General features: G+C 42.3%; 6 protein-coding genes, 1 non-coding gene and 1 pseudogene across 9 annotated transcripts; 1 reads left to right on the top strand and 7 right to left on the bottom strand.

Annotated features, from left to right (window-relative positions):
• Positions 1-5,254: 5,254 nt before the first annotated feature.
• zn391 (Zinc finger protein 391) lies at positions 5,255-17,582 on the bottom strand. 2 transcript variants are annotated; one of them, XM_082958376.1, is made up of 2 exons: positions 17,148-17,566; positions 5,255-6,386 (listed from the first exon to the last, which is right to left on the bottom strand). In XM_082958376.1, the coding sequence occupies exons 1-2, from the start codon at positions 17,326-17,328 to the stop codon at positions 5,779-5,781; spliced, it is 789 nt and encodes a 262-aa protein (XP_082814502.1). In that variant the 5' UTR covers positions 17,329-17,566; the 3' UTR covers positions 5,255-5,778.
• Positions 17,583-30,643: 13,061 nt separating this feature from the next.
• On the bottom strand, positions 30,644-61,859 carry LOC123723708 (uncharacterized). 2 transcript variants are annotated; one of them, XM_014130611.2, is made up of 3 exons: positions 61,137-61,859; positions 48,215-48,337; positions 44,387-45,360 (listed from the first exon to the last, which is right to left on the bottom strand). In XM_014130611.2, the coding sequence occupies exons 1-3, from the start codon at positions 61,621-61,623 to the stop codon at positions 44,615-44,617; spliced, it is 1,356 nt and encodes a 451-aa protein (XP_013986086.2). In that variant the 5' UTR covers positions 61,624-61,859; the 3' UTR covers positions 44,387-44,614. The 2 variants fall into 2 exon arrangements, with proteins under 2 accessions (XP_082814626.1, XP_013986086.2); XM_082958500.1 differs by lacking the exons at positions 44,387-45,360; positions 48,215-48,337 and adding an exon at positions 30,644-30,972.
• A 901-nt stretch (positions 61,860-62,760) lies between these two features.
• Positions 62,761-64,334, bottom strand: LOC145859384 (histone H3-like; annotated as a pseudogene).
• A 2,990-nt stretch (positions 64,335-67,324) lies between these two features.
• Positions 67,325-76,363, bottom strand: LOC106564492 (uncharacterized). Its single transcript, XM_045690570.2, has 4 exons — positions 73,558-76,363; positions 72,425-72,522; positions 72,112-72,295; positions 67,325-70,026 (listed from the first exon to the last, which is right to left on the bottom strand). Exons 1-4 carry the CDS (start codon positions 73,931-73,933, stop codon positions 69,563-69,565), a joined length of 1,122 nt encoding a protein of 373 aa, XP_045546526.1. The 5' UTR covers positions 73,934-76,363; the 3' UTR covers positions 67,325-69,562.
• Positions 74,441-74,522, top strand: trnal-aag (transfer RNA leucine (anticodon AAG)). The gene has a single exon. It is a non-coding gene; the product is annotated as a tRNA-Leu (tRNA).
• Positions 76,364-82,885: 6,522 nt separating the features above from the next.
• On the bottom strand, positions 82,886-86,457 carry LOC145850172 (uncharacterized). The gene is made up of 2 exons (XM_014130613.3): positions 85,950-86,457; positions 82,886-83,799 (listed from the first exon to the last, which is right to left on the bottom strand). Exons 1-2 carry the CDS (start codon positions 86,263-86,265, stop codon positions 83,057-83,059), a joined length of 1,059 nt encoding a protein of 352 aa, XP_013986088.2. The 5' UTR covers positions 86,266-86,457; the 3' UTR covers positions 82,886-83,056.
• Positions 86,458-88,707: 2,250 nt separating this feature from the next.
• Positions 88,708-94,364, bottom strand: LOC106564507 (uncharacterized). The gene is made up of 2 exons (XM_014130630.3): positions 93,872-94,364; positions 88,708-91,238 (listed from the first exon to the last, which is right to left on the bottom strand). Exons 1-2 carry the CDS (start codon positions 94,155-94,157, stop codon positions 90,076-90,078), a joined length of 1,449 nt encoding a protein of 482 aa, XP_013986105.3. The 5' UTR covers positions 94,158-94,364; the 3' UTR covers positions 88,708-90,075.
• Positions 94,365-101,868: 7,504 nt separating this feature from the next.
• Positions 101,869-102,808, bottom strand: LOC145859383 (uncharacterized). Its single transcript, XM_082958501.1, has one exon. The coding sequence runs from the start codon at positions 102,673-102,675 to the stop codon at positions 102,052-102,054; it is 624 nt and encodes a 207-aa protein (XP_082814627.1). The 5' UTR covers positions 102,676-102,808; the 3' UTR covers positions 101,869-102,051.
• Between the last annotated feature and the right edge of the window lie 11,046 nt (positions 102,809-113,854).

Genomic DNA, 113,854 nt, shown 5'->3' on the forward strand with positions numbered 1-113,854 from the left:
TTACCAACAATGACGTGACATCTACAGCAGGGGTGGGAACCCCAGTCCTCAGGAGCCTGATTGATGTCACACTTTTTCTCCATCCCTAGCAAACACAGCTGATTAATCAAACTGCATTCTAAACTGAAGATCATGATTAGGTGATTATTGGAGTCAGGTGTGTTAGCTGGGGCTGGGGCAAAACTGTGACACCAATCAGGCGCCCGAGGACTGGAATTGCCCCCCACCCCCCAGGCCTACAGGGAGGAGGTGAGGGCCCTAGCGGATTGGTGCCAGGAAAATAATCTCTCCCTCAACTTAACCAAAACGAAAGAGCTGATCGAAAGAGCTGACCCCATCCACATCGACGGGACTGCAGTGAAGAAGGTGAAAAGCTTCAAGTTCCTTGGTGTACACATCACTGACAATCTGAAATGGTCCAGACAGTGTGGTGAAGAAGGCACAACCCTCCTGGTACTTTAGGTGTCCTGATGTCACAGGAAGGCCAAAAAGATCATCAAGGACATCAACCACCCGAGCCACTGCCTGTTCACCCCGCTATCATCCAGAAGGCGAGGTCAGTACAGGTGCATCAAAGCTGGGACAGAGAGACTGAAAAACAGCTTCTATCTCAAGGCTATCAGACTGTTAAATAGCCATCACTAGCTGACTACCACCCAGTTACTCAACCCTGCAGCTTAGAGGCTGCGGCTCTATGTACATAGACATGGAATCACCGGTCACTTAAAACAAATGGGAAACTAGTCACTTTAATAATGTTTACATATGTTGTACTCACTTATATGTATATACTGTATTCTACTATATTTTTGTCAATGCCACTCCGACATTTCTCGTCGTAATATTTATATATTTCTTAATTCCATTATTTTACTTTTAGATGTGTGTGTATTGTTGTAAATCGTTAGATACTACTGCGCTGTTGAAGCTAGGAACACAATCATATCGCTACACCCGCAATAACATCTGCTTATTATGTGTATGTGACCAATACAATTAGATTTGATTTTACAGCGCATCCGCATGAGCATTAAAGCCCTAGTTCATGCAGGGCTCTATCGCCACACCAAACAAAAAAATATGTCACTTTCTCTTAGGAAAGATTAACGATAGAGTGGCCTAACGTCTCAAACTGAATTATTCCACTGTTCTATCGTTCGCTACATACTTCAGTCTGAGACTGACGTCATTGAAGTCGATTGTGGTGACGTCAACATGAGGGGTGTTACACAAAACAAAGTAATCAGCGATTGGCTCATCTCCAACCAATCAGAGTAGCAACTCCAATGACGATGTTTCAAACCTCCGCTCTGACCCAACCCATCGGTTTCTGGGACCAATCAGAACAGTTAGTGTTTCTGTTCTAGAAGTCGTGGTGGAAGTAAATCAAATCAAATCAAATGTATTTATATAGCCCTTCGTACATCAGCTGATATCTCAAAGTGCTGTACAGAAACCCAGCCTAAAACCCCAAACAGCAAGCAATGCATGTGAAAGAAGCACGGTGGCTAGGAAAAACTCCCTAGGAAAAACTCCCTAGAAAGGCCAAAAACCTAGGAAGAAACCTAGAGAGGAACCAGGCTATGAGGGGTGGCCAGTCCTCTTCTGGCTGTGCAGGGTGGATATTATAACAGAACATGGTCAAGATGTTAAAATGTTCATAAATGACCAGCATGGTCAAATAATAATAATCATAGTACTCTGTACTCTGATCCAGACTCATTGCGGAGAACAAACTAATGTTTGTGGCGTAGCGTTTGGACGGAGCAAGGAGATTGGTTAGCCTTCTGAAACAATAGAGTGCGCATTGTTGTACTTTTTACGATTGTTCGGCAGCTCTTTCGGCGTGGTGCAGGTGTAGTACGACTGTTTCATGAAGCGTGCTTGAGCAGTTCTTCCATTGTCGGGGGAAATTATAATGCTTTATATGTTATTTGCATCCAAATAACAGTTGATTTTTCTACCACACCCACAACGGAAGCACAGGTGGAGGACTTCTGTGAGAGTTTGTTATTATACCTAATTTCGACCCTAGACCAACGAGGGAGTCTGCTGCAGTGTTGAGAGCGGTTGTATGAATCCAATCGTTACTTCAAGCAAAGCTCTTAACCCTGCCAAGCTGCTCTTAATTGTTCCCTTAGATGAATTGTGGACGTGACTGTGGAACGGTCTTATTCCGTTAGTACTTTTAGTATGTTGGTACCTTAGTCACATGCGATATCTCAGACAACACTGGCCTGATTTTGACGAAACTTGGGTGAATGATGCGTCTTGCCATAGAGATCTGGCATTTACAAAATGACACTGATTGGCCAGATGGTGGCGCTGATAATGTAAACTTTTGAAAGGTCACGCCCTTTCCACCCGTTTGACCTAAAGTCATCAGTACATAGGTCCCTTTCCTCACAAGGAACCAATTTGCCTCAGGGACCCATGGTCGTCACTAGTTACCACAGTCACAATGTCAGAAGGCCCGACTCCTCGACCAATCAGATGACCGGCTTCATAAGTGCCATTGGATCTTTAGTGACCACAGAGTTGGGACATCTGTTTTAAAGTCCCATCTTCTTCCATTTTGTTGAGGAACATTCCATTGTTAGTTAGTAATTCAACATGATTAAAATGAAATGAATGTTGTTAAAATGTATTTTATAAATTTCAATGACCAGTCTAAGCAATTACTGCCGCCTTGTAAATTCAGCCTCATATTCCCTTTGTTTGTCTTACCCCTCGGTGACATTCATATGTCTTTGTGCCAACAACTTGAAATGGAACCCCATTTAAATAGGAGCCTTTTCCTCTCCCAACTGTTGTTTTCCTGTTAAAGGCTGGACGTCTGGTGAAGGTCAACAACATATATATTACTATTAGAATGAAAGACTTGTATGGAAACTAACAACGTTTCTCTATCCAGTAGAATAACTCCTCTGTGCTTGGAATGGAATCCCTGATGCCAGCTAGCGAACTCATTTTAGATGAGGCTATTAACAGTTAGCTACTAGGCATCTGAAAGAAGAGCATACTACTTACCCTTTTGACCAAAATAATTGTCCTTTCTCAATGTTATGAATTTGAGTGACATTGCCAATTCTTGTTCCCGAATGTCATCAATCTACACACAATACCCCATAATGACAAAGCAAAAACTGGTTGTTTGAAATGTTAAAATTTCTAAAATAAAAATACATATGACATTTACATAAATATTCAGAAGCACCTTGGGCAGCAATTACAGCCTCGAGTCTTCTTGGGTATGACGCTACAAGCTTGGCACAACAGTATTTGTGAAGTTTCTCCCATTTTTCTCTGCAGATCCTCTCAAGCTCTGTCAGGTTGGATGGGGAGCATCGCTGCACAGCTATTTTCAGGTCTCCAGAGATGTTCGATCAAGTTCAAGTCCGGGCTCTGGTTGGGCCACTCAATGACATTCAGAGACTTGTCCCGAAGCCGCTACTGCGTTGTCTTGGCTGTGTGCTTAGGGTTGTTGACCTGTTGGAAGGTGAACCTTCGCCCTTAGTCTGAGGTCCTGAGTGCTCTGGAGCAGGTTTTCATCAAGAATCTCTGTACTTTTCTCCGTTCATCTTTCCCTCGATCCTGACAAGTCTCACAGTCCCTGCCACGGAAAAACTTCCCCACAGCATGATGCTGCCACCACCATGCTTCACTGTAGGGATGGTGCCAGGTTTCCTCCAGACGTGACACTTGGCATTCAGGCCAAAGAGTTAAATCTTGGTTTCATCAGACCAGAGAATCTTGTTTTTCATGGTCTGAGAGTCTATAGGTACCTTTTGGCAAACTCCAAGTGGGCTGTTATGTGCCTTTTTACGGAGTGGCTTCTGTCTGTTCACTCGATTATAAAAGCCGGATTGGTGGAATTCTGCAGAGATGGTTGTCCTTCTGGAAGGTTCTCCCATCTCCACAGAGGAAGTCTGGAGCTCTGCCAGGAGTTCTTGGTCCCTGACCAAGGTCCTTCTCCCCTGATTGCTCAGTTCGGCCAGGTCTAGGAAGAGTCTTGGTGGTTCCAAATTCCTTAAATTTAAGAATGACGGATGCAACTGTGTTCAATGCTGCAGACATTTTTTGGTACCATTCTCCAGATCTGTGCCTCAACACAATCCTGTCACGGAGTGCTACGGACAATTCCTCCGACCTCATTGCTTGGTTTTTACTCTGACACGCACTGTCAACTGTACGACCTTATATAGACAAGTGTGTGCCTTTCCAAATCATGTCCAATTAATTAAAACAGGATGCACCTGAGATCAATTTCGAATCTTACAGCAAAGGGTCTGAATACTTATGTAAATAAGGTATGTCTTTTTATTTTTAATACATTTGCAAACATTTCTAAAAACCCGTTTTCGCTTTGTCATTATGGGGTATTGTGATGTCATTATGGGGTATTGTGATGTCATTATGGGGTATTGTTTGTATATTGAGGATTTTATTTAATCAATTTTAGAATAAGGCTGTAACGTAACAAAATGTGGAAAAAGTCAAGGGGTCTGTATACTTTCGGAATGTCATTTAAACAAATGTTTTCCCGCAAATCTGAATACACTCCCTCATCTGATTGGTCAAGTATGCGGGCCTTCTGACTTTGTGGTAACTTTTGAATTTTGTGAAAAACACTTAAAACGCTACTCTTCTGGCACCGAATGATCGATCTGCACCAAACTTGATATGTGGCATCTATGGCCAAAGGTCTCTAAACACCCATGTGCACTGTCACATAAAGACATATAAATCAGTCAAGGATATTCGTATTGTAACAACATTTGCAGACACTGTCAAGACTCAATATATTAAATAACATTCATATCAACCACACGGTGGAGCTATAATGGGCACATGTTTATATCTCTTGATCTATTTGACTCAGAGTGCTGAAATTTGGCACACATGCTCAGGGATATGAGTCTAGCTAACCCCAAAAATAGCTGACACCACTGGCCTAACTTTGACGAAACTTGGGTGAATGATGAGTCTTTCCATTGATCCGGCATTTGCTAAATTACACTGATTGGCCAAAGAGGGCGCTGCATCACACGTGGGGGTCAAAATGTTTACTGTTATTTTTCTATTCAGTTCAAATCGCCATAAATTCAGCATCCGAACAGCACATAAGGCAATTTCATATTAATTCAAGTAGACTAACAGATAATATTAAAATGAACAGACTAGGTCTTTACTCCACCTGCATGGTGTAACAATACATATGTATATAATGAACATCCACTAGTGGCTAACACAGTTCAAAGATATTAATATTTTAATCCAGAAAAGTATGTTGCATTAATCAAATCCGTGTTTTCTCATGGTGGAATAATGGGACTTTTAAAACAACTGGGAAAGTCGTTGCTCTGTACACACATGTACACATGGATTGTGTTGTAGATATGTGGTAGTAGAGGCCTGAGGGCACACACTTAATATGTTGTGAAATCTGTTATGAATGTATTGTAATGTTATAAAAATGTAGAACTGCCTTAATTTTGCAGGACCCCAGGAAGAGTAGCAGGGATCCATAATCAAATACAAAGGCTTGTGAAAGGCTACTTATATAATTATGTACATTTTGCAATATGAAAAGCATATGATGAACAACAGAGGATTTATACTTGTATCAAATCAAACAAAGCTCATCATCAAAACCCAATAGACATCTGATATTAGACATGATCATGTCTCTAAATGAAAAAACAACAAAAGTAAACTTATTCTGGTTTCATATATACAATTTGATTTCATGAGGATTAAACAAAAACAAATGATCAGTCAAAAACACAAGTCAGAACACAACCTCTCTATTTTCTCATGTGATTTCAGGTCCTCTAACTGGGAAAATGTCTTTCCACAATGAGAGCAGTGGTATGTCTTCTCCTCCTGTGTATGTATTCTTTCATGCTTATTCAGGTGCCTTAACCAATTAAATCTCTTTCCACACTGGGAGCAGTGGTAGGTCTTATCCCCTCCTGTGTGTGTCCTGTCATGCATAATCAGGGCTTCTAACTGGGTAAACCGCTTTCCACACAAAGAACATTGGTAGAGCTTTTTTTGTGTGTGCATTCGCTCATGCGATTTCAGAGTCCCTAACCACCTAATACTTTTTCCACAATGGGAACAGGAGTACGGCTTCTCTCCAGAGTGTATTTGCTTATGACTTTTCAGGTAATCTAACCGAGTAAAACACTTTCCACACTGGGAACAGTGGTAAGGCTTTTCTCCTGTGTGTGTTCTCTTGTGTGATTTCAGTTGTTGTGATCGGATAAAACTTTTTCCACACTGGGAGCAGTGGTGTCGTCTCGCTGGTTTGGACGTCTCTGGGTCTGGTTCCCCTGAATGACATTTCCCGCTGTCAGAGTGAGAGTCTGGTCGCTCTCCTGCTAAAGACAAACAAATGATTTAGTTAAATACTAAACAGAGCCCTGAATGAAACCTCCATGTGATAAAACTATCTTCCTATGTGGTTTAATGGGCTGTGTCTGTCCGCCGGGTTCAGTTATTATTTTCTTTTGACCCGCCTAGATGCACTAAGAATATCCCAGGCAAATCATGATCTGTTGAATTGTTTATACTATGTCCCTATCAAACAGCGACTGGACAAACATTATTAGGTTTTACATGTATTTATTTGTATTTCACCATAATTGGTTTTGTTCGGTCCATTATTCTCCTTTTCTAGTCCAGTAGAATTTATTTGATATTTAGATTACGGGCCATTAGAACAGAGGGGGCCCTGTGGACGGGCCCCATTAGAACAGAGGGGGCCCTGTGGACGGGCCCATTAGAACAGAGGGGGCCCTGTGGACGGGCCCATTAGAACAGAGGGGGCCCTGTGGACGGGCCCATTAGAACAGAGGGGGCCCTGTGGACGGGCCCATTAGAACAGAGGGGGCCCTGTGGACGGGCCCCTTAGAATAGAAGGAGCCCTGTGGATGGGCCATTAGAATAGAAGGAGGAGGTTTATACCAGCTGCGACTTGGGGAGGGCCCTTGGGAAATGTAGTTTATTTAATTTTTACATATTCTATGCTGATATTGACTACATCTATTTACTTTAAAATGGGATTGTAATACCTACTATTACACGTGTGCTACACAGTAATACCTACTATTACACGTGTACTATATAGTAATACCTACTATTACGCGTGTGCAATATAGTAATGCCTACTATTACACGTGTGCTATATAGTAAAACATACTATTACGTGTACTGTATAGTAATGCCTACTATTACACATGTACAACCTACTATTACACATGCACTATATAGTAATACCTACTATTACACGTATGCTGATATTGACTATACAGTACTACTTACTATTACACGTGTGCTATATAATACCTACTATTACACGTGTACTATATAGTAATGCCTACTATTACATGTGTACTATATAGTAATACCTACTATTGCACGTGTACTATATAGTAATACCTACTATTACACGTGTATGCTGATATTGACTATATAGTACTACTTACTATGTGTACTATGTGTACTTATTCCCTCCTGATTCCGAGAATCTTCTGACCGGGTTTTCTGGAAAACCAGGGAATTTATGGAAAGTTACCAGATTTACGCAATCCTACTTCCTATGAGTTTTAAGCCAGACTAGATCCCTCCATAACCTGAGTTCAGAACATTTGTGGTCAGGTTTTCAGAATATTTCCAATACCGTAATTTCCGGACTATTGAGCGCACCTGAATATAAGCCGCACCCACTGAATTAAAAAAATATTATTTTGAACATAAATAAGCCGCACATGTCTATAAGCCGCAGGTGCCTACCGGTACATTGAAACAAATTAACTTTACACAGGCTTTAACGAAGCACGGCTTGTAACAAAAATAAATAGGCTTTAACGAAACACTGCTTGTAACAAAAAATAAAAAATTAGCAGTAAACAGTAGCCTACCAAGAAAGTCATTGGTCACTATCTTCCTCCTCCTGTGCACTGAAACCACTTAGGTCATCTCCTTCGGTGTCGGAGTTGAATAGCCTCAGAATTGCTTCATCCGATATTGGATCATTTTCATTGTCGCTCTCGTCACTGTTTGACCTTAACCAGATCGGCAATTTCATTGGTCTAATGAAAGCTTCATGCCGCCAAAAAACTGAGCACGTCACAGAATGTTTTTTTTTTTGAGAAAAAAAATTTGAAAGTGGTAAAAACCCATATTAGCCGCGTCATTGTTTAAGCCGCGAGGTTCAAAGCGTGGGGAAAAAAGTTGCGGCTTATAGTCCGGAATTTACGGTATTTAAAAAAACACTTGTGTTTATCATAATAAATATACACAATATATATACAGCAGTATGTGGACACCCATTCAAATGAGTGGATTCAGCTGTCAGCCACACCCGTTGCTGGCAGGTGTATAAAATTGAGCATACCGCCATGCAATCTCCATAGACAAACATTGGCAGTAGAATGGCCTTACTGAAGAGCTCAGTGACTTTCAACATGGAACCGTCATAGGATGCCAACTTTCCAACAAGTCAGTTCGTCAAATTTCTGCCCAGCTAGAGCTGCCCCAGTCAACTGTAAGTGCTGTTATTGTGAAGTGGAAACGTCTAGGAGCAACAACGGCTCAGCCGCAAAGTGGTAGGCCACACAAGCTCACAGAACGAGACCACCGAGTGCTGATGCACGTAGCGTGTAAAAATAGTCTGTCCTCGGCTACAACACTCACTACCGAGTTCCAAACTGCCTCTGAAAGCAACATCAGCACAAGAACTGTTAGTCGGAAGCTTCATGAAATGGGTTTCCATGGCCGAGCAGCCGCAGACAAGCCTAAAATCAACATGCGCAATGCCGTCGGCTGGAGTGGTGTAAAGCTCGCCACCATTGAACTCTGGAGCAGTGGAAATGCGTTCTCTGGAGGGATGAATCACGCTTCACCATCTGGCAGTCCAAGGGACAAATCTGGGTTTGGCAGATGCCAGGAGAACGCTACCTGCCCCAAAGCATAGGGCCAACTGTAAAGTTTGATGAAGAAGGCATAATGGTCTGTTTATCATGTTTCGGGCCCCTTGAAGGGAAATCGTATTTATCATTTTTTTTACCCCCTTTTTCTCCCATATTTAGTGATTTCCAATTGGTAGTTACAGTCTTGTCCCATCGCTGCAACTCCCGTACGGACTCAGGAGAGACGAAGGTCGAGAGTCATGCGTCCTCCGAAAACATGACCCTGCCAAGCCACACTGCTTCTTGACACACTGCTCGCTTAACCCGGAAGCCAGCCGCACCAATGTGTCAGAGGAAACACCGTACAACTGGTGACCGCATCAGCGTGAATGTGCCCTGCCCGCCACAAGGAGTCGCTAGAGCGCGATGGGACAAGAACATCCCGGCTGGCTAAACCCTCCCCTAACCCGGACGACGCTGGGCCAATTGTGCGCCGCCTCATGGGTAACCCTGTCGTGGCCGGCTGCGACACAGCCTGGGATCGAACCTGGGTCTGTAGTGACTGCGATGCAGTGCCTTAGACGCTACAGCATACAATAACATTCTTGACGATTCTGTGCTTCCAACTTCGTGGCAACAGTTTGATGAAGGCTCTTTCCTTGTTTCAGAATGACAAAGCCCCCCGTGAACAAAGCGAGGTCCAGGCTGACAGAGACAGCAGCATGGAAGTATTATACATATTATACATCCTCCCTTGTGGACATGTAACGATCAAAACACTTCAAGTTTTCAAGTTGATAGAGAGAAGTGGAGTTATTACAGTTTAATTGAAGACAATTATTTTTATTTTTAACAAAGATGGAATTTTATTTAATCTTTAGAGATATTGTTTATTTGTTTTATCTTTACTCAAACGTACGAGAGACGGACATGATTTGAGTACGTCAAACAGGGTGGCGGGCTGAACCTTCTACTTTGAATGCTTCTTACAGTGCCACCTATGGGCCAATCTGTGCCGTTTTTTTGGTGTGTGAGTTGTCGTGTTGACATACAGTACTTCAATATTGTTGAAGTATACTTTTTTCAAACAATCGGGCATTGAGATATTTGCAACAAGTGCGAAATAATAATAAAACATTGTTTTATTTCACCTTTATTTTAGTGGGGAGACCCATTGAGATACAGATCTATTACAAGGGAGCCCTGCTTCACTGCTACTTATCACCACTAACAGTAGAGCTTCAAATCTAATCTATTACAAGGGAGCCCTGCTTCACTGCTACATATCACCACTAACAGTAGAGCTTCAAATATAATCTATTACAAGGGAGCCCTGCTTCACTGCCACTTATCACCACTAACAGTAAAGCTTCAAATCTATTTTTGTTTCATGGAATTTCATGGTTAGAGGCTGAGCAGAGCTCTATAATAATAGATAATGTCATGTTTATAGGCTGAGCAGAGCTCTACAATAATAGATAATGTCATGTTTACAGGCTGAGCAGAGCTCTATAATAATAGATAATGTCATGTTTATTGCCTGAGCGGTTTCTATAATAATATACCTTACGAAAACATAAACAACATGTAAAGTGTTGGCCCCATCTTTCATGAGCTGAAATAAAAGATTGCAGAATTTTTCTATACTCACAAAAAGCTTATTTCTGCATCTTTCTCTGGAGCGCACGGGGCAAGAGGAGAGTGGCTCGCTCATTACAGCAGCAGGCCCCGGTGAAACAGGGGTAGGGCATACACACTTTCACTACAGGAATCACGAGGATAATGCACTTTACTGTTTGACCAAATAATTGTTTTAGCCAACCCAAAAACGTTTTGAGTGAGGTGACAATGTAGAAAGTGTTCTTTCCACGTTTAGTCACTCTTTCCATTTCATACGGTCCATGATCTTGGCTGTCTAACTGATGACAGAGTCCCCCTTTCCATTTCATACGGTCCATGATCTTGGCTGTCTGATCGCCCCCCCACCCAGACCGCCGTCACCCCCTTTCCATTTCATACGGTCCATGATCTTGCGCTCGCCCCCCCTCTCCAACCTGCACTGACAGAGTCAAACGCAGGTCTCTTTGCTGATGCTGCGGTTGACTTTGAATGTGAGTTTGTGTGAACTTAGCTCAGCCTATCAGAAAACCGAGCTGGCCCATCTTGGTAGGGGGACCTCAGCTCAGCCTATCAGAAAACCGAGCCGGCCCATCTAGGTAGGGGGGCTGGCCCATCTTGGTAAGTGGGCTGGCCCACTGATCAGCCAAAGGCTCATTATAGATTAGTTTAAGCTCTTGGGGCTATGTGGGACGCTAGCGTGCCACCCGTGGTGCACCCTATCAACAGCAGGTGCATTTCAAGAGCGGCAAATTTGAAACCAAATAAATGTCAAAATTCAAATTTTTCAAACATACAACTATCTTACACCCTTTGAAAGATAAACATCTCCTTAATCTAACCACGTTGTCCGATTTCAAAAAGGCTTTACGGCGAAAGCATAAAGTTAGATTGTTAGGAGAGTACATTGACAATAGCTGTGTGTAATGTTTTGTCAATTCAAAGACAGGCGTCACCAAAACCATAAAACCAGCTAAAATGATGCACTAACCTTTGACAATCTCCATCAGATGACACTCCTAGGACATTATGTTAGACAATACATGCATTTTTAGTTCTATCAAGTTCATATTTATATCCAAAAACAGCGTTTTACTATGGCGTTGATGTTCAGGAAATCGTTTCCCTCCAATAACCGGCAGTCAAGTCAGCACAACAAATTAAATAATTAATATTAGAAAACATTGGTAAAATATTATATTGTCATTTAAAGAATTATAGATTTACATCTCTTGAACGCAATCGACTTGCCAGATTTAAAAATAACCTTACTGGGAAATCACACTTTGCAATAATCTGAGCACTGCGCCCAGAAAAATACGCTTTGCGATACAGACGAACGGCCATGTTGGAGAGCTCTAAAATCGAAAATACTATGTAAATAATCCATTACCTTTGATTCTCTTCATCAGATGTCACTTCCAGGAATCCCAGGTCCATAACGAATGTAGTTTTGTTCAAAAAAGCTCATCATTTATGTCCAAAAAGCTCCGTGTTGTTAGCACATGATCTAAGCCCGCCGGACTTCACTTCATGAACGAGGGGAAAAAATATATTTACGTTCGTTCAAACATGTCAAACGTTGTATAGCATAAATCATTAGTGCCTTTTTTAACCAGAACATGAATAATATTCAAGGTGGACGAATGCATTCTCTTTTAAAACGTATTGGAACGAGGGTACCCAACATGACCTCGCGCGCCAGAGTCTAATCGGCCATCACCGTTCCAAGGCTCTTATTCGGTCAGATCTCACAGTAGAAGACTCAAAACACTTTGTAAAGGCTGGTGACATCTAGTGGAAGCAATAGGAAGTGCCAAAAGATTAATAAGCCCCTGTGTGTTTCAATGGCATAGGCTTAAAGGTAATTCAACACATCAGGTATCCACTTCCTGTCAGAATCTGTCTCAGGGTTTTGCCTGCCAAATGAGTTCTGTTATACCACAGACACCATTCAAACAGTTTTAGAAACTTTAGGGTGTTTTCTATCCATATATAATAAGTATATGCATATTCTAGTTACTGGGTAGGATTAGTAACCAGATTAAATCGGGTACGTTTTTTTATCCAGCCGTGAAAATACTGCCCCCTAGCCCCAACAGGATAACAGAGAAAATAGCTGTCACTTGACAAAAATATAAATATTTTCCACCATAATTGCTCTTGGATCACTAAGATTCAGATCTGTATTTATCTACTTCGTAATAATTATGTTATTTTTATGTACACATTTGGATAAAGAACAAAATGCACAATCAATCATATTAAGACAACATTACATAGTATCCGTTTTACTGAGACTAATATTTCCTAAATATTGGTGCATTACGGTACCATCTTGGTAGGGGGGCCGGCTGTTACCCACTGATCAGAGATTCAGTAACCCAATACATCGTCAAACTGTACTGATCTCTATCAGAGATTCAGTAACCCAATACATCGTCAAACTGTACTGATCTCTATCAGAGATTCAGTAACCCAATACATCATCAAACTGTACTGATCTCTATCAGAGATTCAGTAACCCAATACATCATCAAACTGTACTGATCTCTATCAGAGATTCAGTAACCCAATACATCATCAAACTGTACTGATCTCTATCAGAGATTCAGTAACCCAATACATCATCAGACTGTACTGATCTCTATCAGAGATTCAGTAACCCAATACATCATCAAACTGTACTGATCTCTATCAGAGATTCAGTAACCCAATACATCATCAAACTGTACTGATCTCTATCAGAGATTCAGTAACCCAATACATCATCAAACTGTACTGATCTCTATCAGACGTGGATAAGTGTGGTTCTCAGGTATTGTAGATGTATTTCTATGTTGAATAGGATTCTAAGGGAAAATGGCATAACATGATATGACTTTTAATTAAGTATCTAAATATGTGGGATATAGACCAACAACTGGGATATCTAACAACACTATAGGTAGGTGTTATAACAGGTGGGATATCTAACAACACTATAGGTAGGTGTTACAACAGGTGGGATATCTAACAACACTATAGGTAGGTGGGATATCTAACAACACTATAGGTAGGTGGGATATCTAACAACACTATAGGTAGGTGGGATATCTAACAACACTATAGGTAGGTGGGATATCTAACAACACTATAGGTGGGTGTTATAACAGGTGGGATATCTAACAACACTATAGGTAGGTGTTATAACAGGTGGGATATCTAACAACACTATAGGTGGGTGTTATAACAGGTGGGATATCTAACAACACTATAGGTAGGTGTTATAACAGGTAGGATATCTAACAACACTATAGGTAGGTGTTATAACAGGTGGGATATCTAACAACACTATAGGTAGGTGCTAAAACAGGTGCGCATGTCAAAATGGGGGGGGATATCCTTCTTTAAGTGGCAGTGTTGCTCTTTGCTGAAACACAAACTCCAGATTGTAGGGTGTAAAAACCCTACAGTGAGGGGAAAAAAGTATTTGATCCCCAGCTGATTTTGTACATTTGCCCACTGACAAAGAAATGATCAGTCTATAATTTTAATGGTAGGTTTATTTGAACAGTGAGAGACAGAATGACAACAAAAAAATCCAGAAAAACGCATGTCAAAAATGTTATAAATTGATTTGCATTTTAATGGGGGAAATAAGTATTTGACCCCCTCTCAATCAGAAAGATTTTTGGCTCCCAGGTGTCTTTTATACAGGTAACAAGCTGAGATTAGGAGCGCACTCTTAAAGGGAGTGCCCCTAACCGCAGCTTGTTACCTGTATAAAAGACACCTGTCCACAGAAGCAATCAGATTCCAAACTCTCCATCATGGCCAAGACCAAAGAGCTCTCCAAGGATGTCAGGGACAAGATTGTAGACCTACACAAGGCTGGAATGGGCTACAAGACCATCGCCAAGCAGCTTGGTGAGAAGGTGACAACAGTTGGTGCGATTATTCGCAACTGGAAGAAACACAAAAGAACTGTCAATCTCCCTCGGCCTGCGGCTCCATGCAGGATCTCACCTCGTGGAGTTGCAATGATCATGAGAACGGTGAGGAATCAGCCCAGAACTACACGGGAGGATCTTGTCAATGATCTCAAGGCAGCTGGGACCATAGTCACCAAGAAAACAATTGGTAACACACTACGCCGTGAAGGACTGAAATTCTGCAGCGCCTGCAAAGTCCCCCTGCTCAAGAAAGCACATATACATGCCCGTCTGAAGTTTGCCAATGAACATCTGAATGATTCAGAGGACAACTGGGTGAAAGTGTTGTGGTCAGATGAGACCAAAATGGAGCTCTTTGGCATCAACTCAACTCGCCGTGTTTGGAGGAGGAGGAATGCTGCCTATGACCCTAAGAACACCATCCCCACCGTCAAACATGGAGGTGGAAACATTATGCTTTGGGGGTGTTTTTCTGCTAAGGGGACAGGACAACTTCACCGCATCAAAGGGACGATGGATGGGGCCATGTACCATCAAATCTTGGGTGAGAACCTCCTTCCCTCAGCAAGGGCATTGAAAATGGGTTGTGGATGGGTATTCCAGCATAACAATGACCCAAAACACACGGCCAAGGCTACAAAGAAGTGGCTCAAGAAGAGCACATTAAGGTCCTGGAGTGGCCTAGCCAGTCTCCAGACCTTAATCCCATAGAAAATCTGTGGAGGGAGCTGAAGGTTCGAGTTGCCAAACGTCAGCCTCGAAACCTTAATGACTTGGAGAAGATCTGCAAAGAGGAGTGGGACAAAATCCCTCCTGAGATGTGTGCAAACCTGGTTTCAGACGTTTCTTGTAGTTGGCCCTCTGTGATTGCCAACAAGGGTTTTGCCACCAATTACTAAGTCATGTTTTGCAGAGGGGTCAAATACTTATTTCCCTCATTAAAATGCAAATCAATTTATAACATTTTTTAACATGTATTTTTCTGGATTTTTTTGTTGTTATTCTGTCTCTCACTGTTCAAATAAACCTACCATTAAAATTATAGACTGATCATTTCTTTGTCAGTGGGCAAATGTACAAAATCAGCTGGGGATAAAATACTTTTTTCCCTCACAGTAGGGTTTTTACACCCATATTTATTGACAAACCCTACTTAATCAGATAACTCTTGGTTTACAAAATAATCTATACAATAGGTGAAAGCAGTGGTCCTAGTAAATAATGAAAGTTACCAGCACAGCACACCCATTGACGATACATTAGAATTAGCTTATTATCATTACTGAAATGAAGGTTCTCATTACCGAAACGGGCCTAAAAATGATGCGGTAAAGAGAAATGTGTGTTTTAGTAATGAGAGGCCCTTAGCTTCATCTGGAAGTAATAGGAGACATATGAGTCAGCAAACTGTTTACCACATCACTAAAGCCCATTCATGTCTCCATGTTGGTAAGGTAATGGTCCTCTAAGTGTTGACCACATCACTAAAGCCCATTCATGTCTCCATGTTGGTAAGGTAATGGGTCTCTAAGTGTTTACCACATCACTCAAGCCCATTCATGTCTCCATGTTGGTAAGGTAATGGTTCTCTAAGTGTTTACCACATCACTCAAGCCCATTCATGTCTCCATGTTGGTAAGGTAATGGTTCTCTAAGTGTTGACCACATCACTAAAGCCCATTCATGTCTCCATGTTGGTAAGGTAATGGTTCTCTAAGTGTTGACCACATCACTAAAGCACATTCATGTCTCCATGTTGGTAAGGTAATGGTTCTCTAAGTGTTTACCACATCACTAAAGCACATTCATGTCTCCATGTTGGTAAGGTAATGGTTCTCTAAGTGTTTACCACATCACTAAAGCCCATTCATGTCTCCATGTTGGTAAGGTAATGGGTCTCTAAGTATTTACCACATCACTAAAGCCCATTCATGTCTCCATGTTGGTAAGGTAATGGGTCTCTAAATATTTACCACATCACTAAAGCACATTCATGTCTCCATGTTGGTAAGGTAATGGTTCTCTAAGTGTTTACCACATCACTAAAGCACATTCATGTCTCCATGTTGGTAAGGTAATGGGTCTCTAAGTTTTCTCAAATTTTTGCTTTTTTGTCATTTTGGTATTGACAAGGTTCAGTGTCATAAAGGGGGTGTTTGAGAAAAGACCCTCATTCTGAACGCATGTAAGTGAAATGTTAAATAACGTGTGCTCATCTAAGGACTACTCCACTAGATGATGCATCATGGGGGGAATAAAACTTTATACAAACAAATATTGGAGTTTTTACAGCAACTTGAACAAGTGTTACGTAATGAGAAATATGTCCACAGACACTTTTCATGAGAATCACCTCTTTCACCACATGATTTAGAAACCTCATTTCAACTGTCCAGTGTTGCACACTATTTTCATTTATATAATAAAATGTTTAACAAATAACTTAATTTCAATAGCTCATTCACAATGTGACCTAGAAACCTAAAACAATCAGGATCGTTCACATGGTAGGTTTTCCCATAGGATTGTTCACCCTATGGTTTTCCAATAAAGCACTTCCACGTTTATAAATAAATATTAGTAACTTTTACATTTCAATAGCTGGTTTTCAAACATGTGACCTAGCAATATTCAAGGACTGAAGAGTTTGTGCCCCAGTTTTTAAGACCATACTTACTGGTGTTACTCTGGTCTCCCATCTCCTCTTCCTCTCCTTCCTCTTCTTTCACTTCGAAAGCTTCGTTCACTGTAACTTCTTTCTCTTCTTCTTTCACTGTAAAAGCCTCATCCTCTACTTCTTGTTTAACTGTGACGGCCTCCTCTTCTTTAGCAGGAGTGGAGTAGTTTAGTGAACTCATGGTCGGGGATGTTAGCTAGCTAGCTACTTAGCATTAGCGATTAGCCTAGTGCAAAGCTAATTTGGCAAGCCAGCTACCTGATAAACAACGTAAATAATACATTAAATGGACCAGCAAGTAGACAAAACAGAAGTATGTTTAAAACACACTGACTAATGTACATCAAAACAGCCTAAAAACATTTAATGTTTTCGGCTACGAAGGTGGCCGACTAACTGTTGTTCCTGTTGAAGAAGTGTCCCGTCCGCTACATTAGACGTCACACTGGCAGCATCGCCTAAAATATGCACATCGCTATCTGCTGATTGGAGTGGGTAACGCAGGTGATAATAACAATTTTAAAAAATTTGGGGGGGGCAAACGTTTGTTTAATCGAAGTGTAATATTATATGTAAACGTACAAAGTGAACCGTGTGTTGATGGATTAGTGCAGATTTTTTTAATGAGAGAATTTAAATACTGTACTACACAACAGTAGTAGGCCTGATGGCCTGATTACCAACAATGACGAGACATCTACAGCAGGGGTGGGAACCCCAGTCCTCAGCGGCCTGATTGATGTCACACTTTTTCTCCATCCCTAGCAAACACAGCTGATTAATCAAACTGCATTCTAAACTGAAGATCATGATTAGGTGATTATTGGAGTCAGGTGTGTTAGCTGGGGATGGGGCAAAATTGTGACACCAATCAGGCGCCCGAGGACTGGAATTGCCCCCCACCCCCCAGGCCTACAGGGAGGAGGTGAGGGCCCTAGCGGATTGGTGCCAGGAAAATAATCTCTCCCTCAACTTAACCAAAATGAAAGAGCTGATCGAAAGAGCTGACCACATCGACGGGACTGCAGTGGAGAAGGTGAAAAGCTTCAAGTTCCTTGGCGTACACATCACTGACAATCTGAAATGGTCCAGACAGTGTGGTGAAGAAAGCGCAACCCTCCAGGACACCTAAAGTACCCGATGTCACAGGAAGGCCAAAAAGATCATCAAGGACATCAACAACCCGAGCCACTGCCTGTTCACCCCGCTAACATCCAGAAGGCGAGGTCAGTACAGGTGCATCAAAGCTCAATGTTATGAATTTTAGTGACATTGGTCCTTTCTCAATGTTATAAATGTTAGTGACATTGCCAATTCTTGCAAAAACTGGTTGTTTGAAATGTTATCAAATGTATAAAATAAAAATACATATGACATTTACATAAATATTCAGAAGCACCTTGGTCAGCAATTACAGCCTCAAGTCTTCTTGGGTATGACGCTACAAGCTTGGCATACCTGTATTTGTGAAGTTCCTCCCATTCTTCTCTGCAGATCCTCTCAAGCTCTGTCAGGTTGGATGGGGAGCATCGCTGCACCGCTGTCTTCAGGTCTCCAGAGATGTTCGATCGAGTTCAAGTCCGGGCTCTGGCTGGGCCACTCAATGACATTCAGAGACTTGTCCCGAAGCCACTCCTGCCTTGTCTTGGCTGTGTGCTTAGGGTCATTGTCCTGTTGGAAGGTGAACCTTCAACCCAGTCTAAGGTCCTGAGTGCTCTGGAGCAGGTTTTCATCAAGAATCTCTGTACTTTTCTCCGTTCATCTTTCACTCGATCTTGACAAGTCTCACAGTTCCTGCAGCGGAAAAACTTCCCCACAGCATGATGCTGCCACCACCATGCTTCACTGTAGGGATGGTGCCAGGTTTCCTCCAGACGTGAAACTTGGCGTTCAGGCCAAAGAGTTAAATCTTGGTTTCATCAGACCAGAGAATTTCGTTTTTCATGGTCTGAGAGTCTTTAGGTGCCTTTTGGCAAACTCCAAGTGGCTGTCATGTGCCTTTTACTAAGGAGTGGCTTCTGTCTGTACACTCTATTATAAAAGCCGGACTGGTGGAATGCTGCAGAGATGGTTGTCCTTCTGGAAGGTTCTCCCATCTCCACAGAGGAACTCTGGAGCTCTGCCAGGAGTTCTTGGTCACCTCTTGGTCACCTCCCTGACCAAGGTCCTTTTCCCTTGATTGCTCAGTTCGGTCGGGCGGCCAGGTCTAGGAAGAGTCTTGGTGGTTCCAAATTCCTTCAATTTAAGAATGATGGAAGCAACTGTGTTCAATGCTGCAGACATTTTTTTGGTACCCTTCTCCAGATCTGTGCCTCAACATGATCCTGTCTTGGAGCACTACAAACAATTCCTCCGACCTCATTGCTTGGTTTTTACTCTGACACACACTGTCAACTGTACGACCTTAGACAGGTTTGTGCCTTTCCAAATCATGTCCAATTAATTAAAACAGGATGCAGCTGAGATCAATTTTGAATCTTATAGTAAAGGGTCTGAATACTTATGTAAATAAGGTATGTCTTTTTATTTTTAATACATTTGCAAACATTTCTAAAAACCTGTTTTCGCTTTGACATTATGGGGTATTGTGATGTCATTATGTGGTATTGTTTGTATATTGATGATTTTATTTAATCCATTTTAGAATAAGGCTGTAAAGTAACAAAATGTGGAACAAGTCAAGGGGTCTGTATACTTTCCGAATGTCATTTAAACAAATGTTTTCCCGCAAATCTGAATACACTCCCTCATCTGATTGGTCAAGTATGCGGGCCTTCTGACTTTGACTGTGGTAACTTTTGAATTTTGTGAAAAACACTTAAAACGCTACTCTTCGGCACCGAATGATCGATCTGCACCAAACTTGATATGTGGCATCTATGGCCAAAGGTCTCTAAACACCCATGTGCACTGTCACATAAAGACATATAAATCAGTCAAGGATATTCGTATTGTAACAACATTTGCAGACACTGTCAAGACTCAATATATTAAATAACATTCATATCAACCACACGGTGGAGCTATAATGGGCACATGTTTATATCTCTTGATCTATTTGACTCAGAGTGCTGAAATTTGGCACACATGCTCAGGGATATGAGTCTAGCTAACCCCAAAAATATCTCAGACACCACTGGCCTAACTTTGACAAAACTTGGGGGAATGATGCGTCTTTCCATAGATCCTGATTGGCCAAAGGGGGCGCTGCATCACTCGTGGGGGTCAACATGTTTACTGTTGTTATTTTTCTATTCAGTTCAAATCGCCATAAATTCAGCGTCCGAACAGCGCGTAAGGCAATTTCATATTAATACAAGTAGACTAACTAGGACTAGGTCTTTACTCCACCTGCATGGTGTAACAATACATAGATGTATATAATGAACGTCCACTAGTGGCTAACACAGTTGAAAGATATGAATATTTTAATCCAAAAAAGTATGTTGCATTAATCAAATCCGTGTTTTCCCATGGTTGAATAATGTGACTTTTAAAACAACTGGGAAAATCGTTGCTCTGTACACACATGTACACATGGATTGTGTTGTAGATATGTGGTAGTAGAGGCCTGAGGGCACACACTTAATATGTTGTGAAATCTGTTATGAATGTATTGTAATGTTATAAAAATGTAGAACTGCCTTAATTTTGCTGGACCACAGGAAGAGTAGAGTGGATCCATAATAAATACAAAGGCTTATATAATTATGTACATTTTGCAATATGAAAAGCATATCATGAACAACAGAGGGTTTATACTTGTATCAAATCAATCAATCAAAGCTCATCATCAAAACCCAATAGACATCTGATATTAGACATGATCATGTCTCAAAATGAAAAAACAACAAAAGTAACCTTATCCTGGTTTCATATATACAATTTGATTTCATGAGGATGAAACAAAAACACAAATTGTCAGTCAAAAACACAAGTCAGAACACAGCCTCTCTATTCTCTCATGTGATTTCAGGTCCTCTGACTGGGAAAATGTCTTTCCACAATGAGAGCAGTATTCTTTCATGCTTATTCAGGTGCCTTAACCAATTAAATCTCTTGTGGTAAGGTTTATCCTCTCCTGTGTGTGTCCTGTCATGCATAATCAGGGCTTCTAACTGGGTAAACCGCTTTTGGTAGAGCTTTTCCTTTTTTTGTGTGTGTATTCGCTCATGCGTTTTCAGAGTCCCTAACCACCTAAAACTTTTTCCACAATGGGAACAGGGGTAAGACTTCTCTCGTGTGTGTGTGTTTTCTCATGCAGTTTCAGAAAGGCTAACACCCTAAAACTCTTTCCACAGTGGGAACAGAGGTAAGGCTTCTCACCTGTGTGTATTCTCTCATGCATTTTCAGGCTCACTAAATGACTACATTTATTTCCACAATGGGAACAATGGTAAGGCTTCTCTCCTGTGTGTGTCCTCTGGTGCGTTTTCATGTTCGCTAACCATGTAAAAGCCATTAGACATTTGGAGCCGTGGTAAGGCTTCTCTCCAGAGTGTATTTGCTTATGACTTTTCAGGTTCTCTAACCGAGTAAAACACGTTCCAGACTGGGAACAGTGGTAAGGCTTTTCTCCTGTGTGTGTTCTCTTGTGTGATTTCAGGTGTTGTGATCGGATAAAACTTCCACACAGTAGTTCCACATTGGTGTCGTCTCGCTGGTTTGGACGTCTCTGGGTCTGGTTCCCCTGAATGACTCTCCCCGCTGTCAGAGTGAGAGTCTGGTCGCTCTCCTGCTAAAGACAAACAAATGATTTAGTTAAATACTAAACAGAGCCCTGAATGAAACCTCCATGTGATAAAACTATCTTCCTATGTGGTTTAATGGGCTGTGTCTGTCCGCCGGGTTCAGTTATTATTTTCTTTTGACCCGCCTAGATGCACTAAGAATATCCCAGGCAAATCATGATCTGTTGAATTGTTTATACTATGTCCCTATCAAACAGCGACTGGACAAACATTATTAGGTTTTACATGTATTTGTTTTTGTATTTCACCAAAATTGGTTTTGTTCGGTCCATTATCCTCCTTTTCCAGTCCAGTAGAATTTATTTGATATTTAGATTATGGGCCATTAGAATACAGGGAGCCCTGTGGATGGGCCATTAGAATACAGGGAGCCCTGTGGATGGGCCATTAGAATACAGGGAGCCCTGTGGGCGGGCCATTAGAATACAGGGAGCCCTGTGGATGGGCCATTAGAATACAGGGAGCCCTGTGGGCGGGCCATTAGAATACAGGGAGCCCTGTGGACGGACCATTAAATACAGGGAGCCCTGTGGATGGGCCATTAGAATATAATATTTTTTTAACCTATTCTATGCTGATATTGACTACATCTATTTACTTTAAAATGTAATACCACGTGTGCTATAGCGTAATACCTACTATTACACATGTACTATATAGTAATACTTACTATTATGTGTACTATATACACTGCTCCAAAAAATAAAGGGAACACTTAAACAACACAATGTAACTCCAAGTCAATCACACTTCTGTGAAATCAAACTGTCCACTTAGGAAACAACACTGATTGACAATAAATTTCACATGCTGTTGTGCAAATGGAATAGACAACAGGTGGAAATTATAGGCAATTAGCAAGACACCCCCAATAAAGGAGTAGTTCTGCAGGTGGGGACCACAGACCACTTCTCAGTTTCTATGCTTCCTGGCTGATGTTTTGGTCACTTTTGAATGCTGGCGGTGCTTTCACTCTAGTGGTAGCATGAGACGGAGTCTACAACCCACACAAGTGGCTCAGGTAGTGCAGCTCATCCAGGATAGCACATCAATGCGAGCTGTGGCAAGAAGGTTTGCTGTGTCTGTCAGCGTAGTGTCCAGAGCATGGAGGCGCTACCAGGAGACAGGCCAGTACATCAGGAGATGTGGAGGAGGCCGTAGGAGGGCAACAACCCAGCAGCAGGACCGCTACCTCCGCCTTTGTGCAAGGAGGAGCAGGAGAAGCATTGCCAGAGCCCTGCAAAATGACCTCCAGCAGGCCACAAATGTGCATGTGTCTGCTCAAACGGTCAGAAACAGACTCCATGAGGGTGGTATGAGGGCCCGACGTCCACAGGTGGGGGTTGTGCTTACAGCTCAACACCGTGCAGGACGTTTGTCATTTTCCAGAGAACACCAAGATTGGCAAATTCGCCACTGGCGCCCTGTGCTCTTCACAGATGAAAGCAGGTTCACACTGAGCACGTGACTGTCTGGAGACGCCGTGGAGAACGTTCTGCTGCCTGCAACATCCTTCAGCATGACCGGTTTGGCGGTGGGTCAGTCATGGTGTGGGGTGGCATTTCTTTGGGGGGCCGCACAGCCCTCCCTGCGCTCGCCAGAGGTAGCCTGACTGCCATTAGGTACCGAGATGAGATCCGCAGACCCCTTGTGAGACCCTTGTGAGACCTTGTTGGCCCTGGGTTCCTCCTAATGCAAGACAATGCTAGACCTCATGTGGCTGGAGTGTGTCAGCAGTTCCTGCAAGAGGAAGGCATTGATGCTATGGACTGGCCCGCCCGTTCCCCAGACCTGAATCCAATTGAGCACATCTGGGACATCATGTCTCGCTCCATCCACCAACGCCACGTTGCACCACAGACTGTCCAGGAGTTGGCGGATGCTTTAGTCCAGGTCTGGGAGGAGATCCCTCAGGAGACCATCTGCCACCTCATCAGGAGCATGCCAAATCCCCGTGCTTTTGTTAAGGAACCAATGACGGGACAGGTCCCGTGCTTCGGGTTAATGCGTACTGTGGCGAGGCCAAGTATTTTCAGGCCAGTGTGCGCAGTGCCAGCGCCCCGCATTTGCCAGGGGGAAGTGGGCACGCAGCCAGTACGGTCGGTGCCAGTCCTGCGCTCGAGACCACCAGTGCGCCTCTATGGTCCAGTGTATCCTGCTCCTCGCACTAGCCCTGAGGTGCGTGTCTTCAGTCTGGCACATCCAGTACCAGCACCACGCACCAGGCTTCCAGTGTGTCAGCCCAGTCCAACTCGTCCTGTTCCTGCTCCTCGCACTAGCCCTGAGGTGCGTGTTTCCAGTCTGGTACCTCCACTACCAGCCCCACGCATCAGGCTTCCAGTGCATCAGCCCAGTCTCGAGCTTCCGGCGACAGTGCCTCGTCCAGAGCGTCCGGCGACAGTGCCTCGTCCAGAGCGTCCGGCGACAGTGCCTCGTCCAGAGCGTCCGGAACCAAGAGAGACGGCCCACTGTCCGGAGCTCCCAGAGTCGTCCTACAGTCCGGAGCTCCCAGAGTACAGTCCAGGGTCCTCAGTGACAGGCTTCAGGCAGAGGTATTCAGTGGGGGTGGACTGGTCAGGTAGGGGACTAAGGCCTGAGCCTAAGCCACCTCCACTGTAGGAGGTTTGGGGAGGGGGGGTGTAGCACGCGAGCCGTCGTTGACGGCAGCCACCCCCCTTTCCCTTCCTTTAGATTAGGGATTCCTTTTTTGGGTATTTTTGTTGTCAGGTGCATCCGGGGTCTGCACCTTTGGGGGGGTACTATCACGTCCTGATTAGTAAAGGGGTTATTTGTTATTTGAGTTTGGTCAGGACGTGGCAGGGGGTATTTGTTTTATATGGTTTGGGGTGGTTGTGTATGTAGAGGGGTGTTAGATTTATGTATTCCGGGGTTTTTGGTTATATTTCTATGTTCTGTCTAGTCGTTTATATTTCTATGTTTTGCTAATTGGTGTTGGGGCCTTCAGTTGGAGGCAGCTGTCTATCGTTACCTCTGATTGAAGGTCCTATAATTAGGAGTATGTTTGTTTTGGGGTTTGCGGGAGATTGTTTCTTGTATTGCTGTGTGTTGCCTACAAGACTGTTTTGTCGTCAGTTTATCGTTTTTTCGTGTTTGTTTTGGATAAATAAAAATGAGCATTCACGTACCCGCTGTGCCTTGGTCCATCTATTACGACGATCGTGACAAGTTCACTCTATCCTTAATAACTCGTCAACATCAAAACAGTTTCTCTGCCGAGAAGCAGAGAAACTGATCAATAATTAAATCTGAGTTAAATTCATTACTCAGACTGAGAGCAGAATTTCTAATTCATAGTGTTGGAATCGGCTAAACTTTGAACATTGAGATATTAAATGAATGATAGGAAATGAAAGAGACTGGGTTATGTTAGAAGTTAATGGTTCTCAGAAGAAAGAAGGCAGCTTTGGAATGTGTTTGATGGAGGAGAGGAGAGCGATGTGTTGATATAGGGAAAACAGATGGATATCTGTGGATTAGGTGAAGGAGGGGTTGAGGTCAGGTGAGGAGAGTGATGTGTTGATATAGGGAAGACAGATGGATATCTGTGGATTAGGTGAAGGAGGGGTTGAGGTCAGGAGGTGAGGAGAGTGATGTGTTGATATAGGGAAGACAGATGGATATCTGTGGATTAGGTGAAGGAGGGGTTGAGGTCAGGAGGTGAGGAGAGTGATATGTTGATATAGGGAAGACAGATGGATATCTGTGGATCAGGTGAAGGAGGGGTTGAGGTCAGGAGGTGAGGGGTGAGGTCAGTTCCCCTTAAGGGAGTAATCAGGGTTGGTATCTGGTTACCTTCTTTCCTGTGGAGCCATAAACTGTAAGGAGGAGGAGTGTATGAAGTAGGATTCATATAAACTGTGAGGAGGAGTGTATGAAGTAGGATTCATATAAACTGACGAGGAGTGTATGAAGTAGGATTCATATAAACTGTGAGGAGGAGGAGTGTATAAAGTAGGATTCATATAAACTGTGATGAGGAGTGTATGAAGTAGGATTCATATAAACTGTGATGAGGAGTGTATGAAGTAGGATTCATATAAACTGTGATGAGGAGTGTATGAAGTAGGATTCATATAAACTGTGAGGAGGAGAGTGTATGAAGTAGGATTCATATAAACTGTGAGGAGGAGTGTATGAAGTAGGATTCATATGAACTGTGATGAGGAGTGTATGAAGTAGGATTCATATAAACTGTGATGAGGAGTGTATGAAGTAGGATTCATATAAACTGTGAGGAGGAGAGTGTATGAAGTAGGATTCATATAAACTGAGGAGGAGTGTATGAAGTAGGATTCATATAAACTGTGAGGAGGAGTGTATGAAGTAGGATTCATATGAACTGTGATGAGGAGTGTATGAAGTAGGATGCATATAAACTGTGAGGAGGAGTGTATGAAGTAGGATTCATATAAACTAAGGAGGAGTGTATGAAGTAGGATTCATATAAACTGTGAGGAGTGTATGAAGTAGGATTCATATAAACTGTGAGGAGGAGTGCGTGAAGTAGGATTCATATGAACTGTGATGAGGAGTGTATGAAGTAGGATGCATATAAACTGAGGAGGAGTGTATGAAGTAGGATTCATATAAACTGTAAGGAGGAGTGTATGAAGTAGGATTCATATAAACTGTGAGGAGGAGGAGTGTATGAAGTAGGATGCATATAAACTGTGATGAGGAGGAGTGTATGAAGTAGGATTCATATAAACTGTGAGGTGGAGGAGTGTATGAAGTAGGATTCATATAAACTGTGATGTCTGAAATGTTTGGGGGTCTGATTTCAGCTGTACAGAACCTTTGGGAAGAATTAAACTTGGTTAAAGCTTCTCTAATGTCCGTGGATTATTTACTCTGGAAAATAAGAACCTAACACTAGAGTCAGACAGACGGATTATCTGGATGGTAATCAACCCAGCTTCCTGACGATCAGATCAGATCCAACCCAGAACCCTGAATTCTCGAGTCGGACCTGACCGGGTCTCGGGTATTCAGGTACAGATGGATCCGTGAAGAGCTTTAGTGTGTAAACCATAGAGGAAAAGGCCAAGCGAGGTTCCAAAATAAGGCCAATGTTTATTTTGGACCTAAACTTGTCACCTACCTTCCCGCCTTTGGGACAACAGAGACATATGCATCTCGTCATTATATACTAGTGTTGTCATGACACCAGAAGTTTGACTTAGATACCAGGTTTAGTATCACAATACTCAATACCAAAACAATTCCACAAAAAAGTCCCAGAATGGCACTTGATCCAGACAGATAATCTCAGGTACTGCTCTGTTACATCGTTTGGAATCTCTGATATCATGGGGCTACAGATGACAAACGATCCCTTACATTTAGGACTTATTTTACTGGAAACTTCTAAGAGAACAGCATCTCTTTCTGTCTTATGTTGTAAAAAAAAAAAAAATATTTTAATTTTTACATTGGATAAAAGTAGAGACTCAGAGCTACAAATGGGTATATCATACACTACTGTACAATAGAGGAACAATGGGAAAGTAATTCTGCTTTGAAAGTTGATAAACTTGTAACCCCACTTTTGAGAAAATGGCACTTGAATGTTTTGGTACTACTATTTGAGAGCTCTTCTTGGTCTGCACCCATTCAGCATCGTTCACACCCTTTTAAGCCTTAGCCCCACCCATCTCTTTAAGGATTCACATGTGAGGCCATGTGCTAAACAGAGTGAGTAAGATTGCGTAGTAAACAACCAAAGATTAAGACAAGTGGTAGACGTAGTAAACTACAATAAGGAAAACTCCAGGTAAAAATACACTTCATCTTGTCCTATATCCTAATCTGACTTTGGTGCAGGTCATGTTGTTCTTTACATTACTGTCTCTGGTAAACACACACTATATATCAAATAAAAATCAATGTTTGTCACATGCACAGGATACAGAAGGTGTACACGGTGCATTGAAATGGTTACTTGCATATTTGCATAGCAATATCAAAAACAGAAAGTGTCAAAAAAACAAAAACAGATATCAGTGATACTGGTGATACAGGAGGTAGTAGTTATAAGTATTCAATCAGGGGTAAAGTGGCTGAGCAGCAGGATAAAAAGAAAATTGTAGCAGTAACGTATGGCCTGTGTGGTAGGAGAGAGTTATGTGAATAGAGATACTGCAGATAGTCCGGATTACTGAGAACTCTTCCCCCAGTCCACACCACGCATGAACAAGGGAATCTACATTCGGATAGCTTGTTTCTGTCCTGCCCTTGACTTTGGTGCAGGGCATGTGATGTCCATGGCCTTTTCGTCGCAGAACTCCCTGATCTTCTCAAAAAGATACGTTTGTCTAGCTGTGTCCAGTCTAGGTGGTGCTTGTACAGGCAGACCATCTATGGGAGGAAGGATGTCAGTGTTGCGGAGCAGCTGAAACCTGGTCCCGACTGAGTCAGAATGCTCCTTGGCGACAACAACACCAGGCTCCAGAGCATCAAAGCTGTAAAACAGGAAATAACAACAACACCAGGCTCCAGAGCATCGAAGCTGTAAAACAGGAAATAACAACAACACCAGGCTCCAGAGCATCGAAGCTGTAAAACAGGAAATAACAACAACACCAGGCTCCAGAGCATCGAAGCTGTAAAACAGGGAATAACAACAACACCAGGCTCCAGAGCATCGAAGCTGTAAAACAGGGAATAACAACAACACCAGGCTCCAGAGCATCGAAGCTGTAAAACAGGAAATAACAACAACACCAGGCTCCAGAGCATCGAAGCTGTAAAACAGGGAATAACAACAACACCAGGCTCCAGAGCATCGAAGCTGTAAAACAGGAAATAACAACAACACCAGGCTCCAGAGCATCGAAGCTGTAAAACAGGAAATAACAACAACACCAGGCTCCAGAGCATCAAAGCTCTAAAACAGGGAATAACAACAACACCAGGCTCCAGAGCATCGAAGCTATAAAACAGGGAATAACAACAACACCAGGCTCCAGAGCATCGAAGCTGTAAAACAGGAAATAACAACAACACCAGGCTCCAGAGCATCGAAGCTGTAAAACAGGGAATAACAACAACACCAGGCTCCAGAGCATCGAAGCTGTAAAACAGGAAATAACAACAACACCAGGCTCCAGAGCATCAAAGCTGTAAAACAGGGAATAACAACAACACCAGGCTCCAGAGCATCGAAGCTGTAAAACAGGAAATAACAACAACACCAGGCTCCAGAGCATCGAAGCTGTAAAACAGGAAATAACAACAACACCAGGCTCCAGAGCATCGAAGCTGTAAAACAGGAAATAACAACAACACCAGGCTCCAGAGCATCAAAGCTGTAAAACAGGGAATAACAACAACACCAGGCTCCAGAGCATCGAAGCTGTAAAACAGGAAATAACAACAACACCAGGCTCCAGAGCATCGAAGCTGTAAAACAGGGAATAACAACAACACCAGGCTCCAGAGCATCGAAGCTGTAAAACAGGAAATAACAACAACACCAGGCTCCAGAGCATCGAAGCTGTAAAACAGGGAATAACAACAACACCAGGCTCCAGAGCATCGAAGCTGTAAAACAGGAAATAACAACAACACCAGGCTCCAGAGCATCGAAGCTGTAAAACAGGGAATAACAACAACACCAGGCTCCAGAGCATCAAAGCTGTAAAACAGGAAATAACAACAACACCAGGCTCCAGAGCATCAAAGCTGTAAAACAGGAAATAACAACAACACCAGGCTCCAGAGCATCAAAGCTGTAAAACAGGGAATAACAACAACACCAGGCTCCAGAGCATCGAAGCTGTAAAACAGGAAATAACAACAACACCAGGCTCCAGAGCATCGAAGCTGTAAAACAGGAAATAACAACAACACCAGGCTCCAGAGCATCGAAGCTGTAAAACAGGGAATAACAACAACACCAGGCTCCAGAGCATCAAAGCTGTAAAACAGGAAAGGCATTACAACCTTTCATAACATCAATTCACCTCCCAAGTTTAGATAATTACATTCATTTCATACAATGCCATGAAAATGATATTCATCTGAAGTGCTGGTACTGCTTGATCTGTGGCAGCGGCCTGAAGTACGGAGTCAGGTGTTGTTGCCAGCCATAGCTTTCCACCAGCACCGTACCGTCCTCCAGTCCAACCAGCTGTGGGATGTTGACTCCTGTCACAGTGCTGTCCTTCACAACACCAGCAATCTCAGACAAATTGTTCACTCTGGTCTTTCTGAAGCGCTGCTTGATGAGGCTGAAGAACCAGTCGGGGGCAAACTTGGTGTGGCCTGTGATCAGGAAGTGAAGGTCCAGACTGTGGTGGAGGTTGTGCATGGTACGCCAGGCACAATACCAGAGCACAAACTTGTTCTTGTTTTGGCCACTGCAGTTATCACAATTCAGGTCCACACGTGTTTCCCCAACTCCGTAGTTGGTGAAGAAATGGTGCATGTAGTTGATGACTGTGCTGCTGCCTTTGCTGGATGACATGCCTTCATCAATCAAGTAGTTGACTTGTTGTGGTATTCCTTCACATCAGACACCAAACAAGCCACCCTTGCGAGGAGTTAAAAAGTAGATAGGACCTGGCTGCATAGGGTCAGAAGGATAGTGCACCTGCAAATAACAAAAGCACATTAGACAAAAATAAATTGTTACATCCCTGTCACTCTATTTTTACACAGGTCAGTGAAAGATGCGTGTGCCTGCTTCTCATTTATAAAAAGGAGGAAATGTTGCTTACTTGTTGAGCAAAACCAAAGCTGTAATGCATCCTGATGTCTTTACTTGCTGGTTCAGTAGGGCCCCCCAGAGACAACTGCAGGTCTTGACAGGTGGTCTTGCAGTCAGCAACCATCTTCTGGTAGACAGACCGCTCACTCTGAACAAGCAGGAGATGCTGCTCTTGCTTCTTCAGCTTGGCTGACTTAACAGCTTCTGGCAGATCTGAAGACCTGATAGTTGTTGTTCCTTTGGCACTGCCAGCACAGGTCTGTCCTGGACTTAGTGCTGGAGATGTGGGGCAGCAATTTTCTCCATAGATTCCTGAAGGAAGACAGCCTGGCTGCATGTAGCTCTGGAAAATACACAAATAATGTGAGATCAATAAAAGTAGTGCCAATCATGTTGAAAGTAAATTAAATAATCTAAACGTGTTGTAGAGATGCCACACCGCTGCTTTTGTCACATGAGATGGCAGCAGCTTTCCACCAAAGTGTTTGTGTCCTGGGTGGTGTCCTGGTAATACTATTGCATTATTCTCTGCGTAGTTGTTGATGAAGTTCACAACTCGCTGCAAGTCCTCATGCTTCAGGTGTAACCTGTGCTTGCTTGGGCCAGCTCTCTTTTTGATGGGAGGCATTAGACCATTCTCCTTGTATGACTGGTGGAGGAGAGTCAGGCGTGTTCTACAGGTCTTTATGATGGGAGGTATTAGACCATTCTCCTTGTATGACTGGTGGAGGAGAGTCAGGCGTGTTCTACAGGTCTTTATGATGGGAGGTATTAGACCATTCTCCTTGTATGACTGGTGGAGGAGAGTCAGGTGTGTTCTACTGATGCTGAAAGACAAATTCCAGATACAAATATTTTAGCATTATAAGATGAGGCCTCCCAGACACACTTCTCTAAATCGATGGGTCAAAGAGAGGCTATAACATCTAGCTACGTGGATGGGTCACTAGTGTCTAGACATGTACACCACCGTTCAAAAGATTGGGGTCACTTAGAAATATCTTCTTTTTTTTTTTTTTTAAAGAAAAGCACTTTTGGTGTAAGGTTGTAAATGACTATTGTAGCTAGAAACGGCAGATTTTTTATGGAATATCTACATAGGCGTACAAAGGCCCATTATAGAAAGAGGAGTGGGAGGCCCCAGTGCATAACTGAACAAGAGGACAAGTACATTTGTGTCTAGTTTGAGAAACGGATGCCTCACAAGTCCTCAACTGGCAGCTACATTAAATAGTACCCGCAAAACACCAGTCTCAACATCAACAGTGGAGAGGCGACTCAGGGATGCTGGCCTTCTAGGCAGAGTTTCTCTGTCCAGTATCTGTGTTCTTTTGCCCAGCTTAATCTTTTCTTTTATTGGCCAGTTTGAGATATGGCTTTTTCTTTGCAAGAATAGACTGACGAGTTTCAGAAGAAAGTCTTTGTTTCTGCCCATTTTCAGCCTGTAATCAAACCCACAAATGCTGATGCTCCAGACACTCAACTAGTCTAAAGAAGGCCAGTTTTATTGCTTCTTTAATCAGACAAATAGTTTTCAGCTGTGTTAACATAATTGCAAAAGGGTTTTTCTAATGATCAATTAGCCTTTTTAAATGATAAACTTGGATTAGCTAACACAACGTGCCATTGGAACACAAGAGTGATGGTTGCTAGCTAACTAGCTATACAATGAATAATAACAAATCGAACAAACTAGGTTCAATGTTAGCTAGCTAGCTAAACAATGAACCATAATAAAGCTAACCAACTAGGTTTAATGTTAGCTAGCTAGCTAAACAATGAACCATAATAAAGCTAACCAACTAGGTTCAATGTTAGCTAGCTAACATTAGGCTATAACTAGCAATGCAAATGGAATTCTTACAAAGATCATACAAGTAACGTTAGCTAGCGAGCCAGTGAATCACTTTCAATGATTGTTTTTCTTTTATTTCAATAATAATATGTTATAACATTAAATGTTGTAGTCTGTAATCTTCCTGTATAGTATGGAGAATGTAGTCTTTATTTATTTTATTTAACCTTTATTTAACCAGGAAATAGTATGTAGCATGTAGTCTTTAGCATGTAGCCTGCAGTCTGTTGTTTCCTGTATCGTCTGTAGTCTGTAGCCTGCCAGTAAAGTATGTAGCCTGTAGTCTGCCAGAATAGTTTGTAGTCTTATAGTATAGTATGTAGTCTGCCAGCACAGTATGCAGTCTGCCAGTATAATATGTAGCTTGTAGTCTGCCAGTATAGTATGTAGTGTGTAGTCTGCCGGTATAGTATGTAAACTGTATTCTGCCAGTATAGTATGTAGTCTGCCGGTATAGTATATAGCCTGTAGTCTGTAGGTATAGTATGTAGCCTGTAGTCTGCCAGTATAGTATGTAGTCTGCCAATATAGTATCTCACCTGTAGTCTGCCAGTATAGTATGTAGCTTGTAGTCTGCCAGTATAGTACATAGTCTGCCAGTATATTATGTAGCTTGTAGTCTGCTAGTATAGTATGTAGTCTGCCGGTATAGTATATAGCCTGTAGTCTGTAGGTATAGTATGTAGCCTGTAGTCTGCCAGTATAGTATGTAGTCTGCCAGTATAGTCTGTAGTCTGCCAGTATAGTATGTAGCCTGTAGTCTGCCAGTATAGTATGTAGCCTGTAGTCTGCCAGTATATTATGTAGCCTGTAGTCTGCCAGTATAGTATGTCGTCTGTAGTCTGCCAGTATAGTATGTAGTCTGCCAGTATATTATGTAGCCTGTAGTCTGCCAGTATAGTATGTAGTCTGTAATCTGCCAGTATAGGATGTAGTCTGCCAGTATAGTATGTCGTCTGTAGTCTGCCAGTATAGTATGTCGTCTGTAGTCTGCCAGTATAGTATGTAGCCTGTAGTCTGCCAGTATAGTATGTAGCTTGTAGTCTGCCAGTATAGCATGTAGCCTGTAGTCTGCCAGTATATTATGTAGCCCGTAGTCTGCCAGTAAAGTATGTAGTCTGTAGTCTGCTAGTATAGTATGTAGCCTGTAGTCTGCCAATATAGTATGTAGTCTGCCAGTATAGTATGTCGTCTGTAGTCTGCCAGTATAGTATATAGCCTGTAGTCTGCCAGTATAGTATGTAGCCTGTAGTCTGCCAGTATATTATGTAGCCTGTAGTCTGCCAGTATAGTATGTCGTCTGTAGTCTGCCAGTATAGTATGTAGTCTGCCAGTATATTATGTAGCCTGTAGTCTGCCAGTATAGTATGTAGTCTGTAATCTGCCAGTATAGGATGTAGTCTGCCAGTATAGTATGTCGTCTGTAGTCTGCCAGTATAGTATGTCGTCTGTAGTCTGCCAGTATAGTATGTAGCCTGTAGTCTGCCAGTATAGTATGTAGCTTGTAGTCTGCCAGTATAGCATGTAGCCTGTAGTCTGCCAGTATATTATGTAGCCCGTAGTCTGCCAGTAAAGTATGTAGTCTGTAGTCTGCTAGTATAGTATGTAGCCTGTAGTCTGCCAATATAGTATGTAGTCTGCCAGTATAGTATGTCGTCTGTAGTCTGCCAGTATAGTATGTAGCCTGTAGTCTGCCAGTATAGTATGTCACCTGTATTCTGCCAGTATAGTATGTCACCTGTATTCTGCCAGTATAGCATGTAGCCTGTAGTCTGCCAGTATAGTATGTAGCCTGTAGTCTGCCAGTATAGTATGTCACCTGTACTCTGCCAGTATAGCATGTAGCCTGTAGTCTGCCAGTATAGTATGTCGCCTGTAGTCTGCCAGTATAGTATGTCACCTGTAGTCTGCCAGTATAGTATGTAGCTTATAGTCTGCCAGTATAGTATGTCGCCTGTAGTCTGCCAGTATAGTATGTAGCCTGTAGTCTGCCGGTATAGTATGTCGTCTGTAGTCTGCCGGTATATTATGTAGCCTGTAGTCTGCCAGTATAGTATGTAGTCTGCTGGTATAGTATATAGCCTGTAGTCTGTAGGTATAGTATGTAGCCTGTAGTCTGCCAGTATAGTATGTAGTCTGCCAATATAGTATCTCACCTGTAGTCTGCCAGTATAGTATGTAGCTTGTAGTCTGCCAGTATAGTATATAGTCTGCCAGTATATTATGTAGCTTGTAGTCTGCTAGTATAGTATGTAGCCTGTAGTCTGCCAGTATAGTATGTATCCTGTAGTCTGCCAGTATATTATGTAGCCTGTAGTCTGCCAGTATAGTATGTCGTCTGTAGTCTGCCAGTATAGTATGTAGCCTGTAGTCTGCCAGTATAGTATGTAGTCTGCCAGTATATTATGTAGCCTGTAGTCTGCCAGTATAGTATGTAGTCTGTAGTCTGCCAGTATAGTATGTAGTCTGACAGTATAGTATGTAGTCTGCCAGTATATTATGTAGCCTGTAGTCTGGCAGTATAGTATGTAGCTTGTAGTCTGCCAGTATAGCATGTAGCCTGTAGTCTGCCAGTATATTATGTAGCCTGTAGTCTGCCAGTATATTATGTAGTCTGCCAGTATAGCATGTCGTCTGTAGTCTGCCAGTATAGTATGTCGTCTGTAGTCTGCCAGTATAGTATGTTGTCTGTAGTCTGCCAGTATAGTATGTTGTCTGTAGTCTGCCAGTATAGCATGTTGCCTGTAGTCTGCCAGTATAGTATGTAGCCTGTAGTCTTCCTGTACAGTATGTAGCTTGTAGTCTGCCAGTATAGCATGTAGCCTGTAGTCTGCCAGTATATTATGTAGCCTGTAGTCTGCCAGTATATTATGTAGTCTGCCAGTATAGTATGTAGCCTGTAGTCTGCCAGTATAGTATGTCACCTGTATTCTGCCAGTATAGCATGTAGCCTGTAGTCTGCCAGTATAGTATGTCGCCTGTAGTCTGCCAGTATAGTATGTCACCTGTAGTCTGCCAGTATAGTATGTAGCTTATAGTCTGCCAGTATAGTATGTCGCCTGTAGTCTGCCAGTATAGTATGTAGCCTGTAGTCTGCCGGTATAGTATGTCGTCTGTAGTCTGCCGGTATATTATGTAGCCTGTAGTCTGCCAGTATAGTATGTAGTCTGCTGGTATAGTATATAGCCTGTAGTCTGTAGGTATAGTATGTAGCCTGTAGTCTGCCAGTATAGTATGTAGTCTGCCAATATAGTATCTCACCTGTAGTCTGCCAGTATAGTATGTAGCTTGTAGTCTGCCAGTATAGTATATAGTCTGCCAGTATATTATGTAGCTTGTAGTCTGCTAGTATAGTATGTAGCCTGTAGTCTGCCAGTATAGTATGTATCCTGTAGTCTGCCAGTATATTATGTAGCCTGTAGTCTGCCAGTATAGTATGTCGTCTGTAGTCTGCCAGTATAGTATGTAGCCTGTAGTCTGCCAGTATAGTATGTAGTCTGCCAGTATATTATGTAGCCTGTAGTCTGCCAGTATAGTATGTAGTCTGTAGTCTGCCAGTATAGTATGTAGTCTGACAGTATAGTATGTAGTCTGCCAGTATATTATGTAGCCTGTAGTCTGGCAGTATAGTATGTAGCTTGTAGTCTGCCAGTATAGCATGTAGCCTGTAGTCTGCCAGTATATTATGTAGCCTGTAGTCTGCCAGTATATTATGTAGTCTGCCAGTATAGCATGTCGTCTGTAGTCTGCCAGTATAGTATGTCGTCTGTAGTCTGCCAGTATAGTATGTTGTCTGTAGTCTGCCAGTATAGTATGTTGTCTGTAGTCTGCCAGTATAGCATGTTGCCTGTAGTCTGCCAGTATAGTATGTAGCCTGTAGTCTTCCTGTACAGTATGTAGCTTGTAGTCTGCCAGTATACCATGTAGCCTGTAGTCTGCCAGTATATTATGTAGCCTGTAGTCTGCCAGTATATTATGTAGTCTGCCAGTATAGCATGTCGTCTGTAGTCTGCCAGTATAGCATGTCGTCTGTAGTCTGCCAGTATAGTATGTTGTCTGTAGTCTGCCAGTATAGTATGTTGTCTGTAGTCTGCCAGTATAGCATGTTGCCTGTAGTCTGCCAGTATAGTATGTAGCCTGTAGTCTGCCAGTATAGTATGGAGCCTGTAGTCTGCCAGTATAGTATGGAGCTTGTAGTCTGCCAGTATAGTATGGAGCCTGTAGTCTGCCAGTATAGTATGTAGCCTGTAGTCTTCCTGTACAGTATGGAGCTTGTTGTCTGCCAGTATGTATGTAATCTTCCTGTATAGTATGGAGCTTGTAGTCTTCCTGTACAGTATGGAGCTTGTTGTCTGCCAGTATGTATGTAATCTTCCTGTATAGTATGGAGCTTGTTGTCTGCCAGTATGTAATCTTCCTGTATAGTATGGAGCTTGTAGTCCTCCTGTAAAGTATGGAGCTTGTTGTCTGCCAGTATGTATGTAGTCTTCCTGTATAGTATGGAGCTTGTTGTCTGCCAGTATGTATGTAATCTTCCTGTATAGTATGGAGCTTGTAGTCTTCCTGTAAAGTATGGAGCTTGTTGTCTGCCAGTATGTAATCTTCCTGTATAGTATGGAGCTTGTTGTCTGCCAGTATGTATGTAATCTTCCTGTATAGTATGGAGCTTGTTGTCTGCCAGTATGTATGTAATCTTCCTGTATAGTATGGAGCTTGTAGTCTTCCTGTAAAGTATGGAGCTTGTTGTCTGCCAGTATGTATGTAGTCTTCCTGTATAGCATGGAGCTTGTTGTCTGCCAGTATGTAATCTTCCTGTATAGTATGGAGCTTGTTGTCTGCCAGTATGTATGTAATCTTCCTGTATAGTATGGAGCTTGTTGTCTGCCATTATGTATGTAATCTTCTTGTATAGTATGGAGCTTGTTGTCTGCCAGTATGTATGTAGTCTGAAGTTTGAGAGTAGTGCTGGACAGTTCTGGGTGAGTAGTCTGAAGGTGGAAAACAATAGAGAAGTATTGGTACATTACCTTTTTAGAAGTCCCATTAGGGTATCTGTAAGCGCCAGGGTAACGCCATTGAGGCCTTCTCCATGTTGAAGTAGTCTGTGTTCTTCTTCTACTACTTCTATGAGTTGGTAAAACAAAATGAAAAGGTGCATACTGCCACCTAGAGGGGTGGTGTTGGAACATGTATTAAAGTAAAGGTTGGTGATTTTACTTTAACCTGCAGTTATGGAACGTTTGCTGGCAAGTATCATTTTAATTGGCTGATTCCTCCCAATGACCCGGATGGAATCATGTCATCCTCCCTCAACCCATAGGACAGGGATCATCAACTAGATTCAGCCGCATGCCGATTTATTTTTTTTATTGTGCGGAGTGTCGGAACAGAAATACAACTAATTTGTAGACTGCAAATTACCGCCTTGCTTACATTTTTATACAATCACGTGTCTCTCTATTATGCATGGGAATACTTGGGAACAGATTTCTTGAATTAAAATCACTTGGAGCTGGTGATTTTACAGTCTTTTATGTCCCCCCCCCCCCACCCCCCCCCCACACACAAAAAAAACTCTTCTGTTTTTGTTGCTCAGAAATCTTTGGGGGCCAAATAAAACCAGGCCAAATTCGGCCCGCAGGCTGCCAGTTGGGGAACACTGCCATAGGAAGTCCCACCCAGTTGATGACCTGGATGGAATCGTGTGATACTTCCTTAACCAATAGGAAAGTCCCACCCAGTTGACTGCTTTATAATGGTGGAAACCCTCAATGTCCATGACAAAATGTGTTTCATCCGTCTAGAGTCCTACATCTCACTGTGTTTCTCATCTCTCCTCCCCCATTTAGACCAAATAGTCCTCTGTGTTTAGTTCACATAATATCATTTAAAAGTATGCAGGAAGGTGTCTGTAATAGAATACAACAAATGTAGACATTAATAAATACATTTCTATAGCTTCCTAAATAGTTTTTAGAATGGTGGTGGAGTACCAAAATGGAGGCGCAGTGGCTTCAAAACAGCACTCCATTCCTCTCATCTAGTGTGTATATATAACTGACATTGAATGGTGATCTCTGATGTCTCTTCACTAGCAGCGGACAGTGGGAGCAAACTAACTGACATTGAATGGTGATCTCTGATGTCTCTTCACTAGCAGCAGACAGTAGGAGCAAACTAACTAACATTGAATGGTGATCTCTGATGTCTCTTCACTAGCAGCGGACAGTGGGAGCAAACTAACTGACATTGAATGGTGATCTCTGATGTCTCTTCACTAGCAGCGGACAGTGGGAGCAAACTAACTGACATTGAATGGTGATCTCTGTTGTCTCTTCACTAGCAGCAGAGAGTGGGAGCAAACTAACTAACATTGAATGGTGATCTCTGATGTCTCTTCACTAGCAGCAGACAGTAGGAGCAAACTAACTAACATTGAAAAACAACCTAGTGGGTAAACAAAACGATGAATGTCCCCCCCATTGTAAGATGTTATAAGTGTTTGTTTCTACATGGGCATCGTTGGTCTGAGGTTTTAGGCACTTTGTGACACCTGCTGATGTAAAAAAAAGGCTTCTTAAAATACATTTGATTGATGTCTTTAGAAAATGTTACTTAGTGTATTAAAGTAGTCAATACTTTGCTTGTGACTCTTTAAACTTGTTGCATGCACTTGCAGTTTGTTTTGGTTGTGTTTCGGTTTTACGTTTTTTGCTTATAGGGACTGAATGGTAAATAATGTTGTCATTTTGGAGTCACTTTTTTATTGGAAGTAAAAATTGAAGCAGCACTGAACAGAAATCTAATCACAACATGTAAAGTGTTGGTCCCATGTTTCATGAGCTATAATAAGATGCCGGGAAATGTTCCATACGCACAAAAATGTCCATCAGAGCTGTTACCAGAGAATGTAATGTTAATTTCTCTATAATAAGCCACCTTCAATGTTATTTTAGAGAATTTGGCCTCACAACCTCAAACCACATCTTTGGTGTCAGGTGGGCGAGTGGTTTGCTGATGTCAACGTTGTGAACAGAGTGCTCCATGGTGGCGGTGGGGTTATGGTATGGGCAGGCATAAGCTATGGACAACTGACACAATTGCATTTTATCGATGGCAATTTAAATGCACAAAAATACCGTAACCAGATCATTAGGCATTTTTTTAAAAAGGTATCTGTGACCAACAGATGCATATCTCTATTCCCGGTCATGTGAAATTCATAGATTAGGACCTAATTCATTTATTTCAATTGACTGAAACTGTTGCATTTTGCATTTATATTTTTGTTTAGTATAAATAACGTTCACTTCGAGCTAGCTACTAACTGTTACGTTCCCCAGCAAGAAAACCAAGTAATGCTGCTCAAACAGAAGGGGGAACGAACAAAGAGTCACAGACAACTACCAAAACGAAACAGGTGGGGTTTTAGGAGGGGTTCTGAAAGACACTCATGGGGGTGTCCACTGAAAGTTGCCTAGCAACAACAACTGGGACCTAAAAGACAACCAAAATTTGCCTAAGAAGAGGTAAACAAAATAAAACCCACACCAAACTTAGACAGGAAGCAAACCAAAATGGTGGAGCAAAACAAAAACAGGGAAGATCAGATGAAGGATGTTTTTTTTAAAAGAAATCAAATAGGTAGAGTCAACTAAAGGTGTTGACCCTTCACATCTCAAGACCACTAGAGCACTGGGCCAGCTACTATTTAATATCACCTGGACCAGCTACTATTAAATATCACCTGGGCTAGCACAGATGAAACACCTTCCCACTAAAGAGATGGACAAGCAAGCACAGGTGTATGTCATGACTGTCCTGTGAAGATCACAATGGGTCAGATCAGCTTGGCAATGGTTGACAATAACCAGACCTCCTCTCACCCGCAGAGGGTGAGAGGAGGATTTTGACACCTCCACACCCTGTCATAAATGAAGGTTGAAGATAAAGGGGAGAGAGTCTTCTTCTAATGCACATAGAAATGTGCCTTTGTTTCAAAGACCTTTCCCGCCAAAACTCTAACATGGTCAAACGTGAATAATGGAACAATAATTCAAACATAAGTGGGGAGCAGCAAGCTTCGCCATCTTGGATCATGATAAGTGGAGAGCAGCAAGCTACGCCATCTTGGATCATGATAAGTGGGGAGTAGCATGCTACGCCCTCTTGGATCATGATAAGTGGGGAGCAGCAAGCTACGCCATCTTGGATCATGATAAGTGGGAAGTAGCAAGCTATGCCATCTTGGATCATGATAAGTGGGGAGCTATGGAAAATGAATGTAATATTGCTTTTCATTTTGTGATGTCATTAAAAACTGTACGGACAAAATACTGTAACTTGGAAAGTATATCCCCTTTATCTGTTGTACATACAATATGACAAATGATGACAGTAGTTTTGTTAAGATAGGAATCTGATTTTAGGAGGTATTAGGAGGTATAAGATCATCTATCTCCTATAAACTGTGTATAAGTAAATAGCCACGCCCCAAATGAGGTTGGAGATCGTGTCAGACTAACGGAACAATCCCCTTTTGACGAGAGTGCATCAAAAGTATTGCCAACAAAATTAACATTAGACCAGGAAATGTGAGGCAGGAGCCACATGTTTGAAATGGTTTGGACTTTGAACCTCAACACGAGGTGAAGAAATAAACTCACCTTCCTTTAGACCAGAGAGACGGCGAGCTGCAGCTCTTGTCCATCGTGGTCTGAATCCTGAATAATCAACACGAGGTGTAGGCGAGAAGCTCACCTCCCAGACAATCTCTGAGACAGCTGATTAGCTGTCTTGAGTCAAATATCTAGAAAAGCTCCTCTAAGTGAGACTATCCTACTACGTCGACATGGCTGGCTAGCTATCTTCCAGAGTGAACAACAGTAGAAGACAGGAAAGGGGAGATCTCTTTCGGACAATCGGAGCCATAGAGCTTGCCACTGAAAGGCCAACAACCTTCCTAAGGAGGGCTGGTTCTGACCGAACATTATTATTTAGTTAGCTAGTAAATAAATAATTAAACCAATTTGTTTAGTACTGAATCATGAGTAAGGCTGGGGTTTTTGCTGATCCAAGAAGGTTACGACTGTTCAGAATGATGATAAGAGATAATGATTAATAAGATGACTGTTTATCGATGTAATAGATACATACCCTTTATAGAGTTTAACCTCTTGTTGTTCGCCTAGGATAGGAGGTGCTACAGCGATTTTTGAAAAAAATTCGTGCCCATTTTAAACGGCCTCCTACTCAAACTCAGAAGCTAGGATATGCATATAATTCATACTTGTGGATAGAAAACACCCTAAAGTTTCTAAAACTGTTTGAATGGTGTCTGTGAGTATAACAGAACTCATATGGCAGTCAAAACCCCGAGACCGATCGTAACAGGAAGTGGAATTCTGAATTGCGGACTCAACTTCATCAGTTTGCCTGTAAATCACACAGTGAGCAATGGTTCATTGAGCACTTCCTATTGCTTCCACTAGATGTCCCCAGTCTTTACAAAGTAATTTGAGCCTTCTACTGTGAAAACTGAATGAATGAGACGCAGTGGAACGTGGTCACACGGAGAGGGCCATCACCATTATGACGCCGGCGCCCCTGGCTACCCTCCCCTTTCGAAACGTTTTGAAACACAATGCAATCGTCCCCCTTGAATCTTATTGGAGCTCTGGTTGAAAAAGGCCCTAAAGATTTATGTTATACAACGTTTGACGTTTGAACGAACCTAAATAAAAAAAAAATGCATTTTTTCGAAAGTGGAGTCCCGCGCACGACGGAACTTTTGGTGCAGCCTTCAGAACGCGCTAACAAGAACAAGCTATTGGAACATAAAGGATTAACTTTTTCGAACGAAAATACATTTGTTGTATGGTATTCCTCCATCTTGGTATTCCTCCTCCATTGTAGAAAAGATTTACGAAGATATAGAAATGCATTTATTATGTCTACACCTCTACTGTGGGGCTCTGTTACTATATTTATTATGTCTACACCTCTACTGTGGGAATCTGTTACTACATTTATTATGTCTACACCTCTACTGTGGGAATCTGTTACTACATTTATTATGTCTACACCTCTACTGTGGGAATCTGTTACTACATTTATTATGTCTACACCTCTACTGTAGGACTCTGTTATTACTACATTTATTATGTCTACACCTCTACTGTGGGAATCTGTTATTACATTTATTATGTCTACACCTCTACTGTGGGACTCTGTTACTACATTTATTATGTCTACACCTCTACTGTGGGACTCTGTTATTACATTTATTATGTCTACACCTCTACTGTGGGACTCTGTTACTACATTTATTATGTCTACACCTCTACTGTGGGACTCTGTTATTACTACATTTATTATGTCTACACCTCTACTGTGGGACTCTGTTACTATATTTATTATGTCTACACCTCTACTGTGGGACTCTGTTATTACTACATTTATTATGTCTACACCTCTACTGTGGGAATCTGTTACTACATTTATTATGTCTACACCTCTACTGTGGGACTCTGTTACTATATTTATTATGTCTACACCTCTACTGTAGGACTCTGTTACTACATTTATTATGTCTACACCTCTACTGTGGGACTCTGTTATTACATTTATTATGTCTACACCTCTACTGTGGGACTCTGTTACTATATTTATTATGTCTACACCTCTACTGTGGGACTCTGTTACTACATTTATTATGTCTACACCTCTACTGTGGGACTCTGTTATTACATTTATTATGTCTACACCTCTACTGTGGGGTTCTGGTTCTACTAAAGGCAATGGTCACAAGTCAGTCATAATGTGGCTAATAGGCTTTGCGCTTGTGTCAAACACAAGGCCCGTGGGCCGAATAGGACACACAAGCGAGTATAAATGAGTCAACAGTTGATTAATCTACTTTATGAAATTACAGCCTGATGTGCTCGCATCTGTAAATTCAACGTCAATTGCGCTGCTTTTGTGTGTCCCGTTTTTACAGCGGTAAGCGGAGGGAAAGTGTCAGACATATGCTACAGTCCTGGGCTACTATAATGTTGCAGATAAGCTTGACAATGAATAGCCCAAAAAATATTAAAATTGCAACAAAACTCTATGCAAAGGAGAAATATGTAGGCCCTCTATTACAACACCATTAGAGCTAGAATTAGAATTATTATAGTCTAGAATCAACTACAAGACATTTAGAGTGGCACCATACTGCAATGCTGCATTCAACTGCACCGGTGAAACATGCAGTGAATCTTTTTTTTTTTTAAATAAAAATTGTTTTCAGTTACAACAACCCGTAGCTACATTTTTTTTGTTATTTGGAATTATTATTTTTATTAAATACTTTTTGATTAGTGTTGCGGGGCATATTATGCACATCTGCAAGCATTGCAGCAAAGGCTGGACAGATATTAGGATATTTATCTCTTTTGTTTTAATATGTTAAAATGCTATATACAGCATCCTATGTACATTCGTGGACATTACAAAGGGCCATATGTTTTCTAATAAATCAATGGCCAGTTTGGGCCAGTTATAGGCACGGTTTTCTGTTATAATAAACATCATGATTTGATTTGACTGGCAAATTAGCTGTTTTATCAATATGGCCCGTCTGCTGATTGAGTTTGACACCGTTGCCTTAAAGCCACACTCTGTAAGATGCAAATCTTCAGAGTGGGCCAACAATGCAAATGTAAACAATGGAGCAAATGCATCACATCCAAATATCACTTGATTATCTGTAGTGCTGGAGGAATGACACACCCAGATAAACACACACATAGAGTTTAAAAAAGGACAATTTAAACACATGGAATCTGATCTACTTTATATTCAATCTGACATACTCCATATTCAGTTCATGTTTTCTAATAAAAACATTCAAATACAGTTTGAGTATACTTTGTACCATTTAATTTAATATGGTATAAACAAGTAAACACATTCTCAGTCAACAATATGAGACAATGGGAGCACTGTGTATGTTCTCTGGTTCATTTTAAGTCAATGCGATGTGAAATATCAATTTACACAAGTAATTAAGTCAATATGATGTAAAAAATATCAATTTACCCACTAGGAGAAGAAATTAAGTCAATGTGATGTGAAATATATCAATTTACAAACTAGGGGAAGGCTTCTTCCCTCCTGCGTGGATTCTCACATGACTTTTAAGTGACCGTGATGAGGAATAGGTCTTCCCACAGTCTGAGCATTGGTAAGGCTTTTCTCCTGTGTGGATTCTCTCGTGCACTTTCAGGTGTGCTAACTGGGTAAAACTTTTTCCGCACTGGGAGCAGCGATGAAGCTTATCTCCTGTGTGTGTCCTCTCATGTCTTTTCAGGTTCCCTAACTCTGTAAAACCCTTTCCACACTGGGAGCAGTGGAAAGGCTTTTCTCCTGAGTGTATTCTTTTATGTTTTTTCAAGTTCCCTAACCGTGTAAAACTCCTTTCACACTGGGAACAGTGGAAAGTCTTATCACCTGTGTGTTTCCTCTCATGTCTTTTCAAGCTTGCTAACAAGGAAAAACAATTTTCACACTGGGAGCATTGGAAAAGCATATCTCTTGTGTGGATCCTCTCATGTCTTTTCAGGCTTGCTAACAAGGAAAAACTCTTTCCACATAGGGAGCATGTGTAAGGCTTCTCCCCTGTGTGCATTCTCTCATGTGCTTTCAGGTGCCCTAACTCGGTAAAACTCTTTCCACACTGGGAACATTGAAAAGGCTTCTCTCCTGTGTGCAATCTCCTATGCACTTTCAGGGGCCCTAACCGGGTAAAACTCTTTCCACAGTGGGAACAGTGGTGCCGTCTTGCTGATTTGTACGTCTCTGGCTCTGGTTCTTCTGAGTCTGGTCTTTCTCCTGCCAAAGACAGAGTATTTATTTAAGTAGAGAGACCTGAATGAAACCTCCACGTGACAAAACTGACTTCCTATGAAGTTTAATCCAAATCAGAGCCAGTGTTCAAACATTTAATAATTTAAACAATTATTTGTTTTTAAAAACAACTGTAGAGCTCCTTGTGGTTCAGTTGGTAGAACATGGTGCTTGCAATGCCACAGGTCCTGAGTTCGATTCCCATTGGAGCCACCCATATGTTATAATGTATGCGCGCATGACTAAGTTGCTTTAGATAAAAGTGTCATAGCAGATATAACACAGTATATTATCTCCAACTCTAATCTGGTGATCATGGAATGTCATGTTTTTAGGCTGAGCAGAGCTCTATAATAACAGATATTGAGGACTACTGTATTTAAATCAATGTCATAGGCTGCATTTGATCCATTGGTAATAATGTTTTGTTGGTGGCCCACTCTTTGATGGTAAACATCTTACACTGTGGCTTTAAAGGGATACTGCGAGATTCTGGTACCTCGTGTTAGCACATTGACTCACCTGTGTGGAAATCAGTTCAATGAAATTAATTCATTAGGCCCTAATCTATGGATTTCTTATGACTGGGCAGGGGCGCAGCCATGGGTGGGCCTGGGAGGGCATAGGCCCACCCACTCGGGAGCCAGGAAACATAGGAACCAAGCTGGAGTTATCAGTGTAGTCCTGTTATCGCCTGGGAAAAAACCCTCTAGGCTTCTGGCATAACTGTCAATTTACCAAGCTGCTTCCCAGTGATGCGAGCCTACCAGACGAGCTAAAGGCAAGCAACACTGAAGCATGCATGAGAGCACCAGCTGTTCCGGACGACAGTGTGATCACGCTCTCCGACGCCGATGTGAGCAAGACTTTTAAACAGGTCAACATCCACATGGCCGCGAGGCCAGACAGATTACCAGGACGTGTACTCAGCGCATGCGCGGACCACCTGGCAAGGGTTTTACTGAAATGTTCAACATCTCCCTGACTGAGTCTGTAATACCTACATGTTTCAAGCAGACCATCATAGTACCCCTAAATGACTACCGCTCCGTAGCACTCACGTCTGTAGCCATGCTGATCCTCAACACGGGGGCCCCTCTAAAACAGAAAATTAACTAAATTCAATTGATATCAATCAACAAAGAGATTCGAATATGTTGAAGGCTAGCTGTATTGGGTGCAAATGACTGAACGGCTCATTTTTGTGTCTGCATCTTCAGGTACACAGACGAGAAGGCATACAAATGTATGCCAATATGCAGATCACATTTACCATCCTCCTTCCTAACCTCTTCAATGAATATCCCATAGGCCTCTATATTATGGACAAGGTACAGTACAAGTCAAATGTTTGGACACACCTACTCATTCAAGAGTTTTAAATTATAACTATACTCTACATTGTAGAATAATAGTGAAGTCATCAAAACTACGAAATAACAAGTGTTAAACAAATAAAAATATATTTTAGATTCTTCAAAGTAGCCACCCTTTGCCTTGATGACAGCTTTGCACACTCTTGGCATTCTCTCAACCAGCTTCATGAGGTAGTCACCTGGAATGCATTTCAAATAACAGGTGTGCCTTGTTATGAGTTAATTTTGGAATTTCTTTCCTTCTTAATGCGTTTGAGCCAATCAGTTGTGTTGTGACAAGGTAGGGGTGGTATACAGAAGATGACCCTATTTGGTAAAAGACCAAGTCCATATTATGACAAGAACATCTCAAATAAACAAAGAGAAACGACAGTCCATCATTACTTTAAGACATGAAGGTCAGTGAATCCGGAACATTACAACAACTTAAAGGAAAAGAGAAAAATCAGAACAATTCTCAGTCAAAAACAACAGTGAGAACAAAGCCTCTGTATTCTCTCATGTGATTTCAGGTCCTCTAACACTACACAGCCCATTCAAATAAGAAAAGCTTGATGATGAGTTGGTTATTTGAATCAGCTGTGCATTGGGCACAAACCAAAATCCTGCACCCAGAAAACAAATCCACAAACACAATCCTTTATAAAACATGCAGGAGGGAAAACACTGGAAAGTCAAGAAACATTCAGAGTCTCTGGGGCCTACTGTCCCACCATGTATTGGACCTTCATCTGTCCTATGTCTCACTGTTCAGCAGCCTACATCCTTATCTCCTGTGTGTATTCTCTCATGTCTTCTCATGTGACATAACTGGCTAAAACTCTTTTCACATTGGGAGCAGTCGTAGGGCTTCTCTCCTGTGTGTATTCTCTCATGCTGTTTCAGTTTTCCTTTCTGATTAAAACTCTTTCCACACTGGGAGCAGTGATGAGGCTTCTCTCCTGTGTGCGTCCTCTCATGTCTTCTCAGGTCAGCTAACCAGGCAAAACTCTTTTCACATTGGGAGCAGTGGTAGGACTTCTCCCCTGTGTGTATTCTCGCATGCTTTTTCAGTTGTCCTTTCAGGTTAAAACTCTTTCCACACTGGGAGCATTGGAAAGGTTTATCTCGCTTCTCCCCTGTGTGTATTCTCTCATGTATTTTCAGGATCGCTAACAACGAAAAATTCTTCCCACACTGGGAGCATTGGAAAGGTTTATCTCGCTTGTCTCCTGTGTGTATTCTCTCATGCTCTTTCAGGTATTCTTTCCGGTTAAAACTCTTTCCACACTGGGAGCAGTGATGAGGCTTTTCCCCTGTGTGTGTCCTCTCATGTATTTTTAGGCTCCCTAACTGAGTAAATCTCTTTCCACACTGGGAGCAGTGATGAGGCTTCTCTCCTGTGTGTGTCCTCTCATGTCTTTTCAGGCACCCTGATGAGGAAACATTTTTTACACACTGGGAGCATTGGAAAGATTTATCACCTGTGTGTGTCCTCTCATGTCTTTTCAGGTCCCTTAACTGGTTAAAACCCTTTCCGCAGTGGGAGCAGTTGCGTCGTCTTGCTGGTTTGGACGTCTCTGGTTCCTCTGAGTCTGGTCTTTCTCCTGCCAAAGACAGTGTTTATTTAAAGAGAGAACTGAATGAAACCTCCACTACTCTCTTGCTAGGAGGTTAAATCTAAATCAGATCCCTCAACCTGAGGCCAGTTTAGAAACAAATTCTAATTTAAAAAGAATCTTGGTGTAATTTGAAAAACAAAAGATGTAGAGTTCCAACTAGAATCTTGCTCTCATGGAATGTCATGTTACAGGCTGAGCAGAGCTCTATAATAATAGATAATGTCATGTTACAGGCTGAGCAGAGCTCTATAATAATAGATAATGTCATGTTACAGGCTGAGCAGAGCTCTATAATAATAGATAATGTCATGTTTTTAGGCTGAACAGAGCTCTATAATAATAGATAATGTCATGTTTTTAGGCTGAGCAGAGCTCTATAATAATAGATCATGTCATGTTTTTAGGCTGAGCAGAGCTCTATAATAATAGATCATGTCATGTTTTTAGGCTGAGCAGAGCTCTATAATAATAGATCATGTCATGTTTTTAGGCTGAGCAGAGCTCTATAATAATAGATAATGTCATGTTTTTAGGCTGAACAGAGCTCTATAATAATAGATAATGTTATGTTTTAAGGCTGAACAGAGTTCTGTAGTAATAGATAATGTCATGTATTTAGGCTGAACAGAGCTCTATAATAATAGATAATGTCATGTTTTTAGGCTGAGCAGAGCTCTATAATAATAGATAATGTCATGTTTTTAGGCTGAACAGAGCTCTATAATAATAGATAATGTTATGTTTTAAGGCTGAACAGAGTTCTGTAGTAATAGATAATGTCATGTCTTTAGGCTGAACAGAGCTCTATAATAATAGATAATGTCATGTTTTTAGGCTGAGCAGAGCTCTATAATAATATATATTGAGGACTGCAGTATTTCAATCAATGTCATAGGCTGCATTTGATCCATTGGTAATAATGTTTTGTTGGTGGCCCACTCTTTGATGGTAAACATCTTACACTGTGGCTTTAAAGGGATACTGCGAGATTCTGGTACCTAGTGTTAGCACATTGACTCACCTGTGTGGAAGCACCTGCTTTCAATATATACTGAACAAAAATATAAACGCAACATGTAACAATTTCAAATATTTTACAGATTTACAGTTCATAGACTGAAATCAGTCAATTTAAATAAATTCATTAAACCATAATCTATGGATTTCACATGACTGGGCAGGGGCGCAGCCATGGGTGGGCCTGGGAGGGCATAGGCCCACCCACTGAGGAGCCAGGCCCTGCCAATCAGAATTAGTTTTTCCCCGGAGGATACTCTACAATCAGTCGAGCTACCAAAAACAGCCCATTCAGCAACCCGCTCAGGTCAGCGATGCCCATTTGTCCCTCCCAGATAAATACGACGGCATCCCATTTTAAATGCCGTGGCTTCCTATTTCAGTGCTCCCTCTACTTTACGCACCGGATGGGAGCTCCCACCACCGAGATGGCCATGGTTGCCACGGTTATTTCTCTGCCGACTGTGCGGGCATTTGGAATGTGCCACGGCAGTCTGGGAGAGAGGAGAGAAGGAGCTAGATTCATATGGAGGGGTTCATGGCTGTTTTAAATGTATCTTCGTCCTCCCCCGGAGGGCAGAGAGGGATTACATCCAACAAGGTTCCATCCGCACGTCCACTTCTCCTGCGTCGGCTGGTTTCTTCTTCATGGCCAAGAAGGATGGAGGGTTACGTCCATGCATTGATTACAGAGGACTCAATGAAATCACCACGAAGTATCGGTACCCTCTTCCGTTGGTGCTGGCAGCCATCGAACAGCTCCGCGGGGCCCGGTTCTTTACCAAACTGGACCTGCGGAGTTCTTACAATCTCATCCGCATCCGGGAGGGGGATGAGTGGAAGACTGCGTTTAGCACAATGTCTGGCCACTACGAGTACCTGGTGATGCCATTTGGCTTAGCCAATGCTCCGTCAGTGTTCCAGGCATTCGTTAACGAGGTGTTCAGGGACATGCTCGGACACCAGGTGGTCGTGTATATCGATGACATCCTGGTCTACTCGGCTACCCTGGAGGATCACATCACTCACGTTCGAGCAGTCCTGCAACGCCTCCTGGCTAACCACCTGTTCGCCAAGGCTGAGAAGTGCCAATTTCATCAGAGGGCTGTCTCCTTCTTAGGCTACCAAATAAGCCCGCAGGGAGTGAGGATGGACGACAAGAAGGTAGATGCGGTCAGGTCATGGCCAGTCCCAACCACCATAAAGGGGTTACAATGGTTTTTGGGGTTTGCCAACTTCTGCCACCGTTTCATTAGGAACTTCAGCTCCATCGCCGCTCCTCTCACCTCAAGGTTGGTTCCCGTAGGTTTGTGTGGAGCCCAGCAGCCAACGAGGCCTTCTGTCTACTCAGGGGACGTTTCATCTACACCCCATTGCTCAAACACCCAGATCCCACGATACCCTTTGTGGTGGTGGTGGACGTTTCAGAGGTGGGCGTGGGGGGGTAGTTCTGTCTCAACGACAGGGTAATCCACAGAAATGGTACCCGTGTGCATTTTACTCTAAGAAACTGTCCACTGCAGAGAGGAATTACGACGTCAGTGATTGTGAGCTCCTGGTGGTGAAGTTGGCATTAGAGGAGTGGAGACACTGGCTGGAGGGCGCCAAGGAAGCATTCGTCATCCTCACCGATTACCGACTTTTTTATTTCTATTGGAAGGATTTAATCATTTGCAATTATGTCTACTTATGATAAGGTAAAAGGTTTATGTTTCTGTCTCCATATGATAAATATATCCAATGCAAAAAACATTTACATTTAAATGGTATTAATATTAATTTCCAAATATTTCAATTACTTCCCATATATTCCCACGGAAAGTTTCCACCTCTGAATATTCCCCAAAATGTGCAACATAAGGTGGGATACATGGCCGATATCTAAGTCTATTGCGCTGTTGATGTATTTAATTTATATTGAGCTCATTGTACAAATTTCACATATAAATATTTACTCAAGGTGATTGATTTTTTGTAAGAATTTCTATTTACCAAATACAAGCCGGGCATCCTTTTCCCTAAATTATTCAGTTGTGCGGTTTTCATTTCTCCCTACTGCTCCAGTAGAGAAACTAACTGGTCCAATAGAGTTTAAGCTTCAGCATACAGTAGCCCATGGTGGTAAGCAATTGTTACATCAGCGTGTCACATCATCCCTCTAGCCAGAGCCCTTAGACGTTAGTGTCTGACTTCATCCCTCCAGCCAGCTAACACTACCCAGAGCCCCTAGACGGTACTACAATACTAAAATTCCCTGCATGGTCAATCCAACGGCTACATTGGCCGTGCAGAATTTACGCTACAGAAGTCAGAGCATTCATACTTCTTGCGCCAAGCAGCGCAGAGCTGTTGTGAAGGAAGTTGTCGAGGAAGTGAGTTTTTGTGTTAATACAGGACCTCCCGCCCTCACCTAGCGTCAACCAATCATGTCAATGCGGAGCTATATGGAGCCCTCCTCATTGGGTACGGAGCTTAGTTTGGCTTCTGGATGCCTCCGGAGTAAGGCTGTCCCCGACAAAAACAACTCTTGGTCGACCGAGAGTCACCTGCTCTTTTGACCAATCGGTTGATCAAAATGTTAAACGTGTATTTTTCCATATTTAGACACCCTATGTTTGAATAAAATTAACTCTATGTAGGCTATTGGGCTTGTCTGATGCTTTAAGCACTGCGCCAAAAAAAGTTATACACAAATGACTAAAGAGGGAGCCAGAGATCCAAATAGCCTAATCAGAATTTAAAAAACCTGTTCCCGACCCTCCTTCCGCTGCTACTGCTGGCCTTCACAGATTCTGACTTTACACTCCTGAAGTTGCCAGCAGTCGGCAACCTTTTTCCGTTTGGAGTACCAAGTTATCGTACCATTTCTACTGATCAGTTATGACCAGTTATGACCAGTTATGATTTTCATATGCACATTTTCATGGAACAGTTTCATTTTCTTTATTATAAAGTCTCCATATCTCAAAATCAATGGAATTTAGTTCATCAAAATCCTATCTAAATGATACAAACCTAAATCTATCTTCTATTAACAACTATGTAAAAATAGCCTACATAAAGACAACAAATAAAAACATTGCAGCCCACAGGTAGAAAATATCCTGATAAAAATAAATGATCCTGTAAATCACATTGGCTACACATGGCCTGTCTGCAAGGAACTGGAAACATTGTACCAACTATTAACTTGGTCAGAGCTCTCCCTAGCAAAGTTGCAACATTGTATAAAATATTCTGGGCTCTCAGAGTTTTACAGCATGACATTTTTCCCTTTCATGCTGAGTGGTTTTCCAAAGGGAGAGAGCTGAAAAGATTCCTTAAATAGGCTACGTTTGGGAACTGTTATCATTATCAATGGATGTTAAAAACAGACCTTGTTAACTTGCTGTTTGAGGCGAAGAAAAAAAAATACTTTGAGAGGCTCCGCAGTTATGGTGAGTTAAGACAATAAGAAATAGAATCCGACCCCGAAATGTGCACATTTATAGGCCTACATTTGAGGGCAGGCCAGGTAGCCGACAGGCCTACTTCTATCTGTAATCAGGCCAGGTAGCCTACAGGCCTACTTCTATGTGTAATCAGGCCAGGTAGCCTACAGGCCAACTTCTATCTGTAATCAGGCCAGGTAGCCTACAGGCCTACTTCGATGTGTAATCAGGCGAGTGTCCTTACTCAAGATTGACAGGAGCTCTCCAAATAAAACTCGTAAATGCAATGAAATAAACCCAAACTTTTTTTCTCACAAGTGTAGCCTAGATAGTGCTCTCTGCAAACAACGTGTCCATGACAATGGTAAGACTGTAATAGCATAGTGAATGCATTAACAGAAATTACCGTAACCAAACAAATATTGTATATTAGAAATGATGGTAATTAACGGTAAATGTACTACTGGTGACACTACTGTGACATCATTGTAATTCATTGTAATGAGAGGGATAATATTAATACTGTGCATGCAAGTATCTCTTGGCTAAGAGTTGAGAGACCGACTGCATCAGTTCTTCTTTTTTATTAGAAACATTGTGTTGAAAATCCCAAATTGTTTTCATAGTCGACTTACACACAGATCTGACACACACACTTTTCCCACCAGACATGCCACCGGGGGTCTTTTCACAGTCCCCAAATCCAGAACAAATTCAAGAAAACGTACAGTATTATATAGGGCCCTTATTGCATGGAACTTCCTTCCATCTCATATTGCTCAAATAAACAGCAAACCTGGTTTCAAAAAACAGATAAAGCAACACCTCACGGCACAACCCCTCTCCCCTATTTCACCTAGATAGTCTGTGTGTATGCATTGATATGGAGACTCCGTGTGCCTTTTAAAAAATGTATGTACAGTTGAAGTCGGAAGTTTATATACACTTATGTTGGAGTCATTAAAACTCGTTTTTTCAACCACTCCACACATTTCTTGTTAACAAACTATAGTTTTGACAAGTCAGTTAAGACATCTACTATGTGCATGACTGTAATGGCCGTTGTCGTAATGAAACCAAGGTGCAGCGGAGGATGTGTGTTCATCTTAGAAATTTTATAGAAAAGAGAACACTTTACAAAAATAAACCAAAGACAACAGCAAAACAGTCCTGTCAGGAAAAACTCTAAACAGAAAACAATCACCCACAAACCCCAAAGGAAAAACAGGCTGCCTATGTATGACTCCCAATCAGCAACAACGAACTATAGCTGTTCCTGATTGGGAGCCACACACGGCCAACCAAAGAAACAAACCAACATAGAAAAATAAACATAGAATGCCCATCCATGTAACACCCTGGCCTAACCAAAATAGAGAACAAAAACCCCTCTCTATGGCCAGGGCGTTACAATGACACAAGTAATTTTTCCAACAATTGTTTACAGACAGATTATTTCACTCATAATTCACTGTATCACTATTCCAGTGGGTCAGAAGTTTACATACACTAAGTTGACTGTGCCTTTAAACAGCTTGGAAAATTCCAGAAATTGATGTCATGGCTTTAGAAGCTTATGATAGGCTAATTGACATCATTTGAGTCAATTGGTGGTGTACCTGTGGATAGATTTCAAGGCCTACCTTCAAACACAGTGCTTCTTTTTTTGACATTATGGGAAAATCAAAACAAATCAGCCAAGACCTCAGAAAACAAATTGTAGACCTCCACAAGTCTGGTTCATCCTTGGGAGCAATTTCCAAACGCCTGAAGGTACCACGTTCATCTGTACAAACAATAGTATACAAGTATAAACACCATGGGACCACGCAGCCTTCATACCGCTCAGGAAGGAGACACGTTCTGTCTCCTAGAGATGAACGTACTTTGGTGCGAAAAGTGCAAATCAATCCCAGAACAACAGCAAAGGACATTGTGAAGATGCTGGAGGAAACAGGTACAAAAGTATCTATATTCACAGTAAAACGAGTCCTATATCGACATAACCTGAAAGGCCACTCAGCAAGGAAGAAGCCACTGCTCCAAATCCGCCATAAAAAAGCCAGACCACAGTTTGCAACTGCACATGGGGACAAAGATCATACTTTTTGGAGAAATGTCCTCTGGTCTGATGAAACAAAAATAGAACTGTTTGGCCATAATGACCATTCTTATGTTTGGAGGAAAAAGGGGGAGTCTCGCAAGCCGAAGAACACCATCCCAACCGTGAAGCACGGGTGTGGCAGCATCATGTTGTGAGGGTGCTTTGCTGCAGGAGGGACTGGTGCACTTCACAAAATAGATGGCAACATGAGGAAGGAAAATTATGTGTATATATTTAAGCAACATCTCAAGACATCAGTCAGGAAGTTAAAGCTTGATTGCAAATGGGTCTTCCAAATGGACCCCCAAGCATACTTCCAAAGTTGTGGCTAAATGGCTTAAGGACAACAAAGTCAAGGTATTGGAGTGGCCATCACAAAGCCCTGACCTCAAAACTATAAAAAATTTGTGGGCAGAACTGAAAAAGCGTGTGCGAGCAAGGAGGCCTACAAACCTGACTCAGTTACACCAGCTCTGTCAGGAGGAATGGGCCTAAATTCACCCAACTTATTGTGGGAAGCTTGTGGAAGGCTACCCGAAACATTTGACCCAAGTTAAACAATTTAAAGGCAATGCTACCAAATACTAATTGAGTGTATGTAAACTTCTGTCCCACTGGGAATGTGATGAAGGAAATAAAAGCTGAAATAAATAATTCTCTCTACTATTATTCTGACATTTCACATTCTTAAAATAAAGTGGTGATCCTAACTGACCTAAGACAGGACATTTTTACTAGGATTAAATGTCAGGAATTGTGAAAAACTGAGTTTAAATGTATTTGGCTAAGGTGTATGTAAACTTCCGACTTCAACTGTACATGACGTAATGAAGCCATGTAAAATTTGGCGCTACACATGCAACACAGCATTCCTAACCTAGCCCACAATGTCTGCTGTGTGGATCAGGCAGTCAACAAGTCGAGCAGTCATTTGACAGAGTAAGAACATTTCAGCGAGACAACTCTAAGGCGAAATCCATTAAAGCCAAGATAATGGAATTCATTGCCCTTGACAAGCAACTGTTCTCTGTCGTGGTTTATGTTGGCTTTCGCCGACTGGTCGAGCACCGGTACACACTACCAAGTGCGCTATTTTTCAGATGTTGCCCTACCGGAGTTACACAGCAATAGCGTCACTGCTATTAGCTTCACGACATACATACTACGGAACGCCGTTTGGGTCTTTGCGTGTCAAAAAAGATACAGTAGCACTGTCAAAGCTGTACAAAAAAGTCTGCAAAGAAGCAAACACCGGACACGAACAATGTGTTTACAATACCGCGTTGGTAATAAAGCATAATTTGTTCGATCGCAACTTCTGGGGTAGCTAGCTTTAGCTTGGTACCTTGCTAGCAACAATACAACCAGCCTGAAAACAATGACCAGTACTAAACTGCAGTCATTTTCATTATTCTTAGGAATCCTTGTGAGTAAGTATTAGCTAGGTTGCCACTTGTTGTTCGCCTATTGAAATTAAACTTTAATTCATGAAAATAAATAGCTAGCCAGCTACTTAACCCTGTTGCCCAAAGCTAATGTTATAAGCAGCCAGCTAACTTCATCTGGCTAGTGAGGTTCGACCGTACCGGATTATATGTTGTGAAGCTAGCCACAATAAGGATTAGGCACAATAGTGGACTTTCCGGATTGCCTCCAAAATAAAAGTATGTCATTGACAGTGATGCAAATGAATAAAAAAAGTAGAATTATGCCATACTTTAATTTTATATATATATATATTTACGCTCAGTGTGTCGTCGTGATCTTTGTTGGAAAGTTTCGTCCTCTCTCTCTCTCTCTCGGTTATAATGGATCTTTCAAAGTGACATTCCTTCATGTCGTTATAGAATGGATGTTTCGTCGGTCTTCGCATTCAATGATACCGAATTTCTAGCTGCAGACTAGTAATTAATATCAAAGACTTGTTATTATTCTGTTTCGATAGTTTAACCACGTGGTTTGGTTAAAGTTCAGTAGAGGAATGCATGGTCAAACCTTGGCCCTCTCTTCGAGGTAAGCTGGTCTAAAGAAAGAAATTCTGGGTGGGGGTTTATATACTGAACGTAGAAAAGTCTGTCACATGATGCCAGGTCCGTCTGTGTCCCTGGGGGCGTGCCGATGACTTAGTTAAGACTCCAAAGGGAATTGGAGTTTCCTTCATTAACTTCTCTAGGGCCAGTGGGACGATTTTGTCCCACCTACGTAACAGCCAGTGGAATCCCGTGGCACGTTATTCAAATACGTTAGAAATGCTATTACTTCAATTTCTCAAACATATGACTATTTTACACCATTTTAAAGACAAGACTCTCGTTAATCTAACCACACTGTCCGATTTCAAAAAGGCTTTACAACGAAAGCAAAACATTAGATTATGTCAGCAGAGTACCCAGCCAGAAATAATCAGACACCCATTTTTCAAGCTAGCATAGAATGTCACATAAACCCAAATCACAGCTAAATGCAGCACTAACCTTTGATGATCTTCATCAGATGACAATCTTAGGACATTATGTTATACAATACATGCATGTTTTGTTCAATCAAGTTCATATTTATATCAAAAACCAGCTTTTTACATTAGCATGTGACGTTCAGAACTAGCATACCCCCCGCAAACTTCCGGTGAATTTACTAAATTACTCACGATAAACGTTCACAAAAAACATAACAATTATTTAAAGAATTATAGATACAGAACTCCTCTATGCACTCGCTATGTCCGATTTTAAAATAGCTTTTCGGTGAAAGCACATTTTGCAATATTCTAAGTAGATAGCCCGGCATCACAGGGCTAGCTATTTAGACACCCAGCAAGTTTAGCCCTCACCAAAGTCAGATTTACTATAAGAAAAATGTTATTACCTTTGCTGTTCTTCGTCAGAATGCACTCCCAGGACTTCTACTTCAATAACAAATGTTGGTTTGGTTCAAAATAATCCATAGTTATATCCAAATAGCGGCGTTTTGTTCGTGCGTTCAAGACACTATCCGAAAGGGTAAAGAAGGGTGACGCGCCCGACGCGTTTCGTGACAAAAGAATTCTAAATATTCCATTACCGTACTTCGAAGCATGTCAACCGCTGTTTAAAATCAATTTTTATGCCATTTTTCTCGTAAAAAAGCGATAATATTCCGACCGGGAAATCGTGTTTTAGTACAAAGAGAGAGAAAATAAAAACATGGTGTCGCCCCGTGCACGCGCCTCAGTCTGATGGTCCTCTGATAGACCACTTACCAAAGGCGCTAATGTGTTTCAGCCAGGGGCTGGAATTACATCATTCAGCTTTTTCCCGGGTTCTGAGAGCCTATGGGAGCCGTAGGAAGTGTCACGTTACAGCAAAGATCCTAAGTTTTCAATAAACAGAGCCAAGAAGCCCAAGGAATGGTCAGAGAGGGCACTTCCTGTACAGAATCTTCTCATGTTTTTGCCTGCCATATGAGTTCTGTTATACTCACAGACACCATTCAAACAGTTTTAGAAACTTTAGGGTGTGTTCTACCCAAAGCCAATAATTATATGCATATTCTAGTTTCTGGGCAGTAGTAATAACCAGATTAAATCAGGTACGTTTTTTATCCGGCCCTGTAAATACTGCCCCCTAGCCCTAACAGGTTAGCAGTCCAAAATCACATTGCACAATATCACAAACAGTTCTATCCTTATTCAATAATTTTATACAACCATTTAGATGTAAGTCTCACCACTGAGGCTATTATATAAAAAGAGCCATGGTAATGTGGCTGTATTGTGTCTCATGAGTTTCATAAAATTGTACCAAACGGACCAGTTCGTAGCTGGATACTTCACCGATCTTTTATACCTTTTCCAGAACATAAATGTCGTTCGGTTCCCCCGTCCTGTGAGGTGAAAGAATTCCTTTGTCTCTCTATGAAACCACCTTGTCTCAAAACTGTGGCCTGTGAGGCAGGACATTCCCTTTGGAATTTACGACCGCCTTCTGACCACAGCAGCCTGGGTGTAGGAGACAGAGGGAGATGGTGCAGAGTAGGGAGATGGTAGAGGGGATCAACTGTGCTCGCTGTACTCAAAGAGGGCAACGTCATGACAGCAATGACCGCAATGACCGCCGCGAGCTGCCCAGTGACGTGAGCCTACCAGACGAGCTAAATTCCTTTTATGCTCGCTTTGATGCAAGCAACACTGAAGCATGCATGAGAGCACCAGCTGTTCTTGGATGACTGTGTGATCACGCTCTCCGTAGCCGATGTGAGCAAGACCTCTAAATAGGTCAACATTCACAAGGCTGCTGGGCCAGACGGATTACCACGAAGTGTACTCAGCGCATGCGCGGACAAACTGGCAAGTGTCTTCACCTCTCCCTGACAGAGTCTGTAATAGCTACATGTTTCAAGCAGACCACCATGGTCCCTGTGCCCAAGAAAGTGAAGGTAACCTGCCTAAATTTCAACCATTCCGTAGCACTCACGTCTGTAACCATGAAGTGCTTTGAAAGGCTGGTCATGACTCACATCAACCGCATCCTCCCGGATACCCTAGACCCACTCCAATTTGCATACCGGCCCAACAGATCCAGATTACGCAATCTCAATTGCCTTCCACACTGCCCTTTCCCTCAAAAGGAACACCTATGTGAGAATGCTGTTAATTGACTACAGCTCAGCGTTCAACACCATAATGCCCACAAAGCTCATCACTAAGCAAAGGACCATGGGACTAAACACCTCCCTCTGCAACTGGATCCTGGACTTCCTGATGGGCCGCCCCCACGTGGTGAGGGTAGGTAACAACACATCTGCCGCGCTGATCCTGAACAACACATCTGCCACGCTGATCCTCAACACGGGGGACTCTCAGGGATGTGTGCTCAGTCCCCTCCTGTACTCCCTGTTCACCCACGACTGCATGGCCAAGCACGACTCCAACACCATCATTAAGTTTGCTGACGACACAACAGTGGTAGGCCTGATCACCGACAACGATGAGACAGCCTATATGGAGGAGGTCAGAGTCCTGGCTGTGTGGTCCCAGGACAACAACCTCTCCCTCAATGTGAGCAAGACAAAGGAGCTGATCGTGGACTACAGGAAAAGGAGGCCAGAACAGGCCCCCATTAGGATTGACGGGGCTGTAGTGGAGCGGGTTGAGAGCTTCAAGTTCCTTGGTGTCCACATCACCAACAAACTAACATGGTCCAAACACACCAAGACAGTCGTGAAGAGGGCACGACAACACCTATTCCCCCTCAGGAGTCTGAAAAGATTTGGCATGGGTTCTCAGATTCTCAAAAGGTTCTACAGCTGCACCATCGAGAGCATCCTGACTGGTTGCATCACTGCCTTTTATGGCAACTGCTCGGTATCCGACCGTAAGGCGCTACAGAAGGTAGTGTGTAGGGCCCAGTACATCACTGGCACCAAGCTTCCTGCCATCCAGGACCTATATACTAGGCAGTGTCAGAGGAAGGCCCAAAACATTGTCAAAGACTCCAGTCACCCAAGTCATAGACTGTTCTCTCTGCTACTGCACGGCAAGCGGTACCGAAGCGCCAGGTCTACGTCCAAAGGGCTTCTTGGCAGCTTCTACCAAGGCCATAAGACTGCTGAACAATTAATCAAACGGAAACCCAGACTATTTACATTGACACCCCCCCTTTGTTTTTACACTGCTGGTGCTCACTGTTTGTCTATGCATGGTCACTTTACCCCTACCCACATGTACAAATTGCCTGGACTGACCTCTGCCCCCGCACATTGACTCGATGCCAGTGCCCCCTGTATATAGCCTTGTTATTGTTCTTTTTTACCCCGTTTTCTCCCCAATTTCCTGGTATCCAATTGGTAGTTACAGTGTTGTTTCATCGCTGCAACTCCCATACGGACTCGGGAGAAGCGAAGGTCGAGAGCCATGCGTCCTCCTTGTGTTACTTTTAATTTTATTTTTTACTTGACTTTATTTACTTCATTGTTTAAGGGCTTGTAAGTAAGCATTTCACGGTGACAAATAATATTTGATTTGATTCCGTCTGCGTTGTTCGCTGCTAAAGCATAGGGGGGGGGGGGGGGGGCGGGGCAAAGTTTGGTGTAAGTTTGTGGTAGGCTATATACAATTAATTTAAAAGTAAAAAATGCATGTCCCTTTAACAAGTCATGTGTATAACTTCAGTAGAATGCTCCTTTAAAACCACACACACACACACATTAGTTTAACAAGGGTAGTTTGTGCCCCTGTTTTTAAGCCAATACTCACTGGTGTTAATCAGATCTTCTGTCTCCTCCTCTCCTTCCTCCTTCTCTTTTATTGAGAGAGCCTCCTCCTCCTCTCTAAAAGGTTCTTCCTCTTCTTTTACTGTAACATCCTCCTCTTCTTTCAATGTGATATCTTCCTCTTCCTCCTTTTTGATTCTGAAATATTCTACCTCCACTTCTTCCACTGTGACAGCCTCTATCCCCTCTGCCTCTTTCCCTCCTAAAGTTTCTTTCTCTTCTTTAACTGTAACATCCTCCTCTTTCAATGTGAGCACCTCCTCTTCCTGTTTCACTGCAAAAGGTTCTTTCTCTTCTTTCAATATGATAGCCTCCTCTTCCTCCTGTTTAATTCTAAAAACGTCTTTATCTCCTTTCATTGTAATATACTCATGTTCTTCTTTCACGACAAAGTTCAGCCCCAGAGATTCTTTCTCTGTGCAACAGACCTCCTCTTCTTTAGCAGGGGTGGAGTATCTAAGTGTGCTCATGGTCCGGGGATGTTAGCTAGCGACTAGCCTAGTGCTAGGTTCAGAAATAACCTTAACACATTTGCAAATGTAACAAGTAAATTATGTTCATTTAACCAGTAGATACTTAACCAAATGTGTGTTTAAAACACTGAGATGAATATACACAAAAATAGCAAAAGATTCAATATTTCGGTTTTATGTTGACTAGCGAGATGGTTGAATCAGTAACCGTGTTGTTATCGAAGTGTCCTTTCCCGTCCACTAGATTAGACGTCACGCAAGAGGCCTCAACTGAAAGACTTAAGTCGCCATCTGCAGACTGGAGTGAGAAACGAAGATAAGACAAATATTCACTACATCTTTTATTCTGTCGTAGGTCATTGCAAAAAAACACATTTACCAAAAATGCATGTACCAATCACAGATTGCCCCTATAAATATTCCTACAGTACTGAACAACACATTAGTTCAACAAGTGCAGAATTTGTGCCCCTGTTTTTATGACGCAACTCACTGGTGTTAATCTTCCTCTCCTCCTCCTCTTTCACTCCAAAAGGTTCTTCCTCTTCTTTCACTATAACATCCTCCTCTTCTTCTTTCAATGTGATAGCCTCATCTTCCTCCTTTTTCATTCTGAAAGCTTCTATCTCCTCCTCTTCCACTGTAACACCCTCTATCTCCTCTTCCACTGTAACACCCTTTTTCATTCTGAAAGCGTCCTCTCCTTTCAATATTCGGTAGCACTTCATTTGAATGTCTGTTTTAGTACAGTGCAATTACACATGTAATTACACTGTACCAAATATTGTAATAAATTACAATAATTCCTAGTTACTCTGTAATAGTAGCATCTAACTGGTGGTAATTGCTGTCTGTAATTACAGGGGTGTAACAATGAATGCTTGTTACCATGCTTATTACAAATGTTAAAGTTTCCGCTAGCATCCCAACGCACCATCTTTTTGGCCAATGCACGTTGTAATTATCTGATCAATACATGGAGTTTTTGCCACCAAGGATTGTGACACGTCTTCAACGGCCACATGAGACAGGAATGATGGAATGGCGATTTTTACAAAGCAATTGACAGACTCCCAACGGGGCCTTCAAACAACACTTTATACAACAAGGAACATTTCTTCATTGTACTGTTTGGTGATTTTATTTGATGCTTTTTCTGATGTTACATTACAAGAGCAATTGGATTCTCAAAAAGCACAACGTGCACCACTTGGGGACCCGAGGACCGAGTTTGGGAAACGCTGGGCTGAAGATCATTACCGATAGGGAGCCACTATGACGTGCTCACACGTTGGCAGTACCCGCGTTTAACCACTAGATGGCCTCCGTGCTCCACGGTAAAGTTTTCCCCTCAGCATGAGTCTCTCAGCAGCACTGCAATATGGGACTTTCAAAGTCAGTTGGCATGCAATGTTTTTCTTCGCTACGTTGTGACAATTCTCCATGCCAACACTATTATTGGGACTCTTTGCCCTATATCATTACTATCACTCATTACTGCTAGTGTATTTTCCCCTCCTTTGTAAACATTTGACTGTTCTACTATAGGCATACTAATATACATCTAATCACATTCTCGTGGTCACATCCCTCTCTTTAGCAGATAATATTGAAGCTAGAAATCCGCCAAGTAAAACGTGCAATACGCAGCTTTTATTTCTATGTGACCTTTATTTAACTAGTCAAGTCAGTTAAGAACCAACTCTTATTTACAATCACGGCCGGTTGTGATACAGCCTGGAATCGAACCACGGTCTGTAGTGACTCGAGAGCAGGGAACACGACGTGTTCGTCAACAACATACATGGTGGGAAATGTAGAGGGACGTGTAGAAATGGAACAAGTGTGCCCTTTTGACGGAAATATGGGAGGTGGCTCTTAAGAGAGCCTTTGGGGGATTTTGGAGATCAGGTCATCGTTTAAGCGCGCTCTCCGCGAATACGGCGGGCCAGCTGGATGTCCTTGGGCATGATGGTCACCCTCTTGGCGTGGATGGCGCACAGGTTGGTGTCCTCGAACAGGCCGACCAGGTAGGCCTCGCTACTCCTGCAGGGCCATCACGGCAGAACTCTGGAAGCGCAGGTCGGTCTTGGAGTCCTGGGCAATTTCTCTCACCAGGCGCTGCAAGGGCAGTTTGCGGATCAGCAGCTCAGTGGACTTCTGGTAACGACGGATCTCTCTCAGAGCCACGGTGCCGGGCATGTAACGGTGAGGCTTCTTCACGCCGCCGGTGGCCGGGGCGCTCTTGCGCGCAGCCTTGGTGGCGAGCTGCTTCCTGGGTGCTTTGCCACCGGTGGATTTGCGAGCGGTTCACTTGGTTCTGGCCATGGCGCTTCCTTCTTCCACAGTCGAAGTATAGCCACCAAATGCCTATGTGAAGTTTACAAAGCCAGCAGCTGCGTCTGCGGATTGGACACCATCTCTGCACCACCCTGATTGTCCCGTTGCGGAGGCGCGGCCTCTCCGTGCCGCCCCAAAATGCAACCCCCAACTTTGCAATAAAGGGCTCTGAAGTCTGATGCCCAAATCCCAAAGGCAAAAAAAAACGGGTTCACAAAAGGTTAACATCATAAAATACTTTAAATTGTTAAATCATTTAACAGTGCGTTTGACAATGGGTCAATTACCTTAACCATCAAATAAATATTTTTAAACACATTAATGAAAAGTTATGTTTAAAATTGTGAGCTAGTCATTCTTGCTCGCCAAAATGTAAGTCTATGAAGCTTAGTTGAATAACGGAACAAGATGAAGTGTTACCTAATATTCGCCTGATATTAAAATGGGGTCGCTAGAGAATTTCCAAAATAAGGAGGAAAAAAAAAAATATATATATATATATATATATTATATATATATTTTTTAAATTTCTCAAAATCATTGTAATGTGGTTAACCTTAATCTAAATGAAATTGATTAAAATCTAAAAGATCCAACCAGAGGGCCCTTAGATCAAAGGAAAAAGGCCTGGCTGATGCACTTGAATCATTCCCACTGTGAATGACTAGGCCCACTACGCTATGAAACTACACACTATTGAATCATTCTCACTGTGAATGACTAGAAACTACACACTATTGAATCATTCTCACTGTGAATGACTAGGCCCACTACGCTATGAAACTACACACTATTGAATCATTCCCACTGTGAATGACTAGGCCCACTACGCTATGAAACTACACACTATTGAATCATTCCCACTGTGAATGACTAGAAACTACACACTATTGAATCATTCTCACTGTGAATGACTAGAAACTACACACTATTGAATCATTCTCACTGTGAATGACTAGACCCACTACGCTATGAAACTACACACTATTGAATCATTCCCACTGTGAATGACTAGGCCCACTACGCTATGAAACTACACACTATTGAATCATTCCCACTGTGAATGACTAGAAACTACACACTATTGAATCATTCTCACTGTGAATGACTAGAAACTACACACTATTGAATCATTCCCACTGTGAATGACTAGAAACTACACACTATTGAATCATTCCCACTGTGAATGACTAGGCCCACTACGCTATGAAACCACACACTATTGAATCATTCCCACTGTGAATGACTAGAAACTACACACTATTGTATCATTCTCACTGTGAATGACTAGGCCTGCTACGCTATGAAACCACACACTATTGAATCATTCTCACTGTGAATGACTAGGCCTGCTACGCTATGAAACCACACACTATTGAATCATTCCCACTGTGAATGACTAGGCCCACTACGCTATGAAACCACACACTATTGAATCATTCTCACTGAATGACTAGGCCCACTACGCTATAAAACCACACACTATTGAATCATTCTCACTGTGAATGACTAGGCCTGCTACGCTATGAAACCACACACTATTGAATCATTCTCACTGAATGACTAGGCCCACTACGCTATAAAACCACACACTATTGAATCATTCTCACTGTGAATGACTAGGCCCACTACGCTATGAAACCACACACTATTGAATCGTTCTCACTGTGAATGACTAGAAACTACACACTATTGAATCATTCTCACTGTGAATGACTAGAAACTACACACTATTGAATCATTCTCACTGTGAATGACTAGAAACTACACACTATTGAATCATTCTCACTGTGAATGACTAGAAACTACACACTATTGAATCATTCCCACTGTGAATGACTAGAAACTACACACTATTGAATCATTCCCACTGTGAATGACTAGGCCTGCTACGCTATGAAACTACACACTATTGAATCATTCTCACTGTGAATGACTAGGCCTGCTACGCTATGAAACCACACACTATTGAATCATTCTCACTGTGAATGACTAGGCCCACTACGCTATGAAACCACACACTATTGAATCATTCCCACTGTGAATGTCTAGGCCTGCTACGCTATGAAACCACACACTATTGAATCATTCCCACTGTGAATGTCTAGGCCCGCTACGCTATGAAACCACACACTATTGAATCATTCCCACTGTGAATGTCTAGGCCTGCTACGCTATGAAACCACACACTATTGAATCATTCCCACTGTGAATGACTAGGCCTGCTACGCTATGAAACCACACACTACTGCAGAGACTTTGACATTACCGGCCGCAATTGATATGGTGAAAACAATGTGTTGGGAGGCAGAGGCACAGAAACTCACATCAATACTTTTATCAGAGAACACTGGTAAACAAATCATTTATGTTATTGCTAGCAATCAAGAGGAAACTGACTGAACGAGTCCAAAACTCCCCAGTTTACGCTCTCCAAATGGACGTTAGCTGTCAAGGCCGAGATGCCCATGCGTTTACTTTTTTGTTCCCTGTACATGTCGGGGGATTCTATTTGCGAGGACATATTGTTCTGTCTCCCGATTCCCAAGCATGAACCGGGACAAAGAGGATGTTCAGTGTGCTGCGTGACTATATTGATGGGGGAAAAAAACAGATTCCCCATAGGGATTGAATGGTGGACTTCTGCACAAATGGGGCTTCATCTATGGAGGGACGGTGGGTAGGCCTCTTCACTCTTGTTATGTTTCTCCCTCTGCCATATGGACGCATTGTACGATACACAGAGAGTAACTGGCGGGGAAAAGAGCTGAGCACAGAACTCTGAGATACACTGCAGCAGGTAACTTCCATTGTAAACTACATTAAAACACATCCACTGAGCACGTGTGCCTGTTCGCAAACTGTGTGGAGATACGGCCCAGAGTCGTCCGGGTTTGGCAGGTGTAGGCCGTCATTGTAAATAAGAATTCGTTCTTAACTGACTTGCCAATTTAAATAAAAAAACGAATCTAACATGTTTGTATTCCTAGCTCCAACAGTGATATCTAACATGTTTGTATTCCTAGCTCCAACAGTGATATCTAACATGCTTGTATTCCTAGCTCCAACAGTGATATCTAACATGCTTTGTGTTCCTAGCTCCAACAGTGATATCTAACATGCTTTGTGTTCCTAGCTCCAACACTGATATCTAACATGCTTTGTGTTCCTAGCTCCAACAGTGATATCTAACATGCTTTGTGTTCCTAGCTCCAACAGTGATATCTAACTTGTGCTGGTGTTCCTAAAAAGTCAGATCCACTCCATATATTATTAGGACCTGGCCTGGAGCAGCCAGGTTGATGTCATGACCAGGGCCCCTGTAACCAAAGCAGACCAACTGGGCATCTACATCGGCTACGTATCAAATCAAATCACATTTTATGGGTCCATACACATATTAAGCAGATGTTATTGGTCACATACACATTTTGGAGCAGATGTTATTGGTCACATACACATTTAGCAGATGTTATTGTGGGTGTAGCAAAATGCTTGTGTTCCTAGCTCCAAACAGTAGTATCTAACAATATACACAAATGTAAAAGTTTTAAAAAAATTAAGAAATATATAAATATTAGGACGAGTAATGTCGGAGTGGCATTGACTAAAATACAGTAGAATAGAAGTATATATACATATGAGATGAGTAAAGCAGTATGTAAACATTATTCAAGAGACCAGTGTAAGACCAGTTCCGAAGTATGCTGTCACTGCCTGTCACCCAAGCATACCATGGTCACATCCTGACCTCACTCAAACCCTGACCGTTCAAGCTGGAGTGTGTCCAGAAGAGAGCCCTGCAGCAGAATAATTCTAGGCCGGTCGTAACTGTACACCAGCTACCACGAAGCCCTCATGTCAGAACAGGAGCAGATCTGCCTGACATTTGTTAAATCCCTGAAGAACTCCTAGTTTACAGACTGGCTCCCTCCAACCAGAGAACAAACTGAACACTCTCTCTCCGTGACACCAAACAGGCCGCTATTAGACTCTCCTGTTCCGTACTTCACTAAAAACCGGATTGATTCAAATGGCACACACCACATAGCCCAGAGCCTTAGAAATGCCTTCCTAAGAACTCTAAAGATGATGGACTGTATTTTCTCAAGCTGTCAACCAAAAAACCTTGTCGTTGTTTTGTATTTAAAAAAGTGTTTTTCTAGTTTAGGATGTTACTATTTGATAATTATATATGATTGATGTTATGATTGTAGATTGATGTACAATTCAGTCTGACTGTGAGGAAGAAAGGAAAAGCTACTACTACTACTACCACCACAGTCTTCCCTGTGGCTCAGTTGGTAGAGCATGGTGTGTGCAACGCCAGGGTTGTGGGTTCGATTCCCACGGGAGGCCAGTACAAAAAACAAAAACAAATGAAATGTATGAAATGTATGCATTCACTACTGTAAGTCGCTCTGGATAAGAGCGTCTGCTAAATGACTAAAATGTAAAAAAAATTAAAAAAAAATGTAAATGTACTGCTGCTACCACTACAGCCACTACTACTACCACTACTGCTGCTACTACTACTGCTGCTGCTACCACTACTGCTACCACTACTGCTGCTACCGCTGCTACCGCTGCTGCTGCTACTACAGATGCTACTACTACTAATGCTGCTACAGCTACTACTAATGCTGCTACAGCTACTACTAATGCTGCTACTGCTACTGCTACCACTACAGCCACTACTACTACCACTACTACTGCTGCTACTACTACAGATGCTACTACAGCTGCTACTACAGATGCTACTACAGCTACTACTACTAGAGACAGACATGATTAACAGACTACTACTTCTACTACGGAACAGAAGTGGTTGTATCCACATTTCATGCCCCATGGCGTCAATTAATCAATATTCAGACTATAGGCCTATAAAACAAAGTCTGTAATAGTAATTAAAAAAAGTCACTTTGTCATATATTACCGTAAAATGTAGTCTGAAGATGGGGGAAATGTGGTGGAAGAACCTAGACCATTTGAAATTCAAGAAAGCCATTTTGTGTGACTACTACTGTATACACCACCTGGAAAAACACATACATTTGAAATGTAACTGAATATTACCATACGTTGTTCCACGTTTGAGATCAGTCCTCATTTAACAATGCTTAACTATGTATAAAGGCCATTGAAGCATACCTAAAATAATGTATATGATATTATCTAGATCAGTAAAAATACTATGCAAAATGTCATTCTAAATGTGACATTGTAGGTATGACCCTCTTGACTTCTCAACCGCCTGGTAGAGCTCTGTAACTTGATTGGAAAAATATTATTGGGAGTACTTATTTGTGTTGGTAGTAATAGGAATTTAAGGTTAAATAATTGTTTTAACATGTTTTTCAAGAAGAAACAGAGGGTAACATTTTTGTTGTTGTTGAGTATACTTTCTACAATTTGATTTAATGTGGCACAAACAAAAACACATTTTCAGTCAAAAATATGAGATAAAGGCGGGAGCACTGTGTGTGTTCTCTCATGAAGACTAAGTGCATGTGACGTGAAATATGTCTTTCCACACTGGGAGCAGTGGTAAGGCATCTTCCCTGTGTGTGTTACCTCATGGTCTGTCAGGTGCCTAAACTGGGTAAATATCATTCCACACTGGGAGCAGCAGAAAAGCTTCCCCCCCTGTATGGCATTTCTCATGCACTTTCAGGTTCCCTAAATTCTTAAAAGTCTTTTCACAATGAGAACAGTGGAAAAGCCTCTTTACTTCTGTGTGAGTTCTCTCATGTGATTCCAGGTTCCCTAACTGGATAAATCTCTTTCCGCACTGAGAGCAATGATAAGGCTTCTCCCCTGTGTGTATTTTTGTATGTGCCTTCAGGCTCCCTGAATGGGTGAATCGCTTTCCACACAGGGAGCAGTGGTATGGCTTCTCTCCTGTATGTGTCCTCCCGTGTGTTTTCAGGTTCCCTAAATGGTTAAAACTCTTTCCACACTGGGAGCAGTGGTGTCGTCCTGCTGGTTTGGACGTCGCTGGGTCTGGATCCCCTGAAGGACTCTTACCGCTGTCAGCGTGAGAGTCTGATCTCTCTCCTGTCAAATACAGTGTTTAGTTAGACAGACATGTATGAAGTCCACATGATGAAACTTCCTATTAAGTCTTTGTATGAGGTTTAATATAGATCCCTCATAGCAGAGTGGCTGTAGAGAACTGTAGGCTAATAAAAATCCTATTGAACTTTACATGTTGTTGTGCTGTTATTTGACATCCTAATCTGATCTAGATTTATGATATCCTTATTTCATCTAGACATCCTTATTGAACAAAATGACATCCGAATCCAATCTGATCTACTTCTTAGGGGTTGTAAGGGAATTTATCCAAATCTGATCTAGCTCTATTAACATCCTTATTGATCTACACATCCACATCTGATATGGGGTTAGCAGGGCGTCAATGGAATGTGGATGTCATAGATTCAATTAGGTTGGTTTCAATTATTGACTTTGGAAGTAAATCCAAATTCAATATATGACATCAAAATTGGTAAATAAACAGACAGAAAGTTTAAATAGAATATTGATTTTTATTTTTTATATTCTTTTGCTTTTAACTCAGCCAGGTGAACCGGACAAGTGTGCTCGCACATGCCGTTAGGGATAAGCCCCCTTTTTTCTCCACTTCCTGCCTGACTGACGTGCCCAAAGTAAACTGCCTGTTGCTCAGGTCCTGAAGCCAGGATATGCATATAATTGGTACCATTGGAAAGAAAACACTCTGAAGTTTGTAGAAATGTTAAAATAATGTAGGATAATATAACACAATAGATATGGTAGGAGAAAATCCAAAGAAGAAAACAGATGTGTTTTTTGGGGGGGAGAGACCCTCTTAGAAATGCAAGAGAAAAATCATATTGTAAAATAGCTCCCTGATGCAATTCCTATGGATTCCACAGGGTGTCAACAGTACAAACAAACTCACTTCCTTGACAACAGCTCTGCACTGCTTCACAAAGCGCAAGAAGCATGAATGCCCTGACTTCTGAAGAGGCCGTATCAGCGTAAATGCTGTATGGTCAATGCAAACGTCAGATTAACCATGCAGCGCCCAGACGCACAATTCACCTCTCTCCCGCCAATTTGACAGAATTGATGATTGGCTTAACGCACCTCCACTATTGACCTGTGGAGCTTCTCAATGTAATGTTTTCTTCACCTAAAACAGCAGCAAACAAAGTCTGTTTTTACAGCCATTGAGAATTACAATAGTTCCTCAATGTATATGAAAAATCTTTCCAGCTCTCTACCTTTTGATTAACCACTCAGAGTGAAAGGGAAACATGTAACGCTCTGACCCAGTGGAAATGTCCTAAAAGAGGCCTACCTACTTCTCATCAGTGCTTGACTTGGACTGAAATAGGTTCCGATACTCATTTTGGGTGCTGGTACTGTTTATATTTAGGTGCAGGAGCTCCACTATACTTCTGAGCTAATATTCTATTAGAGGAACATTTGAGGTGTCGCTACTCAGCTCCAGTGAGCTCCTGCCCAAGTTAAGCACGGCTTCTTATCCCTTGCGCAAACAGCCTACAGCTGTGTCGGTCCTGAGCTCACTGGTGCAGGGAAACTCTGAGCATCCAGAATATGTTATACAATGTTACTAGGTTGCTAGCACAAGCTTCAGGCCTGACCCAAGTTAATAGTTGATACAGTGTGAAGTTGGTTGCAGACAGGCCATGCATAGTCAATGTGATTTATAGGATATTTCTTTTTATCAGGATATTTTCTACCTGTAGGCTGCAATGTTTTTATTTGTTGGTTTTATGTATGCTATTTTTACATAGTTGGAAACAGAAGATACTTTTTAGGTTTTTAATCATTTTCATTTAGATAGAATTTTGATTAACCATATTACAATGATTTTGAGATATGAAGTCGTTATTATAAATGAAATTAAAATGTTTGACGAAAATGTGCATATGAAAACCATAACTGGCACGCAGATCAGTAGAAATTGTAAGATACATTGGCATTCCACATAAGTAAGGCAGAATGGTGTATATATATATATGGAAAAATACACAGAAAAAAATTAATCGACCAAGATTTGTATTAGTTGGGAACAGATACCAGTGGGCAGATCTATTTTATTTGTTCAAACTAAACTACAGCCCTTACTTTGATGTGTCAAATCTGATCCTTTCTTCTCTTCTCCTCCTCTCACAGTTCCACTCAGCCCTGTTGTTTTCCTGCAGTCCACCAGCAGCACAGACAACCTCTTCATACCCAGCAGTAAGGCGCTACCGGGAGAGGCACGACACAGGGACTCTGGTAGGGTGGAAGGGGGCGGGCTAGCGTTGTCCTGGTGACCATAAAGAGGGGACACAGACACATATCATTATGGATGCTGATGTCACTGTTGTCATAAAGTGTTTTACAGAAACCCAGCCCAGATAGAGCAAGCTGTATGCTAGACCAGACCAAGCTGTACCATCTGGTGTTCTGATCTGGAGAGACTCTTCTCTGCCTCGTCAGCATCAGTATGTTGTTGAGGCTTCCCAGAGGATCCACAATAGTCATGTCTCTCTCCTGTGTTAATGAGAACATCAAACAGACGGTAAACGTATGACTTTTTAGTGCAATCACAGATGGTAGGGAATTCGATTTGATTGATCCTCAACTCGCAGCTCAGACACAACACTTGAGTCAGGATAAAGTGGGGTTAGCCTGCCCCCTGATTGGTCCTCAACTAGCCTGCCCCAGAGCAAGTTAGAGATTAAGGATTTGTTGCCATAGAAATGTACATGGCTAAGAGGTAAGAGACCTTCAACATTTATCGTGAGTTGAATTCAGTGAGTTGAATTCAGAACTGACCAAAGTCAGCTCCCTAACTCCTCTATCCCACTACATAGTACACCCCTCAGAGTTAAACAGGCTGTTGGGTTCTGATGGGAAATTAATGTTTTGTACACTCAGTATATTTTGGGTTCAGATGGGGTATGACCGTTGAACTAAGGTCGTTGGGCATTTAGGAGATATATTCTTCAAGAATCAATGGCTACAACTCTCTCTTACGTGTCATCAGTTTCTTGGACTTGGACCTCTGCTTTTAAACTGTGAGATGTGAAGTTGTGGACAGGTTCCGAGTGACATTTGTGGTGTACAGAGCGCTCAGTGAATTTCATAAGTTCCCGTACCTTATTATGGCAGAAAGCCCCATCTGTCAGCTCTCTGTTTCCACTCTCTCAGTGGAGCTGACTTGAACTGGCAGGTTTCACACCCCACATTTACATAGGGAGTAACGTGTCACAATTTCTGGCCTATCCAGAAAAATGATAAATGTTCTCTTCCTCTGAGAAAGTGAGGCCAGCTTGGGAGACAGCTCCCAGTGTGGAAAGATGTTTACCCGCTGACTAAACTAAATTCATTTAGATGTAAATGGACAATAAAGTATCAATCATTTAAAAGTTTAAAAAAAATAATGTACCAATCGCAGATTGCCCCTTTAACAATTCCTACAGTACTGAACAACATATTTGAGTGCAGAACTTCAGTAGAATGCCCCTTTAAAACTACACATTAGCCTAGTTCAACAACCACTGAGTTTTTTTAGACAGTACTCACTGGTGTTAATCAGATCTTCTGTCTCCTCCTCTTTCACTCCCAGAACGTCTTCAACCTTCTCTTTTATTGAGATAGACTCCTCTTCCTCCCAAAAAGGTTCCTCTTTCACTCTAACAGCTGCCTCTTCCTCCTTTTTTATTCTGAAAGCTTCTACCTCCTCTTCTTCCACTGTGACAGCCGTTACTCCCTCCACTCCAAAATGCTCCTCCTCTTCTTTCAATGTGATAGCCTCCCCTTCCTCCTTTTTAATTCTGAAAGCTTCTTCCTCTCCTTTCACTGTAATATCCTCTTTTACGACAATGTTCAGCCCCAGAGCTTCTTTCTGTGTCCAGCAGACCTCTTCTTCTTTAGCAGAGGAGTAGCTTACTGAGCTCATGGTCGGGGATGTTAGTTAGCTAGCTAGCATTAGCTGGTTAGCATTAGCGACTAGCCTAGAGCCGGGCTCAGTATCAATCTTAACAGGGTTAACACATTTAACATGCAAATTATGTTAAAATTAAGCAGTTGATACGTTAACATAATTGTGTTTAAAACACTGAGACAAATATACACAAGAATGGTGTAAAAAGCTTCAATATTTCGGTTTCATGTTGCCTAGCAAGCTATCGAGGTGGATGAATAAGCAGCCGTGTTGCCCTTCTTAGCATCCCGTCCACTAGATTACACGTCACGTAAGCATTGCTCACTTCGCCATCTGCTGTCTGAATTGGGTGACGCAAATACGATTCTGTCAAACAATGTCATAACAAATAATTTCAATGTAAGGTTTCCACACGTCTTATATACACACACTATCATCCTCTGCGGAATTGATAAAACCGGAAACATCCGGTTTTGATGGATATCAATATCTTGAATCATATTGAAAACACATATGTTCATCGGTAGCGTGGCCGAGCGGTCTAAGGCGCTGGATTAAGGCTCCAGTCTCTTCGGAGGCGCGGGTTCGAATCCCGCCGCTGCCAGATATTTTGGCTCTTGAGTGGCACTGCATCTCAGTGCTAGAGGCGTCACTACATTCCCTGGTTCGATTCCAAGCTGTATCACAAACGGCCGTGATCGGAAGTCCCATAGGGCGGCTCACAATTGGCTCATGTTTGCGGCCATTGTAAATATGAATTGTTCTTAACTAATTTGCCTAGTTAAATACGGGACTAAAAAAAAAATATATATCTATCATCAGAACCGACACCCATATTGTCCTCATTCTATCACAGCTGTTGATTCTCCAACCCTTTCTCCATCAGCACTGTTGCTTCACCAACCCCTTTCTCCATTTCGTCCGCACTACTCGCCTCCATTTCCTAAACTATGGATCCTCGTCGTAGATGTATGTCTCGAAGGTGAATGTTGATCCAACACCTGCAGCTAATTCAAACCAGCCCACTGGGTACAGACGTCATTTCAACGTCGAGTTTTGATTTACATTTGGTTAAATTGTCAACTAAAGTGAAATCGACATGACATCAAGAAAACATTTCACCGTGTCATTGGATTTAAGTTGGGTGAAAATGCCTTATGTTAATAGTTTTTGCAAATCCAATCAGTTTTCCACGTTGATCTAACGTCTTCACATTTATTTGTATTCAAGTTGTTGTTGTTGAAATGACAACAACCCATTTTCAGCAGTGGGAGGCTTAAATACGCGTGACTGTTGCAAATGGACATCCTCGGAAAGTCGAATCCAAAGTCTTCAGCAATGCGTGGGCGAGTCAGTGACACATTTTCATTTTTGCCGATATCAAGAAATTGTCCTGAAAAAGCTAGGCTATGCGGCAAATAACGTAAAAAATGTCGTCTTCCCTGACAAAAAAAGATGGCCGTTTTGAAAGTGCAGTAACTGCAGTCGACTGTGGTATTTTAGACGCAGTAATAGCAGAATAGCTGCAGTGTACTACAATACTTGTGCTAAATAAATGCGTTCTTTGGTTTCCATGACAATTAACTGTTTTCCTCATATTGATAAAGGCAATTGTATTAAAAGGCATCTGTGCTGCATGTGTGAAGTGGCATCCTGTCATTTGCCCAGAACATGTTTAGTTTGTATTTGCACAACAATGATTTGAATGTTAGTATTTTTTAAATAAAACATATCTGATACATAAAAAAAATGTGTCATCTGCCTAGTCACTTTTACCCCTACCTACATGTACATATTACCTCAACTACCTCGTACCCTTGCACATTGACTCAGTACAGGTACTTCTTGTATATAACCTCCTTATTGTTATTTTGTGTTATTATTTCCTTTTTTTATTTTTAACTCATCATTGTTGGGAAAGGGCTCATAAGTAAGCATTTCAGGGTAAAGTCTACACCTGTTGCATTCGGTGTATGTGCGAAATAGAATTTGATTTGATTTAAAATACAGTGCACATGGGGAAAATATTAATGTGAGCCAGTTTGCTACAGCAGGAAAATAATCCTGCAACAACAGGAAATGTGAATGATTATGCCGATTATAATTAATGACATTTTTTTTGTAGGGATTGATGCATTTAACGTTAGGGCAAATTAAGTCTGAAATGTTAAGTGGAAATTACAAACTTTGGAATCCTTTTTAAACTGTGAATAAACTACAAGTTTGAATTTACTGCTGCACAGGAAGAGTGATAAAACTAAGATCCTACACAATCTTTGCGAGAGGAAAAACTCTTGACACACTGGGAGCATTGGAAAGGTTTATCGCCTGTGTGTGTCCTCTCATGTCTTTTCAGGTCCCCTAACTGGTTAAAACCCTTTCCACAGTGGGAGCAGTTGCGTCGTCTTGCTGGTTTGGACGTCTCTGGTTCCTCCGAGTCTGGTCTTTCTCCTGCCAAAGACAGTGTTTATTTAAAGAGAGACCTGAATGAAACCTCCACTACTCTCTTGCTAGGAGGTTGAATCCAAATCAGATCCCTCAACCTGAGGCCAGTTTACAAACAAATTCTAATTTAAAAAGAATCTTGGTGTAATTTGAAAAACAAAAGATGTAGAGTTCCAACTAGAATCTTGCTCTCATGGAATGTCATGTTACAGGCTGAGCAGAGCTCTATAATAGTAGATAATGTCATGGTTACAGGCTGAACAGAGCTCTATAATAATAGATAATGTCATGTTTTAAGGCTGAACAGAGCTCTATAATAATAGATAATGTCATGTTTATAGGCTGAGCAGAGCTCTATAATAATAGATAATGTCATGTTTTTAGGCTGAGCAGAGCTCTATAATAATAGATAATGTCATGTTTATAGGCTGAACAGAGCTCTATAATAATAGATAATGTCATGTTTATAGGCTGAGCAGAGCTCTATAATAATAGATAATGTCATGTTTTTAGGCTGAGCAGAGCTCTATAATAATAGATAATGTCATGTTTATAGGCTGAGCAGAGCTCTATAATAATAGATAATGTCATGTTACAGGCTGAGCAGAGCTCTATAATAATAGATAATGTCATGTTTATAGGCTGAGCAGAGCTCTATAATAATAGGTAATGTCATGTTTTTAGGCTGAGCAGAGCTCTATAATAACAGATATTGAGGACTACAGTATTTCAATCAATGTCAAAAGCTGCATTTTATCCATTGGTAATACTGTTTTGTTGGTGGCCCACTCTTTGATGGTAAACATCTTACACTGTGGCTTTAAAGGGATACTGCGAGATTCTGGTACCTAGTGTTAGCACATTGACTCATCTGTGTGGAAGCACCTGCTTTCAATGTATACTGAACAAAAATATAAACGCAACATTCAACAATTTGAAAGATTTTACTGATTTACAATTCATAGAAGGAAATCAGTCAATTTAAATAAATGTATTAGGCCCTAATCTATGGATTTCACATGACTGGACAGGGGCGCAGCCATGGGTGGGCCTGGGAGGGCATTGGCCCACCCACTGGGGAGCCAGGCCTGCAGGAGTAGCCTTTCCTGCAGGAGTAGCCAGATGTGGAGGTCCTTCCTGGCCATAAGCAAACAAGAAAATGCTCATCCAGAAGCAGCGCTCCAAGTGGCCGGGGACTTTAATGCAGGCAAACTTAAATCTGTTTTACCTCATTTCTACCAGCATGTCACATGTGCAACCAGAGGAAAAATAACTCTGGACCACCTATACTCCACACACAGAGATGCATACAAAGCTCTCCCTACAAATATCCTGACCATAATTCTATTCTCCTGATTCCTGCTTACAAGCAAAAACTAAAGCAGGAAGTACCAGTGACTCGCTCAATACGGAAGTGGTCAGATGAAGCGGATGCTATGCTACAGGACTGTTTTGCTGGCACAGACTGGAATAAGTTCCGGGATTCATTCAATGGCACTGAGGAGTATACCACCTCAGTCACCGGCTTCATCAATAAGTGCATCGATGAAGTAATCCCCACAGTGACCTTGCATACATATCCCAACCAGAAGCCATGGATTACAGACAACATCCGCACCTAGCTAAAGGCTAGCTTTCGCTTTCAAGGCGCAGGAAACTAATCCAGACGCTTATAAGAAATCCTGCTATTCCCTCAAACGAACCATCAAACAGGCAAAGCGTCAATACAGGATTAAGACTGAATCCTACTACACCGGCTCTGACGCTCGTCGGATGTGGCAGGGCTTGCAAGCTGCTTCCCAGTGATGCAAGCCTACCAGACGAGCTAAATGCCTTTTAAGCTCACTTCGAAGCAACACTGAAGCATGCATGAGAGCACCAGCTGTTCCGGACAACAGTGTGATCACGCTCTCCGTAGCCGATGTGAGCAAGACCTTTAAACAGGTCAACATTCACAAGGCCGCGAGGCCAGACAGATTACCGGGACGTGTACTCGGCGCATGCGTGGACCACCTGGCAAGTGTTTTCACTGAAATGTTCAACATCTCCCTGACTGAGTCTGTAATACCTACATGTTTCACGCAGACCACCATAGTCCCTGTGCCCATGAAGGCGAAGGTAACCTGCCTAAATTACTACCGCTCCGTAGCACTCACGTCTGTAGCCATGCTGATCCTCAACACGGGGGCCCCTCTAAAACAGAAAATGAACTAAATTCAATTGATATCAATCAACATAAGAATATGTTGAAGGCTAGCTGTATTGGGTGCAGATGACTGAACAGCTCATTTTTGTGTCTGTGTCTGCAGGTATACAGACGAGGAGGCATACAAAGGTATGTCAGTTGATATTGGTATGTTATGCAGATCACATTTACCATCTTCCACCCTAACCTCTTCATTGAATATCCCATAGGCCTCTACATTATGGACAAGGTACAGTACAAGTCAAATGTTTGGACACACCTACTCATTCAATAATTTTTACTATTTTCTACATTGTAGAATAGTGAAGACATCAAAACTGAAAAAAAACACATATGGAATCATGTAGTAACCAAAACTGTTAAACAAATCAAAATATATTTTATATTCTTCAAAATTACCCACCCTTTGCCTTGGCGACAGCTTTGCACACTCTTGGCATTCTCAAATCAATTTTTTTTGGTCACATACCCATGGTTAGCAGATGTTATTGCGAGTGTAGCGAAATGCTTGTAGTGTAGCGAAATGCTTGTGACGCGAGCCTTCTCTCAATCAGCTTCATGATGTAGTCACCTGGAATGCATTTCAAATAACAGGTGTGCCCTGTTAAAAGATACTTTGTGGAATTTATTTTCTTCTTAATGGATTTGAGCCAATCAGCTAACACACCTGACTCCAATAATCAACTAATCATGATCTTCAGTTAAAAATGCAATTAGTTTTAATCAGGTGTGTTTGCTGGGGATGGGGGAAAAGTGTGACACCAATCAGGCCCTCGAGGATTGGAATTGCCCAAGCCTGTAATCCAGCAGAACAACCAAACTCTACAGTAGGATACAACAGACCTTTGATCTAAGAACAACCAAGCCCTACAGTAGGATACAACAGACCTTTGATCTAAGAACAACCAAGCCCTACAGTAGGATACAACAGACCTTTGATCTAAGAACAACCAAGCCCTACAGTAGGATACAACAGACCTTTGATCTAGAACAACCAAGCCCTACAGTAGGATACAACAGACCTTTGATCTAGAACAACCAAGCCCTACAGTAGGATACAACAGACCTTGATCTAGAACAACCAAGCCCTACAGTAGGATACAACAGACCTTGATCTAAGAACAACCAAGCCCTACAGTAGGATACAACAGACCTTTGATCTAAGAACAACCAAGCCCTACAGTAGGATACAACAGACCTTTGATCTAGAACAACCAAGCTCTACAGTAGGATACAACAGACCTTTGATCTAGAACAACCAAGCCCTACAGTAGGATACAACAGACCTTTGATCTAGAACAACCAAGCTCTACAGTAGGATACAACAGACCTTTGATCTAAGAACAACCAAGCTCTACAGTAGGATACAACAGACCTTTGATCTAGAACAACCAAGCTCTACAGTAGGATACAACAGACCTTTGATCTAGAACAACCAAGCCCTACAGTAGGATACAACAGACCTTTGATCTAGAACAACCAAGCTCTACAGTAGGATACAACAGACCTTTGATCTAAGAACAACCAAGCCCTACAGTAGGATACAACAGACCTTTGATCTAGAACAACCAAGCCCTACAGTAGGATACAACAGACCTTTGATCTAGAACAACCAAGCTCTACAGTAGGATACAACAGACCTTCGATCTAGAACAACCAAGCTCTACAGTAGGATACATAACTTTGAGAGTACACTTTATTGAAGAGGAGTTTCAGTTGAAAGGTCGGTGCTTGCAAACATCATAGGCTACTTCCCCGGAGACCACAGGGAGAAAACATGTCTCTGAGGTTGAGAGAAGCTTTAGCCGCCTGGAGCCCGAATGAGGAGCAGCCAGTGTGATAGGGTTGAGAGAAGCTTTAGTCGCCTGGAGCCTGAATGAGGAGGAGCCAGTGTGATAGGGTTGAGAGAAGCTTTAGCCGCCTGGAGCCTGAATGAGGAGCAGCCAGTGTGATAGGGTTGAGAGAAGCTTTAGCCGCCTGGAGCCTGAATGAGGAGCAGCCAGTGTGATAGGGTTGAGAGAACCTTTCGTCGCCTTGAGCCTGAATGATGAGGAGCTAGTGTGATATGGTTGAGAGAAGCTTTAGCCGCCTGGAGCCTGAATGAGGAGGAGCCAGTGTGATAGGGTTGAGAGAAGCTTTAGCCGCCTGGAGCCTGAATGAGGAGCAGCCAGTGTGTATAACGATCACGATAACAAAAAGGTTAAAAGCCATCACATTGAATTACTGGACCAGACTCTAATGTTTTGGACACAGGCTGCACCTTGCAATCGGTAGGCTACAATTTACGTGTCTTTAAGGCACTTTGACTCATAATTTAAATTAGAATAATGATTGAACCTACACACAATTACACAATCAATACGCTTCTTATTCCATCTACAGCCTATGGCTGCCTCAATGAATAATTAACTTAGCATACTTAAGAACTCGCTATGGTAACAAAGGAAATAAGCCCCACAGTGGAGGTGTCAGAGAATTACACGGTTATCAAAACATCACACCAGGGTCACGCCTACATGAAACACAGCCCTTAATAAGGATCGGACCCCTTTTTTTCAATTTCCTCCAAAAAATGACCCAAATCGAACTGCCTGTCGCTCAGGACCTGAAGCAAGGATATGCATATTCTTCATACCATTTGAAAAGGAAACACTTTGAAGTTTGTGGAAATGTGAAATGAATGTAGGAGACTATAACGCATTAGATTTAGTAAAATATAATAAAGATAAAAATATATATATATTTTTTTGCATCATCATATTTTAAATGCAAGAGAAAGGCCATTGTGTACTATTCCAGGTTAGGCGCAATTTAGATTTTGGCCACTAGATGGCAGCAGTGTATGTGCAAAGTCTTAGACTGATTCAATGAACCATTGCATTTCTGTTCAAAATGTTGTATCAAGGCTGCCCAAATGTGCCTAATTGGTTTATTAATTCATTTTCAAGTTCATAACTGTACACTCTCCTCAAACAATAGCATGGTATTCTTTCACTGTAATAGCTACTGTAAAATGGACAGTGCAGTTAGAGTAACAAGAATGTAATCTTTCTGCCAATATCAGATGTGTCTATGTCCTGGGAAATGTTCTTGTTACTTACAATATCATGCTAATCACACTAGCCTACGCTAGCTCAACCGTCTAGAGGGCGGGACACTGATCCCGTGTTGGTTTAAAAGTTCTTTAAAAATCCCCTATGGGAAAAATGAATGGTGGATAAACGATTGTAACATAAACGTCCCGTCCACTAGATTATTACGTCACAATGGCAGTATTGCCGGAAAGACACACATCGCCATCTGCTGCCAAAGCAGCACCTACTCTTCCTGGGGTCGAGCAAAATGAAGGCAGTTTATACAATTTTAAAAACCTTACAATATATTCACAACACACTATGTGCCCTCAGGCCCCTACTCCACCACTACCACATATCTACAGTACTAAATCCATGTGTATGTATAGTGTGTGTGTTATTGTGTGTGTGTTATTGTGTGTGTGGGTGTGTGTGTGTGTGTGTGTGTGTGTGTGTGTGTGTGTGTGTGTGAGTATATGCATGTGTCTGAGCCAATGTTTGAGTTGCTTCACAGTCCCCGCTGTTCCATAAGGTGTTTTTTTATCTGTTTTTTAAATCTAATTTTACTGCCTGTGTCAGTTACTTGATGTGGAATAGAGTTCCATGCTCAATTTGCACATTATTTATTACAAGTTTTAGTTGAGGTTTAGGTTTAGTGAGTGTTTTGTTCCAAATACAATACTTTTTGTTTTAGAAATATTTATGGGAAACTTATTCCTTGCCACCCACTCTGAAACTAACTGCAGCTCTTTGTTGAGTGTTGCAGTAATTTCAGTCGCTGTAGTAGCTGACGTGTATAGTGTTGAGTCATCCGCATACATAGACACTCTGACTTTACTCAAAGTCAGTGGCATGTCGTTAGTAAAAATTGAAAAAAGCAAGGGGCCTAAACAGCTACCCTGGGGAATTCCTGAATCTAACTGGATTATATTTGATTTTCCATTAAAGAACACCCTCCATGTTATGTCAGACAAGTAACTCTTTATCCACATTATAGCAGGGGGTGTAAAGCCATAACACATATGTTTTTCCATCAGCAGACTATGATCGATAATGTCAAAAGCAGCATTGAAGTCTAACAAGACAGTCCCCTGTTGATCAGAACAGATTTGTAATGAGTGAGTATTTAAAACGAAGTTAACAAACATATCACAATATGCAGCTGGGACTATACTGCTCCGACATGGTGTAACAATGCATCATGTAGATGTACAGTACCAGTCAAACGTTTGGACACGCCTACTCATTCAAAGGGTTTTATTTATTTTTACTATTTTCTACATTGTAGAAAAATAGTGAAGACATCAAACTATGAAATAACACATACGGAATCATGTAGTAACCAAAAAAAGTATAAAACAAATCAAAATATATTTTATATTTAGATTCTTCAAAGTAGACACCCTTTACTGTTCAGCAGCCTACATCCTTATCTCCTGTGTGTATTCTCTCATGTCTTCTCATGTGACCTAACTGGTTAAAACTCTTTCCACACTGGGAGCAGTGATGAGGCTTCTCTCCTGTGTGCGTCCTCTCATGTCTTCTCATGTGACCCAACCAGGCAAAACTCTTTTCACATTGGGAGCAGTGGTAAGCCTTCTCCTCTGTGTGTATTATCTCATGCTGTTTCAGTTGTCCTTTCAACTTAAAACTCTTTCCACACTGGGAGCAGTGATGAGGCTTCTCCCCTGTGTGTATTCTATCATGTATTTTCAGGCTCGCTAACAATGAAAAATTATTTCCACACTTAGAGCATTGGAAACGTTTATCTCGCTTCTCCCCGGTGTGTATTCTCTCATGCTCTTTTAGGTATTCTTTCCGGTTAAAACTCTTTCCACACTGGGAGCAGTGATGAGGTTTTTCTCCTGTGTGTGTCATCTCATGTCTTTTCAGGCACCCTGATGAGAAAAAACTCTTTCCACACTGGGAGCAGTGATGAGGCTTTTCCCCTGTGTGTATCCTCTCATGTCTTTTCATGCTTGCTAACAAGGAAAAACACTTTCCACACTGGAAGCATTGGAAAGGCTTCTCCCCTGTGTGTATTCTCTCATGTCGTTTCAGACACCTTAACTGGTTAAAAATCATTCCACAGTGGGAGCAGTGGTGTCGTCTTGCTGGTTTGGACGTCTCTGGTTCCTCCGAGTCTGGTCTTTCTCCTACCAAAGACAGTGTTTATTTAAATAGAGACCTGAATGAAACCTCCACATGATACAACTGTCTTGCTAGGAGGTTGAATCCAAATCACATCCCCCAATAACCATAGTTTCCAAAAAATGTCTAATTTAAAAGAATCTTGGTGTAATTTGAAAATCAAAAGATATAGAGTTCAAACTAGAATCTTGCTCTCATGGAATGTCATGTTTATAGGCTGAGCAGAGCTATATAATAATAGATCATGTCATGTTACAGGCTGAGCAGAGCTCTATAATAATAGATAATGTCATGTTACAGGCTGAGTAGAGCTCTATAATAATAGATAATGTCATGTTACAGGCTGAGCAGAGCTCTATAATAATAGATAATGTCATGTTACAGGCTGAGTAGAGCTCTATAATAATAGATAATGTCATGTTACAGGCTGAACAGAGCTCTATAATAATAGATAATGTCATGTTTTTAGGCTGAACAGAGCTCTATAATAATAGATATTGTGGACTACAGTATTTCAATCAGTGTCATAGGCTGCATTTGATCCATGGTAAACACCTTACAGATACAGCGACATTCTGGTACCTACTGTTAGTGCATAGACTACCTGTAGACTTCCAGTCATTTCACCAACGCTAGTTAGCGCCGGCTCGCGAAACATCTAACTTTAATCATGCTACACACAGAGACATAAAAATGGTTTCCACGAGTTAAATCGGACTCTGTACAAATTGCCATAATCTCACAGTATCTCTTTAACAATTCCTACATTAAAAACAACATATTCAATGTAAAACTTGATTAGAATGTCCACAGAGCGTGATTTTGGGGGGATTTTAACAAAATGTAATCCATAGAAGTGTCCTTTGGCAGAATATGGTCGTCATTAGGGGAAGGATTGTTGACATGTATTCAGGTCCAAAATGATCCGTGGGGCAGTGCTTGAGCCATCACTACAGAGCCAGGTTCGATCCCGCGTTGTGTCCAGGGAGAAAAAGTGGGTGAAAATAAAGGAAATTAACAAAGTGTTGTAACTGCCAATATAAAGGAAACCCCAACATAAAGTGTCTTGAGCGTTGGGCCCCCACAACAGCTTCAGTGTGCCTTGGTCTTTAAGGACATTAAACACTTCATGAGAATAGTTTGGAAAATACTCTTCATAACTTGAATTTGTCTTAATGCTTTTATGATATTTAAATTAGTAGGATTAGTCTTTTGGTTCCCAAAGGCAAGGAGGGATTGTTCTGATGGGCCTTGTATGCAGCATCATTTCTGTCTTTAGAATGCTTTGATCAACTGTAAGGGTTGTTCACGTCTCGTGATTTTTATACATTTGTATTGTTCCTTCTCTCTCTCATTATTACTTGAGGGTTCCCATGTTTTAGGTTATTCAGAAACAACTTCTAACTTTCTGATAAAAGCCTAGAACTCAAAAAGTACTGAGTAAAGGGTCTGAATACTTTCCCGAATGTACAGTAAACGAGTGTTTTTCCAATGTTGTAGCTGTCATATGGGCATGTTATACATTACAATGTTAATGACAATGGATTAGGGATGTACTGGTGGTGACAAATTGTTTACCATCCAATTTTACTTCAACGTTAACTAGAATATAGAATTAGCAATTATATTAACGCATATTTTAAGATGACATAAAATGGACATCGTATGGTTAGCAATGGTCATCACACTGGATTACATCCTGAAAACATATCAAGCTCATTTAGATCGTCCTGTGTGTCATGACATCATAAACACATCTTGCTTTGATCATTTAACATTTCCTAAACAGCGCCAACGTTAGGCTACTGCAGCATCACTCTACCCGTGATGTCAAAGTAATTTTTGATAAGGTACGAAAATGAACTAAACGATTTGGTATCACTTTGATTATGGAAGATTGAATACGTGTGCGTCAAACTGTTTGCTTGGAATAATTTGTAGCTGTCGTTTCTATCTGAGCATTAGAGAACACCCGGCTCAGTTTACCTCCCAGAAAACACGCGGTACCGTAAAGTGTTGTCACTTCGCTTAAAGAAATTCACCCGGAAGTTTTGCGAATGACGGCTCACCAGACCGCAGTCTTTAACACTGCACATTAGTTCAATAGTTAAAACAACTACAGAGTTTGTTCCACTGTTTTTAAAATAGTACTTACTGGTATTAATCAGATCTCCAGTCTCCTCCAACGTGACAGTAATCTCCCCCTTCTCCTTCATTCCAATAACTGCATCCTCCTCTTTCACTCTTAAAGATTCTTCCTCTTCTTTCACTGTAAATTCTTCATCTTTCACGTCTTTCTCCTCTTCTTTCACTGTAACAGCCTCACCCTCTACTTCTTTTTTAACTGTGACATCCTCCTCTTCCTTCTCCTCTTTCACAAGAACTTCTTTCTCCGTCCAACAGACCTCTTCTTCAGAACGGGGGAAGTAGCGTGAGCTCATGGTCGAGGATGATATCAAGCTAGCTAGCATTAGCCTAATGATAGTTAGCCAGATAGCTAATAACGTAAATATGAAATTAAATTGAGTAACTAGTAAATACGCAGACAGTGTGTTTAAAACACTGAGGTTAATATAAACAAAAATGGCCTAAAGAGCTTCAACATTGTGGTTTTATGTTGGCTAGCACGCTACCGAGGTGGATGAATTGTTGTTGTAGAAAAAACATCCCGTCCACTAGATTATACGTCACGCAAGAAGCATCACCTGAAAGACTCACGTCGCCATCTGCTGACTGGAGTGGGTAACACAGTTGAACAAAAACAATATTCTGGAAAACCATGTAAACTAATAATTGTTAAATAACCAGTTATCTAACTTCTTACAGGTAATAATTTCATCTACGCAGATGTAGAAGCTGAATAGAGATTTGTACATTATGAATAAACCTGTTACGAATTAACCCTGTTATAGTAAACCCTGTTATTAATAAACCCAACCCTGTTATAGTAAACCCTGTTGTAAATAAACCCTGTTATAGTAAACCCTGTTATTAATAAACCATGTCATTAATAAACCCTATTATGATCAACCCTGTTATAGTAAACCCTGTTATTAATAAACCCAACCCTGTTATAGTAAACCCTGTTGTAAATAAACCCTGTTATAGTAAACCCTGTTGTAGTAAACCCTGTTGTAAATAAACCCTGTTGTAAATAAACCCTGTTAGTACCCGTACCCAACCCGGCCCGTGTTACCCGTTAAGTAAACCCGAACCCCCCTGTTATAGTAAACCCTGTTGTAAATAAACCCTGTTATAGTAAACCCTGTTGTAACCGGAGTAAACCCTGTTGTAAATAAACCCGTGTTACCCGTAAAAGGTAATGTGTTTTTAAAAAATCCTCTGTTGTTGTTTGTTCTTTTTTTCACATTAATAGTTTTTATCTCGGTGAGAGAGTACTATTCCTTTACAGGTGATCTGCAGTTCAAACAATAACAAAGCAGATACCCCACCACTGTTTTGGTAAAAAACTGAGTCTGGAGAAATTCAACCACTCTCAAATTCATAGAGTAATGGATGCAAGAACTGACCATCCATGATATTACAATTCTAGTTATCCATGTTTTCAGGTTAACCGTGTTCACATTATTTACAAACAATGGAGTTAAACAGGTTGGGTTCTGATGGGGTACGATAGTTGAACTAAACTCATAAGGCATTTATAAGTTTATATTCAACAAGAGTCAATGGGTATATATGATTGATTTAAAAAGTTTGAAATTTGATGTAGCAATCGCAGATTTCCCCTTTAAAGTCGCTCCGAAAAAACAAGCTCTGACTGGGAAAAAACATCTTCCAATGGTCACCGAACTTTTATTTCCAATTCTGAAACTGCTGCATCTTCCTACACCTCTGACTTTCCGACCTGAAAATCCCTGATATCATGACTTGCCCTCTCCCCCCTCCCCCGAGTTCCCAGTTTACCACAAGTTTACCTGCTTAACAGACGCAATCACTGGCACCATGCACTCCTCAGGCTATATGCTATCAATTTCTGTGGAGGGTTTGATGTGTTAGGGTTAAAAGCAGGGCTTGAACTGAGGGGATGTGTGACGATATAGTTTTAACCCTTGTTATAGTGAATGGTAAAAAGCATAGGCTACCCCTTGTTGGTTTATAAATGGTGATAAAAAAAACAAATGATCCACGGTGCTTTCTACATATTCTACTAGCCTATTGAAGGTCTTGCTCAGCCTCAACATGGGGTCATGGTAGGCATATAGGCCTATGAAAAACATTGCATTTACAATATAAAGTCAAATATCATTATCCCATTATACCATTGAAAATATGGTTGTTTTAAATGTTCCGGAACTGAGAATATTAATGGTAGGCTATGCCTGTAGCAAAAGACCACTGAAACAGTATGTGTCTATCCATTCACCGAACAGGTTAACAGATATACACGTTTGATGTTCAACGGAGGGGGAGAGTTGCATTGAATCAGGCTATTTATTTCAGTTGTGTTCTTCCGTATAACCTATAACAAAAGATTGCCGTTTTGAAAGTGCAGTAAAAGTACACTAACTGCAGTCGACTGTGGTATTTTGGATGCAGTAGTTGCAGTCAATGATATTTACTGTCTTCTGCTTTTTACGAATAAACATTAAAATCGGTAGAAAATAATAATTGGTTTAAATATTCGGGCCCTTTGAATGTTCCTTTGTTTTTCCATAAATGACTACTGCTTTATACCTGAACACGTTTTTAAAGGTGACATCAGTAATGGCAAGAGAGAAAAAAGAAGAAACTCCCACAATTAAAAGTATCGGCCTCAAGGCCTCAGTCAGAGCTTTTGGGACTTTTTTAAATTAGCACCCGTATTTAGACATAGCCCCACCCACGTCCGTTCCACGCATCAAATGGGGTCGGAGTCCAGGGAAAACAAGCCTCATTAAAGAAGTGCTACCAAATATAACAATGTACATTTTATTAATATTCTAATCCAGTGTGAACATAGAACTTAATAAACACGTCTGTAAAACAACAACGAGGACATCGACCCACTAAGCAAGTTTTCATAAATCATTGGGTACAGTGCAGGAAGAAAACGTCAGAGTCGGCTGAAGTGGTGGCATTAGTTCATGTTCACATTTACAACACAACATGGGCATTTCATCATTAAGACCTTTAGGGAATAATGTCTGGAGGGTGAAAAGACCAAAACATTCTCTTATACTCAGTGTTATTTATATCACCTCCCCTGTCTGATATCTAGACTTTCTCTACACCACAAAATCTAAAAAAGGTAGAAATGTCATGTTTTTGGTCATTCAAATGTTCTTGTCCTTTCTTCTGGTCGAACAATTATGTTCACTAATTCTCTGTTTGAGAGACAGAGGTTTTACCAACATAACACAGCCCACAACATAACACAACTCCTCCACATGGGTGGAGGAGCACATAATAATGCCATTTATTTGGAACCGTGTTTCCTGTATGTGCGTGGCATATTGTTGCGCTGTGCGCAGCCTCTGCATTTATATCTGCCTTTGACTTTTGGACAGACCTACTGATTGAAAGGTTTTTCTTTATTTTTAGTATTTTCTACATTGTAGAATAATGGTAAAGACATCAACACTATAAAATAACAGATATGGAATCATGTAGTAACCAGAAAAGTGTTAAACAAATCAAAATATATTTTAGATTCTTCGAAATAGCCAGCCTTTGCCTTGATGACTCAACCAGCTTCATGAGGTTGTCACCTGGAATGCATTTCAATTAACAGGTGTGCCTTGATAAAAGTTGATTTGTGGAATTTCTTTCCTTCTTAATGCATTTGAGCCAATCAGTTGTGTTGTGACAAGGTAGGGGTGGTATACAGAAGATAGCCCTATTTGGTAAAAGACCAAGTCCATATTATGGCAAGAACAGCCCAAATTAGCAAAGAGAAAAGACAGTCCATCATTACTTTAAGACATGAAGGTCAGTGAATCCGGAAACATTACAACAACTTAAAGGAAAAGAGAAAAATCAGAACAATTCTCAGTCAAAAACAACAGTGAGAACAAAGCCTCTGTATTCTCTCATGTGATTTCAGGTCCTCTAACACTACACAGCCCATTCAAATAAGAAAAGCATGATGATGAGTTGGTTATTTGAATCAGCTGTGCATTGGGCACAAACCAAAATCCTGCACCCAGAAAACAAATCCACAAACACAATCCTTTATAAAACATGCAGGAGGGAAAACACTGGAAAGTCAAGACATATTCAGAGTCTCTGGGGCCTACTGTCCCACCATGTATTGGACCTTCATCTGTCCTATGTCTCACTGTTCAGCAGCCTACATCCTTATCTCCTGTGTGTATTCTCTCATGTCTTCTCATGTGTCTTAACTGGGTAAAATGCTTTCCACACTGGGAACAGTGATGAGGCTTCTCTCCTGTGTGTATCCTCTCATGTCTTCTCAGGTCCCCTATCCAGGCAAAACTCTTTTCACATTGGGAGCAGTGGTAGGGCTTCTCCCCTGTGTGTATTCTCTCGTGCTGTTTCAGTTGTCCTTTCAGCTTAAAACTCTTTCCACACTGGGAGCAGTGATAAGGCTTCTCTCTTGTGTGTGTCCTCTCATGTCTTTTCAGGCTCGGTAACAAGGAAAAACTCTTTCCACACTGGGAGCAGTGGAAATGCTTCTCTCGCTTCTCCCCTGTGTGTATTCTCTCATGCACTCTCAGGTATTCTTTAAGGTTAAAACTCTTTCCACACTGGGAGCAGTGATGAGTCTTATTTCCTGTATGTGTCCTCTCATGTCTTTTCAGGCTCGCTAACAAGGAAAAACTCTTTCCACACTGGGAGCATTGGAAAGGTTTATCGCCTGTGTGTGTCCTCTCATGTCTTTTCAGGCACCCTGATGAGGAAAATCTCTTTACACACAGGGAGCAGGGGTAAGGCTTCTCCATTGTGTGCAGTATCTTATGCTCTTTCAGGCTTCCTAACTGGGTATATCTCTTTCCACACTGGGAGCAGTAGTAAGGCTTCTCTCCTGTGTGTATTCTCTCGTGTATTTTCAGGCTCCCTATATCTGTAAAACTGTTTTCACACTGGGAGCAGTGGTAAGACTTCTCCCTTGTGTGATTTATCTCGTGTATTTTCAAGCTCCCCAACACGGTAAAACTCTTTTCGCAAAGGGAGCAGCGATAAGGCTTCTCCGCTGTGTGCAAAGTCTTGTGGCCTTTCAGGTCCCATAACTGGTTAAAACTCTTTCCACAGTGGGAGCAGTGGTACGGCTTTTCTCCGGTATGTATTCTCTCATGCCGCTTCAAGTTTCCTAACTGGTTAAAACCTTTTCCACACTTGGAGCAGTGGTACGGCTTCTCTCCTGTGTGTATTCTCTCATGTGTTTTCATGTCCCCTAACTGGTTAAAACCCTTTCCACAGTGGGAGCAGTGGTGTCGTCTTAATGGTTTGGACGTCTCTGGTTCCTCTGAGTCTGGTCTTTCTCCTGCAAAAGACAGTGTTTATTTAAATAGAGACCTGAATGAAACCTCCACTACTCTCTTGCGAGGAGGTTGAATTCAAATCAGATCCCTCAATATTATTATTTGACCCTGCTGGTCATCTATGATCGTTTGAACATCTTGGCCATGTACTGTTATAATCTCCACCCGGCCCAACCAGAAGAGGACTGGCCACCCCTCAGAGCCTGGTTCCTCTCTAGGTTTCTTCCTAGATTCCTGCCTTTCTAGAGAGTTTTTCCTAGCCCCCGTGCTTCTACATCTGCATTGCTTGCTGTTTGGCGTTTAAGGCTGGGTTTCTGTATGAATAAATGTGATTGAATAACCCGAGGCCAGATTACAAAGAAAATATAATTTAAAAGAATCTTGGTGTAATTTGAATAAGTAGGAGTAATTTTTTACTTTTCCAAAAGCTGAAGGTTGACTGAAAATTACTTGCATTGCTACAGGAAGGACGAGAGGAATCATGACATTGACAAACTATATTTAGTGGAGCCAAATCTTTTAGCACATTCCAACTCTAGTGGAGCTGTGGCACGAAAGAGCTGTGTAGTAGCCTAGGCCTATCTGGTTATCTGGGGTAGTAATGAGCTGTGTAGTAGCCAAGGCCTATCTGGTTATCTGGGGTAGTAACGAGCTGTGTAGTAGCCAAGGCCTATCTGGTTATCTGGGGTAGTAACGAGCTGTGTAGTAGCCAAGGCCTATCTGGTTATCTGGGGTAGTAACGAGCTGTGTAGTAGCCAAGGCCTATCTGGTTATCTGGGGTAGTAACGAGCTGTGTAGTAGCCAAGGCCTATCTGGTTATCTGGGGTAGTAACGAGCTGTGTAGTAGCCAAGGCCTATCTGGTTATCTGGGGTAGTAACGAGCTGTGTAGTAGCCAAGGCCTATCTGGTTATCTGGGGTAGTAACGAGCTGTGTAGTAGCCAAGGCCTATCTGGTTATCTGGGGTAGTAACGAGCTGTGTAGTAGCCAAGGCCTATCTGGTTATCTGGGGTAGTAACGAGCTGTGTAGTAGCCAAGGCCTATCTGGTTATCTAATAGACCTAGGCCAGCAACACATAATTGATTTCCTCAGCTTTCCTCAGCTGTAGCCTCAGTTTGCTTTTCACTCCTCATAGAATTTTTCCATCTTGGTATTGTTTTCTCAATCTCACTTCTTGTGGTCTAACATATTTGTCATTCCAAATATATATGTGATTGACAATAGCATAGAATCAGACTTTCCAAATTATTCCCATTTAAAAGCTGCAACACTAGGACTTTAAACACGTCATTAGAATAGTTTGGAAAATACTCTTCATAACTTGAATTTGTCTTAATCCTGTTATGATATTTAAATTGGTAGGGTTTGTTTTTTTGGTCGTTTGGTTCCAATTGGGGAGGGGGGGGGGGGGGGCTTGCATGCATCATTTCTGTCTTTATAATGCTTTCTTATAAAGGTTTGTTAAAATTTCTCATGTGATTTTTATATCTTGCTATTGTTCCTTCTCTCTCTCATTATTACTTCAGGCATCCAATGATTTAGGTTATTCGAAAACAACTAACTTTCTGATCAAGCCTAGAACCCTGTTAGATGTATTCATTGTTTGATCATGAAATAGCGCAGCATGAGAAATCTAACCTGCATTTAACTGAGTGTCTTAATAGGCCAAGTCGTATCACCACCCCCAGGTGGTGAAGGTAGGAAACAACACATCCACTCCGCTGAGCCTCAACACTGGATCAACCGGAGAGAGAACAGAACATGTGGGCAATAAGACACCCTAGTGTCCACTATAAAAACAGTTTTCAGCTATTGGCCCAGATCATCCAATGTTCAAGAGAGAAAATAATCATTTCTGACTGGATATTTTGCACTGTTTTATGACTTTTCCACATTTTGTTACATTACAGCCTTGTTCTAAAATGGATTACATTTATTTTACTCCGATTTTTATTCTACACACAATACCCCACAATGACAAAGCGAAAACAGGTTTGTATACATTTTTTGCAAATGTATAAAAAAAAATCTGGTACTGATTTGCATAAGTGTTCAGACCCTTTACTCAGTAATTGATGAAGCAGACTCACTCTACCCGTGATATCAAAGTCATTTTGTTCAGGTCGGCAGGTAGCCCAGTGGGGCGGTTAGATCATTGGACCAGTAAATCCCTGAGCTGACAAGGTAAAAATCTGTCGTTCTGCCTCTGAACAAGGCAGCACTGTTCCTAGACCGTCATTGAAAATAAGATTTTGTTCTTAACTGACTTGCCTAGTTAAATAAAGGTACAATTTAAAAAATAAAAAGGTGCGAAAATGAACTAAACGATTTGGTATCATTTTGATTATGGGAGATTGAATAAACGTACGTGAAACTGTTTGCGTGGAATAATTTGTAGCTGTCGTTTCTATCTGAGTATTAGAGAACACCCGGCTCAGTTTACCTCCCAGAAAACACGCGGTACCGTAAGGTGTTGTCTATCCACTTAAGAAAATTCTGGTGGAAACAGAAGCGTGGGTGGCTTGACCGCCTTTTGCGAATGACGGCTCACCAGACCGCAGTCTTTAACACTGCACATTAGTTCAATAGTTCAACAACTACAGAGTTTGTTCCACTGTTTTTAAAATAGTACTTACTGGTGTTAATCAGATCTCCAGTGTCCTCCAACGTGACAGTAATCTCCCCCTCCTCCTTCATTCCAATAACTGCATCCTCCTCTTTCACTCTTAAAGATTCTTCCTCTTCTTTCACTGTAAATTCTTCATCTTTCACGTCTTTCTCCTCTTCTTTCACTGTAACAGCCTCACCCTCTACTTCTTTTTTAACTGTGACATCCTCCTCTTCCTTCTCCTCTTTCACAAGAACTTCTTTCTCCGTCCAACAGACCTCTTCTTCAGAACGGGGGAAGTAGCGTGAGCTCATGGTCGAGGATGATATCAAGTTAGTTAGCGTTAGCCTAATGATACTTAGCCAGATAGCTAATAACGTAAACGATATAGAGTAAATACGCAGACAATGTGTTTAAAACACTGAGGTTAATACATACAAAAATGGCCTAAAGAGCTTCAACGTTGTGGTTTTATGTTGGCTAGCACGCTACCGAGGTGGATGAATTGTTGTTGTAGAAAAAACATCCCGTCCACTACATTAAACGTCACGCAAGAAGCGTCACCTGAAAGACTCACGTCGCCATCTGCTGACTGGAGTGGGTAACACAGTTGAACAAAAACAATATTCTGGAAAACCATGTAAACTAATAATTGTTAAATAACCAGTTCTCTTACTTCTTACAGATAAAAAGTTCCTCTACGCAGATGTAGAATCTGAATAGAAATGTGTACATTATGAATAAACCCTGTTATGATCAACCCTGTTATAGTATACCCTGTTATAGTAAACCCTGTTATAAATAAACCCTGTTATTAATAAACCCAGTTATTAATAAACCCAGTTATAATCAACCCTGTTATTAATAAACCCTGTTATTAATAAACCCAACCCTGTTATAGTAAACCCTGTTATAGTAAAGCCTGTTATAGTAAACCCTGTTATGGTAAAGCCTGTTATGGTAAAGCCTGTTATAGTAAACCCTGTTATATTAAACCCTGTTATAGTAAACCCTGTTATAGTAAACCCTGTTATAGTAAACCCTGTTATAGTAAAGCCTGTTATAGTAAACCCTGTTATAGTAAACCCTGTTATATTAAACCCTGTTATAGTAAACCCTGTTATAGTAAACCATGTTATAGTAAACCCTGTTATAAAAGGTCATGTGTAAAAACAAATCCTCACCCTCAATTCAAACAATAACAAAGCGGATACCCCACCCGTTTTGGTAAAAAGCTGAGGCTGAAGAAATACAACCACTCTCAAATTCATAGAGAAATGGATACAAGAACTGACCATCCATGATATTACAATTCTAGTTTATCCATGTTTTCATGCGAACAGTGTTAAGATTGTTTACAAACAATGGAGTTAAACAGGCTTGTTGGGTTCTGATGTACAACATTTCAACTGAGCTCATTGGGAAGATCAAGAATGCTGTATCCCACAAAGGAGCACTGCTGGGTCGGCAGCAAGAACAACTCTTACAAATATCAGGGACCCTCCATGCACTTGCCGACTTGCTCCACAGTTCAACCACAACCCAGGAGGAGCCAATGCCCAAGTCTCATCACCCAGTGCTACAGGCGTCACCGCTGAAAGTGGGTGGACAACTGAGGAACTGGTCACCGCTTTCCACCAGGGTCTATCTAACTCCATGAAGGATGATCTGGCCTCTCGGGAACTGGGAAAGGACCTTGAGTCCCTGATAACGATGGAAATCAGGATTGACAACCGCCTTCGAGAACGCGTGAGACGGCACCTTTTTGACGCCACCCCAGTATCCAGGTTTCCTGACCACCCCAAGCCCCCCGGGCCCAGCATCGCAACAAATAATCTGCTCAGACCCCAACCAAGGAGCATCAAAAGGAGTGCTATAAATTCTCAGACAACCCAAAGATTCCTAGATGGCCTTCCAGACTCCCTCCACCTACACAAGGACGTCACAGTACAAAAATCAGTTAACCACCTAACTAAGGAACTCAATTTAACCTTGCGTAATACCCTAGATGCAGTCGCACCCCTAAAAACAAAAAACATTTGTCATAAGAAATTAGCTCCCTGGTATACAGAAAATACCCGAGCTCTGAAGCAAGCTTCCAGAATATTGGAAGAGAAATGGCGCTACACCAAACTGGAAGTCTTCCGACTAGCTTGGAAAGACAGTACTGTGCAGTATCGAAGAGCCCTCACTGCTGCTCAATCATCCTATTTTTCCAACTTAATTGAGGAAAATAACAACAATCCAAAATGTATTTTTGATACTGTCGCAAAGTTAACTAAAAAGCAGCATTCCCCAAGAGAGGGTGGCTTTCACTTCAGCAGTGATATATTCATGGACTTCTTTGACGAAAAGATAATGATCATCAGAAAGCAAATTACGGACTCCTCTTTAAATCTGCGCATTCCTCCAAAGCTCAGTTGTCCTGAGTCTGCACAACACTGCCAGGACCTAGGATCAAGGGAGACACTCAAGTTTTTTAATACTATATCTCTTGACACATTGATGAAAATAATCATTGCCTCTAAACCTTCAAGCTGCATACTGGACCCTATTCCAACTAAACTACTGAAAGAGCTGCTTCCTGTGCTTGGCCCTCCTATGTTGAACATAATAAACGGCTCTCTATCCACCGGATGTGTACCAAACTCACTAAAAGTGGCAGTAATAAAGCCTCTTGAAAAAGCCAAACCTTGACCAAGAAAATATAAAAAACTAATCAGCCTATATCGAATCTTCCATTCCTCTCAAAAAAATTGTTTAAAAGCTGTTGCGCTGCAACTCACTGCCTTCCTGAAGACAAACAATGTATACGAAATGCTTCAGTCTGGTTTTAGACCCCATCATAGCACTGAGACTGCACTTGTGAAGGTGGTAAATTACCTTTTAATGACATCAGAATGAGGCTCTGCATCTGTCCTCGTGCTCCTAGACCTTAATGCTGCTTTTGATACCATCGATCACCACATTCTTTTGGAGAGATTGGAAACCCAAATTGGTCATTCGGAAACATAATGTTAACTTTCACTGCTATGCGGACGACACACAGCTGTACATTTCGATGAAACATGGTGTAGCCCCAAAATTGCTCTCCCTGGAAGTCTGTGTTTCAGACATAAGGAAGTGGATGGTGGCAAATGTTCTACTTTTAAACTCGGACAAAACAGAGATGCTAGTTCTAGGTCCCAAGAAACAAAGAGATATTCCGTTGAACATGACAACTATTCTTGATGATTGTACAATCATCTCAAATATAACTGTTGAAGGATCTCGGTGTTACTCTGGACCCTGATCTCTCTTTTGACAAACATATCAAGACTGTTACAAGAACAGCTTTTTCCATCTACATAACATTGCAAAAATCAAAAATGATGCAGAAAAATGTATCCATGCTTTTGTCACTTCTAGGTTAGACTACTGCCATGCTCTACTTTCCAGCTACCCGGATAAAGCACTAAATAAACTTCAGTTAGTGCTAAACACGGCTGCTAGAATCTTGACTAGAACCAAAATATTTGATCATATTACTCCAGTGCTAGCCTCTCTACACTAGCTACTTTTAAGGCTAGGGCTGAATTCATGGTTTTACTGCTAACCTACAAAGCATTACATGGGCTTGCTCCTACCTATCTTTCCGATTTGGTCCTGCCCTACATACCTACACGTACGCTACGGTCACGAGACGCAGGCCTCCTTACTGTCCCTAGAATTTCTAAGCAAACAGCTGGAGGCAGGGCTTTCTCCTACAGAGCTCCATTTTTATGGAATGGTCTGCCTATCCATGTGAGAGACGCAGACTCGGTCTCGACCTTTAAGCCTTAATTGAAGACTCATCTCTTCAGTAGGTCCTATGATTGAGTGTAGTCTGGCCCAGGAGTGTGAAGGTGAACGGAAAAGCACTGGAGCAACGAACCGCCCTTGCGGTCTCTGCCTGGCTGGTTCCCCTCTCTCCAATGGGATTCTCTGCCTCAAACCCTATTACAGGGGCTGAAGCACTGGTTTACTGGTGCTCTTTCATGCCGTCCCTAGGAGGGTTGCACCACGAGTGGGTTGAGTCACTGACGTGATCTTCCTGTCCGGGTTGGCGCCCCCCCTTGGGTTCGTGCCATGGGGGAGATCTTGGTGGGCTATACTTGGCCTTGTCTCAGGATAGTAAGTTGGTGGTTTAAGATATCCCTCTAGTGGTGTGGGGGCTGTGCTTTGGCAAAGTGGCTGGGGTTATATCCTGCCTGTTTGGCCCTGTCCAGGGGTATTGTCGGACGGGGCCACAGTGTATCCCGACCACTCCTGTCTCAGCCTCCAGTATTTATGCTGCAATAGTTTATGACGGTGTAAGGGCTGTCGTCGTAATAAAGCCAAGGTGCAGCGGAGGATGTGTATTCATTTGGAATATTTAATAAAAATGAACCACTACAAACAAAACACTCGATAGCAACGACAGCAAACAGTCCTGTCTGGTCAATGACCGCAGTGGTGTAAAGAGGGGAGGGGGGCACAGCAAATTGTCTGGGTAGCCATTTGACTAGATGTTCAGGAGTCTTATGGCTTAGGGTTTGAAGCTGTTTAGAAGCCTCTTGGACCTAGACTTGGCGCTCCGGTACCGCTTGCCATGCAGTAGCAGAGAGAACAGTCTATGACTAGGGTGGCTGGAGTCTTTGACCATTTTTAGGGCCTTCCTCTGACACCGTGTAACGGCTGTCTGGAAGAGGGAACCAAGGTGCAGCAGAGGATGTGTTCATCATTAGAATTTTAATTCAAATAAACAAGAGAACACTACAAAATGAACAAACGACAGCAAACAGTCCTGTTAGGAAAATACTCAAAACAGAAACAATTACCCACAAAACCCAAAGGAAAAACATGCTCCTTATGTGTGACTCCCAATCAGCAGCAACGAGCTTCAGCTGTGCCTGATTGGGAGCCACACACATGGCCCAAAACAAAGAAATACCAAAACATAGAAAAAGGAACATAGAACGCCCACCCAATGTAACACCCTGGCCTAACCAAAATAAAGAACAAAAAACCCCTCTATATGGCCAGGGCGTTACAGTACCCCCCCCCCCCAAAGGTGCGGACTCCGGCCGCAAAACCTGACTCTGAAGGGGAGGATCCGGGTGGGCCCTCCTACGGCGGTGGCTCAGGTGCGGGACGTGGCCCCCGCTCCACCCTCGGCTTCGCCCACTTATGTGGCTTCCCCGGCGGGGCTGGAGGACTGGAGGGCGAACCTGGCTGCGCCCGGCTGGTGTGCGTCCCTGGCTGCGGGAGACCCACTGGAGGCCTGGTCCGTGGAGGAGGCACAGGACTGACCAGGCTGGGGAGACCCACTGGAGGCCTGGTCCGTGGAGGAGGCACAGGACTGACCAGGATGGGGAGACCCACTGGAGGCCTGGTCCGTGGAGGAGGCACAGGACTGACCAGGATGGGGAGACCCACTGGAGGTCTGGTCCGAGGAGGAGGCACAGGATAAACCGGGCTGTGGGGGAGCACTGGAGTTCTGGTACGTAGGCTATTCACCCATACTCCAGGCTGAATGCCCACTTTAGCCCGGCACGGGCAGAGCGCAGGCATAGGCCGAACTGAGCCCTCCCAGCGCCCCGGAGACACAGTGCGCAGCGCCGGTGCAGGATAGCCTGGACTGAGACAGCGCACCGGAGACCAGATGCACTGAGCTGGAACACTCCGACCTGGCTCGATGCCTACTCTCGCAAGGCACTTGTGGGGGGGTGGCCTATAGCGCACCGGGCTATGAACGCGCACTGGAGACACCGTGCGCTTCACAGCATAACACGGTGCCTGACCAGTACCACGCTGCCTCCTGTAAGCACGGGGAGTTGGCTCAGGTCTCCAACCTGACTCTGCCACACTCCCCGTGTGCCCCCCCCCAATTTTTTGGGGGGGGCTGCCTCTCGTGTCCGTCGCGCTCCCTCGGCAGGTTGTTGCAGTGGTCAAATAATTGTTCCCATGTCCAGTCAATCCTTGACTCCAAAACCTCCAGCGACCAGGATGCCATTACCTCCCGAGCACGCTGCTTCATCTCCTCCTTGTGCTGCTCCTTCCTCCGCTGCTTGGTCCGTTGTTGGTGGGTGATTCTGTAAGGGCTGTCGTCGTAATAAAACCAAGGTGCAGCGGAGGATGTGTATTCATTTTGAATATTTAATAAATATGAACCACTACAAACAAAACACTCGATAGCAACGACAACAAACAGTCCTGTCTGGTCAAAAATGAACGAAACAGAAAACAATCACCCACAAAACCCAAAGGAAAAACAGGCTACTTATGTGTGACTCCCAATCAGCAACAACGAACTACAGCTGTGCCTGATTGGGAGCCACACACAGCCAAACCAAAGAAACAAACCAACATAGAAAAATAAACATAGAACGCCCACCCAATGTAACACCCTGGCCTGACCAAAATAAAGAACAAAAAAACCCTCTCTATGGCCAGGGCGTTACAGTACCCTGGGTGGCTAGGGTCAGTCTGTTATATCTGGAGTATCTCTCCTGTCTTTTCCGGTGTCCTGTGGGAATTTAAGTATGCTGTCTAATTTTCTCTCTCTCTCTCTCTCTCTGAGGACCTGAGCCCTAGGGCCATGCCTCAGGACTACCTGGCCTGATTACTCCTTGCTGTCCCCAGTCCACCTGGTCATGCTGCTGCTCTAGTTTCAACTGTTCTGCCTGCGGCTATGGAACCCTGACCTTTACACCGGACGTGCTACTTTTTCCCATACCTGCTGTTTTCAACTCTCTAGAGACAGCAGGAGCGGTAGAGATACTCTGAATGATCGGCCATATAAAGCCAACTGACATTTACTACTGAGGTGCTGACCTGTGGCACCCTCTACAACCGCTGTGATTATTATTATTTGACCCTGCTGGTCATCTATGAACATTTGAACATCTTGGCAATGTTATGTTATAATCTCCATCCGGCACAGCCAGAAGAGGACTGGCCACCCCTCATAGCCTGCTTCCTCTCTACTAGGTTTCTTCCTAGGTTCCGGCCTTCCTAGGGAGTTTTTCCTAGCCACCGTGCTTCTACATCTGCATTGCTTGCTGTTTGGGGTTTTAGGCTGGGTTTCTGTACAGCACTTTGTGACATCAGCTGATGTAGAAGGGCTTTATAAATACATTTGATTGATTGATTGATTGATTGATTGATTGATTGATTGATTGATTGATTGATTGATTGAGGAGCCCATGCAGCTGGGACGCACACGTCTGAGCCCACAGGAACGTGACAGGCGCATGCGCGAAGGCTGCTGCCTCTACTGCTGAGGTCTCGGCCATCTCCGTGCTACATGCCCAGAGCTGACGGGAAATCCCAGGGCTCGCCAGGACGAGGAGATTATGATAAAGAATCGTTACACCCTACTACCCCTGATGTCCGCTGCCTTGGAGCTTCACCAAGCTGGACCTCCGTAACGCAACTTTGGTGGGGTAGCAGCGCCTCTCACGGCCTTAACCCGTAAGTCCCAGACCCATTTTGGCTGGACCCCCGAGGCTGACAGGGCATTCGAGGAGCTCAAGGGGACATTTCACCTCCTGATCCTACTCGTCCCTTCGTGGTAGAGGTGGACGCCTTGGACACCGGTCCTTTCACAGTGGAACAAGGGGGACAAGAGACTGCACCCATGTGCCTTTCTTTCCAAGCGGTTCTCACCAACGTAACGCAACTATGATGTAGGCAAGTCAGTCTGGGAGGCGGCTCGTGCAAAGACGTAGGTGTGTCCGTTGTTATCACGACATGTCAGTCACACATTCAAATTGCAACAGCCAGACGGTGGTAGTGTTGCAGGTTTAATTCTGGAATGAATCACCCCCCATAGGTATGTGTCTAATCGGGGGAAAGTGGTACTCGCTAAGTAAGCAGTGTGACGTTCTTTACTCGGATACATTCAAACTGACATAGCCTGCTTCATATTCAGGTAACGTAAAAAATATATATATAATTTATATGAAAAAAATAACGTATTTTTGAGTCTGCTTTATACAATTCGATTTCATGTGCCATGAACAAAATCACAATTTCGCAGTCAAAAAGTGTGGGAGCAGTATTTGTGTTCTCTATGCTTTAAGTATAATTTGATGGGATATATCCGTTTCCACATTGGAACAGTGGTAAGTCATGTATGTATTACCTCATGGTCTTTCAGTTGCCCTAACTGGTTAAAAAATATATAATTTCACAAGAGGAGCATTGCTAACGTTTCTCTATGGTGTGGATTCTTTCATGCTCTTTCAAATGCCTTAATGAGGTACAACTCTTTCCACACAGGAAGCATTTGTAAGGTTTCTCTCCTGTGTGTATTCTCTCATGCATTTTCAGGTTACCTAACCTGGTAAAACTTTTTCCGCACTGGGAGCAGTGATGAAGCTTCTCTCCTGTGTGTGTCCGCTCATGCCTTTTCATGTTGCTCAACTCTGTAAAACTCCTTTCACACAGGGAGCAGTGGAAAGGCTTCTCTCCTGTGTGTATTCTCTCATGCATTTTCAGGTTCCCTAACCTGGTAAATCTCTTTCCGCACTGGGAGCAGTGATGAGGCTTCTCTCCTGTATGTGTCCTCTCATGCATTTTCAGAGTCCCGAACTCTTTAAAATGCTTTCCACAGAGGGCGCATTGGTAAGATTTCTCTCCTGTATGTATTCTCTCATGCATTTTCAGGTACCCTAACTTGGTAAAACTCATTCCACATTGAGAGCATTGGTAACACTTCTCTCCTGTGTGTATTCTCTCATGCCTTTTCATGTTGCCTAACTCGGTAAAACTCTTTCCACACTGGGAGCAGTGATGAGGCTTCTCTCCTGTGTGTATTCTCTTATGCATTTTTAGTCTCCCTAAATCTGTAACACACTTTCCACAGAGGGAGCAGTGGAAAGGCTTTGCTCCTGTGTGTGTCCTCTCATGCCTTTTTAGTCTCCATAACTGAGTAAAAACTCTTCCCGCAGTGGGAGCAGTAGTGTCGTCTTGCTGGATTGTACGTCTCTGTCTCTGGTTCCTCTGAGTCTGGTCTTTTTCCTGCCGAAGACAGAGTGTTTATTTAAACAGAGAGACCTGAATAAAAACTAATTAAAACAGTATTGAACTTCACTGTTGTTATGCAAAAACCGTGGTATAAGCAAACATTTCTGTTCAAACAGATGTAGAAGGGTCTTAGAAAACAGTATTGGAAACAGGCTTGCATCAAAACAGTCTTATAAAATATCTACAAGAATTAGTCTGAAAAGGTATTAGAAACAGGCCTGCATCAAAACAGTCTTATAATATCTACAAGAATTAGTCTGAAAAGGGATCGGAAACAGTCTGAAAAGGGATCGGAAACAGCCTGAAAAGGGATCGGAAACAGCCTGAAAAGGGATTGGAAACAGCCTGAAAAGGGATTGGAAACAGCCTGAAAAGGGATTGGAAACAGCCTGAAAAGGGATTGGAAACAGCCTGAAAAGGGATTGGAAACAGCCTGAAAAGGGATTGGAAACAGCCTGAAAAGGGATTGGAAACAGTCTGAAAAGGTATTGGAAACAGCCTGAAAAGGGATTGGAAACAGCCTGAAAAGGGATTGGAAACAGCCTGAAAAGGGATTGGAAACAGCCTGAAAAGGGATTGGAAACAGTCTGAAAAGGTATTGGAAACAGGCTGCATCAAAACAATCATATTGAAGTAAATTCCCTGCCAACTATTATACTTAGTTTCAGATGCTTTATTTTCCTTCTGTAAGTTTAAAGAGATTCTCCTTTACTTTTGAATACTTTTTTTCTTAAAGTAATGCTCACAAGCTAAAAGTGGTTCCCAAAAAATGCGTACTACGTCACATGTAGATTTGTGCACCAAGTTATTACTCTCTCTCTGCTCTGCTGTGGACGCATGATGAGCCTCTTGCTAGCCATCCCTCATATGATGGGGGGCTGAAGCTCATTTGTTGAACTTGAATTGCTAGGGGGCTGGCCCACATGGGGGAAATGTAGGGAGAATGGCGCAGCACAAGTTCCAGAAAAACAGTCGCTTTCAAACTAGGAATGTTGTGGCTAATTGAGGTAAAACAGTAATTCTGCTCATAGATTATGGATGAAGTACACATTGATATCTTACAAATATTTTGAGGAGGGAGGATAATGAAATAAGAAGTCTTGAGGAGGATAATGAAAGTTTATAAACAAGTAAAAGTAGATCTACCAATAAGGTAGTGTTTTTACTGATATACAGTGCCTTCGGAAAGGATTCAGATCCCTTGACTTTTTCCACATTTTGTTAGGTTACAGCCTTATTTTAAAATGTATTAAATTGTTTTATTAAATCAATCTACACACAATACCCCATAATGATATCACAATACCCCATAATGACATCACAATACCCCATAATGACCTCACAAAACCCCATAATGACGTCACAAAACCCCATAATGACAAAGCAAAAAAAACATGTTTTTTTTTAAATGTTGTTAATTTATAAAAATACAAAATTTAAATATTACATTTACATAAGTATTCAGACCCTTTACTCTGTATTTTGTTGAAGTACCTTTGGCAGCGGTTACAGCCTCGAGTCGTCTTGGGTATGACGCTAAAAGCTTGGCGCACCGGTATTTGGGGAGTTTCTCCCATTCTTCTCCGCAAATCCTCTCAAGCTCTGTCAGGTTGGATGGGGAACGTTGCTGCACAGCTATTTTCAGGTCTCCAGAGATGTTTGATCAGGTTCAATGTCCGGCTCTGACTGGGCTACTCAAGGACATTCAGAGACTTATCCCGAAACCACTCCTGCGTTGTCTTGGCTGTGTGCTTAGGGTCGTTGTCCTGTTGGAAGGTGAACCTTCGACCCAGTCTGAGTTCCTGAGCACTCTGAAGCAGGTCATCAAGGATCTCTCTGTACTTTGCTCCGTTCATCTTTGCCTCGATCCTGACTAGTCTCCCAGTCCCTGAAAAACATCTCCACAGCATGATGCTGCCACCACCATGCTTCACCATAGGGATGGTACCAGGTGTCCTCCAGACGTGATATTTGGCATTCAGGCCAAAGAGTTCAGTCTTGGTTTCATCAGACCAGAGAATCTTGTTTGTCATGGTCTGAGAGTCCTTTAGGTGCCTTTTGGCAAACTTCAATCTGGCTGTCATGTGCCTTTCACTGAGGAGTGGCTTCCATCCGGCCACTTTACCATAAAGGCCTGATTGGTGGAGTGCTGCAGAGATGGTTGTCCATCTGGAAGGTTCTCCCATCTCCACAGAGAACTCTGGAGCTCTGTCAGAGTGACCATCGGGTTCTTGGTCACCTCCCTGACCAAGGCCCTTCTCCCCTGATTCTCAGTTTGGCCGGGCGGCCAGCTCTAGGAAGAGTCTTGGTGGTTCCAAACTTCTTCCATTTAAGAATGATGGAGGCCACTGTGTTCTTGGGGACATTCAATGCCGCATATTTTTTTTTTTACCCTTCCTCAGATCTGTGCCTCGACACAATCCTGTCTCGGAGCTCTACGGACAATTCCTTCGACCTCATGGCTTGGTTTTTGCTCTGACATGCACTGTCAACTGTGTGACCTTATATAGACAGGTGTGTGCCTTTCCAAATCATGTCCAATCAATTTAATTTACTACAGGTGGACTCCAATCAAGTTGTAGAAACATCACAAGGATGATCAATGGAAACAGGATGCACCTGAGCTCAATTTCGAGTCTCATAGCAAAGGGTCTGAATACTTATATAAATAAAGTATTTCTGTTTTTTATTTTTAATACATTTGCTAACGTTTCTAAAAAACAGTTTTTGTTTTGTCATTATGGGGTATTGTGATTTCATTATGGGGTATTGTGATGTCAATATGGGGTATTGTGTGTAGATTGATGAGGCGGGAAAAAATTTGATTTAATCCATTTTAGAATAAGGCTGTAACGTAACAAAATGTGGAAAAAGTCAAAGGGTCTGAATACTTACCGAAGACACTGTATATTGTGTTTATGAATTATTAAGTGATTAATCTGTATCAGTATAAGGATCTCCATCATGCAGCAGCTTCCTGGAGTCCAGCAACATTAAGGCTGTTATATACAATTTAAAATATTTCATGACATTACATTTGATAAAACTTTACCCAATACATATTTTTTTAACCTTTATTTAACTAGGCAAGTCAGTTAAGAACAAATTCTTATTTTCAATGACTGCCTAGGAACAGTGGGTAACCTCTAGAGGACCCCTTCCCGCTCTGATCCCGGTACCAGGATTTATTGACAAGATACCATGGCGGGAAATTCAAAACTGCAAGAATCTAATCATTTCAATTTCTCAAACAATCAACTATTTTTCACCATTTGAAAGATAAACATCTCCTAAATCCAACCACATTGTCCGATTTCAAAGAGGCTTTACGGCGAAAGCATAAAGTTAGGTGAGTACATTGAAAATAGCTGTGTGTAATGTTTTGTCAATTCAAAGACAGGCGTCACCAAAAGCAGAAAACCAGCTAAAATGATGCACTAACCTTTGACAATCTTCATCAGATGACACTCCTAGGACATTATGTTATACAATACATGCCTTTTTTGTTCCATCAAGTTCATATTTATATCCAAAAACAGCATTTTACAGTGGCGGTGAAATTCAGAATTTTTTTCCCCCTCAAATGCTTCCGGTGAATCAGCGTTACAATTTACAAAATTACTATTCGAAAACATTGGTAAATTATAATATTGTCATTCAAAGAATTATAGATTAACATCTCGTAAATGCTACCGCATTGCCAGATTTCAAAATAACTTTACTGGGAAATCACACTCTGCAATAAACGGGGTGCTATGCTAAGAACAATAGGCTAGGATATACAGGTTAGCACCATCTTGTAACCATCTAATATCAATAATACTATTGTAAATAATCCCTTACCTTTGATTATCTTCATCAGAAGGCACTTCCAGGAATCCCAGGTCCACAACAAATGTGGTTTCTTTCGACAAAGTTCATAATTTATGTCCAAATAACTCCAAGTTGTTCCATGTTGTTAGCGCGTTCAGTAGGCTCCTCAAAATGTAGAGCGGGGGGGGGGAGGGGAGTCACGACGAAAAGTAAAAAAAAAAATCTATTTCCGTTTGTTCAAACATGTCAAACGTTGTTTAGCATTAATCTTTAGGGCCATTTTTAACGTGAAACATCAGTAATATTTCAACCCGACCTCTCCTGTGTCTTGAAAAACGTTTTGAAAAATGTCTCACCTCACATGAACGTGCAGGTGCGCACAATAATGAAGTGACGACATCCCAGGGACGTCAACTTCTCTTCCTTCTCATTCGTTCCCTGTTCATCATAGACACTTCAAACAACTTTATAAAGATCATTGACATCTAGTGGAAGCCGTAGGAAGTGCGAAATGAATCCTTTGTCACTGTGTGATCTATTAGCAATGACTTGAAAATAGTACAGCCACAAAATTCTCATTTCCTGCTTGTATCTTTCTCAGGTTTTTGCCTGCCATATGAGTTTTGTTATACTTACAGACACCATTCAAACAGTTTTAGAAAATTCAGAGTGTTTTCTATCCAAATCTGTTAATAACATGCATATCCTAGCTTCTGAGTTGGTGTAGGAGGCAGTTAAAAATGGGCACATATTTTTTTCAAAATTCTCAATACTGCCCCCTAGTCCCAACAGGTTGTTAACTTCCTTGTTCAGGGGTAGAATGACAGATGTTTACCTTGTCAGCTCGGGGATTTGATTTTGCAACCTTTCGGTTACTAGTCCAACGCTTTAACCACTAGTCTACCTGCCACCCCAGGTAGCCTAGTACATTTAATGTGTTCCCTCAGGCCACTACTCCACTATCACATATTTACAATACAACATCCATGTGTACGTGTGTGTAGAGTGTGTGTCTTATCATGTGTATATGTGTGTCTGAGTGAGTGTCTCTTCACAGTCCCCGCTGTTCCATAAGGTGTATTTTATACCTGCAAGCAGATTCTACTGCTTGCATCAATTACCTGATGTGGAATAGAGTTCCATGTAGTCATGGTTCTATGTAGTACTGTGCACCTCCCATAGTCTGTTCTGGACTTGGGGACTGTGAAGAGACCTTTAGTGGCATGTCTTGTGGGGTATGCATGGGTGACTAAGCTGTGTGCTAGTCGTTTAAAACAGACACCTCGGTGCATTCAGCTTGTTAACATTTCTTACAAAAACAAGCAGTGATGAAGTCAAATCTCTCTTCCACTTTGAGCCAGGAGAGATTGACATGCATATTATTAATGTTAGCTCTCCGGGTACATTTAAGGGTCAGCCGTGCTGCCCTGTTCTGAGCAAATTGCAATTTTCCTAAGTCCCTCTTGGTGGTTCCTGACCACACGACTGAACAGTAGTCCAGGTGCGACAAAACTAGGGCCTGTAGGACCTGCCTTGTTGATAGTGTTGTTAAGAAGGCAGAGCATTATTATGGACAGACTTCTCCCCATCTTAGCTACTGTTGTATCAATATGTTTTGACCATGACAGTTTACAATCCAGGGTTACTCCAAGCAGTTTAGTCACCTCAACCTGCTCAATTTCCACATTAGTAATTACAAGATTTCTTTGAGGTCTAGAGTTTAGTGAATGATTTGTCCAAAAATACAATTATTTTAGGTTTTGAAATATTTAGGACTAACTTCTTCCTTGCCACCCATTCTGAAGCAGTGATTTCACTCTCTGTAGTAGTTGACGTGTATAGTGTTGAGTCATCCGCATACATAGACACACTGGTTTTACTCAAGGCCAGTGGCATGTCATTAGTAAAGATTACTTTTTTCAATGTTGCCTAGACAGCTGCCCTGGGGAATTCCTGATTCTACCTGGATTATGTTGGAGAAGCTTCCATTAAAGAACACCCTCTGTGTTCTGTTAGACATGTAACTCTTTATCCACAATATAGCAGGGGGTGTAAAGCCATAACATGATGCTACCACCCCCGTGCTTCACGGTTGGGATGGTGTTCTTCGGCTAGCAAGTCTCCCCCTTTTTCCTCCAAACATGACTATGGTCATTATGGCCAAACAGTTCTATTTTTGTTTCATCAGACTAGAGGAAAATTTCTACAAAAAGTACAATCTTTGTCCCCATGTGCAGTTGCAAACCGTAGTCTGGCTTTTTTTATGGCGGTTTTGGAGCAGTGGCTTCTTTCTTGCTGAGCGGCCTTTCAGGTTATGTCGATATAGGACTCGTTTTACTGTGGATATAGATACTTTTGTACCTGTTTCCTCCAGCATTTTCACACAGTCCTTTGCCGTTGTTCTAGGATTGATTTGCACTTTCACTCCAAAGTACGTTCATCTCTAGGAGACAGAACGTGTCTCCTTCCTGAGCGGTATGACGGCTGCGTGTTCCCATGGTGTTTACACTTGCATAATATTGTTTGTACAGATGAGCGTGGTACCTTCAGGTGTTTGGAAATTGTTCCCAAGGATGAACCAGATTTGTAAAATTTTTGTTTCTGAGGTCTTGGCTGATTTCTTAACATTTTCCCATGATGTCAAGCAAAGAGGCACTGAGTTTGAAGGTAGGCCTTGAAATACATCCACAGGTACACCTCCAATTGACTCAAATGATGTCAAATAGCCTATCAGAAGCTTCTAAAGCCATGACATCCTTTTCTGGAATTTTCCAAGCTGTTTAATGGCACCATCAACTTAGTGTATGTAAACTTCTGACCCACTGGAATTGTGATATAGTGAATTATAAGTGAAATAATCTGTCTGTAAACAATTGTTGGAAAGATTACTTGTGTCATGCACAAAGTAGATGTCCTAACCGACTTGCCAAAACTATAGTTTGTTAACAAGAAATGTGTGGAGTGGTTGAAAAACGAGTTTTAATGACGCCAACCTAAGTGTCTGTAAACTTCCGACTTCAACTGTACGTCAGCAGACTATGATCGATAATGTCAAAAGCCGCTCTGAAGTCTAACAGCCCCCACAATCTTTTTATCATCAATTTCTCTCAGCCAATCATCAGTCATTTGTGTACATGCTGTGCTTGTTGAATGTTTTTCCCTATAAGCGTGCTGAAAGTCTGTTGTCAATTTGTTTACAGTAAAATAGCATTGTATCTGGTCAAACACCATTTTTTCCAAAACTTTACTAAGGGTTGGTAACAGGCTGATTGGTTGGCTATTCCAGCCAGTAAAGGGGGCTTTAATATTCTTAGGTAGGGTAATAAAGTTTGCATCCCTCCAGGCCTGAGGGAACACACTTTCTAGTAGGCTTAGACTGAATATATGGCAAATAGGAGTGGCAATATTGTCCGCTATTATCCTCAGTAATGTTCCATCCAAGTTGTCAGACCCCGGTGGCTTGTCATTGTGGACAGACAACAAAACATTTTTCAATTCTTCCACACTCACTTTACGGAATTCAAAATCCCATCGCTTGTCTTTCATAATCTGATCAGTTCAACTTGGATGTGTGGTGTCGGTGTCAGTTTCAGAATTACCCCTTTTACTTCCATTTACTGTAACCTCTCACCCACTGAGCACCGATAGACACCAGACGTCTGTGGACGTTGAAAAGTAGTTTAAGTACAATGCACTAGAGTAGAGTATCATTTACTGTATTGTACTGTACTATACAGTAATGAGCTATACAGTAATGAACTATACAGTACTGAACTATACAGTATTCTATTGTACTGAACTATACTGCACTCTACAGTCCTCTACTGTACTCTACTGAACTGAACTCTACTGTACTGTACTCTACTCTACTGTACTGGGCCATACTCTACTGTACTGGGCCATACTCTACTGTACTGGGCCATACTCTACTGTACTGAACTATGCTTTATTCTACTGAACAATACTTTACTATACTGAACTCTACTATACTGAACTCTACTGTAGAGTAGAAGGTTGGTTATCTGTAAGAGGCTTTAAGACTATCTGGAAATGCAGCCAAATCGTTCATTTAAAAATAATATAAAACATACGTACCAATGGCAGATTGAACCTTTGACAATTCCTACAGCACTGAACAACATATTCAATAGGATATCAAAGTGAAACAGTTCTCTAAAGACACAGGAGACAATAATACAAGAAACAACACTTCTGTAGCTTGTCAACTATGTGTCTGTCTATCCCTGTTCTCTCCTCTCTGCACAGGCCATACAAACGCTTCACACCGCGTGGCCGCTGCCACTCTAACCTGGTGGTCCCAGCGCGCACGACCCACGTGGAGTTCCAGGTCTCCGGCAGCCTCTGGAACTGCCGGTCTGCAGCCAACAAGGCTGAGTTCATCTCAGCCTATGCTACCCTCCAGTCCCTAGACTTCCTGGCGCTGACGGAAACATGGATTACCACAGATAACACTGCTACTCCTACTGCTCTCTCTTCGTCTGCCCACGTGTTCTCGCATACCCCTAGAGCATCGAGCCAGCGGGGTGGTGGCACTGGAATCCTCATCTCTCCCAAGTGGACATTCTCTCTTTCTCCCCTGACCCATCTGTCTATCTCCTCATTTGAATTCCATGCTGTCACAGTTACCAGCCCTTTCAAGCTTAACATCCTTATCATTTATCGCCCTCCAGGTTCCCTTGGAGAGTTCATCAATGAGCTTGAAGCCTTGATAAGTTCCTTTCCTGAGGATGGCTCACCTCTCACAGTTCTGGGTGACTTTAACCTCCCCACGTCTACCTTTGACTCATTCCTCTCTGCCTCCTTCTTTCCACTCCTCTCCTCTTTTGACCTCACCCTCTCACCTTCCCCCCCTACTCACAAGGCAGGCAATACGCTTGACCTCATCTTTACTAGATGCTGTTCTTCCACTAATCTCATTGCAACTCCCCTCCAAATCTCCGACCACTACCTTGTATCCTTTTCCCTCTTGCTCTCATCCAACACTTCTCACTCTGCCCCTACTCGGATGGTATTGCGCCGTCCCAACCTTCGCTCTCTCTCTCCCGCTACTCTCTCCTCTTCCATCCTATCATCTCTTCCCTCTGCTCAAACCTTCTCCAACCTATCTCCTGATTCTGCCTCCTCAACCCTCCTCTCCTCCCTTTCTGCATCCTTTGATTTTCTCTGTCCCCTATCCTCCAGGCCGGCTCGGTCCTCCCCTCCTGCTCCGTGGCTCGACGACTCACTACGAGCTCACAGAACAAGGCTCCGGGCAGCCGAGCGGAAATGGAGGAAAACTCGCCTCCCTGCGGACCTGGCATCCTTTCACTCACTCCTCTCTACATTCTCCTCTTCTGTCTCTGCTGCTAAAGCCACTTTCTACCACTCTAAATTCCAAGCATCTGCCTCTAACCCTAGGAAGCTCTTTGCTACCTTCTCCTCCCTCCTGAATCCTCCTCCCCCTCCCCCCCCCCTCCTCCCTCTCTGCGGATGACTTCGTCAACCATTTTGAAAAGAAGGTTGACGATATCCGATCCTCGTTTGCTAAGTCAAACGACACCGCTGGTCCTGCTCACACTGCCCTACCCTGTGCTTTGACCTCTTTCTCCCCTCTCTCTCCAGATGAAATCTCGTGTCTTGTGACGGCCAGCCGCCCAACAACCTGCCCACTTGACCCTATCCCCTCCTCTCTTCTCCAGACCATTTCCGGAGACCTTCTCCCCTTCCTCACCTCGCTCATCAACTCATCCTTGACCGCTGGCTACGTCCCTTCCGTCTTCAAGAGAGCGAGAGTTGCACCCCTTCTGAAAAAACCTACACTCGATCCCTCCGATGTCAACAACTACAGACCAGTATCCCTTCTTTCTTTTCTCTCCAAAACTCTTGAACGTGCCGTCCTTGGCCAGCTCTCCTGCTATCTCTCTCAGAATGACCTTCTTGATCCTAATCAGTCAGGTTTCAAGACTGGGCATTCAACTGAGACTGCTCTTCTCTGTGTCACGGAGGCTCTCCGCACTGCTAAAGCTAACTCTCTCTCCTCTGCTCTCATCCTTCTAGACCTATCTGCTGCCTTTGATACTGTGAACCATCAGATCCTCCTCTCCACCCTCTCCGAGTTGGGCATCTCCGGCGCGGCCCACGCTTGGATTGCGTCCTACCTGACAGGTCGCTCCTACCAGGTGGCATGGCGAGAATCTGTCTCCGCACCATGCGCTCTCACCACTGGTGTCCCCCAGGGCTCTGTTCTAGGCCCTCTCCTATTCTCGCTATACACCAAGTCACTTGGCTCTGTCATATCCTCACATGGTCTCTCCTATCATTGCTATGCAGACGACACACAATTAATCTTCTCCTTTCCCCCTTCTGATAACCAGGCGGCGAATCGCATCTCTGCATGTCTGTCAGACATATCAGTGTGGATGACGGATCACCAGCTCAAGCTGAACCTCGGCAAGACGGAGCTGCTCTTCCTCCCGGGGAAGGACTGCCCCTTCCATGATCTCGCCATCACGGTTGACAACTCCCTTGTGTCCTCCTCCCAGAGTGCTAAGAACCTTGGCGTGATCCTGGACAACACCCTGTCGTTCTCCACTAACATCAAGGCGGTGACCCGATCCTGTAGGTTCATGCTCTACAACATTCGCAGAGTACGACCCTGCCTCACACATGAAGCGGCGCAGGTCCTAATCCAGGCACTTGTCATCTCCCGTCTGGATTACTGCAACTCGCTGTTGGCTGGGCTCCCTGCCTGTGCCATTAAACCCCTACAACTCATCCAGAACGCCGCAGCCCGTCTGGTGTTCAACCTTCCCAAGTTCTCTCACGTCACCCCGCTCCTCCGCTCTCTCCACTGGCTTCCAGTTGAAGCTCGCATCCGCTACAAGACCATGGTGATTGCCTACGGAGCTGTGAAGGGAACGGCACCTCCATACCTTCAGGCTCTGATCAGGCCCTACACCCAAACAAGGGCACTGCGTTCATCCACCACTGGCCTGCTGGCCCCCCTACCTCTGAGGAAGCACAGTTCCCGCTCAGCCCAGTCAAAACTGTTTGCTGCTCTGGCACCCCAATGGTGGAACAAGCTCCCTCACGACGCCAGGACAGCGGAGTCAATCACCACCTTCCGGAGACACCTGAAACCCCACCTCTTTAAGGAATACCTAGGATA

The sequence above is a fragment of the Salmo salar genome, chromosome 12 (assembly GCF_965601325.2).
Source record: "Salmo salar chromosome 12, fSalSal1, whole genome shotgun sequence".
Taxonomy (NCBI): Eukaryota; Metazoa; Chordata; class Actinopteri; order Salmoniformes; family Salmonidae; genus Salmo; species Salmo salar.

Coding starts and splice junctions, on each gene's coding strand:
- zn391 (XM_082958376.1), bottom strand. CDS start 17,328: ATGAGTTCACTAAACTACTCCACTCCTGCTAAAGAAGAGGAGGCCGTC. Junction 6,387..17,147: donor GGGAGACCAGAGTAACACCA/GTAAGTATGGTC, acceptor GTTTGTCTTTAG/CAGGAGAGCGACCAGACTCT.
- LOC123723708 (XM_014130611.2), bottom strand. CDS start 61,623: ATGAGCACACTTAGATACTCCACCCCTGCTAAAGAAGAGGAGGTCTGT. Junction 48,338..61,136: donor AGAAGATCTGATTAACACCA/GTGAGTATTGGC, acceptor TGTCTTTGGCAG/GAGAAAGACCAGACTCAGAG. Junction 45,361..48,214: donor ACATGAGAGGACACACACAG/GTGATAAATCTT, acceptor TGTCTTTGGCAG/GAGAAAGACCAGACTCAGAA.
- LOC106564492 (XM_045690570.2), bottom strand. CDS start 73,933: ATGAGCTCAGTAAGCTACTCCTCTGCTAAAGAAGAAGAGGTCTGCTGG. Junction 72,296..72,424: donor CCAGATCAGAACACCAGATG/GTACAGCTTGGT, acceptor TATGGTCACCAG/GACAACGCTAGCCCGCCCCC. Junction 70,027..72,111: donor ATCAGATTTGACACATCAAA/GTAAGGGCTGTA, acceptor TGTATTTGACAG/GAGAGAGATCAGACTCTCAC.
- LOC145850172 (XM_014130613.3), bottom strand. CDS start 86,265: ATGCTAGCTAGCTTGATATCATCCTCGACCATGAGCTCACGCTACTTC. Junction 83,800..85,949: donor TGGAGATCTGATTAATACCA/GTAAGTACTATT, acceptor TGTCTTTGGTAG/GAGAAAGACCAGACTCGGAG.
- LOC106564507 (XM_014130630.3), bottom strand. CDS start 94,157: ATGAGCTCACGCTACTTCCCCCGTTCTGAAGAAGAGGTCTGTTGGACG. Junction 91,239..93,871: donor TGGAGATCTGATTAACACCA/GTAAGTACTATT, acceptor TGTCTTTTGCAG/GAGAAAGACCAGACTCAGAG.
- LOC145859383 (XM_082958501.1), bottom strand. CDS start 102,675: ATGCATAAGAGAATACACACAGGAGAGAAGCCTCATCACTGCTCCCAG.